Source organism: Mirounga angustirostris, unplaced genomic scaffold (assembly GCF_029215605.1).
Source record: "Mirounga angustirostris isolate CCGP_5_RB_7025 unplaced genomic scaffold, mMirAng1.0.hap1 SCAF_2, whole genome shotgun sequence".
NCBI classification, from domain to species: domain Eukaryota; kingdom Metazoa; phylum Chordata; class Mammalia; order Carnivora; family Phocidae; genus Mirounga; species Mirounga angustirostris.
In genome coordinates this window covers 154606858-154751036 of record NW_026991710.1, presented here as the reverse complement: position 1 = coordinate 154751036, position 144179 = coordinate 154606858, and the positions used below count along the sequence as shown (strand labels likewise).

The 144179-nt window shown below is 42.0% G+C and overlaps 1 protein-coding gene across 4 annotated transcripts; it reads right to left on the bottom strand.

The window, feature by feature from the left end:
* Positions 1–29806: 29806 nt before the first annotated feature.
* ADRA1A (adrenoceptor alpha 1A) lies at positions 29807–139823 on the bottom strand. 4 transcript variants are annotated; one of them, XR_010409655.1, is made up of 4 exons: positions 138749–139823; positions 35104–35486; positions 30705–30814; positions 29807–30595 (listed from the first exon to the last, which is right to left on the bottom strand). XR_010409655.1 is itself a non-coding variant. In XM_064585354.1 (3 exons), the coding sequence occupies exons 1-3, from the start codon at positions 139629–139631 to the stop codon at positions 30767–30769; spliced, it is 1314 nt and encodes a 437-aa protein (XP_064441424.1). In that variant the 5' UTR covers positions 139632–139823; the 3' UTR covers positions 29807–30766. The 4 variants fall into 4 exon arrangements, 3 of the variants coding, with proteins under 3 accessions (XP_064441424.1, XP_064441425.1, XP_045735504.3); XM_064585354.1 differs by having other exon boundaries at positions 29807–30814; XM_064585355.1 differs by lacking the exon at positions 30705–30814.
* Positions 139824–144179: the final 4356 nt, after the last annotated feature.

Sequence of the window (144179 nt, the reverse complement as noted above, 5' to 3'; positions counted from 1 at the left end):
AGGGAGCCCAATGCAGGGCTCGATCCCAGGACCCTGGATCATGACCTGAGCCGAAGGCAGACACTTATCAGACTGAGCCACCCAGGTGCCCCTTCAATTTATTTGAAGTAGACTTTTTCTAGAGTTGATGGCATGCCTGGACATGTGTTGACATAGGCTGTATGTATGAGCCTTTGTACCAGATTCCTCCCTGCAAGAGAATTGGGTAACCAGAGGTGGGAGGATGCTGATGATTTAGCTTCAGAAATTTATATTGTATGTTTGAATATGGAGATCAGATTTGGACATCTGGTGGGCCCTAGTGCCAAGGGCTCCTCAAGGTCGGGCCTGGGATTTGATTTCTACCCTCCTTCCAAGCTAAGAAGTTAGCCTGTTACTGTTTCATGGAATCTGGCAGAAGAATCAAGTCTCCTGAGTCAGTGATGAAGGACTTTGTTACTCCTGACGCATACTGATACTAAAAAAAATTATTTGTCCTTCATCTGAAATTCAAATTTAACTGGGCATCCTGTAGTGTTATTTGCTAAATCTGGCAAGTCCAAGCACAGCACACTGCATGAACATCAGCATATTTGTGTTAGTTGGTGGTCAAAGCTGTGCATCTTTGGCACACCCAGCAGGGCACGCAGGACCACGAGAGACCCGCGGGGACAGTGGCAGCTGCATTGGCCGGTGGCTGAGGCACAGCAGGCACCGTGGGCTCAGCAGCAGAAGTGCTTTTCTGTCCTATTGATTGGTGTCTGGGCTGCTGGTGACCTGAGCCAGCAGCGTGTTTCCTCCGGCAGCAGTGGCCATGGCTCAAGGAGCTGAGCACCAAGTGTGGGCCTGACCTTTCCAGGCTAGCCTTCTGATATTTGGGTAATAATTCTCTTTTTTCTTTTGCTCTCCTAGCCTTTCCCCACACCCTTCTTTCTTTTGCCCTTTCAGCCACTACAGCACATTCAAAACTAATTCCCTGCATTATATTTCTCTTTGGATTATTTAGAGTGATGCCTATTTTCCTGGCTGGACATTGACAGATACAGTTAGGCTGGCATATTCTTACTTAATAAGCCTGTGAGTGTAACTCAATGTTCAGCATGTCATGGATGAATAAGAAATGTTTACACTTAAAATGAATTAAATTATTGCTGGAGATTCATAAGTACAGATATAGGATAACATTATCCTAAAATAAATGGGAATCAAAAGCACTTGGGAATGTCACAGGAAAATCTTTTCAATCCAGGTATAAAAAATGGTGGCGTTTGAGAAGACATTATGTATAGCTTAGAAGTGTAGGCAGTGGAAGATTATTGGACTGAAAGAGTTTATTTTATTTTTAGTACACTTTCATTCATAGTACTAATCACAGCATTGAAGTGTTATTCTCTTTTATAAATCTCCTCAAATGATGAAGTGAAATACAATATCACATTCATAGGAGAAAAGTGTTGTAGCAGTGTGAGCATAAAAGTAAAACTGGATATTCTGCATTCATTGATTCAACAATATTTATTATGTATTACAGGCAAAGTACAGGGTTTTAGGTATGTATTACTCGAGTTAAGTGACCTTTCAGATATAGTATATCAGTGTAAATGTAATGATTCTCAAGGGAATCTTAAAACATTGCTCTTGGAAGCTATGAGTTTGATTTCTCAGTTTCTGTCAAGCATAATTTGTCAGAACTGATTGCATGTGGGATATGGGTTGAGAAGATAAGAGGCCAGCTGGTATTTATATTGTTATTTGGTTTGCTAATAAATATTGCTTTATTTCATTGCTCCTGTGGCAGGAGCCATGAGAGGAAGAATACTGCCTCCCATTACAAAAAGAAGATTCTGGAAAAATCTCAAACCATAGCTGGAGAAAACCTGCAGGAAGATTTAGCAGTTCCAAGTTGCTGAGTCTCTGATTTTAGGGATTAGTAGTGCATTGCTCATTAGCAGAGTTGGAGCTAATCACTACTCCTGTGTATCTCTCCATGATGGTTAATTTTATGTGTCAGTTTGACTGGGCCATGGGGTGCACAGATATTTGGTCAAACATGATTCTGGGTGTGTCTGTGAGGGTGTTTCTGGATGAGATCAACATTTGAATTGGTATACTGAGTAAAGCAGATTGCCCTCCCCAATGTGGGTGGGCCATATCCAATTAGTTGAAGACCTGAATAGAATAAAAGGGCTGAGTAGGAGAGATCTCCTTCTGCCTGAGTGCTTGACCTGGCATTTTGGCCTTTTCCAGTTTTTAGACTCAAAATGAAACATCAGCATTCCTGTGTCTCCAGCTTGCCTGCTACAGATCTTGTGACTTCTCAGCCTCAATAAATTCTCTCTCTGCACACACACACACACACACACACACCCTATTGTCTCTGTGTCTTTGGGGAATTCTGATTAACATATTGTCTAAGTTAAAGTAACAAAGATTCTTGTGGGGGAGGGATGCCAGGAATTTGAGAAAAAGTTGTTCTACCTCAAAGAACTTAAACTATGGGAGACAAAGAAGAAACATACAGAAAGTTAAGTAATAATGTAATTCAAGTAACTGATCAAATACTAACATAAAAGTTGTCAAAATGCAGTGTAAGTGTCCCTCAAATGGAAGGAAGGTAGAAACAATAAATATTTATTCTTCATGCAGATATCATCAGAGAAGTCTTTTTAAGAGTTGGGGTTGAAGATGCATCACAAAGGTTGAGAAAAAGCAACAGAAGACTTTCTGAGTGTGGATGTGGAAGAGAAAATTGTAGCTTGGTACTGAGTAGAACATTTTGGTAGAAATGTCGACTTGATGTAGGGGAAAGGGAGAGATAAGACTGAAATGCAAGCTGGGGAAAGATTGTGGAGGGCACTGAAAACCAGGCTAAAGAGTCTACGATTAATTTTATAGGCTATACATTGCTAATGAAGATTTGCCAAATGATACTTGAGAAAAATTAGTTTGGTGGGTGTAGTAGGTTGACTGGTATCCCCCCGAAGGATGCGTCCACCCAGAACTTCAGAGTATGACCATCTTATTTGGAATAAAGATCTTTGCAGATGTTATTAAGGATCTTGAGGTGAGATCATCCTCAATTAGTTTGGAACCTAAATCCAATCACAAGAGTCCTTATAAGAGAGAAGGGAGAAGGAGACACTGAGAGATACAGAGGAGAAGGCCATGTGAAGATGGAGGCAGAGATTGGAGTGATGCAGCTATAAGCCAAGGAATACCAAGAGTTTCTAGCAATTACCAGAATCTAACAAGGAGGCATGAAATAGATACGCCCCCAGAGACTCCAGAAGGAATTGGCCTTGCGCACACCTTAATTTTGGACTCCCGACCTCCAGAACGGTGACAGAATAAATTTCTGTTATTGTTAAGTCTCCAGGTTTGTGGTGATTTGTTACAGTAGCCCTAGCAAACTAATGCAATGAAGATGTGTAGGTAGATTATAAAGGGCAATGAGCCTAGAGATGGAGAAGCTAGCTAGTAGTAGTGTATTTCGACAACCCAAGTTATTTCTATGAGCTCTACTTTATCAACACAGTGTGCCTGTATTGATTTCTCATAAACTCTGTCTACATGAAATGAATGCTAAGTGGCTGGAAAAAAATTAGTCCAAATTTTAGGTATCATAAGACAAATCCTAACAGGAAATTTAAAAAACATGAGTACTGGATATTATACAAAACTAATGAATTATTGAACACTACATCAAAAACTAATGATGTACTACTATATGTTGGCTAATTGAACATAATAAATAATAAAATTAAAAAAAAACATAACCCAATGTTTGTAACTGTTGTTGTGATGGTTAATTTTATGCGTCCACTTGAGTGGGTCATGAGATGCCCAGATATCTGGTTAAACATTGTGTCAGGGAGTGTCTGTGGGGGTGTTTTGAGATTAGCATTTGATGAACTGAGTAAAGCAGATGGTCCTTACCAATGCAGGTGGGCATCATCCGATCTGGAGGGCCTGAATAGAACATAAAGGTTGAGGAAGTTTGAATTCACTCTCTCTGCCTGATTGCTTGAGCTGGGACATTGATCTTCTGTCTCTGCTCCCCTGGTTCTCAGGCCTTCAGATCCAGGCTGGATATACAGTCTCCACCTTGGGTTCTCTGGTTCTTAGACCTTTGAATTATACCACCAATCTTCCTAGTCTCAGGCTTGTGGATGGCAGATTGTGGGACTTCTCAGACTCCATAACTGTGTGAGTCAATACCTTATAATAAATCTCTTTATAATAAGTATAATAAATCTTTATATATGTAGGTCCTATTGGCCATGGTTCTTTCTGGAGAACCACGACTAATATGGTTGTATTTAAATAAATTTAGTGAGACAATTTCTAGAAATGGATGAATCCTTAAGGACACACTCCTACAAATTGGCTTATTCCCACCCCCCCTTCACCTTTAGTGAAGCCCATCCCCATGGTCATTTCTGGAGACACCTGCTGAATTAGGATGAATTAGACTGGAGCCTCTGTGGGCTAGAACGAGGGGATTCAATTCTATAAATGAAGATGGTTCAGGAAAATGATGATCCTGGTGACATCCACAACAACTATGGTTTTAAGTACTAGGAAATATTCTAAACATTCATAGGCATCAGTTTATTTCATTCCCCCCAGTGACTTCCCTCCTATCACATAAGAAGTCACCTAGGCTTTGAGAGATCAAGGAACTGGTCAAGGTCACAGAACTGGTAAGTGACACTAGAGCTAGAATCTAAGTTTGTTCAACTTCAAAGGCTTATTTAACTCTTAATCAATCTCCCCTGTGAGTAATCATATAATCATGGAATTGTAGAGCATTAATGCTGGAAGTGCTGTTAGAGATCATCTAATTTAGGGGTGAGGTTTCCTTATATACCAAGGCCTTAGAGTGTGGTTTTATCTGATCTGTGACCAGGATCCAGGGCTTACCAATAAAGACATTTTCTTCAGTACTTTATTTGTGCAAAGGCAAAGATGGTATGGCATGGAGAGCATTTGAAGGCATTCAGTTTTCTTTTAAGAGCAAAGAGCTTTCTAGGAAAAAATAGCAGTAATGTAAAGTCAAGGCTAATGCCTTGTGGGAAGAAGAGCAGGACAGATTGATTTATAGGGATTGCAAGAGAAAATGTGGCTTAGAATGACAAAGAGGAATAAAATAATGTGGCTATAAGGTATTCCAATGCTTGTTTATGTGATCTCGGTTAGGGAGGGCTCAAGAGAATGACATTTAAAGGAACTGAGAATATCATTTGCAAGAAGGCTAGAAAATTTTAAAGCCAGAATGAAAAAGAAATTAGAAATTCTTTGGTTAGCATTAAAACTGCAACCCCACTTAATTTATTCACCTGGTCAACAGATATTTTTGAGTTATTCCTATGTGCCAGGCACTGCACTGGACACACGGATGCCACAGGAATTCTGGCAGACATGGTCCCCACCCACACGGACCTCACAGTCTAGTCAAAGAGACAGATATGGGCCAAATAATTACATATTAGTTCTGTAATTATAATTTAATAAGTGCCACCAAGAAGTATGGGATGCTATAAGATTCTACAAAGAGGATCTGACTTAGTCTTAGGTCTAGTGGTGCTGAAGCTGAGATCCAAAGGATGAGTAGAAAGAGACTGAGTGGAGAGGGAGGAACTTTCCAGACCCAGGTGCAGGGAGCAGGTAAGTCAAGGAGCTGTAAGGCAAAGTGAAGGGAGAGCAGAGAGGAAGTGAAAGAGAGGCCTGTTCAGCCAGGGACTTGTTAAGGATTCTGGATTTTTTCCTGAGAGCCATGAGAAGTCATTGGAAGGTTTCAAGCAGGGAGTGACATGATTGATTTGGCAGGAGACCAGAGAGGGATTTGGGCCAAATCCTCATTAGCAATGGTTAGTTGTCACTTGCCTGGCCTTGCTCTTCTTGCCTAAATGGCTTGGAAACCCAGCAGGAATAGCTAGGGGTGAAAATAGGATACCAGGTTTCTAGATCCTGACTCCCCTCCTCAGATTCCTAACCTTATACTGCTGGATGGCTGGAGCATCTGCCTAGGGCCTTGCCTTGTTCTTCCAGATCCAGCCAGTGTGGGACCAGATGATGTTGTCTGTGTTGAATTCCCATTGGAGGATAACAGGCACTTGTGGTGGGAGAAGTTCCCCAAGGATGAAGTTGTGTTGTTGGCAATGAGCCATCAATTCTAGGGCCAGTGCAGAGTCAGCCTGGCCAGTCACCTCCTGCAGAGCATTTCCACACTGCAGCAGGTGAGCTCTGGCCCTGCAGAAAACAGGGATTCAGTTCAAAGGCCACAGTGGACGCATCTCAAATAGACCTCCAGGGTGTAGGCTTTTAAGGTTGGAGATGGCTTGGCATTTATCACTCTAGTCTCTTTATTCCTCTTTATCCTTCCTCTTAAACTGGCTGACAGTTCCTTAACCTGGCACTCCGGAGAGAAAGATTTAGGTGGGTACTACTGTAGCCCAGAAATGCTGAAAAAGAAATGCTTATATTTCCCACGTGCTAGTGATGTGTATTCTAGGACTCAAACTCAGAAAGTGGCATGATTTCTAGAGAGGCATGGCATAGATGATAGATCCTCAGGCACAGGCTTGGTGGCACTTGGTTCAGAAGCAGCATGTAGCTTAGACACCCTGAGCATTAGAGACATAACTGGAAAGACAGTTAACACTCAGGTGTGAGGCCAGCCATGTGTCTGAGCTGTAAATGTGTATGAGCTCATGTAAATCCTACCATGCTAAGTAGATGCTTATTACCACCTTCATTTTACAAATGAGGAAATTAAGGCACAGAATGGATTTTTCACTGCTAGTAAAAGGCAGAGCTAGGATTAGAATCTAGGCAGTCTGGTACCAAAAGCCATGAGGTCAAGCACTCTACTAGATGCCTCTCTAGAACGAAGAACAGGGGCCTGATTAAGATTGTGCCCATCCATTTGCAGAGTGCTTCTTATAAATGGCAGATGCCTTATGTCACAGTCTGTCCAGACTGCTATAACAAAATACCACAGACTGGGTAGCTTATAAACAGGAGAAATTTATTTCTCACAGTTGTGGAGGCTGGAAGTCCAAGTTCAGGGTGTCAGCATAGCTGGGTTCTGGAGAGGGCCACCTTCTAGATGATGCTGACTTCTCGCTGTGGCCTCACATGGTGGGAGGGGAGAGGAATCCCTCTGGGGTCTCTTTTATAAGGGCACTGATCTCTTTTATGAGGGTTCCACCTTCATGACCTAAGGTCTCCCGAGGCCCCACATCCTAATACCATCACCTTGGGCATTAGATTTTCAACATATGAATTTTGGGGGAACTCAAACATTCAGATCATAGCACCCTGTTTATAAGTCAGAGCAGAGTCTGTGTCATTGGACAGAGCATGCACCGAATTTGGCTTTGAGGTACCAGGGACTCAAGGATCGAGAAGAAGATAAAGAATCTTTGAAATTTTGAAAATGGAATTTAATTGGAAGAGACACTGAAAGGAATAGGGGGTCCTCAGAAATAGCTTGGGAACCAGAAGGGCCACAATCCACAGTACTAAAAATTTCAAGTATTCACAGCTATTTCAAATACTACTTTATGAGAGAGAAGTTAGTTTCTCTAGCTGATGGATACCTTTCCCCCTCCAAAGAAAACTGTACAAATTAACCCTCTATTGGGCAAAATCTCCCAAACGACTTTTAGTTCAGAGAAATACTCTTCTAGACTTGCCACTGGCCTGGGAAAAGAGAAGCCATGAATTATTTTCCTCTTCCTTCTCTCCACTTCTTTCTACTTACTCCTTTGAGAAACGTGAAGTGCCAGCCCTGTTCCATGGCCAGCGCTAGAAGTGTGTAGTCTTGAACCCCGCCTACATTTGGGATATCCAACCAGATACAAGGATGGGTGCTTGTTTTGGAAGCTGCTGCAAGGAGTCGTATCTGGTTCTGAAGTTGCTTCTGTTTTCCAAATTCTGAGACTGGAAGGAAATACAGAGCTTTTGAAAGGTGTGACTGATGGGCATCTAGGGTTGTCTATTCCAGTTTTGGAGGCGTTGATGGGCATGATCACCTGGCTCTGCCTGCTGAGGAGCAGACTCAACACCCAGGCCCCTGGTGACACCCTCTGTTGGGGCCACGCCAGAAGATGGGATTGGGGGTTGCTCTGAGTTCCATTTTATAACTTATAATGGAGGCATATAGGAAGATTCATTTTGTAGGGCCATGGGTTCTCTATGGGTATAGGGCATTGAGTTGATAGAAAAGTAAGTTTAAAATGTAAAATTTTAATATGGTGATGAAACTGATGACATATTTTGAATATCTTGAACACATTGAATTGGCTTATCTGTTGAGTTTGGGTGGATGAGACAACTGAGTACACTTGGAAGTGCAAAATAAATGAAGGGGCTTCTTTTTTTTCAAGATTTTATTTTTAAGTAATCTCTACACCCAATGTGGGGCTTGAACTCACAACTCCAAGATCAAGAGTTGCATGCCCTACAGACTGAGCCAGCCAGGCACCCCAGTGAAGTTGTTTCTTGATTTAGTGTTTACTGTGACGCCAGAATGAATCAAATTCAAAGATTTCTGGGCATAAGAGAAAAGATACATCTACCAAAGTTCTGAGGGACTGAATGCCAACCTTCTTTATTCCATGTCGCTTTATAGAAGCAGTGACGAGAATTGAAGGTCAGCCGTTGGAATTTGTTGGAATAATTAGACAACTATTTACAAAAAAATAAATTTAGAGCCTGACCTTATATTACAAACCAAAATAAATTCCAAATTGAAGAAAGAGTTAAATATAACTATAAGTACTTAAAAGAATGAGAAGAAAATGCAGTTGAAAATCATGTTGTGGCAAAAGTCTCTCTCGACGTAACCAAAATCAGAAATCATAGAAAAATGGGAACAGATTTGACTGGCTAAAATTTTTCAGAAAGTGAAGCAAAATAAAGCCTGTTACATAAAAACACAACATAAACAAAATTTAAGACAAGCAAAAACACTCAGAAAACATTTGCAACATAGGTAATACAAGTTGAATTTCTTGGTATGTAGAGTCCTTACAGCTTAATAAGAAAAGGCAAGCAGTACAGTGGAAAAGGAGACACAGGATGTACGAAGAAATTAAGATATACAAATTGTCAATGAGTTGATGAAGCAGTTTCACCTTCCCAGGAATCAAACCACACTTACATAGCAAGCGGCCATTTTGGTCTACCACATTGAAAAAGAAGAAAATGGGATGACAACAGTGAAATGAGTGGTGTGAGAACATGGGGACATCTGTGCTTGGGAACGCTGCTGACAGAAAGGTAAAGTGACACTTTTCAGATGGGAATGTGGCCATCTGTATCAGAGACTTAAAAATAGGCATGTGCTTTCAACCAGAAGTTTCACTTCTGTTTATTGTATTCAGGAACTAATAGTGGGTATGTGCAAAGATTTAGCCATGAGGATGTTTATAGAAGTGTTTTAGAATAGGGGCGCCTGGGTGGCTCAGTCGTTAAGTGTCTGCCTTTGGCTCAGGTCATGATCCCAAGGTCCTGGGATCGAGCCCCGCATCGGGCTCCCTGCTCTGCGGGAAGCCTGCTTCTCCCTCTCCCACTCCCCCTGCTTGTGTTCCCTCTCTTGCTGTGTCTCTCTCTGTCAAATAAATAAATAAAATCTTAAAAAAAAAAAAAGAAGTGTTTTAGAATAGGCAAAAATCAGAAATAGCCTCAGTATCTGACAATGAACATTGGTTAAGGAACTCACGCTCCAAATGTATAACAGAAAACTCTAGCTATGAAAGAACTAAATAGAGCCCAGCAGGATCGAGGGCTCCCCTGTCCCAGGCCCCGTCTCGGTGGCTCTGTGCTCCTCCTCTCTCCCTCTGTGGGTCTGGTGTGGTTGAGCTCTTGGGAGGATGTCTCTCCCACCCACCCCCCACTGACATGTTCCCATGTTCCCACTGAAAGAGATGTATGCACGCTTGCCCAATTCTGCCTTCCATCCCTGGCCTGAGGTGGGCTTAGGGGTGTCCCTACTCAGGAACAAAGGCTCATAACAAAGATAAGAATTCCCCTCAATTAATTTATTAATTTAATGCCATTTTAATAAAAATTCCAGTGTTTGTTTTTTTTTTTTTCCTTGAAACATGGCAAACTAATGGTCCTGACATTTTCCGGTAGATTAAATGGTTAAGTCTAATCAAAAGCTTTTGAAAAAGGAAAAAATGACTAGGGGAACTTCTCCTAGCAAGTCATAAAACATACTATGAATTCCCCAGCAGGATTTTTTGTAAAGATAATAAAGCATAATTTGCAAAGTTCCTGGGAATGGTTACATGGCGGTTGATGCTATTTTATTCCTGGTGTAGCTTAGATACATTTGCGGGACTGGAAGTACAATAAAATTGGTGTCTGCCTTCTCATCTGTACTGTTGAAATAGGCAGTGAGGACTTCTGTATGGGAAGCAGGGAAAGGGTTGGTTTGGGACCCAAAGAATGCCCTAGGTTTGGAACAACAGCAGAAGCGAGTGATGCTGATCAGGGACAAGTGTGTTGAGAGCCTGAATAAAACTGGAACTCATGGATCAATCGGCATTACTCTACAGTGCTGATTCTCTAGCTGCTTGACCCTGGGCAGGTTATTCCACCTCTCTCGACCTCTGTTCTCTAATGTGTAAAATGTGCATGAGCAATTACCATCTGTAGTATTGCTATGAGCAATAAATGGTAGTATAGGCAAAGCAGTTCGTGTATTGCCTGATGCATGGGGAGCATATCATAAGGGTAGCAATGATTGTTTCTGAAGCACACGGTTGGTTTTGGGGGCTCTGCAGGGCCAGGATGACTGAGCCAGGCCACTGAGGGCTCCCAAAGTCCCAGGCTCCAGCCCTGGCAAGGAATGAAGCAGGAGACTGAGAACATGGAGCTATCAAGAAAGATAGGGATGATTCTCTTGATATGTCCAAGCACACCAGTAGTCATCCATGTGGCCTTCAATTCACTTAAGTCAAGATTAGGCTTGTCCACATATTGGCTGCCGTTCACTGGCCAACAACTCTGCCTGGCCCCAGGAGTCCGCTCTGTCCTTTCATTGATGAAAGTCTGAAACTCACACCATCTTTCATGTTGCTTTTCTTTGCAGACACACCATTTTCAAGTTGCATGAGTGGACTGATGGAAGAATCTATTTCTTGTTGACAGGCCCACTTTTGACATTTCTGACCAAGACAAGAGTGTCAGTGGAGGCCCAAATGCCACCATCTTAAATCAAATATAGTCCTCCTCACTCTCTCCAGATTCCATATTTGCAAATTTGTCTACTTGCTAAAACTTATTTATAACTCCCAGATCAATACTTGCGGCATTTTTGTGATCATCGGTACGTTCCCGGCTGAGGTCAAAGAAAAGCAGCACTGCCTTCCTGTTTCAGCTCTAGGACTAACCACATGGCCTTTGTGCTTAGTTAGTGTCATGTTTTTTTGCATTTTTGTGCTTTTGTTGGGGATTTTGCTGTTTAAAATCACCTCCAAAAGTAGTGCTAAAGTGTGGTCTGGTGTTCCTAAGTATGAGAAGGTTGTGATGTGGCTTACAGAGAAAACATCTGTGTTAGAGAAGCTTCCTTCAGGTATGCATTTTAATGCTGTTGGCCATGGGTTCACTTGTTGATGAGTCAACAATACTTACTACATAAAGTGTCTTCACATTAACAAGGTTATGTATTGGTGAGTTGACAAAAAGTTGTGTTCAGAGGCTTACAGGACTATAACCCTATATCTTTCCTAAGAGCAATGGTTCAGTATTCTCTAAATCAGTGTTTGTGGTGACCTTATAGAACATAACCACTGTGAATTAGGAGATCTGACTCTATGTTCTTCCTCCCACTAGGGCAAATATACATTCAGAAATATCTGGAAGACAGTTTCGAATGGTGGAACCAGTGCTGGAGAGCTGGCCCCTGGCCTTTGGCTCCCTTCTCCTGCCCACCTCCCAGCTTGACTCTGGGGGCTGCAGGTCCAGGCTCTGCCCATGGCCCTGGAAACCACTCCCTTGGCCTCTCCCTGGGCTGGAGTGGGCAGACGTGGGAAGAAGTCAGGGCGGGTTTAAGAAGCAATCTCTGGGCCACCTGGCAGGGCCTTTGGGGCCCAGGAACTGGACTGTTGTCTAGAAGATTGAAGGGATCATGGATTTCTTGCCATATGCCAAGTGAGGCCTCTGAAGGTCAAGGCTGATGTCTCTATTGCCTGCCTGGACGGCTGTTAACCCCAAGCCCATGGGAAAGCGTTGCTTGCCAGTCAGTGTGACTTTCATTTCTCTTGATTGTTTCTCAGGTGGCTGTAGTCCAAACAGTTCACAGGGACCTTTGCCCGAGGCATAAGAATTTTGTCTGTCCTGCTTTGTTCCAGCATTTTCTCCTTTAGGTTCACAACTGTTGCCACAACTTGAAGATGTCTCTTCCAAACGTGGCTGTGAATTCTTCTCACACTTCAATATTCCTAAGTGGCTGTAGGGTACTAGACCTGGAAAGGAGGGTCTCTTTTTTCCCTACTAAATATTGATCATAATGTCACAGGGCCTGTCCTGTCCTTTATGGGGGCAGCAAGCAGTGATCAAATCAACTCCCCAGTTACCAGATAACTGGGGGCAAGGGTATTAACTCGGGTGCCATCTTTGCAAGTAATGAGAAAGAGTGTTCCTGAGATGAATTCTAGGAGGAACTTTTTCTGGAAGCAATATCTGGAGAATTTCAAGATCTGAGTTGTAAAGGAGGCTTCCGGCTGCAAGGCTGGAAGCGTCTGCAAGAGGCATAATTTTCAGGGCCTTGATGTTGGTGTTCACATTTCATTGGTTCGAGGTGTCTCATTGGTTTCCTTCTAGAAAGTCAGGAAATCAGTTGTCCCAGCTCACTCATGGGATCATGAAATTAGTTTGGGGGCTCCTTACTGCAGCCGAGCACAGGACAGTGTTAAACTGACCGTGCCTCCTCTGTGAACTGGGGACTAGTGTCCTCAAGCAACTGCGTGTCCAGGGAAGCCCCACACCTAAAGATCCTGCCTTGTTTCAAAAGCCGCACATCCTGTTTTTGGGAAGACAGAATATCGTCCACTGTAGGTATCGAATCTACTTTGGCAGAGAAGCCACATTAAACATTTCATTAAAACCCTTGCTATATGAAATGGAGAATTTTAGAAGCAATGCTGTAATTCGGGGTAGCATTTGAATATGCGTGCCTTGCCACAAGTTTCTCTTCGTCTTTGCCAGAAAGTGAGGTTTATTAGAGGCAGAGAGGAAGCAGGGCTCTGGCATTCCACAGCTGGGAAACTGGGCAGGTGCCTAAATCCCTCCATGCCTCAGTTTGCTCACCTGTCGGAGGAGCATCCTACGTGCCTTAAAGGCTGGCCGTACAGAGCACGCTGGGCAGCGTGGGTAGCATGCCTGTCACATGAAGGTGTTTGAGGCCATGTAATGAATGGCATCAGTGCTGACTCTTTGCCCTGCCCCCAGTTTCATTTTTGGCAGCTTCCTTCATCCCCGGATATCTCCTGGTTTTAGACCACTTGCAGGTAGTCAGCTCGTCCACTTCGCTTTATCACTGGATTTTTGAACCGCCCTGAATTTTGTTCCTTACTGGACGTGGGGCCCACTGCTTCCCTGACCTTGTGGAGCAGCCTGTGTGCTTGGGGTTAGAGGGAGGGCGTTTTTCTCTACTCCGCAACTTCATTCCCATCCATCCCACCGAGGAGTTTAATCTGATTGAAGATGTTGGAAGAAACAAACAGGGCAGGCTCAGCTCAGACTCTGTCTCCTTTGATCTGGTGAGCTGGCCTCGGGGAGCAGCAGCGCCCTTCTGCCCCTTCAGGCTGTGCCATTCCTCGGGGGCACCCCCACCCCATGTGCCCTGGGCCTGCCCTGCCTGCAGGGCAGCCCCCCACAAAGCTCATTTGCCCATTATCGATATAAGCTTTATCCTCCAACTTGGAGTTTTACTAGCAACCCCCCCCCCAACAGTCCAATTTCCAAAGCCATCATGGCATATTGGTTAAGAGACTGGTCTCTGGAGTCAGAGAAACTGGGCTTAAATTCTAACTTTGCCACTAACTGGTGTGTACATTTCACAGACTCCTAAACCTTGCTGGGTCTTGGTTTCTCTTCTATGAAAGGGGGAAAATAATGGAACCCGCTTCTTAGGTTTGTTGGGAACATTTGAGGAGTTAGTATATAGAACGCATTTGGAATAATACCTGCCGTTGGTAAGTAGTAAACGAATGTTAACTAATGGCCACTCCCTGGTCAATTTTTTCGGAACCTGCCGAGGGAAGGTGGATAGTGGATGCTGGGTCCCTCAGAGACCCAGTTCCTCCTCCTCCATGGGTCCCCTCTGCTGCTCCCCCTGCTCCTGAGCCAAGGCCTCTCCTGAGCACCCCACCTTGGCTGTGATTCCCACAAATGTCTGCTCAAATGCATATACATTACTTGTCTTGTTTTTATCTTTTTATTTTTTCTTTTCTTGTGTTTACATAGACTATTCTCTCTGCTGAGGAAGAAGGGAACAAAACGGAAATCGAGTATTTGTCTTGTCCTCTGTCATTAATTGTCATCACACCATTCACCCCACCTGTGTGGGCCTGTCCCTTACTCATCACATTATTAATTCAAAGAGAGTTAGTACACCTCTATTTCTTTCGGCAGACTTCATCGCATTCTGCCTGCTCTGGATTCCCACCTTCAGGAAGTCAGTCGGTCAGATACAAACCTCTGTGTGGTAGTTGTCTTTGGTTCTTGGCCCTTTATTGGTCTTTAGCAGGCTTCTTTAGAAACTGAGCTCTTTAACGAGACATCTCGAGTCCCACCCCTACCCCATAGCCTTTTGCTACCCGATCCCTCTCGCTCTTGGGAAACCTTTATTGGCTGAGTGCCATGTGCCAGGGCTATGGGAAGGTAAGATATCCATTGCTCCAGAAGAATGTGCAGTTCAATGGTACTTCAGTCCTGCTCCAGGGGGCCCTGACGGTCTCAGAGGGGTCACCAGGGAGAGGGCGTGTGTGTGGTGGGGGTTTTACCCTACTCCCCACATCATTCCAGAACTATTCTGCTCTTCTTTGTTCTGCATACTGGGCTTCTGTGTAAGATTCCATCTAAAGAAAGGACTGCACTGTTTTTTTGTTTTTGTTTTTTTTTAATTGTTTGAAAACCATTGGCCTAATTTTTTCCACTGAATTTATGCAGAATGGCTTTTTATAGTGGTTTGACTCTCCCAGCTTGTGTTTGGCCAACACGATGACAGAGGAGTCTGGCCAAGGCATTGGCACCAGTCACCCACAGAGTCCAACAGGGCCAACCTCTGAAGTTGTCCCCTCAGCTGAAAGTCTCACCTTCCGTATTGGAGCTAGACCTTTCGTGGTCCAGTTTAGTACTACTGCTGGTAATACACCGTTTTAGGGGAGGTACCATACAGAAATTGACCCCAAAGGCAATCTCTGAAGAGTTCCAAAAATATTTTAAGCAGTGACAACACTGTTGAAATAAGTTTATGGGCCCCTAAATATGCTAGAAGCTCTAAAATAAGCTCTCAAAATCTTTTTGTAGGACACATGATATCAAACTGTAACTTTCCAAAGAGCAAGAGACAGGATTTTGCTTAATTAACTTTGTGGGGTGTTTGTTGAGGCAAAACCTCAGAGATCTAAGATAATCAGGGATCAACCAATTGCTTCATCAACGAACTATAAAAATGCGTCTACAGTAACTGATCAGAATATCTGGCTTATTCTGATTTTATAAAGCTATTTAAAAGATGTTTGCCTGTACATAGAACATTTCTGGAAGATGCTCTAGAACGGGAGTTTCATGAGGCAAGCCTTTTTTCCCCCTGGCTTTGTTTATTAATGTATCCTGAGGTGGTGCCTGGCATATAATAACGCATGTTCAATAGATACGTGTTGAATGAATGAACTCACAAGAAGATGGTAACAGCGGTTAGCTTGGGGGAGTCGGACTGGAGGCGAAGGTATTACTTTTCAACTTGTACCCACGTGTGGTATATCTATGGGGAGTGTGGGAAGAATGTCTGCTTGGCTCCTTGTACTTTGACTTTTGTTCATAGAAAGGAAGAAACTTTGGATTTGTTTTCACTGTTGTCCTTTGGCCTTATGGTCCCCAACTCTGAGGAGAGTTGAGGAGAAATGTATACTCTGGCTGGTTGTTCTTGGACCTTATGTTCTTAGTGGGCAGGATTTCACTCTTCTTCCTCCAGTTCCCATCCCCATTGCATTGCGATCTGGGCTTCACTTGGAGAAGTAAGTGTGGCCATAATTATACTTTCAATTTCAGCTTTCCTACCAGTGCCTTGCTCATGGGGCTGAATGGAAGTGGACACTGGAGTTTGTTCTTCAAATCTGGGTCCTGATCCCAGCTCACGGGATCACGTGGGGAGTCTTCTTCTCCCTCTAACCCTACCCCCTCTCATGCTCTCTCTCTCTCTCTCACTCTCTCTCTCTGAAATAAAAATAAATAAAATCTTTAAAAAAGTAGGCTCCATGCTAAATGGGGAGCCCAATGTGGGTCTTGAACTCACGATCCTGAGATCAAGACCTGAGCAGAGATCAGAATCAGAAGCTTCACTGAGTAACCCAGGTGCCCTGGACATTTTAGATTCAAGCAAGTTGGTATAAGAAACCTTAGGTGGGAACAGAGCTCTAGGCGATTAATAAGTTCTACTTTTGTTCTTGTCTTTCTATGCATGGTTCCTGTAGACAGTAACTGCAGAGTGCCTTGTGGTAGCATTCAGAAGCCCCAAACTCATCCCAATCCCTTGATGCTACAGTGATTTAATTATTTAGTTTGTCATGTGCATATATTATTTTTGAAAAGAAGGTATGTATCATTACATAATAACAGAGTGAAGAGTGGCCACAGAGAGAGTGGTTTTTCTGTCCACCTACAACAGAATAATTATTTTTCACAAACTCTGTTGGAGGCAATTTGCATTTATAAACAGGAGAGATAATAATAATTGGCTGGCAGAATGATTTGGCATTAAGAGGCTCTTTGAGAAAACTGGCTCACAGGATCATTAAATGGTTAAAATAAAAATACAAAAGAGCAGAATTTCAGTGAGAGACTTTGCATTCTGGATCAGAGACTAACAAGTTCAGTGGGCTGGGGGTGGGGGTAGGGAGTCCGTGCAATATAATGTCCAAAAAAGGATCATAGTACTGCCCCACATATTCCAGAGGAGTTGCTGCACTAGGAATTGAGTAAGGATGAACACTTCTGCTCTTTGGAGATGATCTCTGCTTTGTGCCTGGATGAAGCAGTACCATGCGCTTAGCACAGAGATTCTTCACATGTGTGGTGCAATGAGGAAAGTATTAACATTACACACACAGATAGGCTTAGGCCACACGATACTAAGGGGCAGAGGGGGGAATCCGTGGCGTGCCGAGGGTGACCGGTACAGGCTCCAAAGAGGCAACTGTGTCCAGTCTATCCCCCAAATTACGCTCTGTGACTTCATGTTGGTCACTTGATATCTGTTAATGTGGGAGAATTTACACCACAGAAATTGGCAAATACCGCGCATGGTGTGTGTTTTTAAAAATGTATTTTCCTCTGAGATGTGGTTGCTAAACATTTACTGACACATCACTGGATAGGAGCCAAACCCAGGCAGTTTGATTCCAGGGCATTTTGGCAAAGATGAATGTTTTCATGCCAAATTATTGATAATGGTACTATAAATTGTAATCCGTGGCAGAACCGACCATGTCTCTGTTTTTTTCTCTCTTCCATAGTCTAGATCAGGGGGCAAAAACTAAATTAGTTAAAAAGAGAAGTCGCCAGGATAACCCTGTGACGCTAGTCTACAAACCAGTTATGCCACTTTCAAGCTCTGTGAAAATAAAGCCTGAGCAACTGCAAGCTTTCATGTACCTTAGGATGCTCTCCCATCCTGCATCTGCCCCTCCACTGCCCACCCTCTGTGGGGGTCCAGGGAGTAGAGCCACCGTCATGACAATTGAGCCTGGAATGTGACCAGCAGAGCATCTGCAGGACATGACGCCATTTGGCAAAACCCAAATCAGCATAGGAGATGCGGTACTATCATTTGACTTAAATGCTAAGGGCTTCCCCTCATCATGAAGAAGGCAATGGTCATCCTTGTGCGCAGCCTCAACAAAAATTGCTGGGTGCCAACTAGATGTCAGGCATTTCCCAAAACATTTTACAGACAGTGTTTTATTATCTGAGTGATGTATACTAATCGTCCCCGTCTCTGCGGAGAGGAAACTAAGATACAGAGAGGTTGACTCACTGGCTTGAGATCATGTAGGTGGCAAGTGGCTGAAGGAATTTGAAGCCCGTGACAATCAGACCCCAGAGTTCTTGCTCCCAGAGATGCCATCATGCTACCTTGAGGGAATGGAGCTAAAAGGGTAGTCCTGGGGCTCACAGGTTCTGAGAACCTGGTTAAACAAGAATTTCCACCGAAGAATTCCCCTTGAATCATGTTGCCCGTGACCTTCTCTGACCACTAGCCCCCCCCAACCTATTGACTTGGCTTTGGGTCACTTAATACACCCAGCCTTAAAGACATTTAATATTCTCCCGGGTCTGACTGCCACTACCACCTTTCCCTCCCTCTAAACTGGATGATGTGGTTGTATTTTGGCTCTTACCTGTGCCTTGGATGCTGCCAACCGGCATATTTTACGTCTATGCTCTTTAGCTGGTCAAAAACCAGCTCTCCTTCTCTGAGCTACCCACTCCACTTCTCAACTGACCTGGTAACGATACATTACGATTGAAGAACGAGGGCACTGTGTGTCCAAAGAAAGAGGTTTAAAATATTTTATTAGGGGACATATATCAATATTCAATGACACTTAAATATTATGGCATCCATATTTAGAAGGACAATATAAATGTTTATAACCTGAACAGTTACTCTATGAAACAAATAAAATAAATTCCTTTTAGACAGTGGGCTGTATGATCCATAAAGTAGATTTTTTCAATAATTTACTCATCTGCTTAGGAAAATGTACATTTGTTTTCTTCAAAAAAACAACAACAATGTGATTGTTCACCACATCACGTCATAAAACAAATGAACCTGTAAAAATGACATGTAGAAAATTCAGAAACACTTAAATAGCACATTCCAAAGATACCAAATCCATTTAAAAGGAATTAGATGCTTCAGAAGCCATCGCAGTCAGCCTGGGTGTCATATATATGCATCAATACAAAATGCTGTAGCAAGTTCCAGTATAACGACTCACACGCATGAGCATTTTCATCTGACTTAGGAGAGAAGTCTCCCTTTTACAGCATAGAACACGTAACAAACTCTCAGCAAGGTTCAGATGAATTTTGTTTGTTACATGGAGGGCAGGGTCATGATATCAACTCAATCAACCAAATACTAAAACCTGGAGAAAGTGGCGTGGTCCGCAAACATAGCAGAGTTAGAAAATGTCCCTGCGGGGACCTTATTCACTGCGACAATTGTAAAGGTTACGGGAAAATCATAGCCACTAAAATCAGCCTGTCAGCCCGCATTTGCTTCTCTGGCAAAGCAGAAATGCCATGTTTGTATTTTGAGCAGATCTAATGAGTAGACAAGCAGAAAAGCTGCAGTAAGCCAGGAAATGTCACAGGGTTCATGTTTAAATGGCATCAGCTTTATTTACTAAAATACAGTTTTAATTTCACAGGCAAACTGAGCTTCCAGAATTATTTTCTAGCCCCAGCAAGTCAAGTCCTTCCAGTTGCTAGTTGATTGGAGAAGTGCAGCTCAAAGGTCTTCATTTTGTTTCGGTTGCTCCCACACCTCCACTGCGTTGGATTTGCAAAATCTACCAGGTACCCTTCGCTACTATGCAGTGTCCTGGTACTGACCCTCCAATGATGGATGATATGAAAGACAGCCTTGGGGAGCTGTAGCGATCCATTTATTTTCTGCATTTTTCGGGGGTAGGGAAAACTCTTTCTTTTAATATTGTATGACATTTTCATGCTAAAAGCAATTCCTCAATTTTTAAAAACACTGAATTGCATCGTGTAAGATTTGCTTGCAAAGACTTCCAAGGCATTTGGTTATTCATATGGATTAGCCACTTCATGTTCAACAGATGTTTATTTGCACGATGAGAAACAGGCTTTTTTTTTTTTTCTATTTAGCCATCCCACTGTAATGCTGTGTGCTAAGCCTTGAAAACAAAGAGAATCAGACAACTGAGAAACCAAGGCCTTTCAAAATTCAGCCAAGCCAAACATGGGAGCTCTAGCAGGAAAGCCCCTGGCTCATTATTTCCTGGCTCTTCCTTGGTTCATCCTTGGCTTAAACAGAGTAGGAAGAAAATCAGGCATGGTTTTCCTGCATGGGACTTGAGGGGTGGGGTTTGCAGAGCCAACTGGCCGCCATGAAATGGGAAGCTTCTTTCCATGTGCCCTGTCAGATATGCCTGAGGTTCACCAGGCCCTGGGCCTTTGCACTGGTTCATTCCTTACTTGCTTGGAAAAACTCCATTTGTTTCCCACTCCATTTTATCCTCCAGGATCCAAATTAGAAGTCACCCTTTTTGAAAAGCCCAACTCCAAGGGTGGCTTGGGTGCCTTGCGCTAAACTCCTTTGGTCCTGCATGAATTCTTGTGCCACAGAGCTTTATTGTGTTCTATTATAGTCGTTGACTTTCCTGTCCTCTCCATGGACCAAAGGCACCTTGAGGGTGAGGACCAGGTGTCCACCCTTGTTTCCTCCACTGTCTGGAGCTGAGCCTGGAGCCCTCACCGAATATTACAGAATGGATGGGTGAGGAGAAGAACCGCTGTGTGCAATGATAACTTCCCTTGGAAAAAGGTGATTTGGTTTTGCAGCATGGCTTCTTCTACTTTTATGGAGGTGCTAGAATTCGAGGAACACGAAGGGAACTTTAGTGTGTAATGTTTAAGAATGCAACAGGGGAAGCTGCACTAAGCTGATTCTCAAAAAATTGCACTCTTTGTCCCCCAAACCTGTTTTTCTGTCTTGTGTTTCCATCCACAGTCACTCCTTAAATCACTATTGTCCCAGTCTTGACAAGAGTAATATGTTAGACTTGTGTCTTAGAAGGATGCTTGACAAAGAAGTAAATCCATTGTGGCAGGTAAGACTTACAGGTTTCTGAGGTGGATTCGAAAGGCGGTAGCAGGAAAGGGGGCTGGGCTGGACACCCCCTTCACTGGGCCATGAGGACCGCACTCATGGACATGAAGCTGGCTTCATGTAATGAGTGTATGTCCCTTCAAAAAAAAAAAAGACACATGGACCTTTCATGGATTACATTAATACTTTTAATATACTAAGCATCATGTGGCAACATGACTAAAATCGTAGCCTTCTGTAGAGTAACAATTCTTACTACAAACCCAATGTATGCATTTTCACAAGTTCATACTTTGGTCGAGCTGGTTCTTTGTAAACCGAGGCCCATATTTATTTCCCTGTTGGCCAACCCAGTCCCTTCTGCTCCCTATGAGGTGCTGTTCTGTGTTCCTTCCCCTAGCACTGAAAGAATGAAAAAACTCTTTTTAATTTGGGCCAACACCAACCCATTCAGCCTTGCCACGACTCAGCTTCTCAAAAACCCAGAAGACCCAAATAGCCACAGACGGTGTTTACACAAAGCAGAGCTGGGCAAGAACTTCATCCCTGAAAGTGACTTTCCCCCTCCGCTTAAAACAAGTCTGAGATTCTGAATCACAAGAGACCATTTGGCAGGGAGAGGTGGCAGGTCCCTGTCAAACATGGCCTTTGAGTATGGCTGCCTGCCCTACTGAGTCGTGGTGAGTGGAGTTCGCAGTATGGATTTTCCTGTGAAGCCACCTGCCTGGAAGGGTCCCAGAGATCGTACAAGGGGGGGCCACAGAAATGCCACAGCGCCCGCTGGCAACTTGAAATTAGAGCAGAGACTGAGTTGGCCTTTCCATGATGTGGATTTCAATTCTGGCTGAAATCAAAACTGCCTGTGGGTCATGACTGGGAATTTGCTGTTTTGTCTTGTAAACACTTCTGATAGTCACCCAGGCCCGGTGCCTCCCTATTTGTTTAGATGGTTTTAAACCCAAACTTTGCTTCAAATATTCTACTGTCTCCCAGTGGCCAAAATTACTCCTCTTTTTCATAGCATCATTTACATAAACACACACACATCTTTTATATAATAACTGCACGCTATAGAGTGTCTTTCATAAAACAACTGTCGTAAAAAAATACTTCCTATTGCCAAGTAAGTAGTTAATTCGAGAAAGATTGCAATCGAAGCAATGGCACCACAGCTTTTGTGACTTTCTCATGAAAGAGTAATTAGTGTCTTGAACTGGTGACGACCCACTTCTGGAAACAGATCAACTGGGATGGCAAGTAAAAGAGAGTAAAAGACTTATTCCATCTTTTCCCGCATGTAGAGTTCTCGGTGCTTTGACACTTTACAGGTGATGTAATTTATAATAAAGTTGAATTAATATAGCATTTGGGAGGGGAAACGAAGACAGGCAAAATATGCTAGCATTTCTTGGGGGACTTCTATGATTCCACACATTGTATCAGCCCTCATGAGGCATTTTTACGTGCAGCATTGCATTTGCTTACCCCATTTCACAGGTGAGGAAAATGCAGTCAAGAGAGGTCAAATGACTCGTCTAGGATCACTTCGTTAGGTAATGAGAAGGGGCCTGAAATTAAGCCCAGGCCTTATGGCTCCTAGGCCATGGCTCTTTCCCCAACCCTACTGACAAGATCCCGCTAGTTCTCCTCCGATGACTGGTTCTGGGTGAAGGTGGTTAAGTCAGGCCAGGCGGGTGGCCAGCATGGGTGAACTAACTGCAGGAAGATGTACCGGCAGGCTCAACTCTTTCCAGTCTTTGTCTTTTTCCTCACTCCCTATCAGACTTGACTCTATTCTTCTCACACCCGTATCATCCTATTGGTTCTCTGTGAAAACGTTTCTTTTGTAATGTGACCGTAAAGTCTTACACATTAGGGGCGCCTGGGTGGCTCAGCTGGTTAAGCATCCAACCCTTGATTTCGGCTTGGGTCACAGTCTCAGGGTTGTGAGATCGAGCCCCCGCGTCAGCCTCCGCGTTCAGCGTGGCGTCGGCCAGAGATTCTCTCTCTCCCTCTTCTTCTGCCCCTCCCCCTGATCACATGCTCTCTCTCTCTCTCTAAATAAATTAAAAAAAATCTTACATTTTACGATATCCAAATGTGCAAAGGACTTGGCACATAGTAGGTGCTCTAAATGTAATTTCTCCTACTTAAACTTTATCTCTGTATACCTCATCACAGTGCCTCATACGGAGCACACTCATTTCATTGTCTGCAATATTGGGTTAAGTAGGTGTGGTATAATTGGAAAGTGGGCTGCCTGTGACTTGTTATACCCCAGAGACAAAGGGAGCTATTTTTTTCCCTCCACAACTGATGAAGAAAGCATGTGTTTTGATTCAGGCTTTAAAAACTAAAGTAAAATTTCTGTTGCAGAATGTCAGTGACTGTGTGCTGAAGTTTAGGTATAAGGGTCACGAGTGATGTTTGGAGTAGGAAGGCAGAGGGTGAGGTAAGCTGCTGGAGATGGGGACATAAGCACGCAGGGGACCCCACTTTTTAATCCAATTAGTCCCTAGTCAATGTTTAACTCCCTTAAGAAAGTATGTAGAAAACGAACAATTAATTGTTATTTAAATATTTGTAATACTTGCTTGTTTTGCTCTTAAAAAGATTTCATCACCTTAGTTTTTTTTTTTCTTTTTAAGATTTTATTTATTTATTTGAGAGAGAGAATGAGAGACAGAGAGCATGAGAGGGGGGAGGGTCCGAGGGAGAAGCAGACTCCCTGCTGAGCAGGGAGCCCGATGCGGGACTCGATCCTGGGACTCCAGGATCATGACCTGAGCCGAAGGCAGTCGCTTAACCAACTGAGCCACCCAGGTGCCCTCATCACCTTAGTTTTTTTAACAGCCTTCTTGTCAGATGACATTTGGGTATCCTTATTTTTGATTAAAGCAGCTTATCCACCTACCTATTCATCAATGCTCCCTCTTCCCCTGCCCTTTACAAGGACTGTCACCTCTGCCAGTTCACAGGGGCTGGGTGGGGGAGGTGCTGTGGATGGCAAAGCATTTATCCTGACGCTCCCTTAGCTTTTGATTAATGAGCCAAAGGCTTTCCAACCCTTGAGACTTCAATTAGCCAAGCTGCAGAGCTGAAACCTTTTCTTTTTCTTTTTTTTTTTAAAGATTTTTATTTATTTATTTGAGAGAGAGAATGAGAGACAGAGAGCACAAGAGGGAAGAGGGTCAGAGGGAGAAGCAGACCCCCTGCTGAGCAGGGAGCCCGATGTGGGACTCGATCCCAGGACTCCAGGATCATGACCTGAGCTGAAGGCAGTCGCTTAACCAACTGAGCCACCCAGGCACCCTGAAACCTTTTCATTATGAAGATAAGGCTGGGACAAAAGGAACGGGGACCAGACTGGGGAAGAAAGACAAGTTTTTTCTTTTTTTTAGTGGATAAATCAATAACCCATTGCTATACTCAATCAAACCTGTTTTTGGATGGTTTTGGCTGAAATACACTCACTACTTTGGTAGGTGCTGGCTTTTCATTTGATTTTTCCTCCTGTAATTTCTAGATGGGATGGAAGCTGGTGAAGCACAAACTCTTAGCCAACAAGGCTGTTCCATTGTGATGGATATTGTGGGGCCAGAGACACTTCCAATTTGAGCAGTGCCCCAGGGAGGGGGCAGGGGCACAGGAAACCAAAGTGGCACCGTGCCTTGCCCAGAAAGCGCGACAGTTGATGCTATGCACTTAGAGCAGTCCCGATCCCTCCAAATGAGGATTAATGCTCTTTGCGTCTCAGCAGGGACCAGGCAGAAGGCATCACTCCATGACTGTCAGGGCAGCACCCTGCCAGCGATCAATTTGTCTACAATAAAAGGCTTAGGTGGGGTTGATGAAACAGAAATGGAACTGAATTTCTCAAGAGAAGCAAGGTCACCAGGCCAAGACCCTCTAAAACCACACGGAACGGGCAGCAGCACCCAAGAGGCCGGGGCAGCGGGGGCTAAGACCCTACGCTAGAGTCACCGAGGGCTGGGGCAGGAATAGTGGGAGATGGTCTGCAGAAGGTCAGACTTAGAAAGCCTTTTAGCAGGGAATGGCTATCTACATCCTCATATCCAATCAAGTCAGTGTCACTTCCTTTCCTCTACTCTTTCTGAGCTGTGAGACAGGGTGGAAGGAAAGCTACCTGAAGGCTCATTGGCACCCATTTTCCATGCTGCTCCTGACGTGGGGAGGACGTCCCTGAAACAGCATTAACTCCCCCATTGCCAGGATTGGGGCCCAGTGGGGATCACAGCCTATGGCATGCTCCTCAGTGACCCATTTCCTGGGACTGGGTTCTGTTGTTGGTTCTTCACCCCATCTTACTGCATCTCACCTTGCTCTCAGGGTCTAGGGTCTGGCCCATTCACTGATGGGGGTCTGCTTTTCTGGTTGCAGAGGTCTCCTGGGGGATTCGGTGCCTGCCCTGACTCAAGATGGCAGCTAACATGGGATTCCCTACTGCTGTGCTCTCCACCCCTGATTAGAATCTCACTAACTGTTCAGAAGCCCTATTACCTGAGCCTTCCTGGTGAGTCAGCTGGTATTTCCAAGGCCCTGTGGACCTGGTCTCCCAGCCCCTGCCTGGAACTAGCGCTTGGCTCTGGTCCCTTGTCCCTCTTTGTCTCCTCCCTGCTTGCTTGCTCAGGAGGGGCCCTGGTCCTTAGATAGGATCCCTCAGGGGCTGAGTACTGCTCTGGGCATACAGAGTGACATGACAGGTCCCACTCTCCAGGAGTTTTAATCTGGTTGAAAGACAGAACCTATATAGGTGCGGTGTAAAGTACATTTTAAGGTGAAAAAACTATAGATTTTATTTTATTTTTTTTAAAGATTTTATTTATTCATTCATGAGAGACAGAGAGACAGAGGCAGAGAGAGAAGCAGGCTCCCCGCGGAGCAGGGAGCCCGATGCGGGACTCGATCCCAGGACCCTGGGATCATGACCTGAGCCGAAGGCAGACGCTTAACCAACTGAGCCACCCAGGCGTCCCAAAACTATAGATTTTAAAAAAGCAACAGATGGATAACAAATAGGGTGCACAATTACTTGTCAAATGCAATTTAGAGACAATTGTTATAGGGACTCGGAGAGAATGGGCAGGAAGGGCTGAATTTGAACATTTGAGTTGGGGAAAGAATTGTGGATAAGACTTTGCAGGCAGAAAGGAGAGCGTGGGGAGAAAGTTTTATGGGTTAAACTGTCCCCCCCAACCCCAGTTTCGTATGTTGAGGTCCTAATCCCCAGGATTTCAGAATGAGACTGTGTTTGGAGAAACGTTCTTTAAAGAGGCCGTTAAGGTTAAATGAGGTCAGTGGCGTGGGCCCTGATGCAATCTGGCTGTGTCCTTAGAGAAAGAGGAGATTAGGACGCAGACACACAGAGCGAAGGTGATGGGCAGACACTCGGAGAAGGCAGCCCCCGCCACAGGGCAAGGAGAGAGGCTCCAGAAGAGACAGCCCTGCAGACCCTTGATTTCAGACGCCCAGCTTCCAGAACTGCGAAAGAATAAATGTCTGTGTTGAAGCCCCCAGTCTGGGGTATTCTGCTATGACGGCCCCGGCAGCCTACCCCAGGGGGTGCTTTGCCAGCGAAAGCAGGAGCACATTGGGTAGGAGAGGACCCTCTGCATAGGGGAGAAAGGTTCCTGGCACAAAGTTATGATGAGAGAATAGAGAGAGTCTATGAACAAGTTCCCGGGGCAGAGGAGCTGGCGGGGATGGGGACAGGCAGTGGGAGCGCTAGATGAGAAGGAGCACCTTTCACTCAGCTGAGTTCTGCTGAGTTTTGTGCAGGGTGTGCCTTCCGAGGGAGCAATCATTGCTTAATTGCTTAACTTGCTTAATGCTAACATGAAACCAAGTTTGCTTTGGGATTCATCGCGGTCTTGAAGGCCCTAAGGGCTAAGAGGGAGAGTGAAAGGTGAAGGCACACAGAGGCAAGAGACCAATGATGCAGGAGAGAAAGAGAAGGTGACATTGTAGGGCTCGGTAAAGACTTCAGAAATGTCAAAGTGAGAGGGGGCAGCTGGTAAAAGAGGTGCTCACCTGTGGGTGGGGATAGAAATAACAGGGAACCACGCTTGACCACCAGCACGTTGTGCTTGTACCCTTAACATGGAACTAATAGTATAAGCCGAGAAAGATAGCAATGGTGGCCCAGATACAAGTCTTTGTGGAGGGGCCTTGAATGGGCTTCCCCTGGGGCACCCATCTCTGGCCCGGGGCTCCCCAAGGCCTCAGGGACACCAGCTTGCAGTGTCAGGCCTGACCTGGGGAGGGGACAGAGAAGCTGAGGGAGGTCCCCCTTGTCACCCAGGGCAATGCACGGAGCACTGTATGCCATGGGCATGGGCACCCTGTGGGGCAAGGGTTCCTTCCCCATCATTCATTGCTTATCAGTTTGAAAAAAGTAGAGGGTGGAATCATGGAGAGAGAGGCAGGGTTAAGGAAAGGAGACTGGAAAGGAGAGAGGGTCAGGGTCGAGACGGAAGGGGACGGGGAAGGGAAGGGAGGCTGCCACATAGCATCAGCCCAGAGGCCTTCTTTTCTGTGCCCAACATAGGCGCTGCTGTTAGTACTGATATTTTTGATATTATTCCATTATTAGATATATTCCTGATAGTATTATAGCTATCTCCAGGTTCTTCCTCATCAGTTCTGCCCCCATTCCCATTCCCTACCCCCCGCCCTGCATCTCTCAACACTGTGGACCTTGGCCTAGGCCACAGGAACTGTACCCCTTGTTTCCAACGGACAGCTTGTGCCTCCCCCTCACTGCCCCATCAGGACTGGAGAGGGGATGGGGACAGGGAAGGAAGTCCCTCCAATAACATGCCAGCCTCGAGAAACATGGCTTCATCATCACAGGGAAGGACTGAATATTTCCCCATGGCAGCACCATTTTGAGTCTAGTTAGGTGATTTCAGACTTAAAAATGAAAACCAAGGAAAGAAGGAGGAAAAGGATGAGGAAGAAAGGGAAGAGAAGTCCTGCTAGAAGCTAGTATTTGTGTTTGGAAGATGTCTCTCCCCTCCAGCACCCCTTTCTGTACCCCGCTTCTTGGTGATCCCCAGGGTGGGCCCTCAGATGTCCTGGTGCAAGGTGCTGTGGTCAGAAAGCCTTCCCAAGAAGCCAAGTGTGACCCCCAAAGCCTCTAGGGATCCCCATTTCAACAGGCTCCAGTGCTCTGGGAGGGATTTCACATCAGCTGTGGTCAAATGGCACCCCCTGGTTGTTGTTACTCATGGAGTCAGCTGGATTGTGCCGGGAGACTTTCAGGGGGATGAAAAGCTGAAAGATCCCACCCCACACCATGGACTCCCTGGGCTTCTGCAGCCTGCCTGTTTTACAGAACCCAGCAGTGGGAAGGGGTGGTGGGTGCTTCCCTCTTGTCCCGATGCCTGGGTAGAAAGTTACAATGTTGTACTAGAGTATGTCTTTTGGGTGAGCGGGTTATATGGAGCAGCCCCCCACCCCCACCGCAGTATGAACTTGTCCCTTCATCTAACAAATCATGCAGGTTGGAAATATTAATTTGGTCAAGTGGAGCTCTGTCAATGGCATACTTAAAAAAAAGATGCTTTTAAGCTGAACACCCAAATCCACTGTTTAGCATTGTTATTATTCCTATTCCATAAGCTAGAGATGGCACAGATCAAGGATGGCAAATTAGGGCCCATGGGTTGTTTTGTTTTTGTTTTTTGTTTTTTGCTATGGCTTGTGAACTAAGAATGGATTTTACATTTTTAGCTGGCTGTCCAAAAAAAAGCAAAAACCAAAAAAGAATGTGTGACAGAGAGCGTATGGCCCACAATGCCTCAAATATTTACTATCTAGCCATTTACAGAAAAAGTTTGCCAACCCCAGGTGTACATTAAATAGATTTTTATTTTTTTTAGTTGGTCTGGGAACACCCTTCCCCTCCCCCATCGGTAACAATGCTTCTTAGAAAAATGCGTTCTTGACTTGCAAGAGATGAACTTGGTACCCACCCAGCTCATGAGCTGGGGACTGTCTGTGCCTCTTTGCATTTTTTGTGCCCAATGCAGTGTCTGGTGCAGGAGAGGAAGCGAGCAGCTTGCTCACTATGATGAAGGGGTGTAACAACAACCCTCAGGCTCACTGAAACTTCCTTTGCAACCTTTGCATTCCCGAGGTCCTTAAGGTGTTAATCCCTGCAGGCTTTGCCTTACCCGTCACCCTGCTGAGCAAGCCAAGAGCCCCCTGCCCTGCTTGCTTCTTTAGGTCTGGTGCTGCCTAACTAGGGAGAAAGAACAGAATCACATCTGCTAGTCCTTTAGCCAATGAGAAAAGCATAGACAAATACGCACTCTGAACAATCTGGCATCGCCCAGCCTCCGGCAGGGATGTAATAGCAGAGAGGGTGCCAATGGAGCCGAAAATATGGATCAGAGATGAATGAGTGACATAGGAAATTCACGGTCTCGAGAAACACAGTGGACCCTGGGGATACCGAGGGCGTCACGGAAAACGGAGTCAGAGGCTGGATTTGGGGCTATCTGAAGCTTCCTCCTTAAGTCTCTATGTTTCTTCAGATGTTAAGAATAGATAATGCACCCTTCCTTAGCTTTGTCCCTCACAGGAAAGACCTGAGATAGGCGAAATTACTTGGCCAAGTGCAAAGTGTTACACAAATGGGAGGACATACTGTCTTAGCTTCTTTTCTATTGCATCTGAAGGCACCTCCCCTACTTGGGCTTCTTAATAGGTTGGCGCCTTCATTATTTTTTTTTCCTACAAATACAGTATGAACTTGCTCTTAGATTTTTCTTCTCACCTAATTAAGTCTGTATTTCTCATAGCTTAGCTCTAATCATTTCCAGCTTATAATGTGGCTCTGTTGACTGGAATATAGAGGGAAAGTGCTGTAAAGACTCCCGAGCCACAGGGAAAAACAATCATTTTGTGTTTGGAAATGAAGCAGCAAGCAGCTTCAGGGCAGTTCCTTGCTTGTCAGTTGCAGCAAAGTGTTAGGAAACCGCGCATCCTGCTTTGAGCGATGTCCAGGGTAAGTCTTCTCCTTCCTCCTCAACACCGCCCCCTGCCCACCGCCATACCCTTCCTTCTAGCCGGGAGACTCAGGAATCCATGTTGCGGTAGCAGAGAAGAAATAATATTTTCCTGCACAGAGCAGATGAGCTCCATCCTCAGCCCCCATGACATCTGGATCTGGGGTGGGGGGCACGAGTGAGGCCATGCTGATGGGAACAGGGGCAAGGGGCCTGGTGTCCTCTGCCGAAATCCTAATTTGCTTTTGCCAGCCCCGGCCCCCAGAGTCATCTCCATTCACTCAGCTTGCGGGGACTTTGGAGGGCCAGGAGGCCACTGTTGTCATTGTTTTTTGAAGACGGTGGACCCCGCAGCAGCCTGGGCTGAGCCCTGCTCCCCGGCACAGTGGGTAGACAAGGAGCAGGTGGCAATGGTGTTCCAACCAGGCTGGACCGGAGCTGTGTGCAGGTTGTTTCAGGGTTAAAAGTCCTAGTAGCATAAAAAGAAATCAGAGCAACAGTGAGCACCCCTCTGATGCCTTCCTACTAGTCACCATTGCCTTCTTTTCGGTCACCCTATTTTTGCTTGCAGAGTTTACCTTCCACGGGCTTGGGCTCCCTTCTCCCTTTGCTGACGCGCAGAGCTCTTTCCTTAATTAAGTCAACAAGTACTCATACGCAGAGGCAGCATCTCTTTTGGCAAGAGGACCTGTGCAGAACCAACCCCAGAAGCAAATGAGAATGTTTGTCAAGCTCGGATAAAGTAGGTGTGATCAAAGAGCGAATCATTACCTGCCCAAGCAAAAAGTTCCTAAAACCTTCTCGCTCCCAGGCGGTGGCCATGGGACCTCTGGGGCCAGAAGTTCTGCATGATGGGTTCAGTTTGAGGGGCCGAGGCAATCCGAGATACTCAGGGCATAAAGCTCTCACTTGCAAAAAGGAATCCAAGAACAAGTGGACGCCGGCTAATCCACAGCCATGGCTGCCAACTGGTTCTTCCTTTCCCAAGATGGCCTACGTCTCTGGCTACCTGGGGATCAGCATTGTGAGCCATTCCCCTACGGGGACACACATGAAATTCACGTTTGACATGCTATCTGGGCTTGGTGTAATTCCTGGGGAAATATCTATAATTCCTTCTCTCTCTCTCTCTCCAACTCAAATAAAAAAATAATGTTGGAGTACCGGGGACAGTGATGTTGCATTTATTATTTATTTTAAAAAGGGATATACTTCCTGAAAGTGTGCCAATTAACTCTGATTGGTAGTCAGTAACTCTAACATCCTATGCAACGTGTTTCATATCCACAACTGGGTTTTAACATTCTAGGCCAATGCAGCCTCTTCTGCATTCTCTTATATGCCCATCTGCTCCCAGTTTGATAGAATTTGTCTTTCTTGCAAGACCTGAATAACTTTCCATGTCATTATCCTCTAAAAAATGGTGCAGTCTGAAAGGTAGACTTGTAGGCACCAAACCCTTCTGATTCTGATCTGTTTTGGGGATTTGGCTAGGCTGGAGTTTGGCAGCATATGTATGGAGGTTGATTGGAAGGCAGATCCCCGAGAAACAAAATGTTAAAATGCTGCAAGGCTTCCTATCCTCAGCATCCCCAATCCAAACTGGGGAACATCCCTCCCCCCCCAACTATTTAGGAGGCAGAGGCACGGGAAAAACGTGTAGACTTTAGTGTTAGGCAGATCCAGGACTGAGTCATGGTTCCTCACTGGCCTAAGGCGAGTCCTTCATTACTCCCAACTATCAGATTTTTACCTTTGAAATAGAAAGGTGAAATTGCTACGAGGTTTAGAGCCAATGGGGTATAAAAGGTCCTGCCGATGCCTGGTGCACAGAAGAACCTAACAAAAGAAAACCTTACGAATATATTTATTTAGCCAAATATCACTTGTCCACCATGGCTGGACAAATCCAGGTGAGTAGTGAGAGTTTGAAGCCTTCATGTTGGCACCCACAAAGTGATGGCAAGCAGAACGGTCTTGGACAAGACAGGAGTAAAGGCAAGTGGAAGAAAAGTGATAAGCAAAATGCTTTCCTGAAATCCTGGCAATAGCCTGGGGAAATGTTCAAGTAGAGAGCTTCAGGGTCTCCCTGAAGGCATGCAGTTCGACCTGCAGAAGAAACTCAAGTTTGGCCTATCCCATAACGTCAAGTTGATTTTTTTTGCGAAGTTTCGATAGTCTCAAAGCAACTGCTTTTTATAACACATTAGAGAAAACATTGTGACCACTGTTGCTCTGGGTAAATTCTTCAAACTCCAAATAGAAGCAGTAAACATGTGAGTATAAATATGACAATCATTTGTTTAACTGTGACAATTTTAGAGTTTTTGGCATGCTCAAAAGGTACAGAGATTTTTGTGGATGGGTAAAAAATAACTCGAGTATTGTTTATCCCACTTTGACTAAGTCTTGGGTGACATTATCAATTTCTTGTAAAATTGGTGTATTTATACCTAATAGAACGTTATGGGAAAGGAAATAAATGTTAAAGTTTGCCTCCCTGGAGGGACTGGGGTTGGTGAAGAGTGTAGCAGATAATTCTTTATGGACCGTTTCACATGAATACAATTGACATGGTTTTATCTGATGACCAAACGATTTCCTAGTTGTTTATTTTGATTAGAAGTGGCTTCGGTGCTAGCTTTCTGGTAATCCTTAGCTTTCTAAAATCTAAAACTTAAATTTGTCTGGGAATGAGTTTAAAGGGAGCCATATTTTATGGAAGCAAAACTATTACCATTCTTTTCGTGGGGATGCCCTTCCTGTGAAGGGAAGCCTGACAAAAGGGGTTTTTAAAATTCAGATCCCGAAAGAAGCTCTTCTCGACAATGTAACTTATCTTTCCTATCAAGGCAGAAGACAAGCGCAGTTCACATACTCGAGTCCTTCCCTGATGCTTACGTCCATAATAGGACACTCACATCTGGTAGAGCTGTTATGGGACATGCGGACAGACCAGAAGAATCTAAAAATCCGGCCAATATCTGAAGCCAGAATCATAAGCACAAGGCATGGCGCCTGTCTGATCAGCAAGAAGACATTCCCCAGAAAAGGCTGAAAAAGCAAAATATTCAATAGCCAAGCACGACTGACAACAGCCTCAAATCCACATGCAAACATACCCCCTCCCCGCCCCCATGGCAGTGTGCAAAGATAATAGCCTTAAAGAAGCACTTGAAGAAATTTTCATTTTGCTGCATGGGAAGAAGAAAAGATAATGGGCCCCTACCTTGGCTGTGAAGGCTAAATAGGGGCCATAATCAACTTTGAAATTCTTAGAGGAAATTACTCCAATAGGGGGAAGAGGCTAACAGAAATGGTCAGTCAGCAGTTTTCGATCAGTGATTCTGGCCAGGAATTATGCCCAAACCATAAATCTTATTTTAAATTCTTATTGTGGGATGTGAAAAATATTTTAATTCTTTACATACGATAATCCTCTTCCTCTTTAGTCATATACCGAGTTATTAAGGTTAGCCAGAATTTGGTATACAGAAAGCAAAAGCAGCGCGTTCCCCAAGTTCCCATAGAAAGTGGGAATAGATGAAGTGAACGGGCTCCTGGATCTTTCACCAGAATAAATGGGCTTCTGTCGAAAACTATTTGCAAATTCCGGCTTTAGACGATTTTCTGGTGACCAGTCGGTATCCTCCCAAGCTAAGCATGTGTATCTCTCAAAGTTCGGGAAGGATACACCTGGATCCTAAGGCTCATTCCACCATGCTACCTGTGCATTCAGGGCTTTGAACCTCATTCCTTAGGCAGTGGGCGAAGCCGCGGAGGAAAAATGGAAGTCCGGAGGCGCCTTCCAAAATACTATAAGCTCTGGATTTTCATACTGGTGTTCTGGAAAAGGTAAGCGATTTGCCAAGAAAAGCCTTTCTAGGCCACATCGAAACGGCTGTGCACGAAGTTTGCAGCCTCTTAGCATGAAATTAGCACCCGCCCCACCCCACCCCAAACCCTTGATCTTTAAATGTTTCACAAGAAGCCTTCCTCCATTTGATCTTGGAACCGCTTACTGGAATTTTTTCTGCAGCAGGAAAGTTGAAAAAAAAAAAAAAACGACCCTCACCCCTCCTGTCTCCCATCAGGAAAAGCCATCTTTTCCCCGACTGTCTAGACCCAAGCATAGAGGAGCCTCCACGAGTTCCGACGCGTCATGAGGGCCCCTCACCCTCATCTTTAGGGAATCGGGAGCAGGAGCTGGTGAAATGGCAGCAAAAGGTAGATCTCACTGTCAAGTTGCACCCAAGTTAAGAAACTGGATATGGTCAGAAATGGTGGAGTTTAAAACGTGCTCTAAAAATAATGTGCCTGGATACTGGCCACCATCTTAAGGCTCTTCCTCTCCAGGCCCTCTCCTCGTAAATATCCAACGTGGCTGTCAGTAAGTTTAGCCTGAAAATAAAATCCCCTCACTCCATCAAGAAATAGCTCCAAACTTAGAGTGTGTGCTCAAAATATTCATGATGAAATCATAACCTTATATTTATAGTCTTTTGGATTGTGTATGACATTCTGTTTCCCATGGTGTTTTTCGTTGCAAGGGCCAGACGTGGAAAGCGGCCTCAGAGGATGACTGCGAGAGCATTAGCCTCAAGGAAATGCTGTTTATCATCATTTGCAGCCGGATGGTTGCGTGATATCCTCCTTCTTCCCTGAGCCCTACCCACCGCCCCAGAGTCGGGTCTCTTCCCCCCACCTATTCCCAGATGGTCCCCGGCCCCTGGTCTTGTCTTGTCATTCAGGAAGAGTGAACTGGCCTTCCAAGTAGGAAGTGGGGTGGGTGCCTAAGATCATTCTTTCCCCCCCAACCCCCTTCCTTCTGATCTTTCCTGTCCTCTAGACTTCCTCCCCATTTTCACTGAGGGAGATGGTGTGGATCTTAATGGTTGGAACTTGGTGGGTCTCTCCATGGCTGGGGGTCGAGGGCCCCACACAGCAGTACACCTGCAAAAAGCTTTTACTTCTCACCCGGGCTGTGGTGCAGGCTGACTGGTCTTTGGACACTGTACTCCTGGCAGATGCACGGGGCACTGAAGAGAAAAATTTCCATTCACAGACCCCATCCGTCTTGGAGATCTTATAGAAGGTCTCTCCTGATCCCACTGGGATGCGCACCAGGTCCTTGTGCTGCCCCTCCACGGCGTGGCTGGGAGGGTGCAGGGTATAGCCTGGGGTATGTTTAGACTGCTTTCTGCGGAGACACTGGATTCTCAAGACATTCTGGAAGGCCTTTTTAAACTCTTGACTGGAGCACGGGTATATAATGGGGTTGATGCAGCTGTTTAGGTATCCGAGCCAAAATGCTATTTTAAAAACTGTTTCTGAGGGCTTGAAATCAGGGAAGAAAGACCCTGGAAGAAAACACAGATTTGTACATATTATTTGCAAGCCAACAGGCCAACTGGCTAGGAAAACAAGCAAACAAACCAACACACTTATTTGTACGTCTCTCAAATGTTTCATGTGATTCCGAATGCGTCTGCGTTTCTCACATCTGACTGGCTAGCCCCTACGTGTAATATCCTCCGAGGCTGTTCTCACCTGGTTCCTATGTGCAATATCTATTATGGGAGCCAAACCCACTGGGTGGGTTTGTACCAGTTCTCATCAACATCGCTTGATGACTGCGATGAAGCTTTAAGTGATAAAAAAATGAAATTTAGGCTGAGTCCACATATGCGAATTGTTTTGACTGCATTTAAAAACAAGTTGGGGGATGCCTGTCAGTTAAGCGTTTGCCTTCAGCTCAGGTCATGATCCGGGGGTCCTGGGATCGAGCCCCGCATCAGGCTCCCTGCTCGGCGGGGAGCCTGCTTCTCCCTCTCCTCCCCGCTCATGCTCACTCGTCTCACTTGTGCTCTCTGTCACTATCTTTGTCTCTCTCTCAAATAAAAAAATAAAAATAAAATCTTTAAAAAAATTTAAAAAATAGAAACAAGTTGGAATCCATTAAAATAAGCCATATTAAAATGGGGTTACCTAAATATTCCCTTTGTTCTTTGATGTGGGGTTACATAGACACAGCCTAAGTTATTACGAATCCCTTCTCTCCCGAACATGGGAATTGTATTTTTTAATGAGAATCCAAAATTCACAAAGTATTGGCCTTGCCAACTTTCAGCCAGTGATTTTCTATTATGCCGAAATGATGACGATTATTGTTGATGATGCCTTTTGATGTTCTAGTATACTCCCCTGCTCAACATGCGCCAAGGGCTGCCAAATGCTTGTCCGGCACTTGACATTGAGGATCCTTCACAGTACCCAATGTAAGCTAGCTTTCTAGCATTAATACTTTTACTCTAACCAGACTCACTACCAACTTGACCCATCATGGATCATTTTTTGGTCCTCTCAAGTTGGGTCTTGATGTCTAAAATGTTCTTTCCCATCCTCTTTACCTGCTCAAGTCTTATCCATTAATTTACAGAGGGGGGGAGGGGAGTCAAGTTTCAGACCTCTTTACATCTTATACAGTAGCTGTCACCTAGATCTTGGTAGCAGAATGACAAAACAATGGAACCCTAAAGCACGAACAATCTTAGGGATTATCTTATTTAATTACCGAGTTTTCAAATTTAAAAAAAAACAATGATTAAAAAGTTGTCACAAACTTGATCGCTACAGTGAGGGATAATCCCACTGCCATGGTGATGGATAAAGGCATACAGAACTCACAGCGTTCTTTATTCTCTGCACCACTTTTTTCTTTTGCATCAACCTAAGGTCTTGATTTCACATCTTTCTTTTTCTCTCTGCTCGACAGACCCATCAGAGTCATGACAAACTGCTGGGTGTGCTTAAGATCCACTCTGGTGAACACTGCCCTGAAACTCAGCAGGGTATTTGACAAATACAAGTGAACGTGAACTCAAACATTATAGAACCAAAGAAGACAAAATGGTACGGTGGTGGATGGGAACATTTATTGCCTCTGAAACACACACACACATACAGATGATTGCTGTTACGTGAGAAAGTATTATTCTTTAACTCCAAACCACTTAATATTTTCCTGTAATGTTAATGGAACTTACTCATATTGAGTGCCTGGTTTGCAGTAAAATGCTTTAAATACAATTTAATCACCATTAGTAACATTAAGAATTATGGGACTCTTATCAATATCCCTACTTTAGACAAGGAAGAAACTGTGGTTTAATGGGGTTGAATAACTCAGTTCAGGTCACTCAGGCAGATAACTACTGGTAGAGCTTGGATGTGAAATTGGCCAGTTGGACTTTAGGATCTATGTTTCGTCATGGAATATCAAAATATACTGGAATAACACATCTCTTGAGAAGGAAGATGGTGTATGGGGAGTGATGAAGTGCACAGTTGGTGGAAGAGAAATTGGAAAGATGCTTTTTCAAACTTCATTTGAGAGGTGGAGAAAGTGGCCAATGCCAACATGACTGGTGGTTTAGTGTGAATATGGTCAGTTCTAGAAAAAAAATCATCTTACATTATGACACCTATATATTGTCCACTATTTCTTTCTAATAGTGACAGCTACAAGATTAAGGGAACCTGCTTCACAAAGGCACGCCTTGGCCTGGGCTTAATGAGAATATGAGCCTGGCATACCCTGTCTGGGGAGCTCACCATTCTGTACATCAGGTAGGCAGGGGATTGCAAAAAAAAAAAAAATATATATATATATATATATATATATATATGAAGTATGAATTATGAATGCGAGTGCTAATAAAGTGATTTGGGAACCCTGGAATTTCCCACAATCTCTTCAAGGACACTGTCCTCACAGAGCCCAGTTTTGCATTCATGAATCTCAAGAATTCTCTTCCTTCCCTTGAGCCCCCTCGAATTCCAGGTCTGGCTGACCCAGAGCCGGGCTCTAGGGTTCTCTATACACTGGCCTTCCTGCTGTGTCCATAGTTTAAGAGGTAAATACGGGTTTCCCAGTCTATGTGCTCAAAACACCATCTCCTCCCTGCAGCTAGGGTATTGGGTGAGACAGGGAGATGGTTAAAAAGAATTTACACCAAGATCAGAATGTCAGATGATCTCCAGCTTTAATGTTCCAGGGATATTGTCTTGGGTAATGCAAGCAAATCTCTAGATGTTGGCTTTTCAGACTAATCGAGAGATTCTTCTGGACCACAGGCCTTCATCGATGACCCCCTTTTAATTTATCCCATTAAGCGTGTGACAGCACCTAGATGTGTCGAAACCTAGCACGATCTGCCCATTCCCAATCTGACAATCCCACAGGGGCCGGTCGTGGGATTCATTTCTCCTACTGGCGTGTTCCTTCTCCCTTGGGTGGTGGGGAAGTTCTCCTTCAGCAGCTGCTCGTAGGTATGAGCAGAGGCACTCATAACTGTCCGCCGTCCTTCAGGAACTTTTCAAAAAGGTGAGAAAATCCAGCAAGGGCTGTTTCCCTCCTTATTCACATCCTTCGATCTCTTTCCGCCTTTCATTTTTACTCCCCTAGGACAGGGAGATTGAGCTGGAAAAGAGTTGCTGCTGTCTGGTCCCCAGCAGGGTTCCCTCATCCCTCCATCTGCTTCTCTGTCCAAACCTTCTCACTCAGGCACCGTCTTCTTGGCGATCCCCACTATTTCTATCCCCAGCCTCAATTTCTTCTCAGATCCCTTTCTTCTTGATGACGATGACACTTTTTAGAATGGGAAGGCTACTGAGTCATGCTTCTCCCTGCTTTCCACCCACCATGGCATGGAGCCCCAGGGTGGAACCCGCCGGTTGCGGGATGGTGCCTCTGACCCAGTCACTAGGCCGTAAACCCCCTCTGAGCCTACACCGCGTCAGTGTTGCTCGCTGGCGGAGTTCTAGAAGCCAGCACGATGCTGGCATCTCAGAGGCTCCCCCCAGTTACTGTTGAGTGAGCAACTGACCCCTGACCTCTCCATGACTCTGCTTCCTGAAGACGTGGCCTGGCTTTCTTTGCCTGACAGCTATAGCCCTGATTTCTCTTCCTGCTGGTGCCTTCCTTCTTTTTGTTTTATTTTTCTCTTCTTCCGCTTTTTCTGCCCAGTTTCTGTTCAAAACCAGAGGGTTTTCTCTGTGATGGTGTTTCACCTTTTCTTCCTTGCTGCCTTATCTGGTATCAAACGCTATCGTTGTTCTCATCATTGTTTCATAGGAAGAGCCAGACTTTTGAATGACCCTCAGGAGCATAGGGGCTCCCATTTCTCTTGTCAGCGTAGGCTGGCTGTGCTGTTCCACACCTCCTGCCCCCTGCCCAGACTCTGCTTCAAAAGGAGCAAACTGCTCCCAGCTTAATTCTCTGAACCCCTCAGCCTGCAGGTCATGTCATCCCTTGCCTGTGAATCTGCCTGGTTAAATTCTTGAGCTTTGGAAAATCCCCAAGCCCCTAGGGACTCATCTCTTCACTGAATTTCCTTCCACCACTTGGTCTGCTGCAGAATTTCTGGCTCTTTTCTTTTCGGGACCCTCCAAACATCTTGGTGAACTAAAATTTGGCCAGACGAGGTGGGTACAGCGCGAGTTTACCCTTGAACACCATCCACGCCTTCACCCTTGGAGATTCAGAACCCTCACCTCCACTGCTGAGGCCTCTACATTTCAAGGGGAAATTCGAACTAATGGCTTCAAACGATGCTACCTATGTCTCGTCACTCAATGTCCTCTCCATTGGGAACATGTGACCTTTCATTTCTGACCCAGGGCTCATCTGTAGGCTTATGATGGGGGCCACTGGGAGCCACTCAAGTGAAGGCTTGGCCACCTGGAGTCACATTTTAGCTACCAAGTGACAGCAATGTTTTCTCTCAATGCCCCCAACACAAGAGAAAACCAGTTTTTCTGCCACTGTTGGTCTCCTAAGTGAGTTTTCTCCCCCAGTGCTTCAGTTCACTCTAAAAAGCAGTGAGGATCCAAATGGAGTTCTCAAATTCCAACTCAGCACTGGTCATGAGAAGGTTCTTCTTGAGTTCAGCTCTCTCAGAATCAGGGTGACTTGGTATGGAAGCAGAAGGCTAGGAGTCAGTGTTCTTGGTTCTAGTCTTCCAGCTTCTATGCTTCATTTCACCCACCTGCAAACTTCTCATCTTAATGACAACTTTGGGAGAGACCGGGTTATGATAAGCTCGAATTAGCCGGAGTCACAGATTGCCAGAACGTGGAGAGTGGCAGGCAGAAACTTAGCACCTAGCCAGCACCGACATCCTTCCTTATAGATGAAGACAGTGAGGCCCGGGAGGGGAATGGTTTCCACAGAATCACCTGACTCATTGGTGGTTCAGCCAGGCCTAGACCCAGACTCCGCGTAGTTTCACCCATTTCCACTCCTGATCTTGGGTTCCATTTAGCAACACCGCCATGGCCCAGGAAGTGTTCATGGCAGTTCTGTGCAGCTGTTGTCATAGGACAATGACAGGTTTTTTCAGGGACCATGAGAAACAAAGGGGAGGAGAGCAGCACCATCAATAACGACAGCATTTAAAAAGTCATAATGTAGTGTTCAGACCCTGGAAAAAAGCACAGTGGGTGATGATCTTGGAATGACCCATCTGCAGGGTATCACATTCTGAAAATTGGAGTTTAAATGACTCTAATTAAAAGAATGTGGACTCCAAAGGAGAAGCTAATGTTATGTGACACTGGGAGCAAATGACCCTTAATTGTTTCTCCCCATCCAACCCGTGGTCTCTCTGTGCATGTGGTACTGGTCTGTGACTAGTATGCAACCGATGAACAGAGGAGAGACGCGAGCTGTTGCACAAAGAGGCAGCCAGGGCCCCAGGCCAAGGAGTTCCAGTGACAAGCAACATTCAGGCCAGATCAGTGGCATCTTCTTGCCCGAAAGAAAACTCTGCCCCACTTAACAAAACCCCAGAGAAGAGCTGTCGGAATCGAAGGATAAGTGCAGGACCAAGTTTCTTGTCATCCCAGAGTCCACCAGAGGCCTCTGTGTTGGGCTGCCAATTTGGCCATGTCTGAGTGACATCCCTGAGCCCTCCAGAGGCTCATCCAGGGACCACCCTTGGGTGGTTCTCAGCCAGACAGGAGACTACGTTCTCCACCTAGAATCATGGTCAGGAATATCAAAGAATGCTGGCCAGATGGACCACAAGCTAGAACCCTAGGCTCTCAACTGAACATTCATGGATAGACTTCCCATGAAATGAAATACAAGTCCACCTACGCACAGAGATTCATTTTCCTGAGGAGAGGACTCCAGCTTCCATCGGCTTCCCACCGTGGTCTTGGGGACACAGAACTTGGCTAAGCCTGGCTCCCAGATCCTGAGAACAAGCCGTACCTCCAGCCGGCACAGCTCACTGAGCCCATTTATCCTGATGACTGCATCAAGCTTACAAACGGGGCAAGGGGATGTTAGGTCCACACATCTTTAGAAGGACCTGCTCTTCTTTTCTTCTGTTTAACTGAGGCTTGAAATAGTGTAATTCTGGTCTTGTGCCTGTTAGGGAAGTAATGTGGTTGCTCCTTTCAGAGAGTTAATATGTTGAGTCTCTTCTGAACTTTCTGGCAGGAAGTTGGGCTAGCGGTCAAGGGGAGGAAGGCTGTGTGCGAGGGTGCAGTATGGGTAAAGATGCACATTATGTGCTGGGTACACAGCACTGAACAGAACAAACCCTGGGTGCTCTGGGGACTGCCCAGTGCAGATGGGAGTGCTGCCCCTTTTCCCTTTTCCCAGAGACTGGGGTTACTGGTCTACGCTTTCTAGTGTCAAGAACCACTGCTTCTTCCAACCCAGGCAAGGAAAGAAGTCACCTGGGGGGAACATTCTTTCATACCTCACAGTTCTGCAAGTGGGAGACACTCTTTAATGGGACCCTTCTGGGTGGCTGAGTGTGGCTCTGCAGAATTAGGGATTTTACTCTGGAAGAGTCCAGGCTGCTAAAAGCAAAGCTCTACGAAGGGTTTCTCTCACCAGCTATCAAAGCCCCAACCAGTATTCCTCCTTTCAGAGGGTCTCCCGGAACACACGTATTCAGCCCCAGTGCTCGTGATAACCCGGGGAAGAACTCGTGCCCAGCTGGGCTAGACCCGCTGCACAGTTCCCTCAAGAGCATCCCGTGTAGTGTGTTTCCTTTTGCAATAATCAATAATTCAAACACTTTCAAAAGACAGCAAGATTCCCGCCCCCCCTTTACGTAACAAACAATAACTTGATCGGGGAAAACGCTAGCAATTAAGCGCTCATGTTCTTTTGTAGGTTGTCTCCTTAAAAGCGCTCTCCTTTCATAAATCAGCCCATTTTCCAAATGTTGCCACTTTCATCAAGGTCATCACTGTTTCATGAGTCTACCATTTGAAACACCTTATCATCTCCACCCAAGAACTTTCTCCAGCCACCTGGTCTAAAGAAGAGTAGTCCTCAAGCTAGCGGGTTGCTTCTTTCTTTTGTGGCACATATCCTGGTTTGCAAGCTTTTGAAAATGTTTTTCATGTGATGAGGACTTTTCAGATTTACTCTCTTAGCGCCTTTTAAGTATGCAATACAGTGTTATTAACTGTAGTCCCCATGATCCCCAAGATGTACATTATATCCTGTGACTTATTTGTTTAATAACTGCAAGTGTGTACCTTTTGACGCCTTCGCCCATTTCACCCACCTGCTGCCCCCCTGCAAGTTTTCTTGTTTTCTATGTTTTCTTTGATCGACTGTGCTCCAGAGTGTGCAATAAGCTCGGAGGGGCGGGGGGGCAGCTGTCGTTCCCCCTGTAGGGCAAGCCCAGGGGCTGGCTCAGTCCTGGAAAGGAGTATGCCTATTTGACTCCTCCTCCTCTTTGTCTCTTCTATTCCAGCCAGTCACCAAGCTTCCTGATGTTTTCCTTCCAAACTCCTTTTTAAGCCTTGCCTTTCCCCTCCACAGCCATCCCCGCTCCCCTGCATTGTGGCAGCGGAGCATGGAGGACCTCTTCGCTTCCAGCCTTGCTCAGTGCTGAGCCAAGAGTGCCCGACTCGTCACCCTGCAGCCTTGTGAGGATGGTGCCACTTTCCCACTCAGAAACCTAGGGAGTTCAGGACCAGGCACCAAGAAGGCATGGATCGTCGTTTAAAGCTGGGTGAGTCACTTGCCCCTCCTGAGCCTCAGTTTCTACTTCTGTGAGATGAAAGGTTTCCACCAGGTCATGGTTACCACCCCTTGCCCCCTATAAAAACATTCACCTCTAGGAAAACTGAAACAGTCAAAAGTGAGCATCAGGCCCATGTCAGGTGGGATGGTTAAGGAGCCCTGTGGGGGATGGCCAGAAGGGAAAGGGGCAGACTGGAAGGGAGGGCACCCAAGGTTTGGGGTTAGGTTTTGAGGAGGACATAGTAATGTCCTTCCTGGCGATTTGTGTCTAAGCTGGAGGGGAAGAGGGGCGGAGAGGAGACATCCAAGGGCTGTGGTCATGAGCCACACCTGCGAAGGAGCTCATGCAACCCCCAGGCCCATTGACGAGTTATGCTGAGTGGGGAGGGCTTTTGCTCTTCTGCACGGGGCACAGCAAACTCAGGCTGCTGGTGGCTCTAGGCTCCTGTGCCCCTTGCTCATATGGGGGCTGCACACATGCACATCTAGGGCCTGAGAGGCTCTGACACTGATCATCTGGTAATCTCCAAGGGGATGGCAGAGACAGAGAAGAAAGTGATGGAAGCCATGAGGCAAAATTTTCAGAAATAACTAGAAGGGAGGGAGGCTTTTCAAGGGGCTCAGTAACACAGTTAAGGGAACCTCATAATGGTGAGATCTGTCAGGATGTGCGCTGTGAATTATCTTTGTGCTGCTGCTAAGATCAAATTCAAGCTTATCACCTGTCATTCCAGGCCCTTCATCATGCGGTGTCCCCAGCCTTACACAACCTCCTCTCCCACTACTCATTCATTCAACAAAATGATTTGCTTAGTACCCTCAGTGAGGTAGGCGCTGTTGTAGATACTGGACATAGAATGGTCAGGAAAATGAGTACGGTTCCTGTTCTTGGAGTCGTTCTGTGAGGATTTCCAATAAGTGCCCATGAAATTGAAATGGTGGTGGATTTCCAACACCAAGGCTTTCTTCTTGCCATGGTAGACTGTTCGCCGTAACTCTGTTAATCCACCAAGGTGACTATGGCCTCAGCTCACGTGGTTCTTGCCTTCGTTCTCCTGCTCCTCTCTCAGTGACTGAGCCTCTCCCCCGTATCCTTTCCAACTGGAATCCATTCCGATTGTCGATCTTCAAAGCTGTGTTCAAAATCCAGCTCACCCATGAACCCTTCCTGCCTGGCGGTCTATCTCGTTTTCTCCCCATTCCCCCTAAGCATTGGACCTTAGCACTTTTCTCTGTAGTACTCATCACCACCTTATATACTTATTTCTTACCCTCCCTTTTTCTTGACTATAAACTTCCTGAGGGGCAGAAGTTTCTGTCTTTCCATGTCACCGCTGTATCCTCACACCTATGGTAGTTTACGGCATATTGTGGAGCCACAGTAAACACTGCTGCATGGATGACTCAGTCCATCCTGCGGTTCTAGTCTCTCCAAAGACACACAGCACTTCTTAGCCCTCACTTACATCTCCCTCAGTGATGAACATGATTCTTAGTACTGCCTCAGCAGGTGACATTTGTTGATAGCAGAAAATGGCATTTTGAATAAAATTCCTGCTTCAAGTACTTAGAGCTGGAAACATGGAACAAGAGGGGCTGTCTTACCTCACATTCCAACACTTTATCTTGCCGACCTTCGAGACGCTTGTATTTACATAAAAACAAAACCATTCTACAAATAATTTTATACAGCTAAGTCACAGGTACTACCTGAAATTATGACTTCCAGTGCTTATAAAGACATTTGATAGGGTCTTGCAAGAAAGGCCGAAGCCTGTAATTAAGATGAGATCGTCATCAGCAGCCTCTCCTTTTTGTGGGATGGGAATCCAAGGCCAAACCCCACAAATCCGAAGCAGTGACACAAACAATCAAAATCGGTCACCCAGGGGGGCAGCACGGGAGATTCTCAGAAGGATGTCCCTGCACGGTCCGCTTAAAGGCTAAGGCCGGTTTCATTCCAGGTTCTTGCCGGCAAGGACATGAGTGAGTCGGCCGGTGCTTATATGGTAAGAGGTAAACAGGTGAGGAGGCAGATGGACTTTTGGTTCTGGACTGCCTGTAAAGATGCCAAATCCGAGTTCTCTGGATAATTCTCTACTTGGAAATGACATCCCTGGTCCTCTCACTGGGTCACCCAGAGGCATGTCCCCTGATGCTATGATCATCCTCCAGGAATATCGTCTCTCCCTGTTTCAGGCAGAACAGGAATGATACTGTGATCTCCACTCCCAGCACTGGCACACCCCCGCCCTGCTCAGGTTAAGCCAGGGACGGAGGTTGTCTGTGGACCCTGCTTACCTCTCCGCAGTCCTAGACTCAAGCGGGACCAGACCAGCTGAGTGCTTCACTCACCTGCATCAAAAACAGGTGGTGTTCAAACTAACAATGTATATGCGTAGGCATCTCAATAGCTTGTTTTCAAAATAAAAAGTGTCTTTTTGGAAGCCATAACATGGCTTCTAAATATAGCTGGGCAAACCAATTTTAAAATGCAAAAGGGACTGGAAAAATTTTCTCTTTAGTTTTAAAAGGCAGTAGAGTATGGCACTGTTTTGATTACAGACATCTTTGAAAAGCAGAATTGACCATGCTTCCGTCTTTCAGTATAAATGCGATACTGAGAAATCTCAGTTTTGCTGACAGGGGACAACCTCACTCTTTCCAAACCTAGCCAAGCCTTCTGCAGTCTCAACTGAGAACTGTCTGATAGTCAAACAGGGAAGAAAGACATCGGGGAAGCTTACCCATTTCTATGGCTTCAGTTTCTTTCTTTGCCTTGATGACTGTCAAATCTCCATCCTGGTCCATCTCTGGCTCCTGAGCTCTGGTTCTGTACATTCAACTATTACCAGACATCTTTCCTGATGTTTCCAAACCGTCTCATCCTTAACATCACCAAACTGAACTCATCTCTCACAAAACCTACTCTTTCTTCTCTGCTCCATCCTCAGTAGATGGCACCCTTTCCCCTAAGTTGTACCAGCCGGAAACCACCATCACCCTCAACTCTCCAGTCTCCCACCTCCTTGGCGACATCCAATCTCCCAGACCAGACTGCTGAGCCTTCTTTCTCCTTGTCCCCATCCATCTTAGTTCAGGCCACCAGCATCTCCAGCTTATCAGCTCACTAACTGAGCTTCCTGTTTCTAGCCTTACATCCTTCCAATCTACTGCCCCCATTGTAGCCAGAGAAACAAACTTGATTATATCTTCCTTGATCAAATCATTTCAATGACTCTTCACTGAATGCGAGATCAAGTACAAATTCTGTACTATGACTTATTAAGTCCACAGGTCTGGGAGACTGAAAATCCACTTTCTAGATAAGTAGTTAGTAGAGATGGTGATCCAAATGCCCAAAGGCTCCAGTTAGTATTACAGAAAAGTAGAAAATTATTAACCAATAGGAGTTGAATATTTGCATAATTGTTAATGCAACTAAGTGATACAGTATCTTTAGTTCACTAGGATGTGGTTGGGGGTCATAGTGGTTGATGTATCATAGTTTAATCCTAAGGAATAAATATATGGCATCCAGAAGGCAGCTTGTCCACTAAAAAGTCTTCCCAAGGCCAGAGCGTAGAAACCACTCATGAATTTTCAACTGTTCAGTGATTCAAGATAATGGTTTTGCAAAATTCCTGGGTCTGGGAAACAGAGAGGGAGACAAACCATAAGGGACCCTATAATTGTTCTATAGGAAACAAATGGAGGGTTGCTGGAGAGGAGGTAGGTGGGGAGAATGGGGTAACTGGGTATTGGGCATTAAGGAGGGCACTTGATGGAATGAGCACTGGGTGTTACATGCAACTGACGAATCTCTAAATTCTACCTCTGAAACTAATAACACACTATATGTTAATTAAATTGAATTAAAAAAACCCAACTTCCCGAGTCAGGAATAAAGATGCCTGAAAGATAAACACAGACAGTGGGGAAGAAAAGCCAAAGACGGGGACAAGTACATTTGAGGCTGCCTGAAAAGAATGAATCCTCATGGTGTGGTGTGATGTTCTATTACCCCAAACAGTCACATTTTTAAGGAAAGGTTGTTACCCACTGTCATGACTCCCCTCTGAAATGACCCACCCAATATTTGCTCAGATCAGGTGATTAATTCAGAACACATCCGCTAACTGTGAACAGTCATTTCTGGATGTACTGCTTGGAACAGTGGCCTTCTGGAGCACCTGCAGCAAAGCTGGCTTCATTCCCCACACAGGTGGTCAAGCCGCAGGTTTTCTCCCCGGGCTGTAGTTGTCAACTCGTCTTTCATTCACAGACACATTTTCACGGGAAGAGAAGAACACTACCATAGTTTGTCAAAATGAAAATAATGATGTCCCTTGTTTTTGTTTATTCCAGTTTGATTCTGGTGAGTTAGAAGTTAGCTCCACTTCATGTCCCAAGATAGGTGTCAATGTTACCAAGTGGATGGCACAGAAACATATTAGAATCTGGGGGCTCTGACAGGGTTCCATTTTCCTAAAGTTTTTTTTTTTTTTTTTTCCCCCACAAGGCTTCCATGTATCTAGGAATAACTAGAGGGAGGCTGCTAGGGGCAAAGAGACCAACTAGGAGACTAGCACATGGGTCTGCCTCAGAATTCTGACAATGGCTAGAAGCTATGGGAGGACAGATTTGGGCTGCCCTGGACGTTGGTCCTATCAATGAAAGTGTCCTAGGGTAGGATGGATAACCAATCCTTGAGGTATCATACTGGGGATTCAAGCATCATCAAGCATCCTATTAAGATATTCTTGAAGGTACATTCAAACCCTGAAGTTTTAGAACTTCCTAAGCAAGCAAACACTACTGGGAAAGAAAAGTTGGCTGTTCTGAATGCCTTGCTTCCTTTTCAATATGGCAATAAAGAAATTGTGGGCTGGAAGCATTTTAAGAGGTACACACATATAAGAATGTGGACATGTTATCGGATCTGACAAATGATTTGCTTAGCATGATTTACCTTTTTCTGTGAGTGGGAGTAGTCTACATATAGTTGAACAGTTCCTAAATTTTGTTCATTATAACGTGGGATCCAACAGACACATTTTGATCTAAATTGTTGTTGGAATCATTTACAACCACCTCCTATAAACCCTTGAGGCACCAAAAGCCAAGCTGACATCCAGGCTACAAATGGATAAGGATGTAAACATGCAGAAAGGGTAAGACACTTGCTCAGGGTTACAGAGCTGGTGAGCAGGAGGAATAGATTAATAACTCTGGTCTTCACTTCAAAAATCTTTCTATTAGTAATACATTAAAATTTTCAATTGCAAGAGGAGATGTATATCCAGTTATTTGGGAGCTTTCAGAGAACCAACTCTAAAAAATATGGATAGTTTCAAGATTAATTTCTGCAGCTAGCATTTAGACATCAGGTGTATAGTTTGAGTCCTTGCTTAGTTTTTGAGCTCATGATCCATATATGCATTTCTACTTAGATTACTTACAGGAACTTTGATATTAATGTGTGTAAAATGACACACCCTAATCTGCTTGTCTTCTAGTGTTCCCTGTCTCTATAAATGATTATTAACATTCACTCGTTTGTGACAAAACCCTGGCGGTCAATCCCAATACCACCTTCTTGATATCTCCAGTAGATGATACTACCTAATATCGCCCAAGCCTTTCCATATCTCTCTAGATCACTGTCATGGCCTAATCCAAGCTGCCACCATATGTCACTTGTAAGGTCCTTCTCATTGGTCTCCTGCATGCAAACATAATCCTCCCTTTTCTCTAGGATGATTTTTATGAAATGCAACTCCAGTGTGGTGACATCTCTGTTTATAGGTCTCAAATGCTTCCTGGTGCTCTTAGATGAAATCCACAATCACTAACATGGCTCACCAAGCCAAATGATTTGGTCTTCCCTCCCTCTTCTGTCCTGCCTTGCATACCTTCCTTGACTCCTCCTCTGATCACTCTGATCTTCTCTTGATTCATGCAATGTTTCTGTGCCTTAGGACCGTTGTACCTGCTCTTCCCTTTGCATGGAATGTTGTCTCCATTTCCATTGCCTTCGTGGTGCTAATTCCTCTTCATCCTTTAGGTTTTTGCTTAAATTCCACTTCTTCAGGAAAACTATTTGTGATCCCCTCCTACCCACCCACACACCCCAGCTGACAGGCTAGGACAGGTTCTCTTGTTAAATGCTACCAAAGCATCCTATGCTTTTCATTCACTGCACCTGTCATGGTTGTTTTTGTAAGATTACATGTGTGATAATTTGCTCAATGACTCTCCCTATACATATAAATTTCATCAAGATAGGAATTGTACCCGATGCATTGTAGGTGTTTAGTAAATCTATCTATTCATGAATAAAATAGACATTCATCGAGCACTTATTACATGCCTGACATCATACAAGTTATTTCACAAACATTATCCAATTTAATTCCCCTGTACAGCCCTATGTGAATATATTATCAACGTCATTTTACAGATGAAGAAAATGAGGCTTAAGGAGTTTAATTCACAATTAAGGGAAATGTCTGAGCTCAGATTCAAATCCAGAGCTCATGCTTTTAACCTTCAGATTATGCTACCTAAGAAAGAGTCAGTCTGTGCTTTACTGGCTTTACAGTGAAAATAGTGCTAGTGTACTCAAAGTTCAGTACAAAACCAATCACCTGAGGGGCTAAGAAACTGAATCACACATTTCATGTCCTATTTTTCAGAAAGCAGAGAAATGTGTAACTCAAATCATTAGAACAAAAGCAAATTCTTGAGCATTCATAATTTTGTTTGATCAGGATAGACATGGTTGGTCAGGTGCAAAACCACAAACACTATATGCTGTCAGAGAATCTTTTGACAAAACTCCCATTAATAAAATACGCCTAGACAACAATCAGATAAGACTAGGTCAGAAGGTATGACTGATCACTTGTAAACACTAGACAAAGTCCGGACCTAAAAGGAGAACTGAGATCCATAGCTCCTGAACATGGACAGTAAGGGAAGCGTGAAGGAGAGCGAATGGAAATCGTTACTGTCTATCGTGCTGCGTAAAAACACCGATTCCTGCCACAGGCTTTTAGCGGCTCTGTGTTCCCTGGGAAGGAAATCCTGACAACTCACTTACTAGTCTGCTGATGAGAGCAAGTTTCGTCCCTTGTCTGGGCCTCAGATCCCACACCCTTGTGGGCACAGTGGCTGGTTGTAAGCATTCATTCCATTTGAGCTATGCCTTCTTCCCTCTGTCTGTTCCGCATCCTCAGGGTCTCCTGCTTAGTGTTCATCTTGTCTCTTTTCAACCTTCAGGGATACTTTCCAAGGCCAGAAACCAGACATTCTGACTATCTGAGTTTGTCTTTGTATCGAGATGCATCTGGAGTTCTTCTTCTGGCTCTAAGGCTCTGGTCACCTGTGAGCCCTCCCTGATAACCTGTGCACTCGATGATCTCCTTAAACAATGGCCGCCAGTCATTTGGTCAGAGCAGCTGTTCTGAGAATCCCCAAGTACCTCGACAGAACTTTGACTGTTATTTTATTCAGTGTACTGGGGAAAAGGTATGTCCACAGCTGACATATGTTCACATTTCTTGGATAGCCCTGTTGCCCAATAATACTCAATTTTGGCTACAAAAAGGAAAGGTATAATTTTGTCCATATGAAGATTTTCTTGGACTCGGTTGAATCCAATTAGGCAAATGACAGGTGCTTGTCCACGTTGTGCTATGTCCAGACTGGAGCTAGGGCTGCATATTTGTTACACTGCATTTCTCTCCGGAACTCTTTCCTCTTGAAGGGACATCTGGCCTTCTACCACACAAGGCACTTTGTTTTTTGGTTTTGTCTGTTTTAGATGAAGAGGCTCCTAGGAGGTAGACATGGTTTTGTTTTTGTTTTGCAAATTTTAAAGCTTTTTAAGTGTTGTGCGCTCATAATACCTACAAGAGTTCTTCAGAACTCCATTAGGGTGATGGTGGTGGTTTGAGGGGTAATGACTATGATAGCAGGTGTAAATTACTGAGCATTTTCAAGTTTCTGGCTTTGTATTTAGTACGTTACCTTATTGCCTTATCACACCCTGTAAGGTATAGACTGTTTCTTCCCATTTTACAGATAGGGAAAACAGGACTTAGGGTTTTTAATAACTTGCCAAAGAACAAGCAGCCAGTGAGAGTGAAACTGGGTTCCAACCCACTGCTGCCTGGCTCCCCCTAATACTGAACCTGCTGAGAATCTTCATTGCCCCCTGTCTGGCTTCTCTGCTGCAGTACTGGGTGTTTACCACTAAATTTCCACAGGCAAAGTGAGATCCTGATTTAGACAACAAATAGGAAGCAGTATTGAATGGATTAAGGAATTTCTAGAAACTTCTTCACATAAACGTTTATAGTCACCTTCTTTTTGGAATGAGTTTATCTGTGTTTAGTCACCAAAACAATTTGCAAAAGATCATAGCAAGTAAGCTAAGAAAAGATTATGGTTTTCTAAACTATAAAACTAATACCTGCTAAATGTGGAGGCTCTGGACCATCCATGATCTGGTGCCATATACATGCATGTGCATACACACACATGAAATAAAAATCACTGTGATGCTACAGTTTACAAATAAGAACACATTTTAAATAACTGGGATTGTATTTACAGCACAAGCTTTGGTGACCATGCTTTCTTCACTCAATATATCATGAACATTCTTCTACTTTATTTTTACTCCAGAACACTATTTTTCATGGCATCTTAAAGTATTTCATCATGTCAATATAACACATTTATCTACTCTTGCTAATTTGAAATTTGGGTCTGCCAACATTTTCTCTATTATAGATAACTATGAAAGAAATTTTTGTGTGGATAGATTTGGAGGCACATTATGGAGGGTTTTCTCCAGATAAATTTCTAGAAAAATAAATCTGGGTCATATGATAGAAATTTCTGTAAGTTTTTTTGATACATATTCATATAGTTCTCTCTGGAGAAGGTGTGTCTATTTGCTCTTGTACCACTAATGGGAACATAATGACAATATGGTGCTGACGATGACCATGAATTATTATGAGTGCCTGCTATGTGCTAAACATCGTGCTCGATGTGGGTGGGCGCCAGGAAGCCCATCTCACACAAAACATGACTTTTCCTCATAGGAGTCAAGAAATACATCCCTGCCAAGAACTACAAGGGGCTGCCAGACCTGGCCTCTGCCATTTGGTAAGAAAGCATTTCATAGCTATGCTGAACCTCTTTCTATTTCTCAAACTGCCAAGATTCCCCAAACTCAAAGTCTTGATGCTTGGGTTTCTCTTCTTGGGATGCTCTTCCCTTGGGGTTGCATGTCTAGATTTTTTTCTTTCTCAGTTCCAAGCCTACCTCCTCTGAGATGCCCTTACCTGCATTTAAAGAATACCCCTTGGGGCGCCTGGGTGGCTCAGTTGGTTAAGCAACTGCCTTCGGCTCAGGTCATGATCCCGGAGTCCCGGGATCGAGTCCCACATCGGGCTCCCTGCTCAGCAGGGAGTCTGCTTCTCCCTCTGACCCTCCTCCCTCTCATGCTCTCTGTCTCTCATTCTCTCTCTCGCAAATAAATAAAATCTTAAAAAAAATAAAAAAATAAAAAAAAAATAAAGAATACCCCTTTCACCCCACCCCCCCAACCTCCCTCGTCAGCATCCCTGTCACATTACCTCATTTTATTCTTTTTTATCCCTATGAACTCTTGTCATTTTCTGAGACATTTTAAAATTGTCTTCCACCAATGAAATGTAATCACCCTAAATGCAAGGCGCACTACAAAAAGGCCTAGTGGCCTCCCAGTGGAATTCTACCAAACATTCAAAGAATTAATATCCATTCCTCTGAAGCTGTTTCAAAAAATATAAATGGAAGAAAAACTTTCAAACTCATTCTATGAGGCCAGCATTACCTTGATCCCAAAACCAAAGACCCCACCAAAAAGGAGAATTACAGACCAATATCCCTGAGGAACATGGATGCAAAAGTTCTCACCAAAATACTAGGTAATAGGGGCGCCTGGGTGGTTTGGTTGGTTAAGTGACTGCCTTCAGCTCAGGTCATGATCCTGGAGTCCCGGGATCGAGTCCTGCATCAGGCTCCCTGCTCAGCAGGGAGTCTGCTTCTCCCTCTGACCCTTCCCCCCCCACGCTCTCTCTCTATCTCATTCTCTCTCAAATAAATAAATAAAATCTTTAAAAAAATACTAGGTAATAGGATCCAACAGGACTATGAGACTATGGACTCTGAGAGACTATGGACTCTGAGAAACAAACTGAGGGTTCTAGAGGGGAAGGGGTGGGAGGATGGGTTAGCCTGGTAATGGGAATTAAAGAGGGCACGTACTGAATGGAGCACTGGGTGTTATATGCAAACAATGAATCATGGAACACTACATCAAAAACTAATGATGTAATGTATGGTGACATAACAAAATAAAATTAAAAAAAAATAGGATCCAACAGGATATTAAAAGGATTATTCACCACAACCAAGTGTGGAATTTATTCCTGGGCTGCAAGGGTGGTTCAACATCTGCAAATCAATCAATATGATACACTACATTAGTAAAAGGAAGGAAAAGAACCATATGATCCTCTCAATAGATGCAGAAAAAGCATCTGACAAAATACAGCATCCTTTCTTGATTAAAACTCTCTGCAGTGTAAGGATAGAAGGAACATACCTCAATATCATAAAAGCCATATATGAAAAACCCACAGCGAATATCATTCTCGATGGGGAAAAACTGAGAGCTTTTCCCTGAGGTCAGGAACATGACAGGGATGTCCACTCTCATCACTGTTGTTCAACATAGTACTAGAAGTCCTAGCCTCAGCAATCAGACAACACAAAGAAGTAAAAGACATCCAAATCGGCAAAGAAGAAGTCAAACTCTCACTCTCACTCTTCACAGATGATGTGATTCTCTATGCAGAAGACCCAAAAGACTCCACCAAAAGATTACTAGAACTGATACAGGAACTCAGCAAAGTCGCAGGATATAAAATCAATGCACAAAAGTCAGTCACATTTATATACACTAACAATGAGGCAGAAGAAAGAGGAACCAAGGAATCGATCCCATTTACAACTGCACCAAAAACCATAAGATACCTAAGAATAAACCTAACCAAAGAGGCAAAGGATCTGTACTCTGAAAACTATGGAACACTTACGAAAGAACTTGAGAAAGACACAAAGAAATGGAAAAACATTCCATGCTCATGGATTGGAAGAATTAAAATGTCTATGCTGCCCAAAGCAATCTACACAATTAGTTCAATCCCTATCAAAATACCATCAACATTTTTCATAGAGCTGGAACAAACAACCCTCAAATTTGTATGGAACTAGAAAAGACCCCAAATAGCCAAAGGAATGTTGAAAAAGAAAACCAAAGCCAGAGGCATCATAATTCCAGACTTCAACAGAGCAGTAATCATCAAGACAGTAGGGTACTGGCACAAAAACAGACACACAGACCAATGGGACAGAATATCCAATGGAAAAAAGACAGTCTCTTCAACAAATGGTGTTAGGAAAATTGGATAGCCACATGCAGAATAATGAAACTGGACCACTTTCTTACACCACACACAAAAATAGACTCCAAATGGTTGAAAGACCTAAATGTGAGACAGGAATCCATCAAAGTTGTAGAGGAGAACACAGGCAGCAACCTCTGACCTCGGCCACAGCCAACTTCTTGCTAGACACATCTCCTGAAGCAAGGGAAACAAAAGCAAAAATGAACTATTGGGACTTCATCAAGATAAAAAGCTTCTGCACAGCAAAGGAAACAGTCAACAAAACTAAAAGGCAACCTACGGAATGGGAGAAGAAATTTGCAACCAAGATGTCCTTCAGTAGGTGAACGGATAAATAAATTGTGCATCCAGCACAGAACATTATTCAGTGGGAAGGATAAATAGGTGGAACACAAGAGGGTTTTAGGGCAGTGACACTATTCTGTACAACACTGTAATGGTGGATGCATGTCATTACAATTTGTTCAACTGCTATAGGATGTACAACACCAAGAGTGAACCCTACTGTAGACTATGGACTTTGGGTGATTTTGATGTGTCAGCGTAGGTTCGTCAATTACAAGGCTGGGGGCTGTTAATGGGGAGGCCGTGCAAGTGTGAGGACAGGGGGTACACAGAAAATCTCTGTATTTTCTTCTCAATTTTGCTGCGAACCAAAAACTGTTTTAAAAAATAAAAATTTTTATTTAAAAAAAGACAGACTCTCAGAGTTAAAAAAAATGTATGTATGGTTTATGAAGGAAACAAAATACAAATGAAATAAAAAACAATACTATCCCACAGCTAACAGAATAATATGGTTTGGAACTATATACAAAGTCCAGGCAAAAAGAGCCTGGGACAGCAATATTAATACCAAACAAAGAATTCCAGCCATAAGATATTTCATGGTATAAAGAGGCTTATTTTATGTTGATCAAAGGCACACTTCCCAATACAGCTATATTTGTTAAATTTTATCTATGAAATGATACTGAATACACATGTATATTTATAAATGTATGTATACTAAAAAAGCTCTTAGACAAAACTGATAAAGCTATAATAAGAGTAGAATGACTAAAATATAGACACAGCAAAATATTGGCAATTTCTCAGTAGAAATCAAAAACGCAATGACAGGACAACTTAGAAAATAGTGAAATTTGAATTTCATGTAATTTTCAGGTGTCACCAAATACACTCTTGTTTTGATTTTTAAAAATCATTTAAAAATGTAAAAATCATTCTAATTCACAGGCCTACAAAAGAAGTAGGCAGGTTGGATTAAGCCCATGGGCAGTAGTTTGCACACAACTAAAGCAAAAAGAATTTTTCTGAGAGCAGAAGTATTTGTTCTGTCCTTTGACTATTAAAAATGTTTATTATGAACAAGACATAATGTCTAAAATTAGAATTAATGAACAATGCTCTAGAAGACTACATCAATGCCATGACCAGAAGAAAAAATACAGGAGCTACAAATAATGGAAAAGACCATTTATTATTTGTTTACTGTGAACTAATGATTTGTTACCTGGAAAAGAGATGGTGTATTTTATCTTTTAAAAAAATCATATTTCCTGGGCGCCTGGGTGGCTCAGTTGGTTAAGCGACTGCCTTCGGCTCAGGTCATGATCCTGGAGTCCCTGGATCGAGTCCCGCATCGGGCTCCCTGCTCGGCAGGGGGTCTGCTTCTCCCTCTGCCCCTCCCCCTCTCATGCTCTCTCTCTCTCATTCTCTCTCTCAAATAAATAAATAAAATCTTTAAAAAAAAAATCATATTTCCTAGTTTTGACTACTGAAAAGACCTAGGAAAAATGATCAATGCAGTTTTAATAACACCCCACTGATTTGTATCTAAATACTGTTTTCCACTAAAAACAGAATGAGGGGCTCTTGGAGAAACGGCTGATTCCAGGTCTGGGCAGGAAACACAAAAACGAACACACAAAGAGTAGTCATGAGAGACCACAGGCTCAACGTCAAATGTACTCAAACCCTAGCCTAAAGAAGTTACCACTAGCCAAAGTTGTTACAGTTTGAGACTCAGTAAGGATTTAAAAAACATTAACCGTCCCAATAAGGATTAATAATGTGTTTCAACCCATAAGTTTTAATGACGCTGGGGGTGGAGGGGATCCTCACTGATTACCTTTGAAGGATGCTAAATAACCACTTTATTATTTTTTAAATTGGTAAGCAAGTAAAGAATTGAGCATTTATCCTGCCTTTCTTGTAAAATCTATATCTCAGTGAATTAAATAGTTGATGAGTGGAAGTTGCTCTTTATAGGTGTTTTCAAGCTGTAACAAATGAAGATAGAATGATAGAGTTAGGATGTCACCATTTTGCAATCCTAAATAAATAAAGTGAATTGATGGATCTAGGCTATGGTCTTCCTTATTGAGATCTTAAGAGAGTCGATAAAACATTATGTACCTCCTGATGGAAGCATACATTCCCTGAGAATTAATTTTAAAACAAACAAACAAACAAACCAACATCTGGTAAAGGCTTCTGGATCTAAAGCCTGATCAATTTCCATGAACCATAAGGAGAGAAGGAACACATTAAATGATGCCACAGGGGTGAAGTGAGCAAAATCTAGACTATGGAAAACTACTTGTTCAAATAAAATAAAAATAAGAATTTCAAGGAAAGGGAAAAAAAAAAAAAGGAAGGCAAGGGAGAACCTGTAGAATAAAAAAGACTTTAAGAAACATAAAATCAACCACAATATATGAACCTTACGTGGATCTCAATTCCAACAAGGTTCTAGAAGTATTAATAAGAAAATTAGAGAAATGTGAACACTAATTGGATATATCAATAATAAGAAATTATTGTTGGCTTTTGTCTTAGAGATGATAATGATATTATAAGAATGCCTTTCAAAAGAGTAATGTTTAGGGATACATAGTGAAATATTTACAGATGAAGTGAGATGCTGTCTACTAGAATGTGCTTCAGAAGAATCTGTATTGAGTGGGGAATTCGAATAAAACAAAACTGCGTACATATCTTCTTAAAGTTGTTAAAGTTGAGTGTTAGGTATACCAGCTTCATTGAACCTTTCTCTCTACTCAGTGTATATTTGATAATATCCATAATAAAATTTTTAAAAATTAACAAAGAATAAGAGTATTTAAGTATAAAAACAGTTCACTTATTATCTGATTTTTTGGGTGCTTTTTATCTGTATTTCTAAGTTTCTTAAAACTCTCTTAAGTGAGTTTGCTCTTTGGCTCATTTTGCTTAAAGACCAAATATATTCGGGACTGTGAGAAACAGAGTTGAGATTTTAGTCCTTACTTCCCGGATCCATTTTGAACCAAGACTCACAGAGGATCCACCAGTAATTCACAGCATAGAATGCCATAAAAAATGTCAGAGATGGTCAATGAGGCAAGGAAGCATTCATGGAGGAAAGACGGCAGGACAAACAGACCCTACGTTGGGCCTCAGGAATGGATAGCAAACAGGTGAACCTATGAGGTAAAGTAGGGGAGGGCGCTTTAAGTGAAGGGAACTGTGCAGAAGGAGGGTCACAACGAATCTGAGTTGAGTGGAAAAATGATTAAACTGAAGAGGGTGGGCCAAGATGAAAGGAGTCCTCGGAAATTAGGCAAAGGCATTGAGATCGATACGGTGAAAACCCAGCAGCCTCTGTAGTGTGTGATCACAGAGAACTCTGGCATACATATAGCCTTGCTTCTGTGGGAGACATGTTCAGGATCTATTGGAGAGGATTATTCACTCACTGAGCAAATATTTATAGAGATGGGATTTGAATCAAGTATGAAATGAAGAGAGTCATATTCAAGGATCAGTTCTCAAAGCTCTCTTCCAAAAAGGCTGCAAGGTGAGAAATAGATTTTTAATAACAATAAGACATTGTTTGCTTTTTTGCGCTCATCCTGCCACGAGAGTACAGCGGAATGTTCCAGAGCGGTCGTGACGTGTGTTATTGTGACAGACTGAATGCAGAAGTGGGGACAAGCAGGGAGCCCAATGTGGGGCTCGATCCCAGGACCCTGAGATCATATCCTGAGCCAAAGGCAGATGCTTAACGACTGAGCCACCCAGGCACCCCTCTTATTGTTATTTTAAAAGAATGAATATTTAAAAATTTTGTCAGTTTTAATTTCTAATACAGTAACATCAACAGATATAAATATAAACAAAAGCTCTTTGAGGGTTTCAATAATTTTTTAGAATGTAAAGGAGGCCTGAGACCGAAAAGTGTGAGCACTGCTATATTCAAGTGTTTATTAAGGGTATGGAGAAAAGATGAGATTTGAGGGGAATTTCAGGCGAAAGTGGTCAAGGCATGATGATTTCTTCAATAAATGATCATTAAGCACTCACCATGTCCAAAGTGCTGAAATGAAGCAGGGGGGTGGGAGATAAAAGTTGTCTTCAGACTGTCAAGCTGGTTGTGTGATTCAAAGTCAGACACAGACGGTTTATCTGCATTGCCAAGTAAGTTAGCTTTGGATAGCTTCTAGTAATGCTCCAAATTATCTGCTCTTCTAGCTGAGTGGGCGAAGTTTTGAATCTCTCTCACTCAGAAGAGCACAGCTTTATTAACCCACACAGAAGCAACATGTTCTAAAAAGGAGTCCTAATATATTAAGCAGATCCTAAAATACTTATCCCTCTACTTACACGGTCATAAACACTGTCACCTCTCACCTACCTTCCGTTTATTCTCATTTACTTTTGTTCCAAGGACATTTTTCATTCCCAAATTATTTCCCCAGACAGAGGTAATAATTCAGTTGTCTTGACATGTCATTTAATGTGTGTGTAGAGAAAGCCAACTCATTTGACTATCTGGAGTCTAATGAAAAACAGCGCTTGGATGGTATCCGCCTGCAGAAAAGACACAAAGCTTATAAAATATTCTAAAGTTTACAAAAAGAGGATATTTGAGGGGTTATGTAGATTACAATTCTTCAAAAGCGAAGTGAAAGGTTACTTCTTTAAGAAACTTATCCAAAACACCACTCACCTACCACCATCCCTGTGTCAAAATTAAACATTCTCATTGCACTCCCCTGAGCATTGTGATTTTCATCTTATGTCTTATTAACTTCTTGTAAATGATAGTTTGTTATATGTTTCTTTCTGCTTTGCCTCCCTGCCCAGGGAGAGATCCTTCAGAGCAAGTATTTTACTTTACTAATATTTGATTCTCAATAATGCCTTACATGGTGTCAAATCTCAATAACGGATGTTGAATTTAATTAGCTAAAAAATCCTGAGAGTTAGCAATATCTCATTTATTTATTTACTGTATGTAGTTGTCCAGAAGTTTATCACTGGGTTCCAGCCACAGCACAGAAATGGCTATTGACATACTCCCCTACCATTAAAAAAAAAAAAAAAAAAAAAAAAAGCTCAACATATGAAGCACCTGTTTTTAGGCATTTAGGGTTTGGATCCTTGAGAGAAGGAAATACATGAGATGTGCTCCACATCCACCCCGGTTGTCCCCTAGGGGCATTTTCTAAACTGAGGTACAGGGAAGTGATGCTCAGATGGAGAACATTTCTCTGGGTTGAGGGAAACAGAGGTTGTGGCTCAAGGATATGGAGATGGATGGAATCTGAAAGGCAGGGTCCCGGAGAGGAGAAAGCCATGTAAGCAAGTCCCAACAATCTCAGATGGGTTCCCTTGAATGGGTCCCCAAATATTTCACTGTGTAAGCATAGGATAGGGGTCTGTTAGAAGACCTGTCTGGCAGATCAGTTTGATTCTCTTGAGACTTGGCTTTAGGTTTTATCATTATTTCTAGGGCTAGAGTAGTCCTGTTCCTGAGGCATACTTTTCTGGGGTCTCAGCTAACTAAGCCCAGATACGGAACAAGGTCTCCATTGTAGCTGGTTTCACCTTCAATGTATCCACATGTGTGTAACCTCTGGGAGTTCTGCTGAGCTTACAGCCCCTAGGGATAATAAGTAAATATTTTGGACTTCATGCCAGTGAATTCAACAACCTAGATGAAACAGATAAATTACTTGATATACAATTTTTCAAACCTGATGTGCGAAGAAATAGAACACCTCAATACCTCAGTTTATATGGAAACATTAGTGATCTAAAATTTCTAATAAAATTTGGAAAAGAAGAACAAAGTTGGAGGAGTTATGTTACTTAGCCTTGTGACTTTTGATAAAAATACAGTAATGAAAACAGTTGTATCAGTGTAAGAATACAAATGAATGGAAGAGAAGAGAGACTCCAGAAATGGACCCCATACATAAAGCCAACTGATTTTCAACAAAGGTACAAAAGCAGTTCAGTGAGGGACAGGAAAAGTCTTTGCAACAAATGGTGCAGGACTGCTTGTCTATCTGTACCGAAAAAAAAAAGATGAACCATGACTTATATCTTACACTATCCACAAAAAATAATTTGATAAAGGTTATGAACCTAAACATAGAACTAAAACTATAAAGTTTTGAGGGGAAAACATACCAGAATACCTTGGTGATCTTAGAGTAGGGAAACATTCACAGACAAGGCTTAGAAAGCAATAACCATAAAAGTGGATAAATAAGCTTCAGCAAAATGAACACTCCTGCTCATCAAAAGATAACATTAAGAAATGAATAGACAAAAATATTGCCTAGGGACAACATAAGAAACAGAAATATCTGAGAAAACACTTGCATCCAGAATATATGAAGAGATCCTACAACTCAATAATAAAAAACAATGTAATAAGAAACAGACAAAAGACTTGAATAGAGAAGACATAGGAAGATATATAATGGCTAGGAAGTACCTGAAAAGATGCTCAGCGTAATTATTCATCAGGAACATGGAGTTCACTTTATTTTTTTTAAGATTTTATTTATTTGACAGAGAGAGCATCAGAGCAGGGGGAACAGCAGAGGGAGAGGGAGAAGCAGGCTCCCCGCTGAGCAGGGAGCCCGATGTAGGGCTCTATCCCAGGCCCCCGGGATCATGACCTGAGACGAAGGCAGACGCTTAACTGACTGAGCCACCCAGGCGCTCCAGGAACATGCAGTCTAAAAGCACAGTGAGACACTACTACAAACCCACTACAAGGACTACAATAAAGAAGACTCACACACAATACCACATTGTGGGGGAAGCCCCTGGAGTTCTCACACACTGCTGGCAAAAATGTAAGAACATTCTGGAAAATTGTTTGACAGCTTCTTATGATGTTAAATTTATATCTCTCGTATGACTTAGCAATTCTACTCCTGGGTATTTCCTAAGAGAAATGAAAATACATATCCACACACAAAAAAAGGTTAGTACATGAACGTTCAATGCAGTTTTGTACATAATATATCCCAAACCGAAAACAACGCAAATGTCCACCCACAGGAGAATGGATGAATAAATTATGACATATTCATACAATGGAAAATAATCAGATGTAAAAAGGAGCAATGATTGGTACTTGTAACAAAAGCATAGATTTAAAAAAATATGCTGAGTGATAAAGCCAAGCACAAAATAATACACATACGGTTGTATTTACATGAATTCTGAGAAAAGGCAAACCTAATATATACAGAGGAAAATCAGTACTGTGGTTTGACTAAGAAGAGCATGGATTCATTAAGCAGGGGCAGGAAGTGATGATTTAGTTTTTATTTCAATAGGGTATAGTTTACATGGGTATATGCATATGTCAAAACTCATCAAAATGTGGACTTAAGATGTATTTTATTGTATGTAAATTACACTTCAAAGACACAGTTACTCAATAATGAAGGAATAAACAATCAAATTTAAAAATGGGCAAAGGATTTGAACAGACATTCTCCTAATAAGAAACAAATGACCAGTAAGTAAGTCAAAAGATGTTCAGGGCCCTGGGGTGGCTCAGTCGGTTAAGCGCTTGCCTTCAGCTCAGGTCATGATCCTGGGGTCTGGGTTCGAGCCCCGCTTCGGGCTTGTTGCTCAGTGGGGACTCTGCTTCTCCCTCTCTCTCTGCCCCTCCCTGCTGCTCGTGCTCTCTCTCTCTCTCACTCTCTCTCTCAAATAAATAAATAAAATATTTTAATTGAAAAAAAAGGTGTTCAGCATGATTAATCATTAGGGGAATGCAAACTGAAACCACGATATATTATTTCAGACCCATTAGGATGGCTTTAATGGAAAAGATGAATAAATAGAAAGTGTTGGTGAGGATGTGGAGAAACTGGAACCCTCATACATTGTTGATGGGATTGTAAAATGGTACAGCCATTTTGGAAAACAGTTTGGTAGTGTCTCAAAAATTTAGACAGGGTTATCATATGACTCTGCAATTTCACTTCTAGGTGTGTATATATATATATATTTAATAAGATAATTAGAAACATGGCCACACAAAAAGTTGTACATGAATGCTCAAGAGCACCATTATTCATGATAGCCAAAAAGTGTAAACAATTGATGAATGGATAAACACAATGTGGTATTCCATGCAATGGAATATTATCTGGCCATAGAATGAATGTACTGACAGAAGTTATACCATGGATAAACTTTGAAAGAAGCCAGACACAGAAAGCTATCTATTGTATGAGTCCATTTATATGAAATATCTAGAATAAGTAAATCATAGAGACAGAAAGTAGATTAGAGTTTACCAGGGGCTAGGGGAGTAGGCAATAGGGAGCTATTGCTTAATGGTTACAGAGTTTCTGTTTGGAGAGATGAAAGCTTTTGGGAATCGATAGTGGTGATGGTGATACTATATTGTACATGTAATTCATGCCGCTGAATTGTAGATTTAAACAGGCACATGAATTTTATAGTATGTGAATCAAAATCAATAAAAAAAGGCATGAGAAACTATACAAAAATAAAACACATTGGAAAATAAGGTGGGTTAACAGCTACATAGAGGCATGGAAAGATATGTGATAAGAGTGGGCATATGGGCAATCACTGTGTAGGTCTTTCAACTTTTCTCTATGTTTAAAAGTTTTCACCATAAAAGGCTGGGGCAAAAACAGAGTTCCTGTCCTGGCATGGCAGCATAAGCTCCTTATACCCCATCCCTTTTGCTGATTAAAACTAAAATTTCTGCATAAATATTAAAAGGAATAACTTAGGGGCACCTGGGTGACTCAGTCGTTAAGCGTCTGCCTTCGGCTCAGGTCTGATCCCAGGGTCTTGGGATCGAGCCCCGCGTCGGGCTCCCTGCTCCGCAGGAAGCCTGCTTCTCCCTCTCCCACTCCCCTGCTTGTGTTCCCTCTCTCGCTGTGTCTCTCTCTGTCAAATAAATAAAATCTTTAAAAAAAAAATAAAAGGAAAAACTTAGCTGAAGACTCAGAAAAGTAAGTAAAACATAAAAATAAAAAATGCTAGATTGTGGGTGGGTGTCAAAATTTAGAAAAGCAACTTTTGTGGGGAGGGTGGTGTGGGGAAAGTTTCTGATTTGTTTTGTTTTCTCCTTCCTCATTGTTTTGCCTTGAGGGTGAGCCCCAGCTATAGAGCTGAATGGTGGCCCTTGCATGGGTGGTTAAACTTCCCATAGAAAACTTCCTCTTTCTGGCCAAGTCCATCAAAAGGAGACCTTGTGGGCCACAGAATGTAGGAAATCCCAAAAAGAGATGACTGGAGAAGTATACTCCCTAATTATGTATATGAACCTAGAGAAGGCTCAGGATCTTATCTGGGCCACCATGCACTGTGCATGTGTGGAATCCACCCCAAAAATACAGCAAGGTCTTGGAGAACTGAACTGAATCACTTCCCACAGAAAACAAGACACAATTTGCAGTCTCAAAGAGACTTGATATTCAAAAATATTGGGGCATCTGTGTGGCTCAGTCAGTTAGGTGTCCAGCTCTTGATTTCAGCTCAGGTAATGATCTCAGGGTTGTGAGATCAAGCCCCACATTGGGCTCTCATTGGGTATGGAGCCTCCTTAAGATTCTCTCTCTCTCTCTCTCTACCTCTACCCCCCCTTCTCTTAAAGAAACCCCAACAGTTTCCAGAGGATTAAAATAGGACCCAGGATCTACACAATATAACATTCACAATGTCCAGGAAACAATCTAAAATTATCCAAAATGCAAAGAACAAGATGGTCAAATGAAAAGTCAATCAAAAGATGTCAGCCCTGAGATGACCAACATGTTTGAATTATAAGAATAGCTTTAAAGCTCTTATTTAAACTACTCTCTGTAAGATAAAGGGAACCACTTGAAATGAATAAAAAGATATGAGTTCCCAGCAGAGAAAGAGAAACCATAAAGAAGAACCAAATGGACAATTTAGAATTGAAAAAGATAATATCTGAAATTTAAAAATCACTGGATGAGCTCAGTAGCAGAACAGAGGTAATAGAACCTAAAGATAAACCAACAGAAATTACTCAATCTGAATAACAGAAAGAAAACACATTGAAAAAAATAAATGGAGGCTCAGGGGCCTGTGGACCAAAGAATCTAACACACATGTCATTGGAATTCCATAGTGAGGAGAAAGACATTGGGGGAGAAAAGAATGTTTGAAGAAATAAAAGGCCAAAAAACACACCATATTTGGCAAAAGCCATAAATTTACAAATCCAAGAAGCTTAGTGGACCGCAACCACAATAAACTTGAAGAAACTTATGCCAAATATCTCATAATAAAACTGCTGAAAATCAAAGATAAAGACAAAAAAATCTTGAAGGAGCTAAGGAAAAAAGAATTACACTCAGGGGAACAATGATTCAAATTCTTGCAAATTTCTTATCAGAAACCATGGATCAGAAGACAGTGAAATAACATCTTTAAAATTCTTAAAGGTAAGAACAGGCAACCCACTGGGGCACCTGGGTGGCTCAGTTGTTAAGCGTCTGCCTTCGGCTCAGGTCATAATCCCAGGGTCCTGGGATCGAGCCCCGCATCGGGCTCCCTGCTCCGCGGGAAGCCTGCTTCTCCCTCTCCCATTCCCCCTGCTTGTAGTCCCTCTTCCGCTGTGTCTCTCTCTGTCAAATAAATAAATAAAATCTTTAAAAAAAAAAAAAAAAGAACAGGCAACCCAGAATTTTATGTGCAGCAAAGGTATCTTTCAAAAATAAAGGCAAATGAAGACATTTCCAGATGAAGAAAAAGTGAGAGAATTTGTTACCATGGACCTACTCTATAAGAATTGTTAAAGGAAGTTCCTTAGGATGAAGGAAATTGATACCAGAGGGAAATGTGAACCTTCAGAAATAAAGAAGGAATAACAGAAATGGTAAATATAAATGACTATTTTTTCACTCTCAAGTTAAGTCAATATTTATTACCGTTGAAGACAAAAATGATAATGTCTCACGGAATTTTATGAAGATACAATACATCTCACAATCTATAGCACAAATGTCAGTGGTGGGGATTTAAAGACTCCTATCTGGTTGCAAGGTTTCTATATTTTATGTATAATATAAACTCTAACTAGACAGTGCATGTATGTATTGTGTAAGTATATAGATATGTGTATCGTAATCTCTGGAACAACCACTTGAAAAATAATGCAAGGATATACAGAAAAATCCAATAGGTACATTGAAAAGAATACAATAAATACTTAAATAATCCAACAGAAAACAGAAAAGGGACAAGAGTGAAACAAACACAAGGGACATACAAAAGCAAATAATAAAATGGTAGATCTAAGGGCGCCTGGATAACTTAGTCGGTTAAGCGTCTCTCTCTTTTTTTTTTTTAAGATTTTATTTACTTATTTGAGAAAGAGAGTGTGAGAGAGAGAGAGAGAAAGAGCAGAGGGAGAAGCAGACTCCCGCTGAGCAAGGACCCTGATGCAGGGCTCGATCCCAGGACTCTGGGATCATGACCTGAGCTGAAGGCAGACACCTAACCAACTGAGCCACCCAGGCGCCCTAAGCATTCGACTCTTGATCTCAGCTTGGTTTTGACCTCAGGTTTATGAGTTCAGGCCCCATGTTGAGCTCCAAGCTGCGTGTGGAGCCCACTCAAAAAATAAATAAGTAAATAAAATAAAAAATAAAAAATAAAAAAATAAAAATAAAAGACCTAAATCCAACCACATAATCACTTCAGATTTTAACTAGTCTAAATCACCTAATGAAAAGGCAGAGGTTGATAGAGTAGATAAAAAAGCAAGGTGCTACTACTCTCTGCTGCCTGTAAGAGTCACACTTAAGACAAACACACAGATATTTTACACACACACAGACACTTTAAATATACCCACAGACATAATTTAAAAATACACACAGAAAATTTTAAAGTAAATAGATGGAAAAAGGTCCCATGCAATCCATAAGCATAAGAAGGCTAGTGTGGCAACATTAATAACAGAACAAGTAGATTTCAAGACAAATACAAGAGAGAAAGAAGGGCGTTTTATAATAATAAAAGAAAAAATTCATCAGAAGGATATACCAATTATAGATGTGTGCCAAATAATAGACCTTCAACATCCACGAACCAAAAATTGACAAACTTAAAGGGAGAAAGATAAAATTCTACAACAAAAGCAGATTTTAATAGTCCCCTCTCAGCAAAGAATGAGTAGACAAAACTCAGCAAGTCATATACACTCTGAATGTTATCAAGCACCTTGATCTATCATCAATTATATAGAACATTATATCTGAGGGTACATATTCTTTTTCAGTGCACATGGTAAACGCATTTATGTAATCCATAAGCTGCTTCATGAAACAAGGCAATTCACTTAAAAAAGGTTGAAGTCATACAAAATCCAATCACATAAGAAATTAGTAACTATACGAAACGCAAATAACCCACACTATCTTACAATTACACATTTCTAAATAATTCATGGGTTAAAGATGAAATTGGGAGAGATATTAGAAAATATTTTGAGCCAATGAGTAATGAAAATAAAGCATACCAAAATTAATGGATACAGCTAAAGCACCCAAAAATGCAGATAAAGCTTAGAGGGAAACTTAGAGCTTTAAATGATATCATAATAAAATCTTTAAAAAAATGATATCATAAGAAAAGAAGAAAGGTCTAAAATTAGATTAGAAAACTGACATAAGATAGAGAAAATTAACAGAGTTAAAAGCTAGCTCTTTGAAAAGATCAATGGAATTGGCAAATCTCTAGCTAGACTGATTGGAGAGGGAGAGGGAGGTAGGGAAGGAGGGACAGAGGGAGGGGGGAGGAAAGTAGGGAGAGAGAGAGAAAAGGAATCACCAATATCATGAATGAGAATGGTGTTACCACCAAGTATTCTACAGACATTAAATGGATAATAGGAGAATATTATGAATAACTATATGTCAATAAATCTGACAACTTAGATGAATTGGACACATTACCAACAATATATGAAAAGGATAATACATTATGACCAATTAGAGTTTGTCCCTGTAATACAAGATTGTTTCCATCTTTACAAAAATCAAATGATAAAATTCACCATATTAATAGAATGAAGGAGGGAAACCATATAATCATTTTAACAGATAGAGAAAAATCATTTTACAAAACCAAACACTCAATCATGATAAAAACTCAGTAAACTAGGAATGGTAAATTGAGAAACGGCATCTATGAAAAACCTAGAGCTAATGGTGAAATATTGAATTGTTTCCCCCTGATATCTGCTCAGGACACCAGAAAATAAAAGGCATAGAAGTGCAAAAGACAAAGGAAAACCACCCTTGTTTACAAATGATATGATTGTATGTATAGAAAATCCCAGGGACTCTATAAAACAACTACCAGAACTAATAAATGCATTTAAGCAAAGTCACAGGATACAAGGTTAATATATAAAAATCAATTGTATTCTTATGTTCTGGCAGGAAATACTTGTAAAATTTAAAGTTAAAAAACACATTTACAGTAGCACTTTAAAACATAAAATACCCAGGAATATATTTAAAAAATTGTCAAGGACTTATGCATTTTTGTGTGTGATGACCGCACCTGAAGTCACTGAACCTGAAGTCACTCTCCGCATGTCTCCAGTGTTTAATACAGTATTACTAAGTGTAATAATCATGTTTATACATTAGATCTCTAGACTTATTCTACGTGATTGCAACTTTGTACTCTTTGACTAACAGCTCTCCATTCCCACCCTCATCAGCCTCTGAGGACCACCATTTTACCTTCTGCTTCTATGAGTTGGACTTTTTGTAGATTACACATATAAGTGAGGTTATCCTGTTACTTGTCTTTTCCTATCTGGCTTGTTTCACTGAGCAGGATGTCCTCCAGGTAGAATCATCCAGGTAGTCAAAAAAGGCAGTATTTTCTTCTTTCTCGTGGAAAAATAATATTTCATATATACTTGTATATAATATATTAGATAACATATTATATATGTGTATATAGCACACCTTCTTTATCCATTCATCTGTTGACGGACTTGGCTTATTTCCTTATCTTGGCTACTGTAAACAACATTGCTACGAGCATCAGAGTGCTGTTATCTTCGTGATCTTGATTTCAACTCCTTTGCATAAATACCCAGAAGTGAGATTATTGGATCACATGGTAGTTCGATTTGGAGGAATTTCCATACTGTTTTCCATAATAGCTGTATGAGTTCACATTCCCACCAACACTGTATAAAGATTCCCTTTTCTCCACATCTTTGCCAACACTTGTTACCTTTTTTCTTTTTGATAACAGACATTCTAACAGGTATGGGGTGATATCTCAGTGTGGTTTGAATTAGCATTCCCTCCATGATTAGTCATGTTGAGCACCTTTTCATATATCTTTGGCCATTTGGATGTCTTCTTTTGAGAAATGATTATTCAGATCCTTTGTCCATTTGTTAATCAGGTTATTTATTTTCTTGCTATTGAGCTGAGTTTCTGATATATTTTGGATATTAACTCTGTAGCATTGGATGGTTTGCAAATATTATCTTCCATTCCATAGGCTGTCTCTTCACTCTGTTGATTGTTTCCTTTGCTATGCAGAAGGTTTTTAGTTTGATACAATCCCATTTGTCTATTTTTGCTTTTGTTGTCTGTGATTTGGGGGTCATATCCAAAAAATTATTGCCCAAACCATTGTCAAGATGCTTTCCTCTATGTTTTCTTCTAGCAGTTTCATGGTGTCAGCTGTTACATTAAGTCTTTAATCCTTTTGAATTGACTTTTGTATATGGAATGAAATAAGGGTCCAATTTTATTCTTCCGCATGTGGAAAACCAGTTTTACTAACACCATTTATTGAAGAGACTATCCTTTCCCCATTGCATGTTCTTGACACTTTTGTGAAAGATCAGTTGACCATAAATACATAGATTTAAGTCTGGGCTCTATTCTGTTCTACTGATCTATATGTATGCTTTCATACTAGACCAAGCTGTTTTGATTACTACAGTTTTGTAGTATATTTTGAAATCAGATTGTATGATGCCTCCATCTTTGTTCTTTTTGCTTAAGATTGCTTTGGCTTATCACAGTCTTTTGTGGTTCTATACAAATTTTAGGGTTTTTTTTTTTCTATTTCTGTAAAACAATGACATTGCGATTTTGAAATTGGTTGCATTGAATCTTAGATAATTTTGGATAGTATGGGCATTTTAATAAAATTAATTCTTCCAATCCATGAACACAGGGTATGTTTCCACTAATTTGGTCTACTGCAATTTCTTTTTATGAATGTTTTATGACACTCAGTGTACAGATTTTTACCTTCTTGGTTATATTTTATTCCTAAGTATTTTATTGACTCTGATGTTATTGTAAATGGGATTATTTTCTTAATTTCTTTTTTATCTAATTCAGTTAGTGTATAGAAATGCAATTGATTTTTGTATGTTGATTTTGTATCCTGCAAATCTAGTGAATTCACTTATTCGTTCTAACAGTTTTTTGGTGCATTCTTTTTTTTTTTTTTTTTTAAGATTTTATTTATTTATTTGACAGAGGGAGAGAGAGAGTGAGTGCACAAGCAGGGGGAGTGGCAGGAAGAGGGAGAGGGAGAAGCAGGCTCCCCACCGAGCAGGGAGCCTGATGCAGGGCTTGATCCCAGGACCCTGGGATCATGACCCAAGCCGAAGGCAGATGCTTAACCGACTGAGCCACCCAGGCGCCCCTGGTGCAGTCTTCAGGGCTTTCTCTACATAAGATCATGTCATCTACAAGCAGAAAATTTTACTTCTTCCTTTCTGATTTAGATACCCTTTATTTCTTTTTCTTGCCTAATTATTCTGGCTAGGTCTTCCAATACTATAATGAAGAGAACTGATGAGAGTGGGAATCCTTGTCTTGTTTCTGATGTTAGAGGGAGAGCTTTCAGCTTTTCACTGTTGAGTATATTAGCTCTGGGCTTTTCATATATCACCTTATCATGTTAAGGTATATTTTTTCCATAACTAATTTGTTGAGTGATTTTATTATTAATGGGTGCCGAATTTTGTCAGATGCTTTTCTGCATCTATTGAGATGATAATAGTTTTTATTCATCATTATGTTAATGTGGGGCATCACATTTATTGATTTGCGTATGTTGAAACATCTTACTATCCCAGACATAAGTCCCACTTGATCATGGTGTATGATTCTTTTAATGTGCTACTGAATTCAGTTCTCTTGTATTTTGTTGAGGATTTTTGCATCTATGTTCCCCAGGGATATTGATGTATAATTTTCTTTTCTTGTACTATCTTTGTCTGGCTTTGGTATGAAGGTAATGCTGGCCTTGAGAAGAAGTTGGTAAGTTCCTAGAACTATACAATCTACTAGGACTGAATCATGAAGAAACAGGGAATCTGAACAGACCAAAAATAAGTAAGGAGATTTCATGATAATCAAAAATCCCCCAACAAATAAAAATCCTTGACCTGATGGCTTCACTGGTGTTTTCTATCAAGCATTTAAAGGAGCATTAGTATTAAACTTTCTAGAAGTCTTCTAAAAAACTCAGAAGAAACACTTCCAAATTCATTCCAACAGGTTTTTGTTTGTTGAGATCAATAAGCTGACTCTAAAATTTATATGGAAATACAAAGCATCTAGAATAAAGAGAGAATTTTTAAAATTTTAATTCCAGTGCAGTTAACATACAGTGTTGTATTAGTTTGAGGTGTACAATATAGTGATTCAACACTTCCATACATCACCCGATGCTCATCAAGACAAGTGTACTTTTAAGTCCCTTTATCTATTTCACCCATCCTCCACACCCCTTCCTCTGGTAGCCATCTGTTTGTTCTCTATACTTGAGAGTCTGGTTTTTGGTTTGTCTCTCTCTTTTTTCCCCCTTTGTTCAGTTTTGTTTCTTAAATTCCACATATGAGTGAAATCATATGGTGTTTGTCTTTCTCTACTGGCTTATTTCACTTAGCATTGTACCCTCTAGATCCATCCATGTTGTTGGAAATGGCAAGATTTCACTATTTTTATGGGTGAATAATATTCCATTGTATATATACACCACATCTTCTTTATCCATTTATCTATTGATGGACACCTGGATTGCTTCAATAGTTTGGCTATTGTAAATCATGCTGGAATAAACATACAGGTGCATATATTCTTTTGAATTAGTGGTCTTGTATTCTTTGGGTAAATACCCAGTAGCATGTTACTGCATTATAGGGTACTTCTAGTTTCAATTTTTTGAGGAACGTCCATACTGTCTTCCACAGTGGCTGCATCAGTTTGCATTCCCACCAACAGTGCATGAGGGTTCCTTTTTCTTCACATCCTTACCAACACTTGTTGTTTCTTGAATTTTTTTATTTTAGCCATGTAGACAGGTGTGAGGTGGTATCTCACTGTGGTTTTGATTTGCATTTCCCTGATGATGAGTGACATTGAGCATTTTTTCATGCATCTGTTGGCCATCTGTATGTCTTCTTTGGAAAAATGTCTGTTCGTGTTTTCTGACATTTTGATTGGATTATTTGTTTTTTGGGTGTTGAATTGTATAAATTCTTTATATATTTCGGATATTAATCCTTTTTTGGATAGGTCATTTGCAAATATCTTAGTCTGAAGACTCATCTTACCTGATAGACTGTATAAAGCTAGAGAAATTAAGGCAGTTTGGTATTGGCAAAAAATTAGATATGTAGATCAATGATGTGTAATAGATATTCCAGAAAGCTCCTACATATACACCATCATTTGATTTTGGACAAGGATGCCAAGGCAATATGTGGTAGGCAGAATGATGTCCATGTCCTAATCCCAGGAACATGTGGAATATTTTACCTTACACGGCAAAAAAAAAACTTTGCAGATGTGACTAAGTCAAGGATATTGAGATGGGAAGATTAAACTAGATTATCTAAGTTGGCCCAATGTAATTACAGTCTTCATAAGTGAAAGGGAGAGGCAGGTGGGTCAGAGTCAGAGAGAGAGATGTGATAATGGAAGGAGAGGTCAGAGTGATGAGAGTGCTGACTTTGTAGATAGACGGGGGCCATGAGGCAAGGCTTGCAAGCAGTCTGTAGAACTCTCTAAAAGGCAAGGAACTGTTTCACCCCTAGAGCCTTCATAAGGAACACAGCTCTGCTGATACCTCGATTTTAGCCCGGCAAGACCCATTTCAAACTCCTGACCAATAGAACTTTAAGACCATCAATTTGTATTGTTTTAAGCCACGAACTCTGTGGTAATTTGTTCCAGCAGCAATAGGAAACTAATACATATCTGATGGTAAAAGAAAATTTATTTTCAACAATGTTTCTGGATCATCTTATTATCCGTATTGAAAAAAATGAACACTATCCCTTTCTCATACCATACGCAAAAATTAATTCAAAATGGATCATAGGCCTAAGTGTAAAGCCTAAGCCTATGAAATTTCTAGAGGAAAACATAAGAGAAAATGTTTGTGACCTTGGGGTAGGCAAAGGTTATTTAGATAGCACACCAAAAGTATAAAATACAATGAATAAAAATTGATACTTTATCAAAATTAAAAACTTTTGTTTTTGAAAGACATTATTAGAAATATAAAAAACAGCACAGACTGAAAATATTTGCAACATGTATCTCAAAGGCTATGTGTCCAAGTATATCTTAAATATGTGTCCAGAATATACAAGAACTCCTACAACTCAATAATTAGACAATATATATCACAACAAAAAAATGTGTACATGATTTGAAGATGCACTTTACCAAAAGAGGAGCAAATGGCCAGGTACCTGAAAACAGAGTAAAATCATTATGAGATACCACTGCATATGATTATAATGGATAAACCTAAAAAAAACCCTGACAATAGCACTTTTTGGTGAAGAAAACTGGAAATCTCATACACTGTTGATGGGAATGGAAAATGGTCCAATCACTTTGCAAAAGAATATTTTGGGAGTTAAAAAGTTAAAACATACATCTATTCTATGTCTTAGTCATTTCTCTCCTAAATATTTCCTGGGTGAAATGAAAACATATATCCACACAAAAGCTCATATACAAAATGTTCAAAGCAGCTTTATTTATAATAGTCCCAAACTGGAAATAGTCCAAATGTTCATCAATAGGTGAAAATATAAACAAATTATAATATACATATCACTCAGTAATAAAAAGGAACAAATTATTAATACACACAATGTAGACACACCTCAAAATCATAGTGAATGGAAGAAAAGAGGGAAAAATATACATACTATACAATTCCATTCATGCAAGTTTCTAGAAGTTCCAAGCTAACATATAGTGACAACAAACAGGCTAATGTTTTGGTGGGGCAGAAGTCCATGACTTCATGAGGGCCAAAGTTGTGCTGAATTACTCTAAAATTTATCACTGTTTGTGTAATGAACAAATAAATGATTATACAGACTGGAAAATCTCTAAACTAAAAGTTTGGGGTCTAATTCCAGAATGACCACTGACAAGTCAGGTAACCTCTGTGTGTCCCCTCAGAAGAATATCTGATGCCTTGGAAGTTGGTTCTATTAGAGATCAAATGAGATGACATGCATGAAAAATAACAGCAATTGTAAGATCAGATATAAATTTAATTTATTCTTATTGTTTGTTATTAACAGTTAAGGAGAAGCATGAAATTGAGATTTCATAGCTTATCATCAGTAAGCATCAGTGGTATGCATTAGAATCAGTTCTACACACAGACACACACAGACACACACACACACACACACACACACACACACACACTGGGTTCCACGGATATATGGGGCATAGCTTAAAATTCTTCGCTATGCCACTAGTGATTCAGATGTTCATTACTGGCCAAAAATCAAATCCTATATGATCAGTTGGATGGCACTTTTTGTGACCACTGAAAATGGGGGTACATATGCCTACCTATCTCCTTACTTTATGTCACCTTCCTAGTTTGCCCAGGGAAGTCTAGGTTCATGTCTATTGGTATAATTATTCGTGGTGTTTTCTTTTGTTCTCTAAAGTGTTGGGGCTGGACAACAAATTACCACTGAATTCATATTTACTAGTTAGGACCTCCAAGGTAGGCATAATTTCCACTCTAAAAATGAGGCAAAGTGTTTGCTATAATGAAGGGTGACGGCACTCTGGTTAACCAAGACCTACACTTACTGCTGGTATGTCCTCCATACTTCCTACATATTATCTCATTTAATTTTCCAGAAATCTTATAAGGTAAAGTACTCTTACAGATGAGGAACCAGGCATGAGAGGGTGAATAATTTGCCTGACACCATGGAAGAAGGAAATGGAAGAAGTGGGTTTGAACTTTTGCAACCCAACTCTGGAGCCCATACTTCCAACCTCTAACCCGCGGCCTTACCACAGGTGGCCACATCCTTTTTGTACGCTGAGCTGCATGTCCAGCTAACAGTTTTCTTCCTCTGAAGGAAGAAAGAAAATGCGTATCATGCCCCCACTTCCGCTTCACCTCTGCTCTCTCCCCCCACCCCAAGCATGACCCACTGTGGGGAATTATTACTGTTCTATTTTTAACTGGGTTGCAATTCAGCCTCCTGTGTTTGTATCAAAATAATTTCCCCAGTCTTCCTCTGGATGCAGTGAAACTGGCCTCAGAGGCTGAATGTTTATGCTAAAGAGTTTACTTTTTTAATTGAAAGCAGGCTACTGTTTTGTCTCCCCTTGTAATGCAATAGATAAGAGGGTGCAAAAAGCTCTTTATCAAGTTAATATAGTGGCCCTAGGTGGAAAAAAAAAGCACAATTCAAGTTTTCTGTGACTTCTGGCTCAGTTTTAACGGAATGCAAGTGCAATGCCAGAGCCTGATAAAAATAGAAACTCTCCGGTGTCCAGGCTCTTCTCCAGATGGTGCATGGGAATTCAGATAGTAACTCATCACTGAGAAGGGTCTCTATTAATTAGTGGGAAGATGTCATGCCTCACATGGGGCAGTAAATGAAAATGGCTCGGGGTTTAGAGTGGAAATGCTGATGTTGCCAGAGCATCTGGGTTGCTCCCTGTCTCTCTGCTCTGGCTGAGAGTTCAGTCATTACATAAAACATGCCTTGAAGGATGAAACAGATGGAGCAAGTGCAGTTGGCCCTTGTTAGAAATGGCCCAAGTTCTGCCAAAGGAAAAAGAACTGATTATGTATTCACATAAAGGGTAAGTGACACTCTAGACTCCTCTTCAGAGCCCACCAACTCAAATCACCAGAGAAAAGGTGACATCTGTGGCCACCAAGAGAAGATGAATGGGAGTGGGTAGGGCCAGGCTCACATGTCTGACTACCCGCTTTTGGATTATCTGCTTATTTACTGAAGGCCTCCAGAGCTTGACTTTGGCTTTGCTCATAGTATAAAACTTACATGGGAGAAAATGCTACAAAAACTAATGTATCCAACGAATGAGTAAGAAATTCCAGTCACCCTTGGCTCATCAAGGTCTTATAACCAGGCAGAATCAGTGTAAGAAGAGAGCCTTACAATAGTTTTCCCAAAAATAATTATTTAACCCCTTCCTATTAAGCATTGCCTCCTAAGAAGAATTTGCTTTTGGCCTTGGACGACGAGCCACTTACCTCTCCACATTTCCCTTCTTTCTCAATATAGTGAGGATGATCACAGCTATTCTCACAGGGCTTCTTTTAGCAATTAAATAACAAGGTGTTATGTGCAAGAATCAAGGAGGGTGACTAAGCACATTGGTGGCTAAAATATTAGTTTAAGAAGTGAAAGTAATACAAATGATTGGCACAATTAAGTCAGAAAGAGCGGTGTTACTCTGATTCTGTCTGATTTGACTGCAGAGGATCTCTCCCCTGGCCAATTCTTACTAGTTTTTACAATTTAGAGTCAATGTCACCTCTCTGAGAAGCTGTTCCAGAATGCCATGCTGCATTATTAATCTCAATGTCTGTCCCTCTTGACAGTGAATGCCCTCAAGAGAGGAATTGTGCTTCATTTGGGTCTGGGGTCTGCCACTGTGTCAAGAGAATGGAGGTGCTTGGACATTTATGGAATAAAGGAAGGAATATTTGTGTTGGTGGGAAACACTGGGAAGAGCACTTCCTTTGGTGGGAATGTGGCATGAACAAAAGTGAGCACATACTTAGAATACTCAAGAAAAGATGGGGGAGGTGGCCCGGCTACAGAACAAGGATTGGGGAATACTGAGAATACTGAGAATACCAGAGAGGCCAGGACCACCTGCTTTTGCTCCTCACCTGTAAATTCTGTTCCCTCCTTCCTTTTCAAGGACTCACAAAGTAGCTAATTGTCTCCATTGTCACCTCCTGCTTCTTTCTGGAAGAAGAACTAGTTCCTGAGTTTTTTATGCTAGACATAGGGCTCTCCGCACTTCCGTACTTTTTAAAGTTCATACTTTGAATAACTAGTATATTTACTTGGTTCAAAAGTTAGAACAATCTAACAAGGTACACATTGAGATATCATACCCTTAGACTCCATCTACTCTAGCCTGCCCTACCCCACTAAATTCTTACCATTTCTATTAGGTAACCATTTTTATTAGCTTCATCTTTATTCTTCCAATGTTTTATTTAATGCAAATATAAGGAAGTATTTCTATACAGTCCTATTTGCTTATGTTTCCTACACAAAAGGTAGCATACTATTATATACTTCTACACTTGGCTTTTTAAAAAAATATAGATTTCTTTCTTTATTTCTTAAGTTTTTATTTAAATTCCAGTTAGTTAACATACAGTGTAATACTAGTTTCAGGTGTAGAATTTAGTGATTCAACACTTGGCTTTTTTCACTTAATACATCTTGGTACTCACTTCCTTATCAATGTGTAAAGACATTTTCATCCTTTTTAATAGCTGGATTATATTCCATTGTGTGTATTTAGCATAGTTTATTCAACCAGTCCCCTATTGCCAAATACTTGGCTTTGTTCTTATTTTTCCTACTATATACATTGAGGAAATGGAGAACCTCGTAATTTTGAAGAGTTTTTTCAATCTGTTTTTTTTTTTTTAACTTGTTGCCTTTTGTCCCTTGGTGATCTCAGCCATTCTTAGGACTCCACAGATGATTTCCATGCTGACAACAAAGTCTTCTTGCCAGCGTGTGTCTTCTCCCCTATCCACCTGCCTGTGTAGTAATGATGTGATCTCACAAACAACTCAACTGCAACTCTAAAACTGACCTCAATTTTTTCTTCTGAACCTCTTCTGCTTATAGGTTTTCCTAATAAAAATGTATATACCACTCTGAAACCCCCAGACTGTTTCGCGGGTGGGAGGAGAGGGTAACAGGGTGATGGATATTGAGGAGGGCACATGCTGTGATGAACACTGGGTGTTATACTTAACTAATGAATCATTGAACACTACATCAAAAACTAATTATGTATTATACAGTGGCTAACTGAATAAAAAGCAAAAGCAAAAGAAATAAATAAATTGCATAGGGCATTGGGTATTAAAAAAAATAGTTAATGGTGGGTATATTAAAAAAAATGTATACACCAAGATGTCATGCTCACTCTCTTACTCACTAAGATGTGAAACTTCTGTTGCCTCTGATTTCTTCCCTTACTTGACCTCAACATCCAGTGGGGCAACAAACTCAATTTTTTTTTTCCTTGTATGATATTTTGGGCATACATCCTTTCTTTTTGTTCTGATTGCTACTATCTAGTTCGGGTCCTTGTTAATTCATACCTGGATGTTTTAAAAAAACAATATAGAATTATTTTTTCCACTATAACCATCTAGAAAGTTTTGGGAGGGAAATCCCCACAATTCTGATGGGATTATTTCCTGCCATCAGGTTATCCCACTCCCTAGTGAAAAAAGTTTACATCACTTTTGGTAATCAGAGATTTAGATGTCTGTATCAGTGAGCTCCCTAAGAGTAGGGACCTGCCTACCTGTATACCATCTTAACTCTAGCATCTCCCATGCCAGGCATATGCCGTGTGCTAAGCTGCTGATTTTGTTTCTGCAATGTAAAGCCAATAGGCGTTCCAATCTTATCTCTCACTAATCCCTCAAATGAACTTTTCCCCAAAGCCACCTGAACTACTGTTAAGATATGTTTTTTTGGCTTTCATGACTTGGATTATGCCATTCTCTCTACCTGGAATGTTCTTCTCTCTTCACGCTGGCCACATTCTGAAAACTCATTAGTCTCCAAAACCTAGCGTCTCTGAGAAGTGTTATATGGAATCCCCAAAGGAATCAACTTATTCAGTAGAGGAAATTGAGCCAGAATCCTGATGTCTCAGCTTCCATGAGCCAAGAAGTAGAGACTCTAAAATCAGGAACTACTCATTTCTGTTTCCCAGTAAACCATGTCATCCTGCCATAGAAAGCCAGACTGATACTTGCCTTGCAACTTGTATTAAAGAATAGGGAGGATCCCATGGAATAATACACAGTCACTATTTGTAAACACAAAATCTTTTCTGCTTCACTAACATATATTACACACTTAAACACAAATAAGCAAACGTGAGTTAAGCTTGTACCTCCATTATATACTGAGCACTGTCCTATATATATATGGAGTGCAGGGATGACCTCTTCCCTCAATAGGCTGAGACACAGTCATGGCCACTGAGTTAGCCTCATAAAATGCAAAATGGTATCATCTACTCAAACAAAGACAAAAGAGTGATAATTCTGGACATGGCTTACCTCTGTGAATGGCTTGTTGTATAATTTTGGCAAAGTCTCTCAAGCGATTTGGTCCTCAGATTTCCTAACAGTTAATGGAACTTCTTTCTTAGACTGTTACACTCTGTTCTGTGTCTCTGCTTGCAACTTTCATGACAGCAGAAGAATCCTGGTTCTAAGAGATCTTACTGTGAAAACTGGATGCCCTTCCCTTAACTAAACTCCAGTGGCTTGCACATATCTTTTGTGTTAACTATTAATGCTTTAAACTCAGGTCAAATTAATAAAGCCAAGATCTTGACCAACTTGTGGTCAAGTACCAAAGCCATTTTTACCAAAGAGTATTCATGCAAGTTCTAGTAATTCAGGCAAATTCCACTTTGGGTTAATTTCACAATGCATTTCTGAATTCCCACTGCAATTTCTAGCAAATGTAGTCATGATTGTGGATTTTTTCTCTCTCTCCATCCTAAGAGTTGGTGACAGGCAACAAGCTTAAAACAGCCGCTCTGTTTCACTAGGGAGACACACTACATGTGTACTCTAAATGAAACCATCTGTTAGATCTTCCAGCAGTGTGCTAAGGAAGGAAATGGTGGGGAATCTTTCAAGAAACTCAGTTAAAGGTAACTAATGGTACCTAATGGTATGGAATGATATAAAACATCTCAAATAAGAAGTCAAGCCCTTATTAGCATCCCACTCCAATGTCACACTGCCAATGTAGACCTGGCATGTTCCAGTCTAAAATATGTCCAGTGACCTTTCTTGCAGAAAATCAGTTTATTAGAGATTTGGCACAGAATGTTTGGTGGAGACCAGAACCCATATTTCAGGTCCATTCTCCAAAACCAAAATACTCACTCCCATAGAAACATGTATGGCCAACACATCTTTCTTCCTTGGATGGCAGGTTCTGCAATCATTTACATATATATATATATATATATATACACACACAAATATTATATATGTTATATATATGTATTTTATATATATATATATATAATTAGTATGCTTCCTACTTGACTAACCACCAGATAATGTGAAAGTAAAATTTAAAAAAAGTTGCTTTAATTTAAAATATGATTAGTCAATTACTTGGAAAAGTATCTGAAAAAAAAAAATCAAGATTCACCTGGCATGGCATTTTATTCTTTCATCATTTCTTCTAAATGTGCTTCTGTGCTCCACCACTTTTTAGAGTTAACTAATATGAAATCATGGATTTAAAGGAAATGATTTGAACCCATGTGGGACATTCTATGTCAAACACTAAGTTCACTAACAAGCATAGACTCACTCTGGGTGCATTCACTTGTTCATCATCATTTTGTGCAAGACCCTTGAGGGAGAAACAAAAGTAGAAGGCTGGATCCTGCCTGTAGGGGGCTCACCATCTAGCTGTGTGAAGACAAACTGACCCTTAACCCCAATGTCTCTTCACTCATTGCCACTAAAATCCAGTCCACTCAGAGTCCACTCACGAAACTCTTCATCAACCCATGGCAGCACGTAGATGGGGATCAGTTCTCAAATTTATTGCATTTTTTTAAATAAGGTATAACTTAAGATTTGTAAAGTTTCCAAATCTTTAGTGTCTAACTCAATGGTTTTACACATATGTACACACACAGGACATTGTTTCCCAGATTCAAATCCAGAACATTTCCAGCACCTCATAAAGCTTCCTCATGCCCACTTCCAGTTAATGCTCCTCACCAGGTAATGACTATTTTAACCTCTAACACTATAGCTTAGTTTTACCTGCTTTTGAACTTCATATAAATGGAGTCATGTAGTATGTACCCTTTTGTGTCTGACTTTTATTCATTCAACATCATGTCTGTGTGATTCCTTCATATTGTTATATGTATCAGTAGTTTGTTTTTTTATTGCTATAAAGAATTCTACTGTAAGAATATAACGCAACTTATTCACCTATTTAACAAATGATGGACATTTGTTTGTTTCTTGTTCAGCTATACAAATAAAACAGCTATGAACACTTATAAATATATTTTGGCAGACATCAGCCTTTATAAATGTCTGATTTGATAAACTGGATTTATTTTATATATTTTATTTTTGGAAGAAGAAGACACAGTGGTCTTTTGAAATGGGAAGCTGAGAAAACTGGACTCTGGCCAGATGAATCCAGAGGTGAATCCTCTGCAAAACTGTATCTTTTCTGTCTTTGATACTCCCACTCCTGACTCTTCCTCCCCTTTCTGCTTCCACTCCTAGCAATGGCAACTCCTACTCATTCATTTTTGTTCTGGGGCTTTCTCCCATATTCTTTCAACTTATATCTACTCAGAAAAAATTATAATCAAAGAACTAATATTTAGGTTTAAATAATAATGACACCACTTTCCTGATGATGCATGCCTATTAACAGCAACAAAGGAAACATCGTCTAAAAATTTTAAGGATTAATTACAACCATATTCTTCTTATAAATTGCCAGCCAAGAAGGAGGTAACAAAAGATTATCCTTCTTAAATAGTAAAACATACTGGAGGAAGATTTTTCAGTTAGAGTTTCAGAATAGTGAAAGCTGTCTAGTTGCTCTGAAAAAACAAAAACTGGTAAATATTTGCTTCTTCTCATTATATCTGGGGTGGGTTACCTATTCTAAACCACCAAAGGAGCAGGCAAAATGATTTTCAGTGACAAGACTAGGATGAGGAATTTTTTTTTAAAGATTTTATTTATTTTTTTTGACAGAGAGAGACACAGTGAGAGAGGGAACACAAGTAGGGGGAGTGGGAGAGCGAGAGAGAGAAGCAGGCTTCCCGCCAAGCAGGGAGCCCGATGCGGGGCTCGATCCCAGGACACCGGGATCATGACTTGAGCCGAAGGCAGACGCTTAACAACTGAGCCACCCAGGCGCCCCTAGGATGAGGATTTTTAAGGAAAGATCAGAAAGAAGGCAAAACAAATAACTGGCACCCTATTGCCTTTCCTTTCCCAAACCTATGCCTCCCAAACTTTCTGCCCCACTGATCCTACTCCTTACAAAGAAGTGAATTAATGAAGACTCTTCCTAGAAGGGAACTGTGGCTAAAAGAGAACTTAACTACCCTTGCATCTATCCATCCATCCATTCACCTACCCATTTGTCCATCCACCTATGCATCCGTCCTACTCACCCACACCCACCAACCCACTCACCCAGCCACGTACCCATGTACCCACTCATTCATCTTTCCACCCATCTACTCATCCATCCACCCATTCACCCCACCCATCCATCTGCCCATCCACCCATCCACCCATCCACTCACCCTCATCCATCCATCCATCCAACCATCCATCCAACCAACGCTTGGATCCTAGACCAGTATTCCCCACTGGACATTCAGTCTATGTTTAATTCTTTCCAGTGATACGAGACTCACACAAGCCAAGCAGCCACTTCATTCCGATAAAGTTACAAGGTCAATAAGCAGCTTTCATGAGTTAGCATTCTTTTATTGTTCTCATTGTTTTATTCTCCATTGCTATTAACAGTTGTTTCAACCACGGGGCAATACGGCATTAAAAACAAAAACCAATTTCACACACAAAAGTCTTTAAGACTGGACTCTAAAACTTAGACAAAATTAAGGGCAATTCTGAGAGCTGAAAATTTTCTATAAGATTTGAAGCAGAATAATTTTTCTACAACTGACAAGGTCCTAATTCTTATTTGGTCAAATTTTGCAGCCTGGGGCCCACACACATGTTGTTTGGTCAGCACCATATTTCCAAAATAATGAATCAGCTGCTAAGTTTTAATATTAGACTATTTCACATAAACCTTGATCTGGCTTATCATGACAAAAAGATGGTGCTGAGTGATTTTCATGATCTTTTTTTTTAACATTAAAAGAATATCTTTAGTCATTACTATCTGATGTGGTGAAGAAACACTTTCTGGAATTAAATGGTTCCTTCAACTTAGCTTTAGTATATTTTTTATTTCTGCTAAATAAAATTTAGTATTTTAAAATAAAAAGCATATATGGCACCATTTCATAGTTTTCTTTCAATCCATCCATCCATCCATCCATCCAGTAATCCATCCATTTTTCTATCTGAGTGTTATCTAGACTGTGCTGTCCAAATGATAATTGTGGTTACTTCTGGATATTGGGATTTTAAGTTTCTTTCTTTTTTTGTGTGTGTGTTTTTTTGAGTTGCTGTCATTTTTAATATTCAACACATATCAGGTTTACCTAACAATAGTCCTTGTCACTTAAAAAAACTCCCTTAAAATTCAAATATATCTTTTTTCTTTTATCTCTTGAACTGAACTTTTAATGAATGTGGCTCAGAAAACCTAAATTAGTAATGAATGTCATTTTTCAGATTATAGGAAAAAATAAAAAACCAGTTTCTCTATTAAGTTGCTTTCTCCTTTAATATCAATCTTTAAGTATTTAACTTATTTTAAAAAGTTAGAAAGACATATGTTTTATTCCTTTTATTGTTTAATATCATCTAGATATATGGGCCAAAATGTCAAAAATTTTCACTACCAACTTCTCATCAAGACATACTGGATTAAATTCTATGGGTACCAAATAGTAAAATAATATTCTTTTAAAATTCTTTTTATTTATTTTTTATTTATTTGAGAGAGAGAGCACAGAAGAAGAGTGAGAAGAAGAAGCAGACCCTCTACTGAGCAGAGAGCCTGATGTGGGACTGGATCTCAGGACCTTGAGATCATGACCTCAGCCGAAGGCAGATGCTTAACCGACTGAGCCACCCACGTGCCCTGTAAAATAATATTCTTAAAGAGACTTAAAGATCACATGTAGACTTCCATTTCTGGAAATAGGAAAGGCAAGATATATTGAAAAACCTCCTATAGCAGAACACCTAAACGTAACAGATATATTTAATAGGTGCCCCTTTAAGTACATAGCTAAACAGCAAGATGGCAAAAAAGTCTCCAAGGCCCAGCAACAAGAAGTAGTTGAAAACAGAGTATTGACATAATACTGACCCAAACCTGCCTTATGGGCATTTGTTGTTCTTGATTATCAAAAGATGTGATTTTTATGAATCACACAAGGGCAGAAGACAAGGCCATGAGCCTGTATAAGACTGAATGGAATATACACTGAGATCCTTGCAGGAAACCTGAAACCCTCAGAGGGCTAGGCCTCCAGTAGAAAGGAAGTGAGTAGGAACCTTATCAGTCTGGATCCTGTTGTGGGAGAGAAAAGTTTCTGCTGGGAACTGAAACATAACAAAAATAAAAAATATCCAAACTTGTAGGATGCAGCCAAAGTAGTACTCAGAGGGAAATTTACAACCATAAATACTTCTATTAGAAAAGAAGAAATCTGAAAAATTAATAAGCAAGGTATCTATCTCAGTTTTCTATAAAATAGAGACTGATGTAAGGATTAAGTAATGATGCTTTATTTGGAAGGTCTATTCCCAGGGGAGAAAGAATGAGAAAAAGGGTAGAGAGGAAGGAAAGGTAGGAACACAATGAAATGTGTTGTGTTATAACACTGGTCACTGATTTATTATAAGCCATGATAAGACTCAACTGATTGCTTGACAGGTGTATCAATTTGGCCACCTTTTCGTATCTCCAGACAGCCTACCCAGAGAAATAGAGCCTGAAAATAAAATCTTGAGAAAGTGTCCCTTTTTGTGTAGGCCTAGGGGAGGCTAATAACAGCCCTTAGAAGAAAGGCATAAAATCCTGCCTGGATCCTTCTCCTCTATATCCCTTGTGGAACAAAAACCTAAGCTGATATGGGAAGGGCAACAAACTTTGTTTCTTTTAAAGCACTGGAGAAAACCAAGCAGGATAACCACAATAAAACACAACAAAAACTGCTCATAACCAAAGACAAAGAGAAGATTTAGAATAGAGCCAGAGAGGGAAAAACACACATTACCAGCAGAGGAACAAAAATAAGAATAATGGCAGAATTCTTATGAGAAACAATGCAAACCAAAACACAAAGATGTGACATTTCTGAAGTGTTGACAAGAAAAATGTCCCTCCAGAATTTGACACCCAGAGAAAATATCTTTTGAAAATGAAGGAGAAATTAAGATTTTCTCAGACAAATGAAAATTAAGAGACTTTACTGCCAAGAGTCCTGTACTCTTAAGACATGTGAAAGGAAATTATTCAGGTAGAAATCTGAATCTACACACACACACATTAAGAACACTACAAACAGAATAACTGAAAGTAAATATAAAATAATTTCTCCTTATTTTAATTGTTCTACAGCTAACTGACTAAGGCAAATATCATAGTAATGTATAATGTGTTTATAATGTTTGCAAAAGTAAAATACATGACAATATTAGCATAAGGAATGGAATTGGGAATACACTATTGTAAGGTCTTTACATTAGAGGTAACCAGTATGATATTTTTTGAGGGCAGAATTAAAGATGTATACTATAAGTGCTAGAGTATTCATTAAAAAATTTATTTTTTTACGATTTTATTTATTTATTTGACAGAGAGAGACACAGCGAGAGAGGGAACACAAGCAGGGGGAGTGGGAGAGGGAGAAGCAGACTTCCCACTGAGCAGGGAGCCTGATGCGGGACTCAATCCCAGGACCCTGGGATCATGACCTGAGCCAAAGGTAGACGCTTAATGACTGAGCCATCCAGGCGCCCCTTCATCAGAAATTTTAAAAGAATAATAAGTCAAGAGTAGAGATAAATTGAAATAATAAATAACACTCAATGAATCCAAAAGAAGGCTATTTTCTATCCAAAAAATAGAAAGAAAAAAACCCAAAGACAGAACAAGTAGAAAACTGCTAGCAAGGTAGTAAATTTTAATGGAAATAATTACATAAATGTAAAGACTAAACAGACAAATTATCAAATTGGTTGTTAAGCAAGACTTAGCTATATGTGTATATATGCATATATATGCCATGTTTATAAGAAACCAATTTTAAATATAAAGACATATATATGTTAAAAGCAAAAGGATGGAAAAAGATATACTAGGAAAATACGAATCAAAACAATGCTAGATGAGTTATACTGATGTCAGAAAAAGTAGCTTTCAACCAGGGATAAAGTGGGACACTACACAGTCACTTTTTGAGGAAGCTATAGCAATCCTAAAGGTGTATGTACTTAATCACAAAGCTTCAAAATACATAAGAAAAAACTGACCAAGAAATGAAAGAAATAGACACATCCATTAATTATTGTTGGAGACTTCAACACTCCTTTTAAGTAAAGAGAAAAAGTAGGGATATAAAAGGCCTGGAAAACACTTCAAACAACTTGACCTAATTTACAGAACTCTCCACTCAACAGGAACAAAGTACATTTTTTTAAAAATTCATATTCTTTTAATCAAACATGAAACATTCCCAAAGATAATTGTATTCTGGCCAATAAATAAATCTTAATAATTTTAGAAGAATTGAAATCATTCCATGTATGTTTTCAGACCATAACAGAATTAAAATAAAAATCAATTACACAAAAGATAACTGAAAAATCTACAAATACTAAGAAAGTAAACAACTCACTTTTAAAAAACTCATGAATCAAAGAGGAAATTGTAGAGAATCTAGAGGTTTTTATTTGAATGAAAATGGAAACATAACATCAAAAAATGTGGTTTGAAGTTAAAGCATTATTAGAGAACTACAGACCATACAGATTATTAAATTATTAGTGAAAAAATTCTACAAACAATTCTATGATTATAAATTCAACAAGTTAGATGACATGGACAAATTCCTTGAAAGACACAGCTGCTAAACTTATTCAAGAAGAAGTAAATAGCCGAATTAGTCTTCTATCTGAGAAAGAAATTCAATTTGCAGTTGAAAACCTTACGACAAAGAAAAATCCACACCCAAGTGGCTTTGCTGGAATATCCTACCAAAATTTTAAGTAATAAATAGTTCTATTCATACACAAACTCTTCCAAAATAAACTTCTTAACTCATTTTTGAGGGTCAGCATTACCCTGATACCAGAGAAGACATTATAAGAAAGGATAATTACAGACAAATATCCTTCATGAACAAAGATGAAAGAAAATCCTCAACAAAATATTACAAAATTAAACCCAGCAATACATAAAAAGAAAGATAGCAAGACCAAGTGGGGTTTATCTTCCAAAAGCAAGACTGCCTTAATATTTGAAAATAAAGGGGTGCCTGGGTGGCTCAGTCGTTAAGCGTCTGCCTTCGGCTCAGGTCATGATCCCAGGGTCCTGGGATCGAGCCCTGCATCAGGCTCCCTGCTCAGCGGGAGGCCTGCTTCTCCCTCTCCACTCCCCCTGCTTATGTTCCCTCTCTCGCTGTCTCTCTCTCTCTGTAAATAAATAAATAAAATCTTAAAAAAAAAATGTGAAAATAAGTCCATGTAATTTACCATGGCAAAGACTAAAGAAGAAAAACATATGATTATGTTAATAAATGCAAGAAATCATTTGAAAATACTTAATACCTATTTACAATAAAATCTCACAGGATGTTAGGAAAAGATGAGAACTTCCTTAATTTGATAAAGGGTTAGTTGCAAAAAAACCTGTAGTCAACATTGTAATTAATGGTGAAAGATTAAATAATTCTTTCTAGTATCAGGAACAAGGCAAGGATGCCTTCTCTCACTATGCACATTCACCGTTATACTAGAGGCTCCAGTCAGTGAAGAAGAGAGAAAAAGAAATAGCAGTCACACAGATAAGAAAAAAAATAGAAGAATTAAAACTGTCTCTATTCATAGAAAATTTCAAACAATCTACAAAAAACCACTGGAATATTTAACAAAGCCATTGGATAGAAGGGCAAAATATAAAAATTAATTGTGCTTCTATGTATTAGAATGCTTAGGTAAATATCTCACAAAACATGTAAGATATATATAACTGAAAATGTCAAAGCATAACAAAAAACCCTAAACTTTCATTTATAAAATAAGTAATTTCCAAGGATATAATGTACAGCATGGTGCCTACAGTTAATACTACTGTATTGTATATTTGAAAGTTGCTAAGAGGGTAGGTCTTCAAAGTTCTTATTTCAAGGAAAAAAATTATAACTGTTTTGATGGATGGTAACTAGACTTATTGTGGTGATCATTTCACAATATAGCAAATATCAAATTATTATGTGGTAGACCTGAAACTAACATAATGTTATATGTCAATTATATCTCAGTTGAAAAAAGAGGGAAAAGAAAACGGGAAAATAGTTTATTAGATAAAGATAAATGACCCAAATAAATGGAAAGATATACTATGTTCATGGATTAGAAGACTCAATATTGTGAAGATAACAATTTTTCCTGAACTCATCTATAAATGCTACACAATTTCAGTGAAAATACCAGAAAGATGTTTTTTAGACATTAATTTTAAAATTCATGTGGGAAGGCAAAAAATGATAGCCAAAATAATTTGGAAAGAAAAAAAGAACAAAGTTAGAAAACTTACCTTATCTGATTTCCATATCGACTATAAAGCTACAGTAATTAAGACAGTGTAATATTGGGGTGCCTGGGCGGCTCAGTTGGTTAAGCGTCTGACTTCGCATGATCCCAGGGTCCTGGAATCCAGCCCCTCATCAGGTACACTGCTCAGCAGGGGGCCTGCTTCTCCCTTTCCCTCTGCCATTCCCCCCACTTATGCTCTCTGGCTCTCTCTATCTCTCTGTCAAACAAATAGATAAAATTAAAAAAAAAAAGTCTGATGTTGAACAAAAAAAGATGTATATCAATGTACCAGAATAGAGGGTACATAAATAATCCCATTTATATCTGGCCAATAGATTTTTTACAAAGGTTTCAAAAGCAGTTCAATAAAGAAAGTATAGCCATTTCAACAAATGGTATTGAAAAAATGGAATATTTATTTGCAACAAAATGAACCTCAATCCCTGCCTCTTACCCCTCATAAAAAATTACTCAAATGTAGAATCTGAAACTATAAAACATCTATAAAACATTTAGTAGAAAGTCTTTGTGACTTGGAATCAGTCCAAGATTATGGAGCTAGTGAAAGATTTCTTAGATATGTCTCCAAAAGCGTGATCCATAAAACAAAAAAATGAAAATTGGTCTTCATCAAAATGAAGAGCAGGTTATTTGAAAAGTCATTGCTAACAGAGTGAAAGGCAAGCCATACACTGGGAGAAAATATTTGTAAATCTCATATCTGAAATGATGTATACCCAGAATATTTAAAAGGCTTCAAAACTCAATAAAAACACGAACAGAAGACTTGAACCCACACTTCACCAAAAAAGATATACTAATGACAAATAAGTAAATGAAAAGATGCTCAACATCATTTGTCTTTAGGGAAATGCAAATTAAAACAATGAGATACCGCTACACACCTATTAGAATGGCTTGGCTTAAACAAAACAAACGAAAACAATCTGACATTTGTCATAACTTGCAGAACTGTGCACAAAAAAAAAGAGTGACTTTTACTCTATGTAAATTAAATGTTATTTTTAAGAGAAGGAAATAATATTAAGTAAAGAAAATTCCCTTATATCTCACTATCCAAAGACATTACTACCATTTTTTGTCTTGAACACTTCCTGGAATCATAACAAAAACAAACAAGCAAACAACTACACCTGCCACCTTCTACACACAAATAACAGGCCCAGAAAATTATTTACAGATTGAGTTTTACCAAACATTCAAGGAAAGGGGGCAAATTTCCCCAGCTCATTTTGTATGACTAGCATTTCCTTGATACAAGACCAAGCAAGAAGATTATGAGAAAAGGAAATTATGGCCCAACTGTACTTGCAAAAATGAGGAAAAATTCCTAATCAAAGTACCAACAAACTGAATCCACACCTATATTTTAAAAATATACATCATTATTATAATTACACATCTAATAATATAGAATATACATTTAAAAATACATATCATTATATTACTAATATAGGTCATCCTAATTAAACCAGGAATGATTTAATATTAGAGAACTGTTTTGTCTATTAGAAAATATTGGAACGATCTATTAATATGATTCACCACATTAGCATATTAAAGGGAAAAACAACATATGCCTGTATCAAAAAATTCAGGAAAAGCACTAATAAAATTCAATGCCCACAAATGACAAAACCTCTTAGCAAATAAGGAAAAAAGATACATTCTTACTTTTTAGGTAGGGTACCCACCAAAAACTTATGGCCACACTGGGCTCAGTGGTGAAATGTCAAAATATCCTCTTTAAAGTCACAGGTAAGAAAGTGATGGTTCCTGGACACTTGTTTTCAACCTTGTACTGGAGGTCCTGGCCAGTGCAGTAGAAAAGAAAGCAACACATTGGGAAGGAAGAAACAAATGACCCAGATGCACAGATGATACGAATACTATGTAAAAGTCCAAGAGAATCCACAGACAAATCATTAGAATGAATACAAACTCAACAGTTTTTCTGGGTATCAGGCTAATATACAAAAGTAAATTTTATTCCTATACTTAGCAACAAATTGTTAAAGCATTTATTTATTTATTTACTTATTCATTCATTCGTTTATTTTTATTATGTTATGTTAGTCACCATACAGTACTTCATTAGTTTTTGATGTAGTGTTCCATGATTGATTGTTTGTGTGTAACACCCAAGTGCTCATTGCAATACGTGCCCTCCTTAATACCCATCACCCGACTAAAGCATGTATTTAAATAAATGCATTTCACAATAGCATTGGAAGTATAAGGCATCGAAGACACCCAACAGAAGAGTAAATCTTTCTGGAGAAAATTATAGAACTTTAAAAGACACTGAAAAACCTAAATAAATTGAGAGGTATTGTATTAATCAGGGCTTTTCAGAGAAACAGAAGCAATAGGATACATGAAGAGATATAGAGAAAGAGGTTTATTATGAAGGACTGGCTCACATGACTACAGGAAGCTGAGTCCCACGATCTGCCATCTGTAAGTTGGAGGCCCAGGAAAGCAAGTAGTATTGTTCCTGTTCAAACCCAAAGGTCTGAGAACCAGGAGCCACTGATATTCGAAAGCAGGAGAAGATATATAAAGCAGCTTATGAGGAGGGAGTGAATTCACCTTTCCTCTGCCATTTTGTTCTATTTGGGCTATCAGTGGATTGGATGATGCCCATCTGCACTGGTGAGGTCATTAATCTTCACTCAGTTTATGGATTCAAATGCTAATCTCTTCCAGAGACACACAAACACAGCCAGAAATAATGTTTTCTCAGCTACCTGGGCATCACATAAAATTAGTCATCATAGAGATATCATGATTTTGTATGGAAAAGACTCATTATTGCAAAGATAGCAATTTTCTCCAAATTAACCTGTAAGGGAAATCAACAGAAGGTGGAGGAACTCAATTTCCTAAATCTCAAGATATCATAAAGCTTTTATAAAATAAGCTGTATTGTTTTAGAAGTCTGTTTAAGTCTAAACAGACCAAGGAAAAGAATGGAGAGCCCAGTGACAGTCCCATATATATATAGAATCTTAATATATGACAGAGATTGCATTGTAGATTAGTGAGGAAAAGAGACATGGTTCAATAAATGGCCATGGTAAAGCTGGTTAGCCAAGTAGGGAACAAAAGTTAAACTGAATTCCAATCTCATATCATACATAAAAATCAATTCCAGGTGGATCATATACTGTTACTTCATGCAATAAAATGAATGCATCTCAAATGTATTATGCTAAGTGAAAGAAGCCAGATTCAAATGGCTACACACTGTATAATTCAATTTGTATGACACTCTTGAAGTGGCAGAACTTATAGAGACAGAAAGTAGATCAGTGGTTGCCAGGGGCTGAGGGTGGGGAGAGAGGCTGACTACAAAGGAGCAGGAAGAACATTTTTGGGATGATGGAACTTTTCAGTACCTTGATCATGCTGGTGGTTATGCAACTGTATGTGTGTGTTAAATTCACATAACTGTGAAGCAAAAAAGAATGAATTCTGCTGTATATAAATTACATCTCATAGGGAACATTCTATTAAAAACATAGCAATTAGCCATCCATTATGAATCTCTTACTATGTGCCAGGCACCGTGGTTAGTGTTTCTACATGTATCCTGTCCTTTAATTCTTCACAGTCACCTTATGAAATAGATACTATAATTATTTAAATGAAAAAGATTTTATTCTGTAGAGTTGCTTAAATTCTTTAAAAAACATTCTTTAAATCTCCTTTCTAGGAGCAATTTCTTGATCAAACATCCTTTCGACCTACAACTCCATTTCCACTCAGTTGGACAGGGTAAACAGTAATTTTTCATTAGACTTTTCACTATCTTTCCTAAGGCATATACCAAGCACTCTCTGCTTCTCTACCAACCACCCTACCAAGCCATGCCTTTGTGGGAATATGCACACCCCTGTACATGAACACTGTTACAAAAGATAATTGGCTTCATTACACTGAGATTCTGAAAAGATGCAGCTTCTATAGAGATTGGGTGTATAAAAATGGTCACATTCTTTAAAACTTAAGATTTTTTTGAGATAATTGCAGATGCACATACAGTTGTAAGAAATAATAGAGGGGGGTCTCTTATTCCTTGGTTTCCTCCAATGGTACCATCTTGCAAATAAAGTACAATACTACACCCAGGATATTGACACTGATACAGTCAAGATACAGAACATTTCCATCACTGTAAAGATGGCACCCCTACTTCCCTCCCAACTCCACCTCCTCCTTAATCTCTGGCCACCACACATCCATTCTGCATTTGTATAATTTTGTCATTTCAAAAATGTTATATAAATGAAGTGATAAGGTCTGTAATCATTTTGGGATTGGCTTTTTTCTTTCTCACTCAGCATAACTCTCTGGAAATTTATTCAGAGAATGTCACATGTGTCAATAGTTCTTTTTATTGCTGAGTAGGAGTGTTACCACAGTTTGCTTAACCATTCCCTTGCTGAAGAACATCTGGGTTGTTTCTGGTTTGGGGCTCTTACAAATAAAGCTGCTATAAATATTCCTGTACAGCTTTTTGTGTGAGCATAAATATCACTCCTCTGGGAAAAATGCCCAGGAATGCAATTACTGGGTTGTATGGTAGTTACATGTTTAGATTTTTAAGAAGTTGTCAAACTTTTCCCAAGTGTATCATTTTACAATTGTCACCAAAAATGATAGATCTGGTTTCTCTGCATCATTGCCAGCACCTGATATTGTCACTATTTTTTATTTTAGCCATCCTGACGGTTTTGTAATGATACCTAATTGTGGTTTTAATTTGCATCTCCCTGATGGATAATGATGCTGAACATCTTTTCAAGTATTTATTTGTCATCTGCATACCCTCTTCAGTGAAATGTCTGTTCATATCTTTTGCCCATGTTTTACTTGGATTGCCTGGGTGTTTTTTAATGAGTTCCTTATAGGGTGCCTGGGTGGCTCAGTTGTTAAGCATCTGCCTTCGGCTCAGGTCATGATCCCAGGGTCCTGGGATCGAGCCCCGCATCGGTCTCCCTGCTCCGCGGGAAGCCTGCTTCTCCCTCTCCCACTCCCCCTGCTTGTGTTCCCTCTCTTGCTGTCTCTCTGTCAAATAAATAAATAAAATCTTTTAAAAAAAAATCAGTTGGATATATTTGTGTGAGTCTATTTTTGGAGTCTACACTTTGTGTGTCTGTTCCTATGTCAATCTACACAGTCTTGATTATTATTGCTATATAATAAGTTTTGAGAGCAAATAAAGTGATTCTTCTTCCTTTAAACTTCTTTCCAAGTGTTTTTGGCTATTCTAGTTCTTTGACTTTCCATATACATTTTAGAAGAGTCTTCTGTTGTATGTAACTACAAAAAGGTCTTGCTAGGATTTTGGGAGCAATTGCATGATAAGTGGATATGAATCTGGGGAGAACTGATAACTTTACTATGTTGAGTCCACGGACACAATATTTCTCTCCATTTTTTCAGATCTGCTTTGATTTCTTTCATCAGCATTTTGCTGTAAAAAGCATATGAATACCGTACATACTTTGTTAGATTTAAATATAAGTATTTCATTTTTATGAGCAATTGTAGGTGGTGTTGTATTTTTAATTTTGGTGTCTATGTTCTCATTACTAACAGATAAATAAACAACTGCTTTTTGTTTATCTTGTATCTTGAGACTTTGTTAAATTCACTTTTTACTACTAGAATTTGTTTTTTTTTAAGATTCCTTGTAATTCTCAACAGGGATACCAAATCTACAAATAATGATACCATATCATCTATAATTCATGACAATTTTATTTCTTCCTATCTAATCTGTATGTCTTTTCTTGCCTTATTGCATGGTCTAGAACTTCCAGCAATGTGTTGAATAAGAGTAGTGAGAGTGGGAATACTTGTCTTGTTCCTGACGGTAGATAGAAAACAACTACTCTTTCACCATTATGTTTAATGTTACCTGTAGTCTATTGTAGGTAATCTGTATCAAATTGAGGGAGTTTCCCAACTATTCCTAATTTTCTGAGAGTTTTTTTTTTTTTTTTTTTTTTAATCATAACTGTATGTTGGCTTTTGTCAAATGTTTCTCTGGATCAGTTGATATAATCATGTGATTTTTCTTCTGTAGTGTTTTAGTACGATGAATTACATGGATTGACTTTCAAATACTAAACTAACCTTGCATCCCTGGAATAAATCCCACTTTATAATGATATAGAATTCTTTCTATATTGCTGAATTCTATTTGCTATTATTTTGTTAAGAAATTTTGGAAGGGTAAAGGATACTAGACATAGTTCTTTCTCTCCTCCCTTCCTTCCTACCTGCCTACCTGTTTTCCTTTCTTTCATTTGCTGTCTTTAGTTTTGGTACTAGCTCCAAAAATAGTTAGGAAGTATTCCATCCTCTTCTATTTTCTAGAAAAGATTGTGTAGTATTGGTGTCAATTTTTCTTTTGATAGAATTCTTCACTGGAACCATTTGGGTCTGGAGATTTCTGGCAGTAATAAGTTATGGATTCAATTCCCTTGATAGTTATAGGGCTATTTAAATGATCTATTTTATATTGGGTGAGTTGTGGTAGTTTGTACTTTTCATGAAATTAGTCTATTTCATCTAAGTTGTCAAAATGATGTGTACAGAGTTGTTCATAGTAACCTCTCTCTCCTGTTGACATCTGCAGGATCTATAGTGATATCCTGCTTCATGTCTGATATTGGTAACTTTTGTCTTCTCACTTTTATCTGGGTCAGTTTTGCTAGATGTTTGTTAATTTTATTGATCTTTGCAAAGAACCATCTCTTTGTGTTACTGATTTTCTTTGGTGTTTTCTGTTTTCAGTTTCATGAATGACTGTTCTTATTTCTTTAGCAGAAGACTGCTAGGTCTTCTCTTCTTGCTTTGGATTTATTTTTTTCTTTTTCTAGTTTCTTAAAGTAGGAATTTAGATTATTTATTTGTGACTTTTCCTTTTTAATAATGTATTTATAATGTAAATATGTCTACCTTAGCACTACGTTAGCTGTGTCCCACACATTTTGATGTTTTATTTTCATTTTCATTCAGTTCAATGTATTTTTTAAAGTTCTATTGAGATTTCCTCTTTGGTCCATGATTATTTAGAAATGTGCTGTTTAGCTTCTAAGTGTTTGGAGTTTTCCCTGTTATCTTTCTGTTATTGATTTCTTGTTTGATTCCAAACAAGTATGATTTTAATTTTACATTTGTTAAAGTGTGCCTTATGGTCTAGAATATGGTATATCATGATATGTGTTCTACAAGTGTTTGAAGAGAGTGTGTAATTCTGCTGTTGTTGGGTGGGCATATTCTATAAATGTCAATTTGACCCTCTTGATTGATAGTGTGTTGAGGTCTAGACCTGCTTGCTTATTTTCTATCTGGTTGTTCTGTCAACTGCCAAGAGAGGGGTGTTCTAATCTCCAAGTTGGGGTGCCTGGGTGGCTCAGTCAGTTAAGCATCTGCTTTTGGCTCAGGTCATGATCCCAGGGTCCTGGGATCAAGCCCCACATTGGGCTTCCTGCTGAGCAGGGAGCCTGCTTCTCCCTCTCCCTCTGTTACTCTCCCTGCTTGTGCTTTCTCTCTCTCAAATAAATAAAAAAAAATCTTAACAAAAAACCCAAAATCTCCAAGTATAGCTGTGGATTTGTCTATTTCTCATTTCAGTCAGATCAGTTTTTACTTCACATGTTTTGCAGCTATGTTGTTTGGTGCATACACATTTAGGACTGCTAGGTCTTCTTGTTGGATTGACCTTGCAGTGAGAGTGATTTGCACGCTCTGAAAACTACTTTATCTGATGTTATAATAGCCATTCTTGCTTTTTTAATTTTGATTACTGTTTGCTTGATCTGTCTTTTTTTACTTTCAACTCTCATATATCACTATATTTGAGGTAAGTTTCTTGTAGACAGAATATATAGGTGAGTCATGTTTTTTATTCAATTCACTCTGCTAAGTCTGTGATATATGTGGCAAAAAAGAAAACCCAGGAAATTTATCCCTGTGGTGTTCCTTGGGTCTGAAGGTCTCTACCTGGTCTGCCTTATCTCTATCTTTCAGAATCTTCTTATGTTTATTTCATATATAATGTTATATATAATGTTGGGGATTTCTAGTTGTAATTAAATGGGAGGAATAGGTAAAGGTATATCTACTCCATCTTCCTGGAAGTAGAAGTCACTAGTCACATTTCATAAATCTTTTGTTGTTGTTGTTGCTATTTCTCCACCAGGAGTACAGTATCCTATGATGCTTTATGGAGGAAATTTTGGAGTTAGACCAGTCAATATCTACCACTCTTCTGCCATACATGATCTTGGCAGGGGAAAAGATTTGTCCAAGACTTACATTCTTCACCTGTAAAGTCATACTTACCTCATAACTTGCTTTGAGGGCTAAAAAAATTATGTGTACAAGTGCTTAGCATATGGCTATTGAGAACTTGAAATATGGCCAGTATGACTGAAGCAGTAAAGCTTTTAATTACTCAATTCTAAGTCACTTAAATTTAAATAGTCCCATGAGGCTAGTGGCTACTGTATTTGACAATGCAGAGTTACATTGTTATAAATGATAACAATAAGCCTCATAGTATTAATGCAGAGTAAAGAAAAATACAGAAAACTGCATTGAAGACACTAGTATACAACCTAACGTGGTATTTTTTAGTCAATATAATAACTAAAGTATGTTTTGGGTAGAGACCAGAAAGTTATTTTTCCCCTTCCAAATGAGAACTGACAATTTTTGTTACAGACATAAAAAGAAGAATAAATACCATCAAGAAATGAATGAAATGGAGAAGGACAGCAATAGGAAGCAAAATATATGATTAGCCTTCCTCCAATGTGTGCTCCTCTCTGTGACATACTCATTCAGCCACACACTACAGCGTCGACCTTCCACACTCTGTCACCTGCTGAGCCCCATCCTACATGATGGCTATGTGCTGGGAGCTAAGCATGGGTAGCAACTTCCATCTGCTTCCTCATGGAGCATTGCCTCACATGGAGCTCAGTCACCAATGAGAAAGCGCTCTGTTACGAAAAACTGGTCCCCGGTGAGCCCTATCTCAAAAAGATTCCCCTCTGATAAAAAGTCATCTAAGGTAAGTAGATGAGATTTATTGAGAGATTATTTACTGTCCTTCCCCCACCCTTTCCAGCCCCCCCCTCCACCCCCAGCAGCTGTGGATTCCATTCTGCAAATGAGGACTAGTGGACCAGCTCCAAGAGCACCAGGATGGGTATTAGGATGCCTGAGTTCTTTACTTATGCTTGCCACCAATGATCTATGTGGTACCAGGAAACTTCCCTTCGTTTTGTCCCATGTGAAATGGAGGCTCAGGACTTGATGGCCCATGACCTCCACCAGGATCATAATTCCATTATTTACACCTAACATTTGTACGTTTCTGTGACCTCAAGGAAACAACCACTCCCTCATGTATATTACAGTACAGTTGTAGATATGAAGAACCAGAGGTGCAATAAGGCCATGATTTGGTCAAAGCCTCACAATAAGATGGTGGCAGAACTGGAAACGAAATCCTCAAACTCTAAGCCCTCAGGTCCTTGCCCCATACCATGTTGCTCTGATCTCATTTAGAAGGAAGCGTTGCTCAGGGCTGGAAAACAAAGAATAGAACTGCTTCTCTCTCCTTCCCCTTCCTCTCCTTGCTCAACCTTCACACCCATTAACACCAGCCCTGGTTTGGATGTATAGAAAAGAGAAAAAAGAGAAGAAAAGCAGAACAAGAGAGATAGGGAACAAAAAAAAAAAGGAGTGAGAGAAATGTAGGAAGATGCTTAATAGTTTCCATCTGTCCAGAAAGAAAGGCACTTAGACTTTCTAGAAGAGCTAGCACCTTCACAGAATCATGAACAGTTAAAAAAAGTGAAGATGGAGAGGTGAAGCGGCTTTGTTCCCTTTAACGAGGTCTATTTAGTAAGCAGATGCAGGGACAGCAGAGCCTGTGAGTTAAGGCCCACTGGAGTTCCAATCTCAGTTCTGCTGCTTTCCGTCTGGGGAACGTTGGTCAGGGCAGCCTCTCGGAACTTTATTTTTCTCATCGCTGTAAAGGGGGTTGTGATACCAACACCACAGGGTTATTGTGAGGATTAAATGAGAAAATGTATGTAGCACAGCTGTCCAAGGTAAGAACGCAATAGAAGAGAAAATTTATTTGTACTAGATAAATAAAAGTACTAGACTAAAATTTGTTTGTACTAGAACCAGATATTCTGTTTCAATCAAGCGATCTTCCTGTTATAACATGCTGCCCCTCCTCTTCCCTCCCTCCTACCCAATGCCAGCTCAGTCTCCTAAGCCCTCTAATTAGCTAAATAAAGAGTGCAGACAGGGCCTATGCAAAAAAATGCTCTCTGAGCCAAGTGAAATCCCCAGGGAAGGGAAGAAACCCACATGGCCAATTACCATAGCATCATTTCATTTCCTCGCAGTGACTAATACCCAGAGATAGTCACTTAAACACTAATTGCAGAAGAACAGGTAGAAATCATGTTAAATGAGCCCATCTTTATATCTGGGGGAAAAGACAGCAAGGCTCTCTGATCTGTGAGTGTGCTTGCTTCTTAATCTTCCACAGAAAGAGAGGATATTGGACATTGGATTTCGATTGCATCCGTAGTTGTTCTTAAGCGAGTGGGCAGGTTTGCCGGGTTGGGACTGAATTACCAGCATAACAATGTGCCAGCTCTGTTCTGTCAGCATTTGATTTTTCTAAATTCAAGCACTGCATCAAACAGTAATCTCTGCGTGCTGCAGAGAAACCGCCAACAACCACGTGTCTCACCTTGAACCTTCTAGACCTTCCAGGACCTCAGTCCCCACACTGTGCTGAGAGAGAGCGGGGAGAGAGTGCCTTCTTTAGGAGGGTTCAATGGGATCTCATCACCGAGGGCTACTATGAATCATCACTGCCCATCCCCAAGCTTGTTTTCTGCTTTCCACCTGTAGCTTCTTTTCCTTCCTTCTCTCTTCTTCCTGCTTTCAACCATTCTTCCATCTGACACCAAAGTCAGTTTCCTTGTTTCACAAGAGGTGTAAGGCAAGTAGGGAGGAAGATAGATGTCCTTCATTTCCTAATTCGGTCCTACTTCCTTACCTACAAAGTGACCATGAGCACTTTTCAGTGACTATCATAGGGTCTGTCTTCAAAGGTCATGTTTACCCTACCTGCAAGACATTAGCCATTCCTGTCAAAATGTCCTAATCCCTCCTACTTAAATTCTACTTATTTCCTAAATCCCAAATCAAGTGCCACCTCCTCAAAAAGTCTTCCTTAACTAATTCAGCCTTTACACAACTCCTATCACTTCTTCAGAAAAAAACAACAAAGTTTAGTTCATTATAGTATACTAACTATATACAAATTATATTGTGCATGTAATTTAGACTCCTCATTCTGATTTAATGATCCTTGAGGGAAGTGACCAAACCTCTCATCGATCTTGTACCATCCATATGTGTCTTGGTTCAAGGCAATGCACAAAATTCATTGCCAATTTGATACCTGCTTAAGACAGAAAACTTACTTCCAAGTTCAGCACGCTGGTGTTTGCATGAGGGCATGAGCTTAGTAAGCCACAGAAACAACTGTCCATGGTATAATTGTTTAAGTTAGCACAGAACACATTTCTTGAATGCCTCTAATTTTCTAGGTACTGAGCTGGCTGCTGGCCATATCAGAAACACATTCTGTCCAGAGCAGTCTTTAACCTCTTCTTTATAAGAGATAACCAGGGGCGCCTGGGTAGCTCAGTCGTTAAGCGTCTGCCTTCGGCTCAGGTCATGATCCCAGGGTCCTGGGATTGAGCCCCGCATCAGGCTCCCTGCTTCGCGGGAAGCCTGCTTCTCCCTCTCCCACCCACCCTGCTTGTGTTCCCTCTCTTGCTGTATCTCTCTCTGTCAAATAAATAAATAAAAATTCTTAAAAAAAAAAAAAAGAGATAACCAACCCACCTACAAGCTGGTCTTATTCTCATCCTGGAGATAGTAAAAACAGGGTCCATTCTAGCTGAGCTAGTACTTCATGCCTGTCAAGCTCATCTCAAGTTCAATTTCCTTCTGTGACCTTCCTCAGACTATGTAACCATAAGACTGTGATTCCTAAAAAAAAAAATGAAATGAAGAACGCTAGAATAATTGAGGGGATGATCTTTTGAATCTATTTCCATTTGGCTGCTGAGTGTTTCTGATTGGCAGGCAGTCCTGCACGCCATATTCAGGGACCCAGGCTCCTTCTGTATGTGGCTCTGCAGTGCCCCAAGACCTCGGGGTGACCTGGACCCAGGAGGAATGGCGGGGCCACATTATGGCTTTCATGGATCTAGCGACTTTGGCCTTCATGGGCTCCTTCTTTCCTACATCATATTACACACTGTATTGTATGACTCAGGATAAAGGTGAAAATGTTGTGTATTAATGTATTTTCTTTGATCTAAAAGTTGATTTTTTAAATTCTGATTTTAAAAAATTAATACATTTCCATGAGCCCTGAAAAGTCTTGTGGGTCCCTAAGTACTGTGCTCAGCTAGTCTGTGCTTATATCCTCCTGGTCTAAGCCTCTGCAGAGCTGGCTGCCCCATGCCCTTGGCACCCAGCTCACACTGCCTTGCTGTGCCCACTTGATTGGTACCCCTCAGCCTCACCAGACAGACAGCAGGACAGCGGGATCTGGGGCCTTGTGCTCGCTCTCTTGCACGCAGCACAGTGCTTTGTCTAGAGCGAGGGCTCTCGTTGTCTGGACGACATAGCTGTCCTGCACTGGGCAATTTCCTTAACTCACTAGGCCTCAGTTTCCTCATCTGCAAAATGGAGTGCAAGCTCTGGATCCCCCTCCTGGTACTGCTGTGTGGATAAAATGAGATGATTCCTGCTTACAGCATCTGGTACATGATAAGCACTAGCTAATTGGTCACTTTTTTATCATTCTGATTGAATACGACAGCAGCGCATATTTATAGAATGCTTGGGTTCTCAAAGAACTGCCACAGGCTGACGACAGGCCTATGGTTTTTATGTCTCCTCGCAGCCGAAGCTTGTTTATGGGAAACTATGAGGTTTAGCAGAAAGGTTCTGGAATAGGACAGGTGTGGATTTCAATCCCACTCTGCCACTCACCAGCTGGGCGACATATCACACGTACTTAGTCTCTATGAGACTCTGTTTTCTCATCTGTAAAAATCAAATGACAGTAGTACTTCCTTCACAAGTACTAAACAATTATCCTGGATTTCCCTGTCACCAGGCCGCTTTCCTTTTTTGTTGAGGAAGATTAGTGTGTAAACAAATATCTCCCACTTGTCTGTGGTTATGAAAGCCTCAAAGTCTTTATAGGAGGCCAGGAAATGTGGTGCTAAGCTCAAGAACGCTAGCTCTCTTCTCTGGCCCTAGCCCTGTCAGAATCAAACCAGGGAAGTCCGGCATCAGTCATTAACAACTTTACCTGCATGTGCTTCTTGTCTCCAAAAAGCAAGTTCCATCAGCTGAGGGAAGAAGGGAGGATTCAAGAACCCAGGGCTGGGGGGCGAAAGGCCCAGGATGCTGAGACCTGACTTCCCCACCACCCTCCTCTCTCTATATATGTTTGTTTGTTTGTTTCCTGCATTGCCACAATATGATGAAATCCTCTTGGTTTTAGAGTAACTACGCTCCTTGTACAGCTCTCCTCTATTACATGAAGTCTTAGGATGTGAATTCCAATTCTTTCAAGTCTTCGTGGTCCACAGCCTAAACCCTAAAAATAGCAATCCTGCCTACTACCTGGTGAGCTGACCATCCACTAGGGACATGTCATGACCATATGCAGGATGACCTGGGTGAGAACCCAGGACCTGATTCCAGTACTGCCTTTGCCACATACCAGCTCCATGAGCTGCATCACTTAGGATGAGGATTCCTTGGTTTCTTCCCTTATAATTTGAATAAGAATACAGTACCTACATTATAGGGTTGTATGCATGAGGTGGTGCATGTCAAGTTCACTCTGTCTGGCACATAATAATTTTGCAAAAGTGTCACATCCCAGGACAGCAGAGGGATGCTACAGAAGACAGCTGGGACACACACCAGGAATATGGGTGACAGCCTTCTAGCTGTCACCTGAGCCGAGGATGGAAACATCACTCGTAGAGACCCACGGAGCCACTGGTGGCCTGTCTGTCTTACTTGCCAGCAAAGCCAGAATGTGGATAAACCCTGCTGGATTCAAGACCATATGAAGAGAGGGCTAAATAGAAGGCCGACAAAAACTGACCACAAAACAAGGCAAATTCAAATGGCTACCAGTAGTATCCATAAAACAGAGCTCCCTGGGGAAAGGGCAACAGGAACATAAGATGGGTCCCAAAGAGCATTAAAAAAAAAAACGTGAAAATGAAAATATATGCAGGCTCCTTAAAGCAAAGAACACTACTGCAAAGACTTCAATTCATCCTATATTTTTAATAAATCTAAAATGATCCAAATAGAATTTTCCTTGGCACTTAAAATTGTGTTCTAAATTCCACTGGTAAGAAAAACTGGCAAGGAAGAGATGGATGATTCAATAGATGGAGAAAGAAAATAAAAAGAAACGAACAATAGGCGATGTGATAAAACGCTTAATCACATATCAAAGAAACGCAGCTAGAAGTCATATAACCCTTGATTCCACTTCTGAACACATGGAGCTTGCGTCTGGAGCTTATTATGAACATGGGCAAAGAGGCAGCCCCGGGACTCAGAATAGCCTAACAGAAAATGAACACTTAGAAAGAGATCAGTAGTTCCATAACACACCAGCCCCCTTAGAGACAACTCCATGTGCACCTGGTGAGCTTCTACAGATGTGAAAATCTTGAGCCAAGGAGCAGGCAAGCTGAGAGGAGGCAAATCCATGAGGGAAACAGTGCCTCCACATCCCTAACTGCCAAGGGTGTGAAGGGAGGGTGGACTGGGGTGTTGCAAACTCTTGAAGAGAACAGCAGGTGTGTGTGCAAATGAGCCTCTGCTAGACTCAGTTCAACAATCTGCATCAGAACCAGAAGGACCCACTGTGGCCCACATGAGGCAGAATTTTGGGGGGGGGGGGGGAAGGCCTAGAAATCCATAAATTGAATAAGCATTCTAGATCATTCTTAGGCTCATCAAAGTTTGAGAACCACCACTTTAGCACCCCCCCCCCCCAAAGCTATCCCTGCCACCCCCCGAGGCTGCTCTTGGGCAAGGCTCGTTGGTCCCCTGTGGGGAGATGGAAGGCTAGTTAACAACCAAGAACCACTCTTACCAAAAGATGCTTCATGACTTACTCTGTCTGTACCTACCCTTGAACCTTGGCAGCAGCCATTGCATCCTTGTCTTTCAAAGAGAGGGGAGGACATGGAGAAACTTGGCTGTGAGATTATGATGCTCTCTGTAATCTCATTCTTATCAACCTGGTTCTGAGCCTGACTTTCTTCTGCTATCTCCCGAACCCAAACTTAATCATCAGGACTTCCTGTTCTTAAGTGTGAGGATGACACACGTCTGGAACCACAGGGAAATGACCATGAAAGGAGGCGGCTGCAGAGCCAGATGATATTTTTTTAACACAAAAAGGGGAAGACTTGACAGAAGGTAAAACCAGAGATGGTTTGTCTGGGGGGACAGCACAGTCAAACCTTCTTATCTGTGTGGCTATGGCAAGAGTTCACAGAGATGATGGTTTATTTAAGGAATTAACTGAAAAATAAGCTGTTCTGCCCACAATCATCTCAGCTGCCAAAATCCCAATTATTTCTTAGCCTGAAATGATCCTAGGAAAAGAACAGTCCAAGTTCTACCACAGTGTCAACTATTCCCTCTCGACTTTGTGTTAACTCTTTCGGAATATTAAAATACGATTCTTCGGCCTCTCAAACTGACCTGGCTTATTGCAGTAGCCTCCTAGATGAGGTCAGCTGGGGTCTCTCTCTCTCTCTTTCTCTTTCTGTCTCTCTCTCATGAACACATACGTATTTTCCTCTTCTTTATTTACTTATTTTCACAAGGTTAAGGAATTTGATGAAAGACCAAGATATTGGTCTTCATATTGGTCTCATTGATGCATATAACTTCCTAAACTTCAGGAGACTGAGGTTTTTTCAAAAGGAATAGGCTCAGGGGCACCTGGGTGGCTCAGTCAGTTGAGAGTCCGACTCTTGGTTTCGGCTCAGGTCATGATCCAGGGTCGTGGGATCGAGCCCCGTGTCGGGCTCTGTGCTCTGTGGGGAGTGTGCTTGAGATTCTTTCTCTCTTCCTCTGCCCCTCCCCACCTCTAAAATAAATAAATAAATAAATTAATTAATTAATTAATTAATCTTCAAAAAAATAAAAAGAAAGAGGCTCAGAAGAGTCCCTGGGGCTCTGGAGCATGGGTACCTAATCATGTAGCCTTGGCAGCTAAGGCAAGATCCCCTGCTGACTTGTCAAACTCTCACATGGACGTTAAGAAGATTAAGATAATAGCATGCCTAACATAGCTAATAAGAGAGATTTAAAACAATTGGCAAAAATAGATTGAGTTATGAAACGCTTATTAAGGGATAATGATTCTGTGTCACAATAACAGCAAATTGGGTTGGCTTAATTTCACACACCAAGAAGAAGAGAGAAGATGCAGACGATACTGAGGCAGAAAGAGACAGAAACTGCAATGCTTTGTGGCCAGTGCCCAACGTGGCAGGCAGAGACACCCCCGCCTGGCCATTTGCATCCCCCACAACACCCTCACCACCGATCATGGCCAGTTTGGGAGAGGTGCGGAGGACAGAGATGCCCTTCCACATCCAATGTCTCGGATATCGGAGAAGGTGTATCTGTGTGCCCAAATATCCTAAATAGATTTTCCTCAATTTAAGAACAGTCACAACAGTCTTCCCCTTTTGTAGCCTGGGCACATCACCGACATGCCCGTTCTCTTCCTATTCGTTTTCTGGGACAAGAACCTAATTCCACTCAAAGAGAACTGGCTAAGGACCCCTTTGGGCCCAGAAGGAAGGGGAGCACACCGCATGCAGCTCCTTCCCATGCCCCTCCCTGACTCTCCTTTGCCCTGCACTGCTCCTCTTCCCATCCCTGGGCGGGCAGCAGTGGCCCCCTGCACCAGGACTCCCCTGCCCTGTGCAGCAAGGTGCTCCAGGCTTGTAGGCTGGGGCAGGAGAGGAGGCCCGCTGGTCTCCACTCCATCTTTCTCATCCAGTTAGAGGAAGCAGCCACCTGGAGACCAAGGGACTTTCTCAAGCCCATTGGCCTTGTCTTTCCCTCACCAAATTCTCTTTCCATTCAAAAGGGAAGTGGTTGGGGCGCCTAGGCGGCTCATTCAGTTGGGCACCCGACTCTTGGTTTCTGCTCAGGTCGTGATCTCATGGTCATGGGACAGAGCTCTGAATTGGGCTCCACACTCAGTGGGCTTGAGATTGTCTCCCTCTGCCCAGCCCCCCTCTCTCTCTCAAATAAATAAATCTTAAGGAAAAAAAAAAAAAAGACAAAGGGAAGGGGGCCAGTTTCAGTCTGCAGTGAGAAATGACAGACCTGAACAAAGGCCTGATCAAAGATGAGCCCTATGATCTTTAGATGGGATGCTCAGGGTGGGAACGTAAGCAGTGGGAAACTCTCCTACACTTCTGGTGAAATGGCGTAAACAGAGTCTGAAGAGGTTATCTGCAACATGTTTTAAAATTGAAAGCACGCATACCCTTTAAATCAGCAACCCTCCTCTCAGGAATCTATCTCACTGAAGCAAAAGCACCCACGTCCATAAGCACTTCTGCAAACCATGTGCACTATTTGGAGGCAAAAGTCTGGAAACTGGGTGAGCATCCATTGACAGAGGAGTGAATGAATGTGATAGATCACAGATGGCTTTCATACAGAACTAAACAAACAGAGGAAAAACATAGGCAAATACAAAACATGGGTGAGCATGTGATTTCTTGGGAGAATGTGGTGGGGCTGATGTTAATGTACAGGACAAGAGATGGGAAGGAATTGCCCCTCCCACAAAAAAAAAAAAGAAGAAGAAAGAAAAGGGAAAAAGGATGACAAAAAATTCAAGCAGGTGGTATAGTCAGAGAAGTGGATTGAGGTTTACGGGACGTGCTCTCAGGATCATATCTGTCAGGGACAGAAGTAAGCTGGGCCTCAGCCAATCCCAACGGAGCTAGTAGTGCTCTGGACAGTTACTCTGAATTAGGATGAAGACCAGTTATTGGACTCGGGCTGCTCCCAGGAAGGAGGCGGCTCCCATCAGAAGAGGGTAAGCACCAGGAGGGGAGGCAGCTGGGAGCTGTGGGGTGTCAGCCCGCGGGCACCAGGGATGTCTGCTTCAGTCTGGAGCAGAGGGGCCCAACCGCACGGCCCAGCATCCACTGTAGGGGGCATGATCACATTTGTGTGTTTGTGAAATTATAGGTAGAGTGTGCGTGCTGACGTATAAAGAAAACGAGTGAAGAGTGGCCTCTTTGATTCTTGGATTTTAAAACTATTTCTAACACTGGCAATTCTGAAGCCTAACCAGCCTCCATACCAAGGGGAAGCAGACAAGACTCCCAGCCCGGGCAATTCCAGTGGTAATACTGCCTGATGATTTCCCCTGACCTCGTCACAATAGAAACCAGGCACCAAGCTCCCAGATGAACTAAGGTCTGCTCCTGAGAACTCTGACTGCCTTCTATTTTTGAATGGGTTGGAAATAGAACCAAGGGATAAATTTTGTCTCCCTTTTGCTTGTCAGGGTTGGGTACCTTGAATATGCGTCCAAAGTGAAATCAAGCATAAAATACAAAGTACAGACCTCAGAAGGACAGCAAGGCAGGGTACATAGGGTGCTGTGAAATTGAAGCAATTGGCCTGACCCAGCCCTAACTAGGAAGCCCAGTGGTGCCTCAGTTAGGCACCTCTTGAGACCAATTAAGATGCTCTGAAAAATTCAGGAACCTCATAATTGGACATATAATCAGTCCCTCAATCCCATCTTCTCTTCTTGCACCATATTACTAAGGCAAAGTGGACATAATGCATTCACCTTGCATATTTCTCCCAAGATTACCTTCCACAGTCATCTGAAAGATGTCATGTCTATCAGCAAGTGTTTGAGGAACAATGGTGAGGAAGAGGAGGCTAATACAGAGCTTCTAAGTTCCGTGTTTCTATTGATATGGAAAGAAAGATCCAGCAGCCTGTAGAGTTCCAACAGGATATCCTCATATAATTAACGTTGTTCTGGAAAGAACAGCTAAGGTAATCAGCCAAGAAAAAGGTGGGTTATACATATTGGAAAGGAGGCCGAGAGTTAGTAAATGTATTTTTGCATATCTGGATTTTTGTATATCTGGATAACCCAAAAGAATTAGCTGGAAAAAGATTTACTAGTATTATAATAAGAAAGCAGGTAGGTGGCTGATTAAACACCAAACGTAGTAGAAATCTATAGTCTTCTTATATACTAGCAATAGTTAGAATTGTTGGAATGTGATGGGGGATAAGATTCCATCACAGTAACAATAAAAATATAAAATACCTAGGGATACATTTAACAGGGAATGTATAGAATAAACAAAGATAAAGCTACAAAAACTAACTGCCTTCAACAAAGCGATCCATTCCTGGATGGGAAGTTTTTGTATTGTGAAGATACCAATTCTGTTCATTTTAACACATAAGTTAACAGAATTCCAACTAACAGTTTGTTTAGAACTAAACAATTCTAAATTTCATCTAGAGGAATAAATATGAATGAAAAACCAACATGAAATGGGGGCTGTCCTATTAGCATTCTCTCTTTCCTTAGTTGACTCTTGTGAATGTTATTTAGCTTCGTGGTCATCCTCCCCCAGGTCCCACCAGCCCAGGAAAGGAGCCATCAGCCCCCATGGTCCTCAGCACCATCTTAGGAAAAGCACTTGTAGCCCGACGCTATGGACCTTTGTTCCTTTTGATGATGCTGAGTCAGTCTCCAAGGTCAGGACACGTCCTCTGGTTGTCCCTCCAGGACACAAACATCTGGGAGAGAAGTGACCCATCCCCTTGGAACCAACACTTATGTTTTCTGCTTCCTGTTGGCCTTTCACTGTGTGAATAAAATATGCAGAATCTTACTTTAATTCTTCACTTGTCTCCTGGACTTTTGATGCCTCACATACCAGAGCTTCTCAAATCATCTGGGAGAAGGGCTACTTTTTTCTAAATCCAGCATGCATCAGTACTTTTTTTAAAAGTAAGAAAAAGAAATTACAAAGAAATAAAAAAGGAAAAAAAAAAAAGTCAAGCAAACACAAGCCCCGATTTTTATTATGATATTCAACAGACCTAAAATTATTCTGTCATCTTGCTACAAATGTCTCTAAACACTTTTCACAGACTGATGACGGACCATCGGCACCAGGCCACCTGCCCACTGACTACACTGTTCTTACCTCATCATCAACAGACTGGCTACCGCTTTAGTGAAGGATTCTTCATGCCTTGTGGCCTGTGTAAGAAGACAATCTTACCTTCTTCCAATACTTCGCTTTTTATAAGCTCTCAAATCTTTTCCTTCAGATGACTCTCTAATATTATTCTGAGGCAATTGGGGCACCTTTTAAACAAACCCCATTTGTCAGACAAGTAATGCAGTTCCTCACAGAGACATTCAGGGATGTGCCCGTGGTGCTTAGTGATAAGGCTGGAACTCACCTAAAGTGTACTGATTCATGATCCTGGGTTCTTTCCACCCCTTGGTGGAGCCATGTACGAGGTGATGAACGGCAGACTGATCGACTCAATGAGTCTCATCGCAGGGCCCTGGTTAACCCAAGCATTTGAAGTGCTAATCCTGCAGAAGTCCCTTTCTGCCTTTCTTTACCCCATATCCCTGAAGAGAAAGTGCCCTGAAATTGTCCAGAGCTCTTGGGCTAATGGTATTGTTCTTACACTGAATTACTGTGTTAGGAGAAAAAGTTCAAATGATCCAGAGTTCTCAAAAACAACAGCAAATCTCAAACTGCAGCTATGTCACTAAAAACTCTCAGTAAACTCCTGAAGAAGTGTAGCAAATTACTGAGGTTATAGGACCATAACCAAGGTGGCATGACTCACCTCCCAGCTGCTTTTCCAAACTGCAAGTAAGAGCAAACAGGTAGCCTCTCAGATGCCAAGTTTGCAAATTACAGTATGAAGATTGGGGGAAATTTCAAACAAAATCTCTGCTTATTACTCAGAAGGGGATGTTTTTCTCTGTCTTCTGCAGGATGGGCCAGCAGTGTGTTTGAGGTGGGTGAGAGCAGAGCTAAGTGCTCAGGCCAGGTTTCATGCAGTTAAAGGCAGTTCCAAAAGAGCTTCGGGGATGCAAAGGCCCAGCCCAGGAAGGCAGCATGGTGCAGGGGAAAGGCCTGGGTTCCAGAGTCAGAGGGTCCTGGCTCCCATCCTAGCCCTGCCACTCCCTAAATGGGTAATGGGCCTTGACTTCGGTATGCTAACAGAGCTATGGCTATAGAAAAAAGGTATATAAAAAGTGGCTTAGCACATACATGCTGGAAAATTCTTGTCTTTGTAAATAGGATTAAAGCATACAAAGTTCACCTTCCTCTACCCAGCATCTGCCTGCATCTTTTCCAAAAGCCACTCTGGGAAGGTTTTTGATTTTTTATTTATTTTTCCTCCACACTGACTCTATAGTATTAAAACAGCCTCAGGTGGGGTACGGAATCTACATGAAAAACCATGCTTAAAAAGAGTAGTAAGAGTCACATTAAAGTCTACACTAGTCATTGGTACTCAACTAAATAGCCTGAGGGCTGACTAATGTCCACAATGGGGATGTTTGATAGGACAGGATAAAAAAACTTTGCCTTATGAAACAATTTTGCGAGGGCGATTGACGCCCCCCTCAAGAAGCTCACATGTGTGGAGATATATCTATGGCTCACTGTGCTCCCACCTTTGCTGGCTTTGATCCCTATCCTAACACAATACTTTAGGCAACTCAGAGGACAGGGAAGCAGAATCATCTTTAAGGGGTGCCTGAGTGGCTCAGTCAGTTGAGCGTCTGCCTTCGGCTCAGGTCATGACCCCAGGGTCCACGGATTGAGCCCCACTTTGGGCTCCCCCCTTGGCGGGGAGTCTGCTTTTTCCTCTGCTTCTGCCCGCCCTCCACTTGTGCTCTCTCTCTCATGAATAAAAATCTTAAAAAAAAAAAAAAATCATCTTTAAGTCACTGGAAGCACTACAACATACAATTAGGACAATTCAAGGTTTTTCTTTTTTTGGCTTGAGTTGTCCCAGTTGGCTGTCTATACTGATCACAAGACTCCTGTTTCTCAGGACTGTGTAAAGTTAAGCCAAGCAACTGAGTACAAACAAGGACAGGCGTTCAATCATACAGATGTTTCATGCCATGTTTTCTTCTCTGGCACCAAAAGACCCTTGAAGACTTTCTTAACTTTACAAGACCACTTTTTAGTACTTTGGAATAACTGAATTTTTTCCTTTTCTATTTAAATATTTAACATGAGCCCTTTGCCTGAATGTACATCTGAAGAAGCAAAGTCGGACCAGCTTAAAGACCAGAGTCACTGATGCCACCCTCCGTCCGAGTGTCTGTGACAGGAAGAAAACCCCAACCCTTCGTTCTGTCATTCATACAAATTTGATCAGGTTCTCTGCATCCTACATCGAGAGCAGTTGCATCACTTCGCATGGAGGACTGGATTTCGAATCTCTTTAATTGAATTCAATAGATATTTATTCAGGACTTGCTATTATGCTGAGGCCCTGAGGATTCAAAGCTGATTAAGACTGATTCAGGTTAGGCCTCTAGAATACAATTCAGAGTCTTAGAGACGATCATCTAAGCCAATCCTGCCATTCTGCTGATGAAGATCTGAGGCCTGGAAAGAAGAGACCTTCCCAGAGTCATACAGTAAGCGGGTGTGAACTCTCAAAAGTCATCCTTCTAAACCAGGGTAACTCCAAAGTCTAAAATCATAGCTACGATGTAGGGGCCATTACTATCAAAGAAATGGTAGAAAATAAGACAGACGGCTGAAGATACAAGTCCTGTGTGCCAGTCCCCTATTGTGTTGCTTTTGGATGTCACTGTCAATCCACTGCTCCACCTGAATGCGGCACCCCAGCTGTCTACACAAGGCCACCCACTCACATAAACTGCCTCCAATCTGTCCTTTGTTTCTGAAGCAGAGTCAAGGCCACGATGCCCCTCACTATGTTCTCAGCTCTATTCTAGGTAAGTCAGACACTGAGCCTTGTATAATAAAGACCAGGTGTTTGCATTCGAGATTTTGATAATCTAGGGAGATATCAAGACAGATTTATATACAGATGTGTGCAATAAAACCTATGTTAGCATTATGGAATGTACACGTTAATCATGTTAGCAGCCTCTGATTCATGCTAGTCAAGTTGCTCCTTTGAGGAAGCCTTTTTGACATCCTACCCCCCAGATTGGAAAACCAACCTCTTCCAACTGTGCCCCTGTACTTGTCATGACCCTGTATTGGGCTCCGTGATCTGTTGGTCTCCACCTCAAAGTCAGGGTCCACTTGTGTCTGCCACCCAGGAGGCTCTCAATAAGTTTCTTGCGTAAAGTAAATAAAAGATATTTTGAGATCCCAGTCCACTCTGGAGTGGCTTCCCAGAAGAGGAAAGCTGGGATTTATTTTAAGAAATGGAAATGATTTGGTGGAAGCAGGCACATTTCTTCCTTAGTTCCCTTCACTACGCCTGGAACACAGGAGCAGGGCTTGGGGCGGGTGTAGTGAGAAATGCAGGGGGGAGAGGAGAGGCACATGCTGTTCCTGCGAGTCTCCCATGATTGGAGAGAAGTTCTCAGGGGCAGGCTCACTCTGCCAAAGTCAAGGATGAGAACAGGAAAAGAAGTTCTGACCTGCACCATCACACCATATGTTCGCCACACGAGAGACACCGTTGCACTGAGCTTTGCCGTGACCTTGGGAAATCACTTCCATCTGGAAGCCTGGGTGAGTCACAGGAAGGCAAGATGCAATTTCTCCAGTTTGCATTTGGCCCGGACTGTCAAATCTACATTCTGACCCTTATGAAACACTATTACCCAAGAACATTCTAATGGATGCAACATTAGTAAATCAAAAGCCTGCAGTTCTAATTCCCGGCCAATACACACAATTAGACATCAAAGTCACAGTTGGATGCAGCCTATGCTTTGCCTTTGAGGGGACTGTAGACTTTGGGAGCTCTGGCACTTGATCAGGACAGTAGCAAAGTGCAAGGGTTTGGGAAGGTAGCGGTTGGGTGGGAGAGGTGTTGCATGCAGTATTTTTCTATCTGGTTTCTAAATGGTCCCAGGAGACCCATCTGATATTGATACCTGGACTTTGTAACATAGCCAGGTCCTGCTCCACTGGCTTCTCTGCAAAAAAAAAAAAAAAAAAACACATGATACAAACCAGCTGGGGTTAAAAACAGTTACCATGGAAACCCCAGACTTTAGTTTGGAAAGTAAAAGTGATATTTATGATGACCACAGCTATGGTTTGTACCAATGCGCTTCCTGGGAAGTTTCTTTTTATCCTGAACTTTAGCATTCCTTTTTTTTCCCCCCTGTGGAATTTGGCAAAAGAAAAAATTTTAAATCAGATTGGAAATATTACCTTCCCAGTTAAATAGCTAAAACAGGAGGTCTTGATTTATTCAAACCATATTTGTTGAAGACAAATTTAACTCTAAATGGAGAAACTGCTTAAAGGTCAAGTTTTGTCTTGGATACTTTGAAAGAGTTGCTAAGCATTCTGTCCCCCGTGAAGGCTGGGCTGACACCAAGAGGTGTTATTTGTTACTTCCCCATGATCATTTTCCACCTCTCAGGAATGAGAGGAGAATTACGGCTACAGAGAGCAAACACGTCCTTATGTGGGCATGCTCAGAGTTGCGGCCAAGCCAGTCATGGCTTCAGGAACAGACCGGTCACTTTAGAGTACTGGCCTGAGACACAGAGGACATTAAGGACACGAGACTGGGCGCCAGAGAGAGCCAGGTTGCAATTCCTACTCTGTCACTCATACTTGCTGCATGACTCTGGGCAAGGGACTTAACCAGCCTCTGCCCCAATTGCCTCATCTCGGAAATGACAATCAGAATACCTACCGCTCCAGTTTCAGGGATTAAATAAAATGATGCACGCAAAGCATTTCGTATTAGCACATTGTAAACTAAGATCCAAAATTAAATCCATCTCTAACCACTGTTTACCCTAATGGCAAGGAGGACAGGTTGTCTTGGGTCAGCGGCGTTGCCAATGCATACAGGCACTCACGTAAACTGTATATTCAACTGTATACATCTATGTTTAAAAGCAGCTCTTCAAATACAAGTGTAATTCCTGATCTTTATAATTAAGCAGTATTGAATTCATTGCCCATATGTTCACAGTAATATCATGAGCCCTGTACAGCACAAGGAAAACAGAGCCCGTCCTTGTTTGTACAATCCTAAACAGATGACACAGACATGGGTGAATAATACATGGCGTGTCTAGCTGCGACAGTCTTAGAGAAATCTAGAAAGCTAGGTAGTAAAGCTATACATAAATGTGAAGGTCTAATACATATTAGAAAACAAAATCAAAATCAAATCAACCAAAAGGAAGAATCCAGTGGAAGGGTGGTAAGGAAGATGGGAGAGCAAAAGCAAGCAGACCAAGCTGATGCATTCTCTGGCTTCAAGCAACTGTTCCATCTCAGGGCAGAGTGGCCGCAAGCCTGCCCACAGCTCCCCTGATGCCCATCCCCGAGCCCCCCAAATTCGAGCCCCTCTCCTCGCACCCCTTTCCTCATTCCATCCCAAGGGCGTCTGGTTCTCGGGAGTACCCTGTTCTTAGCCAGCCCTGGACGATTCCCTCTTCTTTTGTCCCAGTCGTCCTTGTCTTGGAGAAAAAAGCCATGATTGAATGAGGCCCTTGGTGGTGGTGACAGCTCGATCTCCTTCACTCCTCTCCCTTCTGCTCCCCACCCGATGCTCTTCCCCCTAACTCCCGTCCCCCACCACTCCACCGAGACCGAGACAGTGACCGTTTCCACTGCCGTCGTCTCAGAGGAAGCCGGTGGCATTCCTATTTGATGACATCTCTGCCCCACCCTCCATCAAGTTTCACAGGTCACTGATGACCTCAGATTACTAAAGACAATCCCCCCCCCCCAGGGTTCTTTTTCTCCTTGATTTTCCTGCAGCATCTGACATTGGCACCACTCCCTCCTCACTGACATTTTCTCCCTTTCTGTTGCCAGGATTTTATGCTATGCTGAGTCTTCCACTTTTCCAAAACCCCAGGCAATGTTTGTTTGTTCTCCTTCTGCCTCCTTCTCCCAACTTAGTACATATCCTAAAAGCCAGCCCTAGGCCCTCCTTGCTGGACGGCCCCCTGACTTGGCATCACCGGTTCTCCGTTCCCATCTCCCGAGCTGCACCCCCCCAAACGTGGATATTCACCACTGACCCCTGCATGGGTCCCGTGCAACTGGACGTTCTCAATGATGGAAACAGGTCCATGCCTGGCACAAAAACAGGCACATAGATCAGTGGAACAGAATAGAGAGCCCAGAAATGGACCCTCAACTCTATGGTCAACTCATCTTTGACAAAGCAGGAAAGAATGTCCAATGGAAAAAGACAGTCTCTTCAACAAATGGTGTTGGGAAAATTGGATAGCCACATGCAGAAGAATGAAACTGGACCATTTCCTTACACCACACACAAAAATAGACTCCAAATGGTTGAAAGACCTCAGTGTGAGACAGGAGTCCATCAAAATCCTAAAGGAGAACACAGGCAGCAACCTCTTCGACCTCAGCCGAAGCAACTTCTTCCTAGAAACATCGCCAAAGGCAAGGGAAGCAAGGGCAAAAATGAACTATTGGGACTTCATCAAGATAAAAAGCTTTTGCGAAGCAAAGGAAACAGTCAACAAAATCAGAAGACAACTGACAGAATGGGAGAAGATATTTGCAAATGACATATCAGATAAAGGGCTCGTATCCAAAATCCATAAAGAACTCATCAAACTCAACACCCAAAGAACAAAGAATCCAATCAAGAAATGGGCAGAAGACATGAACAGACATTTTTCCAAAGAAGACATCCAAATGGCCAACAGACACATGAAAAAGTGCTCAACAATGCTCAGCATCAGGGAAATCCAAATCAAAACCTCAATGAGATACCACCTCACACCAGTCAGAATGGCTAAAATTAACAAGTCAGGAAACGACAGATGTTGGCGGGGATGCGGAGAAAGGGGAACCCTCCTACACTGTTGGTGGGAATGCAAGCTGGTGCAGCCACTCTGGAAAACAGTATGGAGGTTCCTCAAAAAGTTGAAAAGAGAGCTACCATATGATCCAGCAATTGCACTACTTGGTATTTACCCCAAAGATAGTAGGGATTCGAAAGGGTACATGCACCCCGATGTTTATAGCAGCAATGTCCACAATAGCCAAACTGTGGAAAGAGCCAAGATGTCCATCGACAGATGAGTGGATAAAGAAGATGTGGTATACATATACAATGGAATATTATGCAGCCACCAAAAGGAATGAAATCTTGCCATTTGCAACGACGTGGATGGAACTGGAGGGTATTATGTTGAGCGAAATAAGTTAAATAGAGAAAGACATGTATCATATGACCTCACTGATATGAGGAATTCTTAATCGCAGGAAACAAATGAGGGTTGCTGGAGTGGGGGGTGGGGTGGGAGGGAGAGGGTGACTGGGTAATAGACACTGGGGAGGGTATGTGCTCTAGTAAGCGCTGTGAATTGTACAAGACTGTTGAATCTCAGATCTGTACCTCTGAAACAAATAATGCAATATATGTTAAGGAAAAAAAAAGAAGAAGAAGAAGGTAGCAGGAGGAGAAGAATGAAGGGGAGGAAATCGGAGGGGTAGACGAACATGAGAGACGATGGACTCTGAAAAACAAACTGAGGGTTCTAGAGGGGAGGGGGGTGGGAGGATGGGTTAGCCTGGTGATGGGTATTGAGGAGGGCACATTCTACATGGAGCACTGGGTGTTATGCACAAACAATGAATCATGGAACACTACATCTAAAACTAATGATGTAATGTATGGGGATTAGCATAACAATAAAAAATTAAAAAAAAGAAAAGGAAACAGGTCCATGCCTGCCCTGGCCAGGAGGGTAGCCACTCATCATATGTAGCTAATGAGCACCTGAAATGTGGTTAGCCTGAATGAGAAACTGAATTTATAATTCTGTCTTATTTCCATGAATTTAACTCACATTTAATTCACCACATGTGGCTTGCGTCTACCGCACTGAACAGCACAGTTCTAGATGCTTTCACTTAAGCACCATGATTTCCGGTGGAATATGGTCACAACCAAAGGCCTTCCAGAACGTATTCTTCCTCCTAGCATCTCTGTCCACACTCAAAGCTCAAATGCTCCATGGGCGCCTGGGTGGCTCAGTCCATTAAACATCAGACGCTTGGTTTCGGTTCAGGGTCCTGAGATTGAGCCCCGTGTCAGGCTCTGTGCTGAGCAGGGAGTCTGCTTGGGATTCTCTCTCTTTCTCTCCCTCTGCACCCCTCCCACCTGGGGTACACACTCTCTCTAAAATTAATAAATCAATCTTAAAAAAAACCCTCAAATGCTACCTTTTGTTCCCACTCCAATTCCTCATAAGCAGCCTCTGGTTCCCACTGACTCTACCTGGAAGTATCCCCGCTCTCTGCATCACCCCTGGGTCACCCCTGTGTCTCATGGCCATGCCCCATTTAGGTCCTCATTCAAACCGACACAGTCAGCTGGGTCTCTCACCTCAACACATCTTGTCATCACTGCTGATCTAATCTGACTCCAACGCTGCTCTACCATGTCGTTTCCCTGCCTTACCAAACCCGCAGGGCCTCCCCACATTCTCTCGCTTCAAGGCCCAAATCCTTGTCTGCTTTTCAAGAAAACCACCCAGGAGAATGTAGTGCCATTGAGCCTATTCTTGCTGTCTTCCATGGTTCTCTCTGCATGCACGAGCACACACACACACACACACGCACACTCAACCACCCCTTCCTGGCGGATCAACTCCCTAGCACATGGACATACCATGCTCACTCCTGCCTTGAAGCTTGGCTTTTCAATTTCTACCTTTCAAGATAAAGCTGAATACTCCCTCCCTCCACTTTGCATTTCTCTGGAAATCCAGAGATTTCCAAGCCCTGCCGGACACATCTCACCCCTAAATTGCTAGGGCATTTAAAAGAATGTTATCTTGTCCTGATAACTATTGTTTTGGGGGTATTATCTTCTTCTCCCCAGTTAGATCACAAGGCAGTGAGTCGTCTTCTTCAGTAACCTCCATCAGACTTAGCTCAGAACTGAGCATGTGGTAGATGCTTAGTGCTTCATAAACACTTCTGGACTCATCAGCAGGTTCAGGATAAGAACTGGACATGCCACGACCCAAGAACTCAGTGAACGGTAAACCCGCATTGTTAATTATTTACTCCCTGCTTTTGTTCCTCCTCTCCTTCTCCTCCATTTGTTCTCGCCTTTTCCAGCTTCAATTCTCTCATATGTCTGCTTCTTCCCTTCTTTCAGAAAATCAGATGAGCTAATCATGACAGGTCAGGGTACAGAGTGTAAGATTTTCTCTTGTCTCCCGGAGATGGTGTCCATGGTTAATGCTTCTTATGCCACATAATCAACGTGTTCTTTTTTTTTTCGAGATTTTATTTATTTACTTGAGAAAGAGCAAGAGAGAGAGAACACAGAGAAAAAGGGAGAAGAAGACTTCCCACTGAGCAAGGAGCCCGACTCGGAGCTCCATCCCAGGACCCTGAGATCATGACCTGAACCAAAGGCAGATACTTAACCAACTGAGCCACCCAGGCATCCCAATCTATGTGTTTCTATTGAGGAAGTTATGCTATAGAATACAGAGGTAAAATCATGACAGACATCTGTTACTTACTAGTTTGGTGTCCCTGGATAAACAATTTAACCTTCATGAGCCTCATTTCTTGGGCAGGTAAAATAAGGATAAAAACATCTTACTGTAATTTTACTAGGGAACTACAAAGTTAAATAAAATAACAAACAATGGGCTAAGGATATAAGATTGGATGTACCAGACACAGAATGCATGCACATCATGGATGACCTAGCCATTTTCATTTTAGATAATGATCTAGAAGGGCAATATTTAAACCAGAAGAACTCCTGAAAGCGCAAATTTCCAGACTGTGTCAACTAATCTGAAGGAAAAGAATCATCTGGAAATCACAAACAGCCCAAGATGGCTGCACAGAGCCACGCAGACGTGAGAGGGAATCAAGATAGGTCTCCTTCCTCTCAGGAATGATGAGGCAGAATGGAACTGTAAAAGGGAAAAAAGCAGTCCTCATCCAGAGGCCAGAGCAGACAGCAGCTACCCAACAGCAGGAGGAAACCACTCTTTGGCTTCCCACCCACAGGAGCTAAACAGGACCTTGAATTCTGGACAAAGCCTCTCTTTTCACTTCCTCCTGCTAATAGAAAGAGGCTCAGAAAAACCACTCCCAACTTTTCACTGCCAAGGGTCGCTTTGTTATTTTCCCCCACAGAACCTATGCTTTGAAAAATTGTAAATGCGACAGAGTAGATAAAATGCCTAACACATTGACTAACACAGATCAGTTGTGCCATAAATGTTAGTCATGTAAAACACGTGATTATTTGTTTCTCCTCATGTTTTTCTAAACAAAGACAGAATATCATCAGAGTTCTGAGTATCATGAGATAGGTAACCAGGCTTGTCCTAATAGGAAACAGGTCTACCATTCCTTTTCATAAAACCTTTGGAGTACGTGAGTTTTGGATTTCAAGATTTTTCAGATTTAATAAAGATCACACAGGCCATATATTGAACACCAGAGACCACCACCAGAAGGGTAGGGGGCAGAACTGCACAATCAAACACATCATCTTTCTACAATTTAATGTGTGAATATAAAATCTATAAAAAATCTATAAAATATGTTCTATATTCTGAAATCTAGATCACATGAGTGCAGATTAAGTTCTCTGCCAAATGAGCTCTGATCAAGTTAGGTTTTTGGCCCTAAATTAGTAATGTAGAACTCTGCATCTTCAGAGTTGTTGAACTCAGGAATTCCAAAGGACTTGTGTACCTAAACTATTATATGTAGTTCTTTAAAAAAGAGGTAGGTAGTCTTTTTGAAAGAGTCCATTAAGCTTTAGGAAATGTAAAAAATAGTGGGTAGCAATTTCAAAACTTACTACAAAGCTATAGTGATCGAAACAGTGTGGTACTGGCATTAGAATAACAGACATGTAGAGAATATGGAAGAGAATTAAGAGTCCAGAAAGGAGTCAAATATCAGTTGTTAATTGAATTTTAACAAGGGTGTGAGGGAAAAAAACAGTCCCTTCAACAAGTCATTCTTGGGCGGTTAGATTTCCACATGCATGAGAATGACACTGAAACCTTATCTCACACCAAATATAAAAATTAAGTCAAAATGGGTCCAAAGCCTAACTGTAAGAGCTAAAACTCTAAAGCTCTTAGAAGAAAGCAGAGTGATAAGTCTCTGTGACCTTGGGTTAGGAAATGTTTTCTTAGCTATGACACCAAAAACATAAGCAACAAAAGAAAAAGTAGACAGATTGGACTCATAAAAATGAAAGACATCTGTGCATCAAAGGACACTCTCAAGAAAATGGAAGGACAACCCACAGCAGAATGTGAGAAAATATTTGCAAATGATATTATCTGATAAGGGTCTAGTATCTCGAATATATAAAGAACTCCTACAACTCAACTCAACAACAAAAAGACAATTTAGAAATGGGCAAAGGGCTTGAACAGAAATTGCTTTAAAGAATATATGCACATGGCCGGCAGGTACATGAAAAGATGTTTAATATCATTAGTTGTGAAGGAAATGCAAAATAAAATCACAAGGCGATATGGCTTTACATCCATTTGGATGGTTATAATTAAAAGGGACAAAAGGAAAATAAGTATTGGTGAGCATGTGAGGAAACTGGAGCCCTCATCTGTTGTTGGGAGGTATGTAAAATGGGGCAGGAGCTGTGGAAAACAGTTTTTTGGTTCCTCAGTAAGTTGATCACAACAAAAACTTTTGCATGAATATTCATAGCAGCACTATTCACAAGAGCCACAAGGTAGAAACGACTCAAATGTCCATTGACCGAGGAAGGGATAAATAGAATATGGCATCCACGCAATGAAATATTATTCAGTCATGAAAAGGAGTGAAGAATTGGTCTGCACCACAACACGGATGAAGCTTGAAAACATGCTAGGTGAAAGAAGCCAGGCAAAAAGGCCATATATTACATGTTTCCATTTATTTGCACTATTGAGATTAGGCAAATCCAGACAGAGGAAAGCAGACCGGCAGTTGCCGGAGGCCTGGGATGGGGGAGATGAGGAGCGACTGCTAATAGGTACAGGGTTTTGTTTTGGGGTGAAAATGTTTTGGAAGCAGACAGTGATGACGGTTGCACATTATTGTCAATGTACTAAATGTTACTGAATTGGGGCACCTGGGCGTCTCAGTCGTTAAGCGTCTGCCTTCGGCTCAGGTCATGATCCCAGGGTCCTGGGATCGAGTCCCGCATTGGGCTCCCTGCTCAGCGGGAAGCCTGCTTCTTCTCCCACTCCCCTACTTGCCCCTCTCTCACTGTGTCTTTCTCTGTCCCAAATAAAATCTTTAAAAAAAAAAAAAAGTTACTGAATTATACACTGAAAATGATTAACATGGTGAATTTTATGTTATGTGAATTTTACCTCAAAGACAGTGAGTAGACAATTATTAGCTCCTAAAGGACCAAGGCATCTGGAAACCTTAGGGGTTTTTTTGTAATGACTAGCCAGGATGTTGGAAGCACACTAAAAATAATCTGAGTGATCATTAAAATTGGTGTTGTGCTTTTCTAAAATGGGGACAGATTTCAGGAACTCCAGGAGTAGAAAGCAGAGCTCACCAGCCTGGCCACTATTGTCATTTTGGGCTGGATACCGCCACGTGGTGGGGCTGTCCTGGGCGCTTTGACAGGTTTAGCAGCGTCCCAGGCCCCTACCCACTAGATGCCAACAGCACCTCCCAGCCCGACCGGGACACTGTGACAACCAAAAATGCCTGCACACGGTGCCAGATGTCCCCGGGGAGCAAAGTCACCCCTGGTTGAGAACTACCATTATGACTTCTGCAGGACGGTTTGTTTTTCTGGGATTTTACCTTTTCCCAGAGAGCTTCCTTTAAAAGAATCCACTTCTGAGATCGTCCTTTAGTCATCTCCTGACAACAGCGAAATCATTTTTTAAAAAAACAACATGGTCGTCGATTGCAAGGAAGCTTCCAAAAACCCCTCTCATTATAAGGGATCAACTACACGATCAACTTGTAAACAGCAGTTTCTCACTGGCAACCACATGGCCTGGCAATAAGCTAAATGTGGATAGCACATAAAAAAAGAAAGAAAGAAAGTTAGTGTGCAACGTTCCCTTTTCAAACCCTTTTTGGGCAAAGACTACAGCTCTGCCAGCATTCCAGAATAATGACAGCTGATGTGCCCTTTGTCAACTTTCCCTCCTTCTTTGAAAATGCGGACCTAACTCCTTCCAGAAGCTCCTCTGATACCCTCTGCTGAGTCTGGAATCAGACACCGTTAGAACAGAGAGCAACCTGCGCTCTAGACCCTCCTCCCCCTCAGCGGCCGCTGCCAGGGAAGCAAGGCTGGGGGTCCAGGACCCCATTCCCCTGGCTGCTTTACCCCTACCCCCCAGCGCCACTTTTATCTGTTTCCTATCATTGGCTTCTGACTATTTCATCTGAAGCTGGAGTTTCATTTGATTTCATGTGAACCAGGAGTTCTGAAGCTGAGAAGCTGGAACACCACTGGCCCCACCCAAGCCCCCTTTTCTGCCAATGAGGAACCGAAACCCAGACTTTCAACTCATGGCCAGACCACTTTCCCCTCTTCCAGGGACGGCACCAAGCAGCTCCAGCAAGAGGTTGCTCCACGTCTGCTCTGCCTCAGTTTCTGCTTCCCTACATGAGCACACAACTTCTACCATACAGGCTCATTCTGGGAATTAAATTGATGTAATAAGCAGCACGTAAGCACCACTGCTATGGACTGAATGTTTGCGTCCTCCTTCAAATTCATTTGTTGAAGCCCTAACCCCAGTGTGGAAGTCTCTGGAGGTGGGACCTTTGGGAGGTGATTTGGGTTAGATAAGGCCATGAGGATGGGGCCCACATGAGGGGATTAGTGCCGTTGTGAGAAGCTGAAGGGACCAGAGCTTGTCCTCGCTCTGCCATGGAAGGACAGAGTGAGACACTGGCTATCTGTGAAGCAGGAGGAGGCCAAGCCCCTGACCATGTTAGACCCTGATCTTGAACTTCCCAGCTTCTAAAACTGTAAGAAATAACTGTTGTTTAAGATACCCAGTCTGTGGTATCCTGTTATAGCAGCTTGAAGTGACTAAGAGAACAATCTATCGCATTAGCTATGTAAACTACTTCATCTCTTTCTCTAGGAAGAGGCTTATTAACTCTTCACATGATTCCATCTAAACCTCATATGGTCAGGGCCACAAGAGAAGGCTCAGCTTACGGGACTATCCAGGGGCTCTGCCACTGTCTAGCCCCATAGGTATCTTCCTCTAGCTGTCTTGTCTGGAACCACAAGCTTCCATGGTGCCAAAGGAAATGGTCAAGCATCGGGTTATTCTCATTTCTGCTTCACATTCTGATATCATTGCGAGAGGTACCTGAGCCGAGGAGGTGATGTCAGTCAAGGTCAAGCTGAACTTCCTCATCCCCTTTCTAAGTTCTTAGTAAATCTAAAAGAATGACATTTTACATCACTGCTGAAAGACATGAGGGAAAGGCAATATCCGTGAGCCAGAACCTCTGAGGGAAATTTCTGGAAACTACAGATTGGTCATAAGCAGCCTGAATGAAGGACTGATAAATCCTCAGTTTATCTCAGGAAAAGAGGGTAAAGGTAAGGTTTCGCACAGTTGCTACTCAGTGACGCCCCCCAGGGGCTTTGAATAATGATGCTGGAGACACAGGCAAACTCAGGGATAGCTTTTCAAAGGCAAACCTGAGCTGTATTCAAGCTTCTGAGAAGAGTACGATGCTGAGGTTCACACAGGGTGGGAAGCCCGTCGCTTTTCCCAGGCAAGGTCAGCAGAGAAGTAAAAGGAAGCTCTCTGGGAAGTGGATCCCAGAGAGAGCCCAGACTTCCTTGTCATGCCACAAGAAAAAGATGCCACCACACCCCCTGTGCCAAGCAAACAGGACAAACTGCTGCATAAAACTGAAACCTTTTCCTTCTAGGTCCTTCTTGGCTCCCTATGGATGGACAGGTCTGTACTCTGGCAAACGTAAACTACAACAAAGATAATTCTTTTCATTCTCCCCTTAATCTGGGTCTGAAAGATGGGCACAGGGACCCACCCAGTTCCAACCAGAGCCCACTTCATATTTTATTTTCAGGTCATCCTTAATGAGGATGAACAAAAAGAGAAGGATTACTGTTCACATGAAAAGATTTAGCTGTTCAGTAGACAAAGAAGTCAGAACAAAAGTCCACCTTTCAGACACTACTATGGAAGAAAATCTCTAAGCTGTATTGCAATGGGACATAAGGAGCTGCTGGGTTTATAAAGTGAGTATAGGCAAGAATGACGAGAGAACAATGTGCCAATAAAATGGAGTGGAGTAGAGAAAATGTGGAGGAGACCGAGCATTACTAAGACTAACTACATAAAATGGAATACAAATGTGAGAAACTTGAATGGAAGCCAGAGGAAGACAGTTGAAAAGATGACTTATACGAGGGGGAAAAAGCAAAAGGAAAAGGAGGACGACAGGAGATCCAAAACATAGCTACAGTGAATTCCAAGGGAAAGAATGAAGCAGCGGAAGTGAGCACTGAAGAAGCTATCTTTAAATCCAGGCCAAAAAAATGTGCAGTAGGTTCCAGGCAACAGCAATGAAAATTGCCCCCACACCAGAAATTTCCAGGAGACATTTTTTTAATTTGACTGGGAAAAAAATTCTATCAGCATCTTGGCTAGAAAATATATACATATACAAAGAGAATATTTGACAAAACAAAAACAAAAACAATAATCAAGTTGACCTCAAGTCAGTTATAAAGTGTTAAATACCAAGAAACGAAGGAGTAAGGACAGTATCTTGAAATAAAAAGATATATGTATATAATTTAAGTTTTATATACAGAGAAGTTGCTGTTCGTGTGTTTAGCCTCAGGCATGTAAGGGCTTAGAAAATGTGTTTTGCTTATATCTTCATTGGTAAAAATTTTTAGGTGTTATACTTGGCTTTAGTATAGTAGTAAACATTTTAAACCCTGTGAACCATGCAGGCTCTGTAGCAACTCCTCAAGTCTGCCATCACTCTAGCATGGAAGCAGGTATGGACGATTTGTAAGCCAATGGGCATGGGTTCCAATAAAACTTTATTTATAAAAACAGGCCAGAGTTTGCTGGCCCTTGTTCCACATGGTAGACAAAGCAATATCCTGAGCTCATGAGTGAGTAAATCACAGTATATAATGAGAGGGCAATTAGTATTACTAAGCTAAATTATAGAAAGACACAAATGCAGGGTAAATAATGCAATCATTTAATAGCAATAATCTAAATTTAAACGTGAAATTTTATTAACACAAAGGTGTGAGTTTCAGGGAGAAAAGAAAGTCCAAGTATGCTAAACTGCTTCCCTTACATGGGCAAAGGTGACTGATAGAAGTTGTGGTAAGAAAGAACTGAAGGTTAAAAAAAACGTTTTTGAAAAGCTCTTAAAAAAAAAAAAAAAACAAACAGAAAAGAAAAAGAAAAGCTCTAAGATAACTTCTCCTAGAAATAAAAATAGGAGACAACCTTTCCAAAACACTGCAGAATTAAAAAGCAAAGGAAATAAATGGTCCAATTTGCAAGAGGCAGAAAACAAAAGGAAGCAAGCATAAAGCCAGAAAGCATAAAGCAAGAAGACAAACATCAAACCAAATATATCTGTTATAATCACTGGAAATTAGTTAAATCCTTACTGAGAGAAAAATATCCAGATCAGATGCATACACTATAAAAAAATCTATGTGATGCAAGATACACAAGCTGGTATATAAGAAGACAGGCAAAGGTATGTTGACAAATGCAAACAAAAACATATTAAAGGGTACAGTATTAATTTTTTAAGTGTACATCAAGGAAAAATAAATAGGACAAAAAGTCTATCTTTATGAAGATATTATCGATTTAGTCTTTTAAGTATCAAGCAACTGCATCAACATATATAAAGCCGACCTGTTAAATATAGAATAATTGGAGAATTATTCCCAGTAGCTGTGTGAAGCTAATTATACCTCTCTCGATATTTGATGAAGAAAGTAGATGATGGATAAAGATAAAGAATAGCAAATTAGGAAGATCTTTTTTTTTTTTATACAGTATTTTTTTTTTTTAAGATTTTATTTATTTGACAGAGAGAGACACAGCGAGAGAGGGAATACAAGCAGGGGGAGTGGGAGGAGAAGCAGGGTCCCTGCAGAGCAGGGACCCCGATGTGGGGCTTGATCCCAGGACCCGGGATCATGACCTGAGCCGAAGGCAGACGCTTAACAACTGAGCCCCCCAGGCGCCCCAAATTAAGAAGATCTTTAAAATGCCACTAGTAAAGTTTAGTTAACATGTACCTATTAAATATGAAATCTATTAAATATGCTAATTATTGATCATATTAAGTCATAAAGAAAACCTCAATAAATTTCATAAGCTAGAAGTGATTTAGTTCACATCTTCTGACCACAATGTAGTAAATCTGAAATTGGTTTTTAGAAGTGGGAGATTTAAAACGCCAATTATTTTCAAATTAACAAACAACAAGAACATTGCAAGGAATCCTCTTCTGTCTACACAGGACAAAGGGAACATTAAAAGGGGAAAGACAGGGCAACTAAATGAGAGCACTGCTTGGCAAAACATAAGACAAGGAGCTCAAGTTTGCTTGAAGGAAAATGTACAGCTTTGACTGTTTTGAATCGTAGACAAGGAAGAATTAAAATACATGAAGCAGACATTCTGTGAAAAGTAATAAAAAAAGAGCAAAATATAACCAAAGTAAAAGAAAGAAATTTCTAAAGATTAAATTATTGCACTGGAAAACAGATTAAAACGATCACTACATCCAGGACACGGGTTCCTTGAAAAGACTAGTAAGACAGACAATTTTCCAGGATATCTCAGTGAAGATAGAAAGAAGAAAACATAAGCACATTATGTGAGAAATGAGAAAGATAGAACAAAAATGAAAAATTAAAGAATTTCCTGTAGAGTTCTATGCGAAAATGTTAAGCCTCAATGAGAAGGAAAATGGAAAATAAGAAAACAAAGATTATCAAATCTGACAATCAGAATAGACCACTATCCATGGAAGAAATAGAAACCAGTCTCCAAAAATTGCATCCATAAAAGGAGCTGTGCCCAAATGTTTTATGGGCAAGTTCTTTCAAACCTTCAAAGAACACATAATTCTTATGCTATTTAAACTGTTACAGATTGTAGAAAAAAATGAAAAGTGTCACAGTTGGCTTTATGATGTTAACATAAACTTGATACCAAAATGTGACAAAACAAGCATAATAAAATAAAACAATACATTCACTTCACATAGAAATACAGATGCAATCCAGAAATAAGAGATTTAGTATAACACAGTAGAATAAAAAAGAATAATGCCACTGATCAAGATTGAATTTAATCCAAGAATACACGGATAGGTTAATATTATGAAATAAAATTTATCATATCAGTGTCAATGAAAAAAGTTGATAGTGATGGGTAGCACAAAAGGAGCATGTGATAAAATTAAAAATTCAATTTTAATAAGATATTTCTATAAACTATAGAAAGATACTACACCTTGATATGATGAAGTGTGTTGATCTAAAACCAACAATGAGTGGCATATCTAATGTTGAACCATCGAAGCAGTATTTCCCAAATCCACTACTGTAATAGTTTTCTAGGACATGTTAGTAAGTGTGATGAAAAGTAAAGTGTAAACAATAGTTCAAAAGTAGTTAGGGAAATGAATGGAGCGACATGTCATGTCTTAACAGGAGGGCTCGGCATGATGAAAATGTCACTTTTCAAATTAATCTATGCATCCTAAAAATTTATGATTGACATGTGACAGGATCTGTGTGTGGTGGGGGTCTGTGGGGGACAGGGCTTTTCTAGAAAAATGAATGTGCAAGGACAGACAAGATAATTTTGAAAAAGAATTTTCATCCAGGGGCCTTAAACCAGAAAATGTTAAAATGTATTATGAAACCACAATAATTAAAATAATGTATAGAACTGTCAAATTACTGTGATGTACATCTGACATACATATAATATTTATTATATTATATTCTAATGTATTATTATATATATTATGTTATATACTACCATATTATACATAAAAACATAAATATACTATAAGTATTATATTTATGTTATAAATATAAATATTATATATTATATTAATATTTCATGTAAATATAATATAAATATTATATTATATTATTTTTCAACCATACTACAATAAAAAAGGAGTAAAAATTTTTAAATAAAAAAAATAGTGTGGCACCAATGCTAGAGCAGAGAGATGTAAATTATGGAACAGAAGTGGGAGTCCCAAGATTCTTTTTAATACAACAAAGGTGGTTTTCCAAATAAGAGAGTAAAGGATATATTATTCACTAAATCTTTTAAGAGTATCTGGCTAAAAAAAAAAAGAGAATATCTGGCTAACCATTTCAAAATCGATATGGTTAGACATCACCTACCAAAATACAAAAATAAATTCCAGATAGATTACAAATGATGCCCTGAAAGAACTGGGGGAAAACAGAGGTTATGTGACTGGCATTGGGGAACATCTCTCCAAGCATCCCCAGGAAGACACAACTCATAAATAATTAGAATAAAATATGTGACTACATAAAAATGTTAAATGCCCATATATTTACAAAAACAATAAAATGCGAAAAAAACCCAATGGGAAGCATAGTTGCTAAATATGTACAAGAATTATATTATTAAATACTCCTCATCTTTATTTCCTTTTTAGCAAACCTCTCTGTCTGTCTGCAATCCATTTGCCTTTCCACAGAAGGTGGACGCCACCCTGGGAAGGAGGAGGACATGATTCAGAGGAACGTCCCATTTAGCCAGAAAAAGGAAGGGAATGTCTTCCCCATCTACCTTCTACAGGTGGACTATGGGGGGAAATGGGGAAGGAGGTAGTGGAAAGAGGCAGCTGGGTGTTTGTTCTGAGCTCCCCTCTCAACAAGGACTTTGAGGCATTTAAGAGAAAGGTGGGAGTGGGCGCTGGGTGGCTCAGTCGGTTGGGTGACTGCCTTCGGCTCAGGTCATGATCCTGGAGTCCCGGGATCGAGTCCCGCATCGGGCTCCCTGCTCGGCGGGGAGTCTGCTTCTCCCTCTGACCCTCCCGACCCTCCCCCATCTCATGCTCTCTCTCTCAAATAAATAAATAAAATCTTTAAAAAAAAAAAAAAAGATAAAGGTGGGAGTGAAGGTGATTTTTCCCATCCTCCATTCTGGGTATCTGGGAGATGCCACATGACAGCTACCGCACCATGAAAGTTACAGCCAGCACGGCTCGGCAGAGAGCAAACCCGGTCAACACACCTGTGTGGTGCGGTATGATGTGCTGTGGTGTGGTGTGGCGTGGTATGGTGTATGGGGTGTGGTGTGTGTGGTGTGGTGTCCTGTTGTGTGTATGGTATGCAAAGAACCCATGGGGCTCTCCATGCCTTGAGACAGCGGTGAAACATTGCTGAGGATTTTAGCTCAGGAGCAAGAGGTGATCACGGGGGCTCCAGGGACAAAGTGACTCCCTGGCCAATGGCAGCAGAGCAGTTATCTCCCCAGCCAGGAACGAATGGAGTCACAGTCAAACTTTGAGGGTCTGAAGTCCCAGGGACGACTGTGTGGGGCTGGGTCATCAAGTGGGACAACGGGCCACAATGAACAGCCTCAGACTCATCAGGGGACAACTAGTGTTTAGTCACTAGACTACACCAACCTCCCCAATGCAGGACACTAAAAATCACACTTAAGGGTCAGTCAAGGGTCCTAATTTCCTATCCACATACCCATGAGATCGTGTGAGCCCCTGGACCTGGTCAGCAACTTAGCAGGCAAATCTGTACAGCTTGTGTTACTTCAAAGAGGCTAAGTATATAAAGACGCTGCTCAAATGATGGGATCAGGCTGAGCTTATCGGATTTGACTAAAAGTGTGTGTGTGTGTGTATCAAAGTTCATGAAAAAGATAGCATTGCTTTTTTGAAAGTAAAGAAGCTACATTTTCTCAGCAATATCTGATTATAGCATGAAAAAAAAACTGGCAACCCAGTATATACTATAAATAAGCGATTAATATCTTCAATGTATAAAATAAGCTTACAAATAGAAAAGAAATAAAAATAAATGGGTTTATAAAAAGCAGCCAAAACGCACAGACAAACAATTTCACATTACAAAAGTCGAAATACAAATGACTAATGAGAATACAGGGGGAGATTTTTCAAATAGTAAAGAAACATACAATTTAAAAATGAGAAGCCACAATGCAAGCATCCAGCTGGCAAAGCAAATAGCGCTAAAATATGGGGAACCTGCTAGACAAGGAAGGTGGGTCTTCCCATCTGAACCTGAAACCCTGAGGCAACAAAACACAGCAGTGCTTTCGTCCTGAAGTGTCGTCTCCTTCAGAGTAATGACTTGCCTGTCTGCAGCCTGCTTTGAGAGTCGGCTGTTGTTCAAAGCATTGTTGGAACTCATTCTAGATGTTTTCTGAGCCTACAGCACATTCTTTTGAATATGATGGTAAATCTTCATTGACAGTTTCATCTCATGGAAAGAGCCAGAATTAATTTAAAGCCAAGTCTGCTTACACTATTTGTGATCAGTGAAAGGTTTTCTCATAAATCTGTTCTGGAGGCCATGACAAAGAGGCATTCCAGAACTATGTAGCAGCTCATGGAAATAACTATTTGCCACCGCAGGTGGTAAGGATGGTACTTGGCAGGACATCTCTCATCTGTCCGGTGTAAAGGTCTCCCACTGGCCTTCCACAGTCCTCTTTCCACGAAGCCTTTGACAGTCTGAAATATAGGCTTGGTCATGTCACCCTTGTTCCTGGTCAAAAACTCATAAAATGGCTCGAAAAGTGTATTTGGTCTGGTTCCTTTCTCCCCAGCTTCATTTGTTACCAGCTATCTCACAGACCTTCAGTTCTGGCCACACCAGTCGTCTGGAAAATCCTCATGGACATTTGGCCAACCTTGTTGGAGTCCTTGTCCGTTCTGTCCCCCCACCCCCACCCTCTCAGCCCCCAAACATCTCCCCATCCTGCACATCTCGGCTCAAAGGTCAAGCCCTCCTTCACAGCAAGCCTCTTTCTGCCCTCCCTGCTCAGGGTCGTTTTTAGCCACAGTATATGTTTTCAAGGCACCACCTACGTCCTCTTCACTGTGCAGTTTGGATTTTTTAATCAGACATTATCTGATCCAAAGAGATTAGAAGCCCGCAGGAAGGCGAGGACCCAGACTCTTTTTATTTGGTGCATGGCATAAAGCCCAGCATACCGGAAGTCCTCAATAAATAACCAGCAGATGAAAGAGAAATGTCATTTGATATGCTTGTGAGGTAGATATGCCGCAAGATGGTCAGAATAATCCTCCCTCCTTCTCTGCATCTGCCACTCACCCCATCAGGACATCAAGCTATGTCCTTCACCCTTGCACCTATGTGGGCCTTGTGACTTGCTTTCACTGCAGAATGAGACAGCAGGTCTCATTCTGGGCCTAGGTCTGGGCCTAGCTCTTCAAAGGCCTGGCAGTGTCTGCCCTGGCTCTCTTAGAGAGAACAGCCATGCTGTAAAAAAGCTGGTCTAGGGGCGCTTGGGTGGCTCAGTCACTTAAGTGTCTGACTCTTGGTTTCGACTCAGGTCATGATCTCAGGGTTGTGGGATCAAGCACCGTGTCGGGCTCTGCGCTCTGGAGGGAGTGTGCTGGAGACTGTCTCTCCCTTTCTGTCTCCCTCTACTCCTCCCCTTGCTCATGCTCATGCTCTCGCTCTCTCTCTCCTTCTAAAATAAATACTTAAATCTAATAAAAAAGGAAGGAAGGAAGGAAGGAAGAAAGAAAAGAAAAAAGAAAGAAAAGAAAAGAGAGCAAGCTGGTCTACACCACTGGAGGAAGAAAGGCCACCAATTCTGAGAGCCAGCCCCAATGGTCAGATGTACTGGGTCTTGACTCATCCCTGCCCCACAGAATCATGAGCTATAAAAGTTATTGCTTTAGACTACTATGTTTTGGGATGGTTTGTGGTACAGCCAGAGTAACCGAGAAACTGGCCTCTATCTTAAAAATCATAACGGCTCTCAGATTATCTTCACACCATTATCTCCAGGAGGTCAACCTTCTCGGTTAGAATCAGGGGCCTGTAACAAAGCAACCCAATGTCTGGTTATTTTGGGCATCCACAAGAGTCAGAGTTGTTATACGTCCTTTATATGTCGTTACCTGCACTTGCCCTTCTTTCTTGCCATGTCTCACACATCACCATCTGAAACTTTGCTATGCATTTCATTGTGCAGATTTTCCGCTCCATTAGGGTAGGGATTTTTTTCTTGTTTTTTTTCTCCAGCAATTCTAGCTGCCTGGCACATAGTAGATGCTCAGTGAAATTTTGCTGAATGAGTGAATCATTCTTTACCTCACTGCTTCTACCCGATAAGCCCCTTGCAAGATCTATCTGCCCTCAAACACCCCATTTTTTTAAAAGATTTTATTTATTTATTTGACAGAGAGAGACACAGTGAGAGAGGGAACACAAGCGGGGGGAGTGGGAGAGGGAGAAGCAGGCTTCCCGCCGAGCAGGGAGCCCGATGCGGGGCTCGATCCCAGGACCCCGGGATCATGACCTGAGGCGAAGGCAGACGCTTAATGACTGAGCCACCCAGGTGCCCCTCAAACACCCCATTTTAAAACACATTCTTTCTCCTCACTACTGCATGGTCTGCTATCTTTTTAACATAAATATCAAATATTCTATGTCCACAGGAACCACAGCTCAGCCCAACAGAGCTTCCTTTGACTCAGAGGTAACAGCAATGACTAGGTCCAATAATAACGCCTATTTTGTATTGAAATCAGAGAACCAGAGTTCAGACATACACCGATGCGTTCAGTAAATGTTGCCCCCTTTATCCCTTTCTTTCTGACGTTCTCTCTTTCTCAGACCTCCAAAGGCATCTGCACACTACCTATGTCGGCAACAGTCTGAAAGTCACATACGCACTGATAAAATTCACATTTATGGCCATTTACTCTCTGCTAGGCACTGTGCCAGGCGGTTGATCTGTTCAACACGTCCTATTTTATGAAAAAGAAAGCCTAGCTTTCAATCTCAGGCCACCACTTTTCCCACCCAGCCCAATGACTCTGGAACTGGCAGGCTCTAGACCAAGGGATAAAATAAGCAAAGATGATGTACACGCTTTAGGCGCTGGAGCTCCCCGCGAGCCACGTTTTTCACCCTTCCTTCTTTCACCTTCCTATTCTCCCTATTCATCTCCATGATCAAAACCTGGCTTTTCCAAACATTCACTCCAAGGTATCAATGACTGATAACAGCCTCAGAGGTGACACCCCTCCCTACAAGGGGTTCTGACTTTCAGCCAAACATTGAGGATGCAAAAAGAAAACAAGACTTGAGGGTGGGCAAGTCCGATTTCTACCAGCAATCACACTATTCGGTCGAGTCCAGCAACCAACCTGGCCTTGATGGGAGGAGCTGGGGAGGAAGGAAGTGTGGAGGCGATGAGGAGCCCTCTCACAGGGTAGAAGGGCAGCCTTCGGCCATGAAAGAGTGCTCACTCACCATCCTGGGCCGGTTCCTACACGTGTGGGCGCTTTCTTCTCAGCTTTGTATACCGCACACATCCCTGCCTGGCTTAGTTTCTAATCCTGCTGTTCTCTGACAGCCTAGCTCAGACTGATAATCTCTTCTTCCCAGGAAGTACTTGTTATACTTAAGAGCTTGTGTCCATTGTGTATGATAATCTAATGGCCTATTTATTCTTCCTGTTCACACTTTGCACGAAAAATGTACTTAAGACAGTTACTAAAAACAGGTAACATCTCACTGATGGCCCAGCAGAAGCAGTGCAGGCTTCAAGTCCCTGCTCAGTCAACAGTGGTACATCTAGAAGTTTCCACAGTGCCCCCCAGACACAGTTAACTGTGATATTCCTTCGCACTTCTAATACCACTTCACAGACTTGTGATAATTGTTCCTAATTTGTTTCCTTAACTAGACTGTGATGCCCTTGAGGGCAGGGAATGTGCTTTATTCATCTTTTTGTTCTAACTCAGTGCCTGGTACTTACTACACAGTCTATAAATCCTGGAAGAAATAGTCTCTTGCTCACTTGGTGGCATGAAGAAACTGTGGAACACAGATCCTGGTACGTTGGGGGACCTTTTGCCGACCGAGCAGCCTGGTCAGACTGCCAACTGTACATTTTCAATTTCCCTCCTGCTGCACTGCATTATTAGGATTTAAAGGAGACCCAGTGATTCTGGGTGCTCCTGTCTTACCATGACTTCCTGCCACTGTAACCTTTTACCTCAATGTTAATAATTCCCCAGGAGAGCAGATACAAGAGGTAGGCCCTGGTTAGACCAGAGTTCCCTTTTGTCTACTATCTGAATCTGTATGACTCCTAATATGTTCCAGTTTATGTCCCTGCATAAATATGTCTTTACTGTGGTTCCTAGATATGGTCAATCATCAGCAACATTCCCCATAATCCTCAGCCTCTTAGCTATTAGAGAGTAACACACAACCTTCTTGACAGGTCTTGCTTTCAACTTATGACTATAAATCTCAAATATGTCCTTAGGACTTTCTGGTGACTCCACTAAATTTCCATAAACTATTTACTTTCTCGCCTCAAAGATTAGTATTTCACATCTTTTGTTCATCAAACCAACATCATTTCCTATTCCTTCCTCACTTGTAGCTGATGATCTTGCTTTTCATTAGGTCAAGGGCATAAATATATTCTGAAGAACTGATTGCCTCTCCTCTCCGGATCTGCTTGCCTCTGTGCTTATAGTCCCTGGCTTCTCCCTCACTTCCCAACACTCCACTTGGGCACTGAATCCCACCTCCTCCCTGGCCTATACCGTCAGCAACTCTATTCCATCATTCCCTCAGAATATAAACGTGGTATCCTATCTCCCACTTTTGGAAATTCTCTCTAGATCCTTCCGGCTCTCCTCTATTTCCCTGCTCCACTGTCTAGGAAAACCTTTCCCAAGACTTGTCTCTTTTCACTGTTCCCACTTCTTCATCTTTTATTCTTTCTAGGGAGCACACAGTCAGGCTTTTGTCTCCCTCATTCCATGAGACTATTATCCTTAACGGGCATCCTCATATCACCAAGGACCTCCACATGGCCAAGTCCAATGTTGATTCCCAGCCATCCTCTGACTTGGCCAAGCAGTTGCCTGTGACACAGCTGGATACTCTTGCCTTCTCGAGACATTTCCATTTGGCTTTGGGAACAACGCAGTCTCCTGGTTTTCCTCCTTCCTCCCTCGTCGCTCCTTCTCAACTTCTTCTGCTAGTTGGTTCTCCTCCTCTCCCCGGCCCTCGAATACCAGAATGCCCCAGGTTCAGTTCTTATCTCTCTTTTCTCTCCGTATGTCCTCCCTTGTAGATCCGTCCACTTCTGTGGCTTTGAATATGTTGATGTGTCCCCAGTTTACACGGTAGCCCAGCGGCCCCTTGCAGCTCCGAACTCATGTATCTACCTGCCACTTGGCATCTCTACTTAGATGTTGAATAGACACTACTCAGCGTGGCTACACAAAATAAACACGTGTGCTTCTGTTCCTGCCAGCCCCTAACAACTCCATCATTCTCTAGTTTTCCCAGTCTCAGCCAAATGCACTACTCTTTGCCCAGGGACTTAGGGCCCAGACCCAGAAGTTATCTTTAATTCCGCTCTTTTTTTCTCATACCCTATGTCCAAACTTGTCAGTTCCACCTGTGAAATAAGTGCTGAATGTGATCACTTCTCACCACCCCCACCTGTTTCACCCAAGCGCTAGGCATCACGACCTTTCCACCCTTGGCTGCTCTAATAGCCTCCCAACTGGTTTCCCTGCTTCCACAGTCATCCCCCCAAACAGCCCACACTCCACCCAGCAACCAGAGTGATCCTTTAAAAATATAAAACCAGCCACTCCCCTCCTAAAACCTGTCTGGATGGCTTCCCATGGCAATTGGAATAATATGCAAATTCTACTTGGGCCTAAAAGACCCACATCACTCTGACCTAGTCTGTCTCCACAACCAGTTTTTGAACTTGTCTGCCTATGCATTCTCTGTAGTTCAGCCACTCTGGCCTCTTTGCTCTGCCTTGAACAGGTCAGGCTATTTCCCATCTCTGGACTTCCCGTCCCTCTACCCAAAAGGCCCTTCCGGACTTGGCAACATTTGCTCCTCACTTCAGTTCAGTCTGCTCCAATATCACCTCTTCAGAGAGGACTCCTCTGAGCACCCACCCCACTGCCCTGCAAATCTTCATCCTCTTATCCTGTTTCCTTTTTAAATAATACTTAGTAATCCTTGATATAGATATATATTTGTTTGTCCATTTCCCCTAAAGATATATTTGTTTGTCCATTTCCTCTAAAAGAATGCAAACATTTTACTGGTAAAGAGTTTGTTGCCTTGTTCAAACTATATGCTTAGAACAAGTGCTTCATATATACTTGATGAGGGCATGGATGCACGAATAAGCTTCAGGAGGAAGTAAGAGATGGGACACAGAAAGGTAGGGAAGCGGTGGTTCAGGCAGAGTGTTATTTAAATAAATTCCAAGCTGTGATGTACTTCCAGGGACAGAGTCAGCAAATAACGATGGGCAGGCACAATCGAAAGCCAGCTAGTGGACTCAGAGGGCCTCTCAAGCAGCCCCGTTAGATAGAAATTTCTGCAACGATGAAAATGCTCAATATCTCTGCTGTCCCCAACAGTAGCCACTGGCCATGTGTGGTTACTGAGCACCTGAACTTTGGCTAGTGGGAATGAGGGACTGGATATTAATTATCTTTAATTTTAATTTGCATTAAATAGCCACATGTGGCTGGTGGCTATGGTATCAGCGAAGCTCTAGAACCTGCAGAATCTATCCCCACCCCAGTTTGGGATTTCAGCATAATAATGCATTCCTCACTGAGTTGTGGAGAGGATGAATGAAATAAAGAGCCCGGACAAATGAAGTTTGGAGTTAGCCCTCAAAAACGACCAGCTGCTATTATGACACAGAGTTGCAAATTAAAGTACTTTAAATGCATGCCACTTAAATTTGACTCTAAAGTGCCTGAAACGGACTTTTATTAATTTTTATCATAAATTTTTTTGTTTGCTAGAGTTAGTGGACAACAAATGTGTGGGTCTATATTTGAGCTCACAAACTAAAAATAGCAAACAACCATTTTGGGATCTCCTGAAAGCCTTTCAGAGATAGATGACTATTCCAAGTGGATCAGCTTGCTAATACTTACAATGAGCTACTTAGCTTTGACAATAGCTAATATGGCATTTGCAAAAGTTGGATTTGTAACATTACTGTATTATTTTCAGTGTCATCTGCAACTTCCAGAATGATCTTGGATAAGAGTACTGTTTGTTTTAATACTATTAAAATAAAGGGGAAAGTATCACTTATTGGAAACATTATGTTGAATTCTTTAAAGCTTAAATTCGTTTGGACATAAACTCATCTTTTTTTTTTTTCTTGTCAGTGGCTGGCCACACTTTCTTCCATACTGAATCCAGAAAATAAAATTAACACAGATATAGAACATAAGCAGACCATTATGACTAACCCTTAGGAATAATCTAATCTAATAATAAAATTACACATTTGTTCAGAATAAGTATGGTGCTTATTTTTAGGCCAAGAGAATTTGCAATCCATAGCAGCAGAGGTGAAAAGTGGCATTCCACAGCCCCTGCCGGAGTGTGTGCTGGAGACTCTGAGACTCCAAAGAAGAGGGATCTATTTAAATTAAACACATGCTTAACGGCATTAAGAAAAGTTGACGTTCTTATTAAGGAGACCAATTAATCTGCTGGAAGCCACTTTACAGTAGTTGAAAAAGTGCCCTAGGACATAATAATATAAATGAGACTGGGAGAAGAAAGGAAACTAAAATTCACTCTTCTATAAAGGAGCATTTTCCTAACTGCCCCGCCCCCGCCGCCGCTTTGCTGTTTGAAATGCAGATCCTTTTTCTTTCCCCCGCACGCCGCCCCTCCCCCCCCCCCCCCCCCCCCGGCTGTGAGTCTGGGGTAGCACAGGGGAACAGGATGAAGATCCCTAAATACCAAGGTCGGGTGTTCAAAGACTTACCAATGGGCATCACCAAGAAAAAAGGCAGCCAGCAGAGGACGAAGCAGCCGACCACGATGCCCAGTGTTTTGGCCGCTTTCTTCTCCCGGGAAAACTTGAGGAGCCTCACGGAGAAGTGCGTCTTGTTCTTGGCGCTGGACACCCCGGTGCCTCCTACGGGGACATTTTTCCGATGGATGCGGAGCGTCACCTGCTCCGAGTCCGACTTGTCGGTCTTGAGGCCAGACTTGAGGCCCCTGCTTTCCCTCTTGGCCACCACATAGACCCGGCAGTACATGACCAGGATGATGGTCAATGGCACGTAGAAGGAGCCCAGCGCCGAGAAGAGCACGTAGCCGGGCTCCTCGGTGATCTGGCAGATGGTCTCGTCCTCCGGGGCCGGCTGCCTCCAGCCAAAGAGAGGCCCGATGGAGATGACGAGGGAGAGCGCCCAGACACAGAGCAGAGCCATGAGACCCCTCTTCTGGGTGACGATGGTGGGGTAGCGCAGTGGGTAGCTCACACCTATATAGCGGTCGATGGAGATGATGCAGAGTCCCATGATGGACGCGGTGCAGCACAGGACGTCCACCGCCGCCCAGATATTGCAGAAGACCCTGCCAAAGGCCCAGTAGCCCAGGATCTCGAAGATAGCTGAGAAGGGCAGCACGGTGGAGGTGAGTAGGAGGTCGGCCACCGCCAGGTTGACGATGTAGTAGTGAGTGACCGAGTGCAGATGCCGGTGGCAGGCCACGGAGAGGATCACGAGGATGTTGCCCAGCACACCGAAAATGATGAGGCCCCCCAAGATCACCCCGAGCAGAATGGCCTTGGATATGTTCACCGGTGCGGGCGGGTGGGTGCAGTTGGAACTGTCGGAGGCATTTCCAGAGAGAAACACCATGGTCCCAGCCAGGGCCGGCGAGGTCCGGCTCTCGAGAGCCACCCCCGGGCGAGGGCGGAGGCGGAAGCGAGGGAGCAGAGTCAAAAGGTCTCGGCTCGGGGGAGCCTTGCCCGCTGGGGTTAGCTGGGGGTGAGAGAGAGCGCGCGGGTGGGAAGCAACCCCGGCCTGCCGTGCAAACCCTCAGAAGGCCACGCAAAGGGGCAGGGCGTTAAAGGCGACATGGCCAGGGGCGCGCGGGGCTACCCGCGGACCCTATCCACCCTTTGCGCTGGCCTCCGGCCCCAACTCCCTTCCTACCCGAGGCTTGCCGCGACGCTCGAGGAGGCGCGTTGCAAAACGCAGTCGCAGAATTACAGGGGCCCGCTTCTGCGTACTGTCTGATCCGTCCTGCTTAGAAGATTCAGCATTCTGCACGTAATTGGGAATTCAACAGTGCAGCGCCAGTCTCCCCGCAAACCACAGTCAAGTACCGGTTTGCCGTCGACTCTCAAAGGCGGGGACCGCTGGCATCTGGGCGCTTCTGCCGGCCCGCAGTTACCCACAGGGTGAGTGGCCCGCGGTGGACTCGTGGTATAGATCCAGCTTCTCCGCGCGCAGACCGGGGTAAGTGGATAAAACGTTGGCCAGGACCGAGGCGGCTGCGGGGCGTTGTTTGCCCGCGTCCTCCTGAAAGAGCGCAAAGAGAAAGGCGGAGTGTATAGCAGGCGCCCCGGGGAGCGAGGCCAAACCCGGCTCGACGGACCGTGGGCGGCGGCTGGGAGCCCCGCCGACTCTGCGGTCCCGGAGCGGCGTGCCCTGCCGCAGCCCAGGCGGCGCGCGAGGGGACCGCGCGCCCGGCTCCCCGCCGCTGGGAACCTGCCCTGGCGCGCGGCCCGCGCCCGCTGGCCCGCTCCAAGATCCGAAGCAAACAAACCCCAAGCTGCGGCGGCCAATTACGCGCGGCCGCACAGCGAAATTAAACCCCGCGAAGCTCGCTAGGCGGGACTGCGGCTGGTGTGTGCGTTTGTGTGTGTAGCGCAGAGCCGAGTCGGTGAAAACCGGCGGTTGCCATTTGAACAGGTTGCCTCGCAGCCACCTGGAGGGGGCGGCCTGGGAGAGGGAACCGCAGCGACCCGGGGACCGCAGGCGAGCCCGTGCCACGCGCACGTTCACGCCGGAGGAATTCACACTCGGGTGTGCGGTGCGCGCCGGTCTGTCGACCAGCCGAGCCGGCTCGAGAGCCAGGTCCCGAGCAAAGCCTGGCGGGGCGCGAGGGCTGAACGCGACCCAGGTCGGTCCAGGAGCCCTTTTCAAGCCGCAGGATCGGTGGTGTCGGAGGACTTGAGCCTCGAGCCACACCCGGACGGGCTGCGCGGGTGCAGGCGAAGTGGTGGGGAGGGCAAGCGCTACTCTGCAGAAGGGGCTTTGCAAGTGGCGGTCACTGCGGCTTTGGTGGGCTTAAAACATCAAGCGGAAAGGGGGACGCTTTGGTTTTCTGCGCTGGGGGCCATGGTCTGTGTGAGAAACAGGTTTCCACGGCCGCGAGCCGACCACAGGGACTCAGGCAGGAATGCGAGGACTGGGGACCCATCTTGCCTTCTACGGACTCTGGCTGGGGTCGGGGCCCTGAGGCGGGACCCTAGGGGCAGAGGCTCTTGTGAAAAATCACAAGTTCAAGAGCTCACAGGTGGTACTAAAAGCAAGCAACTGCAGAAAGCCTCTTTACCACGGCGCGATAAATACGGGCAGAAAAACACACTTGTTAACTAGGAGGTAACTTTCTAGAATATGTAAGGGAAACAGGGTGGGGTGGGAATGCTGGTGTCACAGCGGGTGAAGAAAGCGGGGGGCGCTTAGGGAAAGTGCGGGTTCCGGCTCACGGGGAAGCAAGGGAGATGTGCCTTCACCCACCCGGCCCTGCTGGACGCCCGCGTCCCGCGCCGCCGCACACTCACCTGGAGCGGGGAGCGGACCGGGAGTTCGGTCCCACGAGCAGCCCTGCCGCCTCTCTCTGGGGGAAGAGGCGACCGTCTCACCGAGGAACCAGTTCTTAGTTCTTCTGCACCCGCTGACTCACCCCTCCACCACAGATGTCTTTAAGCTCCCAGCTCACTATCGCTTTACCTGCAGAATTTAAAATAGTGAAAATAGGAAAAGAGAAAAAAAAAAAAAAACCCAACAGCCAACCAAGAATTCCACATTCACCTTTTAAATATTCAAGCTCCCCGACATCAGCAAAGAATGGCAAGGAACTTTGCAGCTAGCTCTCGCTGACGTCACACAGGCAGTAGCCCCAGCGAGTACGGTAATCGGCTGTTTACCGTATTACTCTGCGGCAACAGGCAGAATGCGCACAGCCGTATTTTTTAATTTTTTTTTTTTTCCTGCTCCCGCTTGTCTTGGGTGGATTAAGTTCTCGCTTTACTTTAAAAAGATATGTGTATGGGTATGTGTTTGTGTGTAACTTTTATTTATAGTAAATAACTTATTTAAATGATATGATTTTTTTTTAAATAAAGAAAAATTGACACTTGCCGGACAGATACTATTGCATGTATAGTGTGTTCAAAGACATGACCTAAAAGTTACATTTGGGGGCACCTGGGTGGCTCAGTCGTTAAGCGTCTGCCTTCGGCTCAGGTCATGGTCCCTGGGTCCTGGGATCGAGCCCCGCATCGGGCTCCCTGCTCGGCGGGAAGCCTGCTTCTCCCTCTCCCACTCCCCCTGCTTGTGTTCCCTCTCTCGCTGTCTCTCTCTGTCAGATAAATAAATAAAATCTTAAAAAAAAAAAAGTTACATTTGAACAGCTTTATTCAATTAACACTGGAACTAGGTTCTGTTAAAAATCAAGAAGAGCATGTTGTTATGCCAAATACGCAGGTAAATTATATCATTTGCAGATGTTTTAAGATGAGAGTAAAATCAGATAACATTTAATAAATCTGATTGCAATAAAATTATGATTCCAGGAAGATAATGTGAGCACATCAACCTTTATTAAATATGATCCATCTCTCATTTCTTTAGACAAATGGAATTAAAAAAGCATTATAGTCCCGCTGTAGTTTCTTACACAGTTTAGTGTTGGTAAAGTGCCACAAATTCTCTTCCAGTTTTTATAAGAAAATGTATTTTTTAAGGGAATGTTACTTCTGTTACTTCTCTTTTAATTCTCGTTGATTCATAATACTTGGCATATGAAAAGCTGACATCACCACTTTTATTTACTTTTTTTTCTGGTAAATTCCATGTTCTGTTTACCTTGCAATTGAATAAAGCCATATGTGTTTTTGGAATATTAGGAAAATACTAGAATTTTCTCCACTCTGATTCCCACCTCCTACATCATCCTCTTTCATCTTTATTGATTTAGACAAAATACTGTTCTTAAAAGTATTTACTAGTAACAAAGAGAGAACTTTGACCAATGGTTTGCATTGGAATTCTCTCCCCTGAACAAAAGTTTGTTAATATTGTTTTTTTCCAAGGAGATGTTTGGGAGGCCCTTTTATAGCAATATACCTCTAATGTCTTGGAGTAATGTCCATGGAAAGATCAGGGAGCACTACTTCATTAAAGACCTAATATTTAGATTTCCTTTTCTCGTATACACAATGCCGCTCACCTCCCACATCTCTCAGGGTAGTACCTACATCTATCACATTTGATTAGACTTTAATATTGTTTGATTTGACTTTAATATTATTTTTAAAAATATACAAAAATGGCTTGTTCATCCATAAACTGAATTTTAGGTTGTAGAAGAAACATAGTGGATAAGGATACAGGAAATCTGGGTTCACTCTAATTAAGTAACGAAGTCACTTGCTGTCTCTGGGAGTCAGTTCCCTCAGGTAGGGAGAGCTGGACTTTAATTCCCTAACTCTTACATCTTGTCCTCAAATATGTATATAACATATGTTCTTTAGAAATCCCATCCACCAGACAGATATTATTATCGTTTGATTTCATATTCATTAACCTTATACCATGAAGGCGAGCTTTCTATTAAGATCTGGTAGTTAAGGGAAACAGTGTTATCAGCAAGAAAAGCAACCCCAAATTGCTCAGCTCTGCAAGGTTAGAATGTAACAAGGTCTTTGGAACTCCCAGTCCTCCAGCCCCCAACAAACAAGCATGCAACCCCTCCTTTCCCCCGTGGGCTAACTAGTTGGAGCCAAGGCTGAGAACTCTTTTTTTTTTTGTAGCTTGGTTCCTACACACTGCCAGGTAGCGAACATCAATATTTGTGACACTAACTCTTGGAACCAATTTTTCTTGGGTAGCCATAGACAGACATACAGGGAACTATCCATCTGTGGGTTTCCTTTAAAGACTAGTTGAGGTGAATGTCCCAGAAGGTGTTGAATTAGATCCCTGGAGAGGTGGGGTGAAGACAGAGTAGCCTGTAGAGTCATGAAGATGCTGTCCCTGCCCTCCTATAAAACCAGGGGCAAAACCCAGCTTTTCCAAGCCTAGACTTCCTAATTTTTAAAGCGGCACAATAAAACCCCCCAAGGTTGTTATGAGAACCGACTGAAATTATATCTCATAGGGCTCATCCACCCT

What these genes read in the sequence shown, in the direction of transcription:
- ADRA1A (XM_045879548.3), bottom strand. Translation starts at nt 139,631, where the DNA reads ATGGTGTTTCTCTCTGGAAATGCCTCCGACAGTTCCAACTGCACCCAC. An exon ending in TTTCTTGGTGATGCCCATTG is followed by an intron (nt 35,487 to 138,748) that starts GTAAGTCTTTGA and finishes GTTTTCTTCCAG; the next exon opens with GGTCTTTCTTCCCTGATTTC.